Source organism: Sciurus vulgaris, assembly GCF_902686455.1.
Source record: "Sciurus vulgaris genome assembly, chromosome: 18".
Lineage (NCBI taxonomy): Eukaryota > Metazoa > Chordata > Mammalia > Rodentia > Sciuridae > Sciurus > Sciurus vulgaris.
Genome location: NC_136479.1, coordinates 23296756 through 23418099, shown reverse-complemented (window position 1 = coordinate 23418099; position 121344 = coordinate 23296756). Strand labels below are relative to the sequence as shown.

The 121344-nt window shown below is 43.8% G+C and overlaps 5 protein-coding genes and 2 pseudogenes across 19 annotated transcripts; 3 read left to right on the top strand and 4 right to left on the bottom strand.

Moving 5' to 3' along the window:
* Positions 1 to 43324: 43324 nt before the first annotated feature.
* On the bottom strand, positions 43325 to 53973 carry AHSP (alpha hemoglobin stabilizing protein). Of its 7 annotated transcripts, none has more exons than XM_079122017.1 (4): positions 53851 to 53973; positions 44131 to 44278; positions 43905 to 43983; positions 43325 to 43675 (listed from the first exon to the last, which is right to left on the bottom strand). In XM_079122017.1, exons 3-4 carry the CDS (start codon positions 43977 to 43979, stop codon positions 43442 to 43444), a joined length of 309 nt encoding a protein of 102 aa, XP_078978143.1. In that variant the 5' UTR covers positions 43980 to 43983; positions 44131 to 44278; positions 53851 to 53973; the 3' UTR covers positions 43325 to 43441. The 7 variants fall into 7 exon arrangements, with proteins under 7 accessions (XP_078978143.1, XP_078978146.1, XP_078978144.1 ...); XM_079122020.1 differs by having other exon boundaries at positions 43905 to 43979; XM_079122018.1 differs by having other exon boundaries at positions 44131 to 44255.
* On the top strand, positions 50295 to 51723 carry LOC306649481 (thioredoxin reductase-like selenoprotein T; annotated as a pseudogene). Its single transcript has one exon. The product of its transcript is annotated as a thioredoxin reductase-like selenoprotein T (transcript).
* Positions 53858 to 65480, top strand: RUSF1 (RUS family member 1). Its single transcript, XM_079122015.1, has 13 exons — positions 53858 to 54287; positions 54669 to 54783; positions 58259 to 58304; positions 59388 to 59420; positions 59513 to 59618; positions 60517 to 60618; positions 62497 to 62567; positions 62647 to 62831; positions 62913 to 62970; positions 63834 to 63904; positions 64540 to 64683; positions 64779 to 64856; positions 65342 to 65480. Exons 1-13 carry the CDS (start codon positions 53991 to 53993, stop codon positions 65437 to 65439), a joined length of 1404 nt encoding a protein of 467 aa, XP_078978141.1. The 5' UTR covers positions 53858 to 53990; the 3' UTR covers positions 65440 to 65480.
* A 284-nt stretch (positions 65481 to 65764) lies between these two features.
* On the bottom strand, positions 65765 to 72164 carry SLC5A2 (solute carrier family 5 member 2; the record flags this gene model as incomplete). Of its 5 annotated transcripts, none has more annotated exons than XM_079122012.1 (14): positions 72047 to 72164; positions 71240 to 71311; positions 71058 to 71162; positions 70106 to 70270; positions 69695 to 69800; positions 68900 to 68980; positions 68530 to 68759; positions 68124 to 68259; positions 67870 to 67977; positions 67582 to 67732; positions 67275 to 67443; positions 66987 to 67202; positions 66076 to 66205; positions 65765 to 65991 (listed from the first exon to the last, which is right to left on the bottom strand). In XM_079122012.1, exons 2-14 carry the CDS (start codon positions 71306 to 71308, stop codon positions 65765 to 65767), a joined length of 1893 nt encoding a protein of 630 aa, XP_078978138.1. In that variant the 5' UTR covers positions 71309 to 71311; positions 72047 to 72164. The 5 variants fall into 5 exon arrangements, 4 of the variants coding, with proteins under 4 accessions (XP_078978138.1, XP_078978137.1, XP_078978140.1 ...); XM_079122011.1 differs by lacking the exon at positions 72047 to 72164 and adding an exon at positions 71854 to 72012; XR_013760822.1 differs by lacking the exon at positions 72047 to 72164 and adding an exon at positions 71854 to 72012 and having other exon boundaries at positions 65853 to 65991; positions 66850 to 67202.
* Positions 72165 to 75267: 3103 nt separating this feature from the next.
* Positions 75268 to 81014, bottom strand: TGFB1I1 (transforming growth factor beta 1 induced transcript 1). Of its 2 annotated transcripts, none has more exons than XM_079122009.1 (11): positions 80644 to 81014; positions 79274 to 79389; positions 79112 to 79164; positions 78861 to 79003; positions 78609 to 78696; positions 78388 to 78493; positions 78083 to 78277; positions 76959 to 77132; positions 76595 to 76676; positions 76150 to 76298; positions 75268 to 75945 (listed from the first exon to the last, which is right to left on the bottom strand). In XM_079122009.1, exons 1-11 carry the CDS (start codon positions 80759 to 80761, stop codon positions 75679 to 75681), a joined length of 1491 nt encoding a protein of 496 aa, XP_078978135.1. In that variant the 5' UTR covers positions 80762 to 81014; the 3' UTR covers positions 75268 to 75678. The 2 variants fall into 2 exon arrangements, with proteins under 2 accessions (XP_078978135.1, XP_078978136.1); XM_079122010.1 differs by lacking the exon at positions 80644 to 81014 and adding an exon at positions 79616 to 79639.
* A 1436-nt stretch (positions 81015 to 82450) lies between these two features.
* ARMC5 (armadillo repeat containing 5) lies at positions 82451 to 91567 on the bottom strand. 2 transcript variants are annotated; one of them, XM_079122008.1, is made up of 7 exons: positions 88635 to 91567; positions 86941 to 87048; positions 86791 to 86855; positions 86069 to 86181; positions 84451 to 84950; positions 83636 to 83768; positions 82451 to 83536 (listed from the first exon to the last, which is right to left on the bottom strand). In XM_079122008.1, exons 1-7 carry the CDS (start codon positions 89104 to 89106, stop codon positions 82717 to 82719), a joined length of 2211 nt encoding a protein of 736 aa, XP_078978134.1. In that variant the 5' UTR covers positions 89107 to 91567; the 3' UTR covers positions 82451 to 82716. The 2 variants fall into 2 exon arrangements, with proteins under 2 accessions (XP_078978134.1, XP_078978133.1); XM_079122007.1 differs by having other exon boundaries at positions 86069 to 86855; positions 88635 to 91566.
* Positions 91568 to 116666: 25099 nt separating this feature from the next.
* Positions 116667 to 117814, top strand: LOC306649295 (succinate dehydrogenase [ubiquinone] cytochrome b small subunit, mitochondrial-like; annotated as a pseudogene). Its single transcript has one exon. The product of its transcript is annotated as a succinate dehydrogenase [ubiquinone] cytochrome b small subunit, mitochondrial-like (transcript).
* The last annotated feature ends 3530 nt before the right edge of the window (positions 117815 to 121344 follow it).

The following is a 121344-nucleotide window of genomic DNA, read 5'->3' as shown; positions in this document are numbered from 1 at the left end:
AAGCGCTCTACCACTGAGCCACAGTGCAGCCCCCTTTGGCCACATTTGAGTCCTGAGCAGGTCGGCTGCCTGGGCACTAGAGGTCACTGGGTATTGCCAGAGCCCTTTGGCAGTCACCACCTCTTCAAGTTCTGCTCATGCCCCATCTGCCATCCAGGAAGGAGGCAGGGCTGACCCCTTCCTTACTGAGCAGAGTGGAGGGCAGTCCTGGCATGCCTGTGGGTCAAGAACTCACTAGGTCCAGCAGCTCAGGATGCTGAGGCAGGAGGACCGCAAGTTGGAGGCCAGCCTCAGCAACTTAGTGAGGCCTAAGCAACTCAGCAAGACCCTGTCTCTGAATAAAATATAAAAAGGACTGGGGATGTGGCTTAGTGGTTAAGCTCCCCTGGGTTCAATCCCTGGTACCAAATAAATAAAATTAAATTAAATTAGAAATAAATAAGACACTGGGCAGTTCTCAGAACTGGACTGGAGCTGATCCTGGCCAAGTGCCACTGGTACCTTCTCTAGATTCCTGCTGGTGGTTTTCAAGTCTCTTTGGGAATCAGCATTGAGAGAGTCATCTCCTGAGGTCCCAGAGCTCTTTCCACCCCACAACACATCCACCAGGCCATCCTTTGTATTGCCTCATTAAAAAAATAATAATAATAGTAATGTTTTCAAATAATACTGAAAAGCAAGTGAGGACGGATTACATGTGCTGTGAGAAAAGGCTGATCCAAGCAGATGCACTGGTAGAAAATACTGCAAGCTTTTTCTTAGTCAAAACTTACCTGTTTTCCAGGATGGCCCCCACTTAGCTGGGGCTCCTCCGTCTTTTTTCTTTTGTTTTTTCTTTTTTTTTGTACCAGGTATGGCACCCAGGGGTGCTTAAGCACTGAACCATGTTCCAAGCCCTTTTAAATATTTTATTTAGAGACAGGATCTCCTAGAGTGGCTTAAGGGCCTCTCTAAGTTGCTGAGGCTGGCCTCCACCTTTTGATCCTCCTGCCTCAGCCTCCCAAACCACTGGGATTTCAGGCATGTACCACCACACCCAGTGAGTTGGTTGGATGGTGGTTGGTGATCTGGAGTGCACTGACTGTAGTCCTACTGCACACTGCTGTGACTTCATGGCAGGCAAGGTGGGCTTTCTCAGGTCCACCATATTTTCTATGCTCCCACTGGCCGCTGCTCCAAACTACTTCCCTCGTTCTCGGGGATCTACAAGAGCTAGGTTGTGGGATGGTGCCCTGAGGGGAGTCCAGGAGGACAATGGGCTTAGGCGGAATAAACCCAGTCCTGCCAAAGCACAGGCGACATGGGTGCTCCAGGGAGACTGACCCCTTTGGTGTCCACCTGGAGGGTCTGTCCCTTCCCTCACAGGCCAGGGTCAGTAGACGAGCAACACAGAACCCAGCACCCTCCAGGTGCTGAACACAGTGCTCCAGGTCATGGGTTAGGCTGCCTGACCCTGAAGGAAGTCTGAATCCCACTCAGGATGAGGAGGGTGGAGAGGCATGGGGCACTAGGGAGGCTGTGGCCAGGTCAGTGGGCTGGTGGCAAGTGCCAGCGTCCTGAGGCCGGCTGCATGCCAGCATCTGGGAACTGCTCTGGTACACAGTGGAATCCCACACACCTTGTCCTGGTGGCTCCACTGCATCCCAGCTCCCAAGGTCACCCCAAAGTGGCCATGTGGTGGACCACTGGCCCTGGCCCTGCACACACCCCGGTCCATCCTCCTGCCCTGGCCTCAGACAGCACTGCCTTGTCCTGGTTTGGACAAGGAGAGCCAGGTGATCACAGATGGCAGTTGATCCTTGGCGTCTGAAGGACCCCTGAGCTGAGGGCCTGCCCTGGACAGGTGCTCTGAGTGACATGCAGTCCTGGACACGGTTCTGGGGCCCACAGGACCATCCATGCCTGAGCACCGTTGGGGAGGGGCACTTGTAGCTATGTGTCCACGCTGCCTGGGTCCCTCCCGTGCAGGCTGCCTCTGCTCCCACGCACTTCACAGGCCCATCATTTGCTGGTCACTGCGTCTGTGTGTGGCATGGGCCCACATCCGAAGGAACATGGCACCCAGGGTCCAGCGGGGCCCATGTCTTTGTCTGCCACCCTGGCGTGCTGCCCTGTGCTGCCCAGCTCTGCCCCAGGTGTGGGGCAGGCTCCCAGCCCGACGCCTGAAGTCCCTGTGCTGCCTTGTCAACCCAGCCAGGTGCCAGGAAGGAACCTGGCCAGACGGATCCGCCCTCCACGCGCCTGGCCTGGCCCCCAGCTCGGCGACCCTGGGTGGTGCTGGGCTCTCCAGACTGCAGCACCCCCTGCCGGCCATCGGGTCGCACTGCCGTCTGCAGAGTTGGTGGGCCCCCACTGGGAGCGCTAAGATCACCACTACTGCAGAGCCCCCAACCTGCTGCTGGTCCCCTGTCCTCCCCTGGGGCCCCGATGCCCCGGCACAGGCACACAGCCTGGACGGAGGCTGCCGGACAGGAAGAGACCAGAGCGGAAGAGGGAGGCCAAGCAGGGTGGTGCCCAGGCCTGTCCCTGACAAGCCACAGCCTCCAGGGACGGCCCCGGGTTGGGACTAGCTCAGAGAGTGGCATGGATTGAGGAGAATGCACCAGAGGATGGCCTGTGGCATCTGCCCAGGGAAGGCCTGGGGTGGGGGCCAGGCAGGACCTTCCCCCCAACACCTGGTGGAGCGAGTGACTCCAGGCACCACCGTGAACGCCCCTGCTCCCTCCCAGGTGGTGCACTGACCTCCTCCTTCCCTCTGCTTGCTGGACTGGGCTCCCTAAGGCCTCGTGGAAACAGGGCTGACCAGACCCTTCCACCCAGGCCTGGGGCCTTCAGGGTCTTCCTGGGAGAGCCCCGCACATCCAGGAGCCCCAGGAGCCCCAGCTGGGGGAACGACCTGGTCACCTGCATTTCAGAGGCAGGTTTGGGACACGAGGACACCCGTGGAATGTGTCCAGGTCAGGCTGAGGCTCCAGTTGGACCTTGGTCTAAATCTAGGCAAGGCGAGGAGGGCCGGTGGGCACCAGAGAACTTCAGGTCCCTCCTGAAGCCTGATCTTTGGCCAGTCTGCATTTCTCTTCCCACTTTCCCCACACAGACACGTGGGGGCCCCTGAGCCTTGGTAGGTGTCGCCAGGCTCACTTCAGCTCCCACGGAGCCTGTGCCCCTCAGTGACCTTGGAGGATTTAGATTATCCCAGGTCCCTGGGGTGTGTTGGAGCCGGGGAAGGGGGGCTGGCAGGAGGGCGGCACTTCTGCAAGCAGCGTATGGTTTCTAGAATGTCTTCACCATGGACTCGGTGTGTTTTCCCACGGGAGGTGGATGTGGGGATCTTCCCCTGCTGCTGGCAAATACACTGGGCCTCGGAATGTGTTCAGGACCCCGATCTACTGGCTACCTGGTCCTGAACTTGCCGACACCTTCTCACTTATAATATTAAATACAATTTTGTAGGATGTATTTCTAGTGTTCTAGAACAGTTTAACATACAAAAGAAAGTTAAGGAATCATGAAGAAATGAAGGAAGGGCAAATGTACATGATGCAGAAGATTGAGAGAATTCAACACTTGTGCCCAAGTGATGCTAACACCACATTCAGCACCTTATACAAACACCCTTTTACAACCTCGAACCTACCCTAAGCCCTGACCTCTTTTATAAAGTTATAGATGGACACAATACCTTTATGTATTTTATTTTATTTTGGGGAGTAACAGAGATTGAACTCAGGGGCACTCGACCACTGAGCCACATCCCCAGTCCTATTTTGTATTTTCTTTAGAGACAGGGTCTCACTGAGTTGCTCAACGCCTCGCTTTGTTGATGCTGGCTTTGAACTCATGAGCCTGAGACTCCCAAGCAGGTGGGATTACAGGTATGTGCTACTGTACCTGGTCTATTTATTTATTTTTATGGGTGGTGGGGGTGGAATTCAGGGCCTCCCATGAGCCAGGCAAGCCCTGATTTTCATTGATAATGCCTACAACCAACTCCACCACCAAAGACAAAACCCAAATTCTAACTCTAACCCTGTTTCAGCCTAAACCTTAGTTCTGTGACTAATCTCAACCCCAAACTCTAGACCTTACCAGAAACCCTAACTGATAACCAAACCCCAATTAATACCCTAACACCAACCATAATCTTAACCTAATGCTAAAACCAATCCCAAGATTCTAAATAGACCTGACCCCCACAAAAAATACCAAATCCTAACCAACCTACCTTTCCAAACCAAACTGAACTAATCCCTATACCTAACCCCTAAAATGTTGTAATATACAGTTAAACTGTTACTTCTCATTCCCAATCACAGTCCAAGTATTTGACACCTTACCATCAAACACCATCACACTCACTTTATCTTAAACCTGAACCATTTTTCCATAACCCATAAATAGTGCCACACCTAATCCTTAGAAGCTAAGACTATCCATTACATTATGCCCTATACAATGTACAATAACCACTAACACATTATCCCATATCCACCACAAAAACGACCAAACACTTACCATTACACTAACCCCTTGTGTAGCCAAGAAATTCTTAAACTGTTTCGATTTCCATGAATTGAGTTTTCACTTTGCTCGGAGTGATAGGCTGCAGCTGAATAGCATTTTCTGAGCAAATGCACGACTGGATTTCCATGAAACTGGTTATTTTCTCTTTTCTGATTCTTACTCTGCCCCAACATCTGAGCCCTCTACCTCAAGGTTATCCACAAAAGCCCCTTATGTATTTCTGTTGTAGTACTCTAACGTGCAGGTCGAATATGGCTGAAATTGAAGTTGCTTTTCTGAGAAAGTTCCATGAATGGATTTCAATGAAACTTTGCCTCTCATTTCCCCTCCTCATTTCCACTCTGCTCCGCAGAAGTGGTGGTTCCACAATGTATGGTGCTTCTGTTATAAAAAAAAACTGTTTCAATGTCCAGGAATTGAGCTTTCCCTATGCATGCAGAGTTAGGCTGCAACTGAATAGCGTTTTCTGAGCAAATGCACAACTGGAATTTCATGACACTCTGTGTATTTTCTCTTTTTCTCATTCTCAGTCTGCTCCCAACATCTGAGCACTCTACCCCAGCATTTCCACAAAAGGTCCTTATGTATTTCTGTTGCGGCACTCTAATGTGCAGGTTGAATAGGGCTGAAATTGAAGTGGCTTTTCTGCGAAAGTTTCATGAATAGATTTCAATGAAACTTTGCTGTGATCTCCCCTCCTCATTCCCACACTACTCCGCCGACCTGGTGGTTCCACCATGCATGGTTGTTGTGTTATAACATACTCTTTCGAATTCCATGAATTGAGCTTTCCCTATGCATGCAGAGTTAGGCTGCAGCTGAGTAGCGTCATGAAACTCTGGGTATTTTCTCTTTTCTGATTCCCACTCTGCCCCCGACATCTGAGCACTCTACCTCCTGTTTTTTAGAAAAGCCCCCTATGTAATTCTGTTGCAGTACTCTAATGTGCAGGTTGAATAGGGCTGGAATTGAAGTTGCTTCTCTGAGAAAGTTTCACAAATGGATTTCAATGAAACTTTGCCTGTCATCTCCCCTCCTCACACCCACTGTGCTCCCCACACATGGTCGTTCCATCATGTGAGGTGCTCATGTTATAACAAACAGTTTCGATGTCCATGAATTGAGCTTTCCCTATGCATGCAGTGTTAGGCTGCAAGAAAATAGCTTTTTCTGAGCAAAGGCATGAGTGGATTTCCATGAAACTCTGGGCATTTTTTCTTTTTCTCATTTCCACTATGTCCCTTCTTCTGACCATTCTATCTCTAGGTTTTCTCGGAAAGCCTTTTATGTATTTCTGTTGCAGTACTCTAATGTGCAGGTTGAATAGGGCTGAAATTGAAGTTGCTTTTCTGAGAAAGTTTCACAAATGGATTTCAATGAAACTTTACTTGTCATCTCCCCTCCTCATACCCACTTTGCTCCACGGATGTGTTTGTTCCACCATTCACGATGCCACTGATAAAACAGTTTGGATTTCCATGAATTGAGCTTTCCCTATGCAAGCAGTGATAGGCTGCAAAGGAATAGAGTTTTCTGAGTAAATACATGAGTGCATTTCCATGAAACTCTGGGTGTTTTCTCTTTTTCTCATTCCCACTCTGCCCCCAACATCTGAGCCCTCTACCTGAAGGTTATCCACAAAAGCCCCTTATGTATTTCTGTTGTAGTACTCTAACGTGCAGGTTGAATAGGGCTGAAATTAGTTGCTTTTCTGAGAAAGTTCCACGAATGGATTTCAATGAAACTTTGCCTGTCATTTCCCCTCCTCATTTCCACTCTGCTCCCCAGAAGTGGTGTTTCCACCATGTACGGTGCTTGTGTTATAACAAACTGTTTTGATGTCCAGGAATTGAGTTTTCCCTATGCATGCAGAGTTAGGATGCAGCTGAATAGCGTTTCCTGAGCAAATGCATGATTGGATTTCCATGAAACTCTGGGTATTTTCTCTTTTCTTTTTTTTTTTTTGTTTTTATTGTAAACAAATGGGATACATGTTGTTTCTCTGTTTGTACATGGCATAAAGGCATACCATTTGTAGAATCATAAATTTGCAAAAAGTAATGTTGTTTGATTCATTCTGTTATTTTTTCCCTTCCCCCCACCCCTCATACCCCTCTTTTCCCTCTACACAGTCCTTCCTTCCTCCATTCTGCCCCCCTCTTTAACCCTAACTCTAACCCTAAAACTAACCCTTCCCTCCCCCCATTATGTGTCATTATCCACTTATTAGCAATATCATTCGTCCTTTGGCTTTTTGAGATTGGCTTATCTCAGCATGATATTCTCCAATTTCATCCATTTACCTGCAAATGCCATAATTTTATCATTCTTTATGGCTGAGTAATATTCCATTGTATATATATATACCACAGTTTCTTTATCCATTCATCAATTGAAGGACATCTAGGTTGGTTCCACAGTCTGGCTCTTGTGAATTGAGCAGCTATGAACATTGATGTGGCTGTATCTCTGTAGTATGCTGATTTTAAGTCCTTTGGGTATAGGCCAAGGAGTGGGATAGCTGGGTCAAATGGTGGTTCCATTCCATGTTTTCTAAGGAATCTCCACACTGCTTTCCAGAGTGGCTGCACTAATTTGCAGCCCCACCAACAATGTATGAGTGTACCTTTCTCCCCACATCCTCTCCAACACCTGTTGTTGCTTGTATTTTTGATGATCGCCATTCTAATTGGGGTGAGATGGAATCTTAGGGTGGTTTTGATTTGCATTTCTCTTATTACTAGAGATGTTGAAAATTTTTTCATATGTTTGTTGATTGCTTGTACATCTTCTTCTGTGAAGTGTCTGTTCATTTCCTTAGGCCATTTGTCGATTGGATTATTTGTATTCTTGGTGTAGAGTTTTTTGAGTTCTTTATAGATTCTGGAGATTAGTGCTCTATCTGAAGTATGAGTGCAAAGATATTCTCCCACTCTGTAGGCTCTTTCTTTGCATTCATGATAGTTTCCTTTGCTGAGAGAAAGCTTTTTAGTTTGAATCTATCCCAGTTATTGATTCTTGCTTTTATTTCTTGTGCTATGGGAGTCCTGTTGAGGAAGTCTGGTCCTACGCCGACATGTTGAAGATCTGGACCTACTTTTTCTTCTATAATCTGCAGGGTCTCTGGTCTGATTCCAAGGTCCTTAATCCATTTTGAGTTGAGTTTTGTGCAGGGTGAGAGATATGGGTTTATTTTCATTCTGTTGCATATGGATTTCCAATTTTCCCAGCACCATTTGTTGAAGAGGCTATCTTTTCTCCATTGCATATTTTTGGCACTTTTGTCTAGTATGAGAAAGTTGTATTTATTTGGGTTTGTGTCCATGTCCTCTATTCTGTACCATTGGTCTACCTGTCTATTTTGGTACCAATACCATGCCGTCTTTGTTACTATTGCTTTGTAGTAAAGTTGAAGTTCGGATATTGCGATACCCCTGCTTCATTTTTCCTGCGAAGGATTGCTTTAGCTATTCTGGGTTTCTTATTCTTCCAGATGAATTTCATGATTGCTTGCTCTATTTCTGTAAGGTACATCATTGGGATTTTAATTGGAATTGCATTGAGTCTGTATAGCACTTTTGGTAGTATGGCCATTTTGACAATATTAATTCTGCCTATCCAAGAACATGGGAGATCTTTCTATCTTCTAAAGTTTTCTTTAATTTCTTTCTTTAGTGTTCTGTAGTTCTCATTGTAGAGGTCTTTCACCTCTTTTGTGAGATTGGTTCCCAAGTATTTTATTTTTTTCAATGCTCTTGTGAATGGGGTAGTTTTCCTAATTTCTCTTTCTGAGGATTCATCACTTATGTATAAAAATGCATTGGATTTATGAGCATTGATCTTGTAACCTGCTACTCTACTGAATTCACTTATGAGTTCTAAAAGTTTTCTGGTCAAATTTCCTGGTTCCTCTAAGTATATAATCATATCATCAGCAAATAGGGATAGTTTGAGTTCTTCTTTTCCTATTCATATTTCTTTAATTTCTTGGGTCTGTCTAATTGCTCTGGCTAGAGTTTCAAGGACAATGTTGAATAGAAGTGGTGAAAGGGGGCAATCCTGTCTTATACCAGTTTTTAGGGGGAATGCTTTCAGTTTTTCACCATTTAGAATGATATTAGCCATGGGCTTAGCATAGATGGCCTTTATAATGCTAAGAAATGTTCCCACTATCCCTATTTTTTCTAGTGTTTTGAGCATGAAGGGGTGCTGTATTTTATCAAATGCTTTTTCTGCATCTATTGAAATAATCATGTGATTCTTGACTTTAAGTCTATTGATATGGTGAATGACATTTATTGATTTCCAGATGTTGAACTAACCTTGCATCCCTGGGATGAAACCCACTTGATCATGGTGCACTATCTTTTTAATATATTTTTGTATGTGATTTGCTAAAATTTTGTTGAGAATTTTTGCATCGATGTTCATTAAGGTTATTGGTCTGAAATTTTCTTTCCTCGATGTCTCTGTCTGGTTTAGGTATCAGGGTGATATTGGCTTCCTAGAATGAGTTTGGGAGGGTTCCCTCCTCTTCTATTTTATGGAATACTTTGAGAAGTATTGGAATGAGTTCTTTAAAGGTTTTGTAGAACTCTGCTGAGAACCCATCTGGTCCCGGACTTTTCTTTGTTGGTAGACTTTTGATGACCTCTTCTATTTCAATACTTGAAATTGGTCTATTTAAATTGTGTGTGTCCTCCTCGTTCAGTTTAAGTAATTCATATGTCTCTAGAAACTTGTTGATGTCTTTGAAATTTTCTATTTTGTTGGAATATAGATTTTCAAAATAGCTTCTATTTATGTTTTGTATTTCAATCGTGTCTGTTGTGATATTTCCTTGTTCATTCCGAATTTTAGTGATTTGGGTTTTGTCTCATCTTCTCTTTGTTAGAGTGGCTAAGGGTTTATCAATTTTGTTTATTTTTTCAAAGAACCAACTATTTATTTTGTCAATTTTTTGTATTGTTTCTTTTGTTTCAATTTCGTTGATTTCAGCTCTGAGTTTAACTATTTCCTGTCTTCTACTACTTTTGGTGTTGGTCTGTTCTTCTTTTCTAGGGCTTTGAGCTGTAGTGTTAGGTCGTTTATTTGTTGATTTTTACTTCTTTTATTGAATGCGCTCCAGGAAATAAATTTTCCTCTAAGTACTGCTTTCATAGTGTCCCAGAGATTTTGATATGATGTTTCTTTGTTCTCATTTACATCTAAGAATTTCTTAATTTCCTTCCTAATATCTTCTGTTATCCATTCATCATGTAATAGCATATTGTTTAATCTCCAGGTGTTGGAGTAGGTTCTGTTTTTTACTCTTTCATTTATTTCTAATTTCAATCCATTATGATCTGATAGAATACAAGGTAGTGTCTCTATCTTCTTGTATTTGCTAACATTAGCTTTGTGGCATAATATATGGTCTATTTTAGAGAAGGATCCTTGTGCTGCTGAGAAGAAAGTGCTCTTGGTTGGATGGTATATACTATAAATGTCTGTTAAGTCTAAATTATTGATTGTGTTATTGAGGTCTATGGTTTCTTTGTTCAATTTTTGTTTGGAAGATCTGTCCAGTGGTGAGAGAGGTGTGTTAAAATTACCTAGTATTATTGTGTTATGGTCTATTTGGTTTCTGAAATTGAGAAGGATTTGTTTGACATACATGGATGAGCCACTGTTTGGGGCATAGATGTTTATGATTGTTATGTCTTGCTGATTTATGGTTCCCTTAAGCAATATGTAATGTCCTTCTTTATCCCTTCTGACTAACTTTGGCTTAAAGTCAACATCATCTGAAATGAGTATGGATACCCCAGCTTCTTTGCTGAGTCCATGTGCATGGTATGTTTTCCACCATCCTTTCACCTTTAGTCTGTGGGTATCTCTTTCTATGAGGTGAGTCTCTTGCAGGCAACATATTGTTGGATCTTTCTTTTTAATCCAATCTGCCAGTCTATGTCTTTTGATTGATGAGTTCAGGCCATTAATATTCAGGGTTATTATTGAGATATGATTTGTATTCCTGGTCATTTGGCTCATTTTATTTATTTATTTATTTATTTTGAGACGACTTGGTTCTTCCTTTATTTGACAATTCCTTTAGGATAGTTCTTCCCATTGCTGATTTGCTTCTTTGTTTTTCATCTCTTCCTCATGGAATATTTTGCTGAGAATGTTCTGTAGTGCTGGCTTTCTTTTTGTAAATTCTTTTAGCTTTTGTTTATCATGGAAGGATTTTATTTCATCGTCAAATTTGAAGGTAAGTTTTGCTGGGTATAAGATTCTTGGTTGGCATCCATTTTCTTTCAGGGCTTGGTAAATGTTGTTCCAGGCCCTTCTAGATTTTAGGGTTTGGATTGAAAAATCTGCTGATATTCTTATTGGTTTCCCCCTGAATGTAATTTGGTTCTTTTCTCTCACAGCCTTTAAAATTCTGTCTTTATTTTGTATGTTAGGTATTTTCATAATAATGTGCCTTGGTGTCGGTCTGTTGTAATTTTGTATATTTGGAGTCCTATAAGCCTCTTGTACTTGATCTTCCATTTCATTCTTCAGATTTGGGAAATTTTCTGATAGTATTTCATTGAATAGATTGTTCATTCCTTTGGTCTGTTTCTCTAAGCCTTCCTCAATTCCAATAATTCTTAAATTTGGCCTTTTCATGATATCCCACAGTTCCTGGAGATTCTGTTCATGATTTCTTACCATCTTCTCTGTTTGGTCCACTTTCTTTTCAAGGTTAAATATTTTGTCTTCAATGTCTGAGGTTCTGTCTTCCAGGTGTTCTATCCTATTGTTTATGCTTTCTATAGAGTTCTTAATTTGGTTTATTGTTTCCTTCATTTCAAGAATTTCTGTTTGGTTTTTTTTCAATATCTCTAAGTCTTTATTGTAATGATCTTTTGCTTCCTGTATTTGCTCTTTTAACTGTCGATTGGTGTGATCATTCAGTGCCTGCATTTGCTCTTGCATCTTGTCATTTGCTTCCCTGATCATTTTAATTATGTACATTCTGAACTCCCTTTCTTCATTTCTTCTGCCATGCTGTCATTGGATTTTATTGATGTAACATCTAGATTTGTTTGGAACATTTTCTTCCCTTGTTTTCTCATACTGTTCATGTATCACTGGACTGCTGAGATATTGCAGATTTCCTCTATTGACTTATAATGTCCCTGAAGATTTCTAGTATATCCCCTCTTAGCCTTCAGTAGCTTGAAGTCTTGGAAGTTGATAATGCGGTGTTCCACAAGGAAGCTGCCTCTCTACGGGTGGTGGCCTTCCGGTGGGGTATATTCCCTGCTAGTGGGCAGAGGTACCTTCACTTGCTGACGAATGGTCATCCAAAGGGGAACTAGGATGTGGGCTGATGCAAGGCCAGATTGGGCCTGTGTCTCTGGTTTTACAGTCCTTGTGGGGAAACCTCACCTGGCAGGGAAGACTCACCTGGTGGGGAGGTCCTGCTGGTCAGTTCCCCTCCTAGAGGTTCCATTCAATTCAGAACTACCACCTGGGCTGGGCAGCCTTCTTCTGCAATGTTCCCAGGGACCCGGACCTACCTCCTGGTCCTGGAAGCCTCGTCCTTCACAGACGAGTCTCCTTAGGCTGCCTCTCCTCAGAGAAGCTGCCTGCAGTCCCAGAGCCTTCACTCCACCCCTCAGTTTGTCTGTGCGGCTCTTCCACCAAGAAGCTGCCTAGGTCCTGGGACCCTGCTCTGCACCTAATCGCCTGGCTATGCGGCCCTTCCTCTGAGCAGCCACCTGGAGCCCCTTACAGTCGCTCTGACTCCCAGTGACCCGCCACATGCCTCTTCCTCCGGCAGCCACCTGGTATTTCGTGCAGTCGCTCTGAGTCCAAGTGACCCACCGTGCACCTCCTTCTCCTCCAGGCAGTCACCCAGAGATCTGGTGCATTCATCACGAGTCCCAGGAACTCACTGTGCACCTCCTCATCCCAACTGCCACCCATAGCCCTGGTGCACTCACTCCGAGCCCAAGCGTCCCGCTGCGCTCCTCCTCCTCCTCCAGGCAACCCCCCTGTGTTCCAGAGCAGTTGCTCTGAGTCCAAAGCACTCACCACGCTCCTCCTCCGGACAGCCGCCTGGAGCCCTGGTGCAGCTGCTCCAAGTCCAAGCAACGTGCTGAGCCCGTGCTTCTCCTCCTCCTCTGGGCAGTTCAGGAGTGGTTGCTTTCAGTCCAAACAGCTCACCACGCACCCCCTCCTTTGGGCAGCCTCCCAGAGCCCCAGTGGTTGCTCCGAGTCCCAGCGCTGTGCTGAGTGGCCTCCTCTATGATGCTCCCAGTTGTCCACGTTCACTGCTCCAGCAGGGGGAGGGGTGTCTCGCCGGGCAGCTCTGCTCCACAAAGTTCCCTGTGTTCTGGGACTACTGCCCTATCCGGGACACCTCCCCAACGGGAGAGACTCACCCGGCGGCTTTGAGTTGGTCCCAAGTCTCTCTATATCTCCCCTTCTTGAGTCCTGAGTCCTGGAGCAACATGAAAGGCAGCCACCCTCTAGTCCGCCATCTTGAATCCTCCTGTCTTTATTTTGTATGTTAGGTATTTTCATTATAATGTGCCTTGGTGTCGGTCTGTTGTAATTTTGTGTATTTGGAGTCCTATAAGCCTCTTGAACTTGATTTTCCATTTCATTCTTCAGATTTGGGAAATTTTCTGATATTATTTCATTGAATAGATTGTTCATTCCTTTGGTTTGTTTCTCTAAGCCTTCCTCAATCCCAATAATTCTTAAGTTTGGCCTTTTCATGATATCCCATAATTCTTGTAGATTCTGTTCATGATTTCTTACCATCTTCTCTGTTGCTTCAACTTTGTTTTCAAGGTTAAATATTTTGTCTTCAATGTCTGAGGTTCTGTCTTCCAGGTGTTCTATCCTACTGGATATGCTTTCTATAGAGTTCTTAATTTGGTTTATTGTTTCCTTCATGTCAAGGATTTGTTTGGTTTTTTTTTTCAATATCTCTAAGTCTTTATTGAAATGATCTTTTGCTTCCTGTATTTGCTCTTTTAACTGTCGATTGGTGCGATCATTCAATGCCTGTATTTGCTCTTTCATCTCATCATTCAGTGCATGCATTTGCTCTTTCATCTCATCGTTTGCTTCCCTGATCATTTTAATTATGTACAATCTGAACTCCTTTTCTGTCATTTCTTCTGCCATGCTGTCATTGGGTTTTATTGATGTAACATCTAGATTTGTTTGCGGCATTTTCTTTCCTTGTTTTCTCATTGTTCAGATGTCAGTGGACCGCTGAGATATTGCAGATTTCCTCCACCGACTTACAATGTCCCTGAAGATTTCTATATATCCCCTCTTAGCCTTCAGTAGGCTGAAGTCTTGGAGGAAGTTGATAATGCGGTGCTCCACAAGGAAGCTGCCTCTCTAGGAGTGGTGGCCTTCAGGTGGGGTATATTCCCTGCTAGTGGGCAGAGGTGCTTCCACTTGTTGACCAATGGTCATCCAAAGGGGAACTAGGCTGTGGGCTGAGGCAAGGCCTGTTAGGGCCTGTGTCTCTGGTTTTACAGTCCTTGTGGGGAAACCTCACCCGGCAGGGAAGACTCACGCAGTGGGGAGGTCTCGCTGGTCAGTTCCCTTCCTAGAGGTTCCCCTCAATTTACAACTACCGCCTGCACTGGGCTTCCTTCCTCTGCAAAGTTCCCAGGGGCCCGGCCCTACCTCCTGGGCCTGGGAGCCTCACCCTTCACAGATGAGTCTCTTTAGGCTGCCCCTCCTCAGAGAATCTGCCCGCAGTCCTGGAACCTTCGCTCCACCCCTAAGCGTGTCTCTGTGCGGCTCTTCCACCAAGAAGCCTCATAGGTCCTGGGACCCTGCTCTGCACTTAATCGCCTGGCTATGTGGCCCCTCCTGTGAGCAGCCACCTGGAGCCCCATACAATTGCTCTGAGTCCCAGCGACCTGCCGCACGCCTCTTCCTCCAGACAGCCGCCTGGTGTTCCGGTGCGGTCACTAGGAGTCCAAGCAACTCACTGCATGCCTCCTCCTCCCGCCAACCGCCTGTAGCCCTGGGCAGTCACTCTGAGTCCAAGTGACCTGCCCCATTCCTCCTCCTCCTCCAGGTTACCCCCCAGGTGATCAGGAGCGGTCACTCTTAGTTGCTCTAAATCCACGTGACCCGCTGCACCCCACCTCCGGGCAGACACCCGGAGCTCTGGTGCAGCCACTCGAGACCAAACGACCCACCGCGCTTCTCCTCCACTCAGCCCTCCGGTGTTCAGGAGCAGTCGCTTTAAATCCAAACAACTCACCAATCACCTCCTCCCCTGAGCAGCCGCCTGGAGCTCTAATGCTATCACTGCGAGTCCAAATGACCCATCGCGCTCCTCCTTCTCCTCCTCCTCCTCCTCCAACTCCGGGCAGGCCCCGGCTTTCAGGGATGGTTGCTCTGAGTCCAAACAGCTCTCCTCCCAGTCCCTCCTCTGGGCCGCCACCCGGAGCCCCAGTGCTTGCTCCGAGTCCCAGCGCGGTGCTGAGCGGCCTCCTCTACGATACTCCCAGTTGTCCGAGTTCACTGCTCCAGCGGGGGGAGGGGTGTCTTGCCCGGCAGCTCTACTTCACAAAGTTCCCTGCATTCCGGGACTACCGCCCCATCCGGGACACCTCCCCAATGGGAGAGACTCACCCGGCTGCTTTGAGTTGGTCCCAAGTCTCTCAATATCTCCTCTTTTGAATCCGGAGACCTGGAGCAACATGAAATGCAGCCACCCTCTAGGCCGCCATCTTGAAACCTCCTATTTTCTCTTTTCTGATTCCCACTCTGCCCCCAACATCGGAGCACTCTATCTCCTGTTTTTTAGAAATTTTTGTAATTTTGTTGCAGTAATCTAATGTGCTGGTTGAATAGGGCTGGAATTGAAGTTGATTCTCTGAGAAAGGTTCACGAATGGATTTCAGTGAAACGTTGCCTATCATCTCGCTTCCTCATACCCACTTTTCTTCGCAGATGTGGGGGTTCCACCATGCACGGTGCTTCTGTTATAACAAACTGTTTCAATGTCCAGGAATTGGGCTTTTCCTATGCATGCAGAGTAAGGCTGCAACTGAATAGCATTTTCTGAGCAAATGCACGACTGGATTTCCATGAAACTCTGGATATTTTCTCTTTTCTGATTCCCACTCTGCCCCCAACATCTGAGCACTCTACCTCCTGTTTTTTAGAAAAGCCCCTTATGTATTTCCATTACAGTACTCTAAAGTGCAGGTTGAATAGGGCTGAAATTGAAGTTGCTTTTCTGAGAAAGTTTCACAAATGGATTTCAATGAAACTTTGCCTGTCATCTCGCCTCATCATTCCCACTTTGCTTCGCAGATGTGGTGGTTCAAAAATGCACGATGCTTCTTTTATAACAGACAGTATCGATTTCCATGAAATGAGCTTTCTGTTTGCACGCAATGTTAGCCTGCAATTGAAAAGCGTTTTCAGAGCAAATGCACGACTGGAATCCCATGAAACTCTGGGTGTTTTCTCTTTTTCTCATTCCCAATCTGACCCCAACATCTGAGCACTCTACCTCCAGGTTTTCTAGAAAAGCCACCTATGTATTTCTGTTGCAGTACACTAACGTGCAGGTTGAATAGGGCTGAAATTGAAGTGGCTTGTCTGAGAAAGTTTCATGAATGGATTTCAATGAAACTTTCCTGTGATCTCCCTTCCTCATTCCCACACTGGTCCGCTGATGTGGTGGTTCACCACACATGGTTCTTTTGTTATAACAAACTCTTTTGAATTCCATGAATTGAGCTTTCCCTATGCATGCAGAGTTAGGCTGCAGCTGAATAGCGTCATGAAACTCTGGGTATTTTCTCTTTTCTGATTTCCACTCTGCCCCCAACATCTGAGCACTCTACCTCCTGTTTTTTAGAAAAGCCCCTTATGTAATTCTGTTGCAGTACTCTAATGTGCAGGTTGAATAGGGCTGGAATTGAAGTTGCTTCTCTGAGAAAGTTTCATGAATGGATTTCAATGAAACTGCCTGTCATCTCCCTTCCTCATACCCACTTTGCTCCACAGATGTGGTGGTTCCACCATACAAGGTGCTTCTGTTATAACAAACTGTTTCGATTTCCAGGAATTGAGCTTTCCCTATGCACCTAGTGCTGGGCTGCAATAGAATAGCGTACCCTAAGCAAATGCACGACTGGATTTCAATGACAATTTGGGCATTTTTCTTTTTCTCATTCCAACTCTGCCCTCAACATCTGAGCACTCTACCTGAAGGTTTTCCACAAAAGCCCCTTATGTATTTCTGTTGCAGTACTCTAATGTGCAGGTTGAATAGGGCTGAAATTGAAGTTTCTTTTCAAGAAAGTTTCACTAATGGATTTCAATGAAATTTTGCCCGTCATCTCGCCTCCTCATTCCCAATCTGCTCCTCAGATGTGGTGGTTCCACCATACATGGTGCTTCTGTTATAACAAACTGTTTCAATTTCCATGAATTTGAATTAAACTTTCCTTATGCGTGCAGTGTTGGGCTGCAACTGAATAGCGTTTTCTGAGCAAATGCACGACTGAATTTCCATGTAACTCTGGGTATTGTCTCTTTTCTGATTCCCACTCTGCACCCAACATCTGAACACTCTGCCTCCTATTTTTTGAAAAGCCTCGTAGTAATTCTGTTGCAGTACTCTGATGTGCAGGTTCAATAGGGCTGAAATTGCAGTATCTTTTCTGAGAAAGTTTCACGAATGGATTTCAATGAAACTTTGCCTGTCATCTCCCCTCCTCACACCCACTTTGCTCCGCAGATGTGGTCATTCCACCATGCATGGTGCTTCTGTTATAACAAACTGTTTCGAATTCCATGAATTGAGCTTTCCCTATGCATGCAGTGTTGGGCTGCAACTGAATAGCATTTTCTGAGCAAATGCACAACTGCAATTTCATGACACTCTGTGTATTTCTGTTTTTCTCATTCCCAGTCTGCTCCCAACATCTGAGCACTGTACCTCAAGGTTTTCTAGAAAGCCCTTATGTATTTCCCTTACAGTACTCTAACGTGCAGGTTGAATAGGGCTGAAATTGAAGTTGCTTTTCTGAGAAAGTTTCACAAATGGATTTCAAATCTGAAAGTAAGTTTTGCTGGATATAAGATTCTTGGTTGGCATCCATTTTCTTTCAGGGCTTGGTAAAATGTTGTTCCAGGCCCTTCTAGCTTTTAGGGTCTGGATTGAAAATCTGCTGATATTCTTATTGGTTTCCCCCTGAATGTAATTTGGTTCTTTTTTCTCACAGCCTTTAAAATTCTGTCTTTATTTTGTATGTTAGGTATTTTCATAATAATGTGCCTTGGTGTCGGTCTGTTGTAATTTTGTATATTTGGAGTCCTATAAGCCTCTTGTACTTGATCTTCCATTTCATTCTTCAGATTTGGGAAATTTTCTGATATTATTCATTGAATAGATTGTTCATTCCTTTGGTTTGTTTCTCTAAGCCTTCCTCAATCCCAATAATTCTTAAGTTTGGCCTTTTCATGATATCCCATAATTCTTGTAGATTCTGTTCATGATTTCTTACCATCTTCTCTATTTGGTCAACTTTGTTTTCAAGATTAAATATTTTGTCTTCAGTGTCTGGGGTTCTGTCTTCCAGGTGTTCTATCCCATTGGTTATGCTTTCTATGGAGTTTTAACTTGGTTTATTGTTTCCTTCATTTCAAGGATTTCTGCTTGTTTGTTTGTTTTTTTTTTTTTCAGTATCTCTAACTCTTTATTGAAATGATCTCTTGCTTCCTGTATTTGCTCTTTTAACTGTTGATTGGTGTGATCATTTAATGCCTGCATTTGCTCTTTCATCTCCTCCTTCAATGCCTGCATTTGCTCTTTCATCTCCTCATTTGCTTCTCTGATTGTTTTAATTATGTACATTCTGAACTCCCTTTCTGACATTTCTTCTGCTGTGCTGTCATTGGGTTTTATTGATATAGTATCTAGGTTTGTTTGGGACATTTTCTTCCCTTGTTTTCTCATATTGGTCAGATGTCAGTGGGACTCTGAGATATTGCAGATTTCCTCTATTGGCTTATAGTGTCCCTGTAGATTTCCAGTGTATCACCTCCCAGCCTTCAGTAGCCTGAAGTCTTGGAGGAACTTAATAATGCAGTGCTTCTGAAGAAAGTTGCCCCTAGCCTGCTACTGGTTCCAGGGCTTGGAGCTGGTTCTGTGCAGAAAGGCTCTCACTGGGTGCCCTGCTCCGAGAAGCTGGTCATGTGGGAGGAGCCCACCACCGGAGTGAGCAGGGCTACCTGGGGAAGACTCTAGCTGCCCTGACCTGCTCTGATAAGCCGCCCATATCCGGGCCTGCCATCCAGGCCAAGCTTCACCCCGTGGGGGAGACTCACCCCATGGCTCTATCTTAGTCCGAGTCTCTCAATGCCTCCCCTTCTTGAATCCTGGGTTCTGGAGCAACTGGAGATGCAGTCACCCTCTAGTATGCCATCTTGGATCACCCCATGGAAAGAGCCTGGGGCTGGAGGGGGCAGGGCCGCCTGGAGAAGTCTCTGGCTGCCCTGCCCTGGTCCCAGAGGCTGCCTGTGGGTCAGAGCTCTCCACTAGCTCCGGGACTTGTGGCTGGCTCTGTGAAGAAAGGCTCTCACTGGGTGGTCTGCTCCGAGAAGCTAGTCTTGAAAGGCGCCTCCCGCCGGAGGGAGCCAGGCTGCTTGAGGAAGTCCCTGGCTGCCCTGTCCTGGTCCCTGAAGCTGCCTGTGGGCCGGAGCTCACCGTGCTGGCTCAGGGACTTTGGAGCTGGTTCTGTGCAGAAGGGCTCTCACTGGGGGACCTGCTCCAAGAAGCTGGAGAAGCTGGCCATGTGGAAGCATCCCATCACCGGAGTGCGCAGGGCTGCCTGGGGAAGACTCTAGCTGCACTGGCCTACTCTGATAAGCTGCCCCTATCCGGGCCTGCCGCCCAGGCCGAGCTTCACCGGTGGGGGACTCATCCCGTGGCTCTATTTTAGTCCGAGTCTCTCAATGCCTCCCCTTCTTGAATCCTGGGTTCTGGAGTGACTGGAGATGCAGTCACCATCTAGTCCGCCATCTTGGATCGCCCCAACATCATTCTTAATGGAGAAAAACTGAAACCATTCCCTTTAAAAACTGGAACAAGACAGGGATGTCCTCTTTCACCACTTCTATTCAATATTGTCCTCCAAACTCTACAGAGCAATTAGGTAGACTAAAGCAATTAAAGGGATATGAATAGGAAAAGAGGAACTTAAGCTGTCACTATTTGCAGATGACATGATTCTATATTTAGAGGATCCAAAAACCTCCTCCAGAAAACTTCTAGACCTCATCAATGAATTCAGCAAAATAGCAGGCTATAAAATCAACACGCATAAATCTAAAGCATTTTTATATGCAAGCAATGAAACAGCTGAAAGGGAAATGAGGAAAACAACCCCATTTGCAATAGCCTCAAAAAAAAAAAAAATACTTGGGAATCAATCTAACCAAAGAGGTAAAGATCTCTACAATGAAAACTACAAACATTGAAGAAAGAAATTAAAGAAGACCTTAGAAGATGGAAAGATCTCCCATGTTCTTGGATAGGCAGAATTAATACTGTCAAAATGGCCATACTACCAAAAGTGCTATACAGATTCAATGCAATTCCAATTAAAATCCCAATGATGTACATTACAGAAATAGAGCAAGCAATCATGAAATTCATCTGGAAGAATAAGAAACCCAGAATAGCAAAAGCAATCCTTAGCAGGAAGAATGAAACCCAATCAACAAATGGGCTAAGGAAATGAACAGACATTTCACAGAAGAAGATCTACAAGCAATCAATAAACATATGAAAAAATGTTCACCATCTTTAGTAATAAGAGAAATGCAAATCAAAACTAAGATTTCCTCTCACCCCAATTAGAATGGCGATTATCAAGAACATAACCAACGATAGGTGTTGGAGAGGATGTGGGGAAAAAGGTACACTCATACATTGCTGGTGTGGTTGCAAATTAGTGCAGCCACTCTGGAAAGCAGTGTGGAGATTCCTTAGAAAACTTGGAATGGACCTACCATTTGACCCAGCTATCCCACTCCTTGGCCTATACCCAAAGGACTTAAAATCAGCATACTACAGAGATACAGCCACGTCAATGTTCATAGCTGCTGAATTCACCATAGCCAGACTGTGGAACCAACCTAGATGTCCTTCAGTTGATGAATGGATAAAGAACCTGTGGTATATATATACAATGGAATATTACTCAGCTATAAAGAATAATAAAATTATGGCATTTGCAGGCAAATGGATGAAATTGGAGAATATCCTGTTGAGTGAGATAAGCCAATCTCAAAAATCCAAAAGATGAATGATCTCACTGATTAGTGGATGATGACACATAATGGGGGGGGGAGGGGGGCAAGAATGGAGGAAGGAGGGAAAAGGGAGGTGGGAGGGGTGGGGGGGAAGGAAAAAATAACGGAATGAATCAAACATCATTACTCTATATAAATGTATGAATATGCAAATGATATGCTGTTACTCCATGTACAAACAGAAACAACATGTATCCCATTTGTTTACAATAAAAATAAATTTTAAAAATGTAAGTGGAGAAGCCTGAAGGTTTACTAGGAAACCAATCAGACCTAAGAAAAAAAATTTTAAAAAGGAAAAGAAAAGATTTTTTTCTGAAGTTGATAAAAGATGTTCTAATTGTATTTTTTCTGGATTAATCTTTTGTCTTTTAGGAATGATTTTAAAGGTGAATAACAATCATCAGGACAAAAACTAGCAACCTGGAATATTTTGAAGTTTTTCTTTTTATATCTTAAATTCTTAGACAAATTAAATCAATGATTAAAGCATGTTCATTCATTGTTATGCAGCTTCACTTACAATAAATTATAAAATTTTCCTTTTTTTGACTGATCTTTGTGTGCACACAATGACTATATTTACATGATTGCAAATTACAGTTCAAGGAGCATGCTCACATTTTAAATTAAAATAAAAATTGATCCATAAAATGTTATTCACATGAATTAATGAGATTTAATGTATGTTGGATAAACAACTAAAAATAAAAGGTTTCCTTATACTTATTAACTCACATTTTTCCAGGTAAAAAGACTTCTTAATCCACATTTTTCCAATTGGTCAAATAAATAATAAAATTGCTAAATTCTCTAATATTTAAAATCTATATCCCTTGTTTCCAATGTTGTTTTAAACAGAAAATTATTAATATTATCTATATTTGCTTGATGTCTTGATTTTTTCAATTAAGAATAAATAATTTAATTTGAGGTAAATAAAATTAATTATCTAAGCTTTTATTACAGGAGATAATTGATTATAATGATGAGATGCTGAAAGATCATTGGTTGAAACCTTGTCTACTAAATACGAAAACATCAGATACACTTAACTAAAATATATTAAAGATTAGACACATTTGTAATTTGGTTAATATAAGAAGGTCTAAAATTCCTTTATTCTATATGTTCTCATTGAAAACCAAGATACTAGCACTTAAGCTATCAGGCATGATATGTAAGTGTCTAAAAATTTTTTTTCACCTGATAAAATAGAAGGCTATAACATGTTGAATAAATTAAAACAAAATTTGTACAACATAATTTTCAAAAGCTTTACATGTAATTAAATTGGCTGTATATAATTGGCTATATATAATTAAATTGGTTTATATAATTAACACAATCAGATAAGGTTATTAAAAGTTTTTATTCTTTAAATTCTATAATAAATTATTTGTTTCTATCATAAAAACTATTTACAAATATAATTGAGCCTTCTAACTAGAGGATAGAAGGTAAAGAAAATACTTAAAACATTAATGTCTCATTCTAATAAATATGATTTCTTATGCCTGTTCTATTTTTTTTTAAAAAAGGCTAATTTCAAAAACATTACGGTTTGTACAATTTGATTAACAATCACTGTTATTTCAGAATACCACCTTGCATTCCAAATTCAAATTTCAGGAGATACTGGCTTATTTAAAGGCTAACAATATGGGATACAGAAGTACTTTGACACCCTCCCCAATAGGGTATGGAAGCTCTTGGCTTGTCTGTTTCATGTTTCAGATGTGATATTAGATTATGCTACTTAATTTATATTAATCCAAAGAATTATATATGGAGGTTTTATAAAATAATATTCAGATAAATAGGTTAAAACTTTCAAGATTAAGGTACCTTCCCTAGTTTTGTAAAGAGACCTACTTAGGAAAAATTAAGAATACATAAAAAAATTTTTGAGGTTCTAACAACTATTATTAACATTTACTAAATCTTCTAAACTGCTTGCCATACATAAACTCAGAAATATACATATTTGAACATACAGAATTATATTGTTCATTTTAAATGTTATAACATTGTTTTAGATTGCACATAATTAGTATTCTTTTACAACGTTACTTTTAATGGCCAGATTTTTGTCATGTAGTTCATTTATCCAAAACCCTATATTGGACATTTGGACTATTTTACTACTTTAAAAACAACGTTATTAAAGATATTCATACAACTATATCTTTATACATAAAGATTATTTTTACATAGATCCTTTAAAATACAATTGCTAGATCAATGACATAAATTCTAAGATTTTAAATAAATTATTAAATTGCTATCCTGACAGATACTGCCAATTCTAATATAATAGCTTGTTATTTTAGAATAATAAGGCCATCACCTATAGAATAAACATGTCATGAGACTAATTTTCAATGTCTGTACTGACTGCATTTTATAGCTTTGCAATACAGCCACTATTAGAGACAAAATCAGATCCTATATTTGGTGGAAACTTGGTCTTTCTTTATTGTAATGCCCTTTCAATTCAACAATATTGACTTTAACAACAGGTAACTTATTAATCTTCTTGGCCAAATAGAAATATTTATTAAATCACTTCATATAGTTTAAATATTTGTACAATGCTAGGCCATTGTCTACAATTTAAGGTTATTAATGCTCCAGTTTATAGCAATATTTTACTACATTTTAAAAAGTAAGTAACAATAAAAAGGGGGGAAACAGATTCCTATGTAAACCTACTTAATTTCAAAAAATATTGTCTAAAAATTAGGAGTTTCACTGCTGCTGAGTGATACATGGAGCAATAGAATGCACTATATTTATAATACAGAGATGTTAAATCTCCAACCACAATATTTATATGCTAGCTCTATTGAGCTCTCAGATAAGTGAAATATATGGTAAATCTGTTGGGCCCACTTCCCAGATCCACCTTTAATACATTCAACAATGTGGACTGGAGAATCAATCCCAATATTTACTGATAATATTCATATGATGGGAGGTTTACAGATATATTATTGTTGGGAACGTATTTCCCATCGCTGTGCACAGACTTATAATTTATATGTGCTGATCTGCTGAATGTACCATCACAAGCCATATAGGAAAAGATAGTATTTATTAACACATATAAAGTATATACAAAAGGAAAACCATCCCAGGTAGCATACCAACTCAACATCGGAGAGACATCACGGGCATTTCGCAGCATACATAACCAAAGAAAGCAGTCTTGTCACCTTTGAATTCTTTTCATCTCTCTTAAATACATTGGAGTAAACATATAAAGTTATTGTCTAGAGCCAGTGGGCTCAGTGCCATCAGTGTTTGGTCTCCAGACCTGGATCTGGCCAGGAACCAGGACTTGAGAGCAGAAACCAGATGTCTTTAAGTTTTTTTTTTAATGTTCTCAGGCAGAGAGGTTACTGTCCTTGAACAGGGGCACTGCCAGACCACTAAGTTTCTCATGCAATTGTTTACTCCTTGCCCTGATTTCACTTTTTGATAGAACTCTTAAACAAGACGCCATTTTTCTCTATGTTTTGGCCCTAGGAATTGTTTAAGAGGGTAAGTAAAGGAAGTCATTATCATTGCATGATTACATCTGTTTGACTCGATAATACATTTGACAATTACATATACATAATGATTAAAATGCCAACAATACAGAAGATTGGAGAAAACACAGCTGAAAAGTATTTAGAAGCACTAGCACTAGAAAACAAGAAATCAGACCAATTATGATTAGTGTCCTCAGTTATTACATTTGACAAATCAGTTAACTTACTGGAAACAATATTTGTGGCTATTCGGTCAATGCTCTGCTAGAGAATATTTATTATGCTGTAGATATTGATGCAATAAATTTGAATGTGTTAAGATAGTAGGTAGGGATAAGTAAATATAAATATCTGGCATTGGTAAGGGGGTAGGAATCCAAGTAATATTAAGTTCTTTATTAACATCAGGAGATAAATAGAATGTTCTCCAGCCCAATACAAGATTTCCACATCTTTTAAACATCCCACAAAAGGAGAGATTTAAATTCATCCATTGTAATTCAGTACCATTATTATGTACCATACAAATATGTTGAGGTTCAATTTCATATAGTAGGGTAAATTTTGTAGAGGATACAATGTCCATAAACAAATATTAACAGAGTGCTATAACAAACAAGGTTCCATTATGCGAGTTAATCCTTGACATACAGGCCCATGGGTGGTGGAAATGCAATCTATTAATTTATAAGTTATATTCTGTTCATCAATGTGAGTCCCTTTAACTTGGGGCAACATTATATAATCTTCATGGATTATTGGTAAAACATGAAGGAACATAAAACCTTATAATTTTTTACCAAATAGGTAAAGTTCCAGTACACAAGCAGGAGTACAATCCACGGCAATGGGGGAGCCATTCGAGCCCAGGGGAAGCAGATATCCCAGATATTACTATGTCCTTGTTGAATTAATCTCTATGCCCTTTCCTTTTGGAGGTTAATAAATAACATTTGAATATTACAACTAGTTCAATTAACCATGCATTAATATTAGTTTCTACTTTATATTGTTCCACTTGGGAAGTATTAAATATTTGTAACATTTGCTCTTGTTAGGTTAAGGTTTTTTTTTGTTTTTGTTTTTTTTTTTTTAGCACAGCTATTCATTTATTTTGGGGATGCAGGATCTCTTTTCTTTTACATTATCTTTAGGCAACAGTTGTCAATCTCCTGGGTACAAGACAGATGTCTCATTCAGCTCCAGAATGATAACTTTGAAGGGAGAAGAAAGAAGGAAGTAAGGCAGAGTTCTGCAAAAAAAAAAAAGAAAAAGAAAAAACGGCTCCCAGTGATGCCAGTCTATTTCTGATTGGACAGGAAGGATGTTGTCACCCTTGGCTACAAGGAGGCTATTAAGAGTTCTGTAACTAGATCCCATTGGTATGCTTACTTAAAACAGCTTCATTAGTTAAGTCAGAAGCAATATTTGCCTTTTTGGGCCAGATGGCAACTCTCAAGAAAACACCAACAAAGTAGCATCATGTGTTCCCAATACTGTGAACCAGTGCAGCAACTCAGAACTCAAAGGGCACACTTCATATGTGCCTCATATTAAAAACATAGAATCGTAAACAGCCAAGGATTAAAAAAGTCACAGCAAATAGACAACATGGGACAATGTGTTATAAAGCCAAAGGAGTGTTTTCAGGGCCATTTTAAAACCTTAAATGCTAATTTTAGAGGAGAAAGACTGAATAATGAATTCGCAGTCCACCACAAGACAATGAAAACGATGAGGACACAGTCCACACTCACAGCGTTTCTCTCTCAGCATGAGTTCTCCGGTGTATAGTAAGTGAAGAGCTCTGACTGAAAGCTTTTCCACACTGAATACAGTGGTAGGGTTCCTCCCCAGTGTAGATTCACGCTGTCTCGTCAGGGAAGAGGACACGGTGAAGGCCTTCCCACACTCCTCACATTTGCAGGACTCCTCCCCAGTGTGAGTTCTGGCTGCATTCTGAGGGACGGGCGACCACCGAACGCTTTCCCACAGTCACCGCATCCAAAAAGCTTCTCTCCAGTGTGTCTTCTTGAGACCTTGAGGTGAGAGCTGGTGTTGAAGGCTTCCCCATAGTCCCTGCACCCATAGAGCTTCCCCTCAGAGTGTATTCTCCTGTGCACCATGAGGTAAGAGCTTGTGCCACCAGATTTTCCACACAGATTACACTCATCCGGTCTCTCTCCAGTGTGAGTTCTTCTGTCTCCTTAAGGTGGAGGAATCATTGAATACTTTCCCACATTCTCCACATTCATATTGCCTCTCACCCACGTGACTTTTCTCATGCAAAATATAATTGAATTTCCTTTCAAAGGCTTTTCCACATTGATTACATTCATATTGTTTCTTTCCAGTATGAATCTGTTCTTGTTGCTTAAGGGGTGAATGATGATCAAATGTTTTCTTCTTCTTGATGTGTTCACAGGAGTTTCCTGTCATATGAAAACTGGTATGCGTAGGAAGCAGATTATTCTGTTTATGAAGCATATACCATATTTGGAGCATGCGTATTTTTTTCTTAGTGTTTCTGTTTTTTCACAATGCCCTGGAGCTTGATCAGATTCATGACTTTCACAGTGTTTCTCACTTAGATAGTCTTTCTCATAATTGTTTGGAATTGGAATTGTGTCTCATTCACTATCTGAGTAATATTTATGGCAATGTTTACTCGTGAAAACTCTGAAAAAATAAGTTCTGATCCAAGTTTAGCGTTTTCTTTTAATTCATGATAGTCAGATAATGTCTCCTGAGACATTGTTTTCTTTTGGGTATATGTCACTTGCCTCAAACATCCCTCTGGGATTGTGTGCTGCGTTCTGGTCTTAACACATTCCCAGTCTTCTAATGTGGAACACCAATCATCATTGTGAATCTTATTTGCCCGCCATTAGATGGTTTCTCTTCAAAATATTCTGTATAGGAGTTGTCTCTCTGGTTTTAAGTTGAATCTTCCAGTGTGGACAGATGGCTCGGAGAGTTCTCCTTTTCATACTTCTTGTCTTCTTGATCCAACAAGGAGCTCACAGAAGGTCTGCATAATTGATATTCTACTGTGGTGAGATTTTTATAGTTTTCCAATATTATCTCTCTGTACAGACTTTTCTGAGAAGAGTCCAGCATTATCCACTCCTCCTGAGTGAATTCCATCACCACATCCTTGAAGGTCACTGGTTCCTGTAACCAGGTTGTCAGAATCCAGCCACTATTCTTTCCTCTCAGTATTTCTCACACAGACACAGGTGAAGTCCTGTGTAGGGGAGAGCCCATGTGGAGGACAGGTCAATGACTGCATCTTGTGAGTCTAAAAGTGACAAACTTGCATAATAGGGCAGCAAGATCAGGATGGTTCTCATTCTCTGATCCACTCAGGAGTAGGCTGCATTTCATCAGTGTCTCCCACGAAAACCACCAAGTCGGCACCGTAAAAGGCGGGTCATCTTAAAATCGTCATAAAAGTCACAGTGCAATAAGACAGTATGGCCAGCTATTTCCGGTAGGTGAACAAAAACATTATTTTTCTCTTAGAAAGGAGGCGTTGTATAGCCACAGCGAGTCGGAGCTAAGCATGTGCCAAGGAACCTGAGCCTGCAGGTCCTGCCCTGCCCCTCACTGCGCAAGCTGCTTCACAGCGGAGAGAAGAGCGAAGCCCCCCGGCTCCCAAACGAACAGCGCCTGCCAAGGCGGCAAGGCACGCCGCCGCGGGATGGGTGGGGAGTGCTCCGTGAAGCGCCCGGGCCAGTCCGCAGGGCAGGTTAAGGTATTTTGATGAGGGATATACTAGTAGGCAACCATTAAGCATTTAAATTTACACTTTGATCTATATCTTTTCAAGCATTTTGTTGACGAGAAGATAATACTTCTAAGTCTACAGAATTTGCAATTCCTATCCCTGACCATAATCCTCCTAGATAAAGTGTCATATCAGGCCCTATCTTGGGTACACAAGGGAGACAGGGGAAAGAAACATTAAAATGTATAAATAACTTATTAGCTAAGAAACTTACATTACTACAAGTATGGGGCACTCATATTAGTTGTGGAGCATTAATCTCAGACTTGTTATTAATAGAATGCCATATATAATCAACCCATTCTCCTTGTCCCTTAATATTTGTTTCATTATTGCACAGAATAAAGGCAGAAATATTGACATTAAAAGCAAAATCCTTAGTACCATTGATACTGCAATTATTTATGGGTTGTGTCAAATGATATCTATATTTGAATTGCGATTTTAATGTGGAAAATTCACATCTTATTAATACTTTAGAGGTAATATTTACTTGTATTTCATTACTACTGGAGAATATTAACTGATATACAGATGATTTTCCCTTTCATCCAGTTATGTTTTGCCCACTTACAGTCACATTAGCAAAGTTACATTTTTTTATTAGCTGAGCACATAAAATTATCTTGTGTCCTATTGCCTATGTCGTTCCTCCAATACCATCTTATCAAGTAGCTGTTTGATGGTGCATGAAGTTCTATTCCGGGAGTCCAGGCCCATATTAAAGGACTTGTCATGAAGATCCAGCTTATAATCTAGTTCCGTAAAAATAGATGGTTAGTAGGTAATATTTTAGGTTGTTTATCTACAGAAATCATTACTATTAATATATTATCCTTTCCCTGTGCTATTATTTCTGCTGCTATAGAAACATCAGTTTCTTGTCATTTTATCCATACTTTGGTCCCTGCAATAATATCTGTCGATCCAAAACCACCTTTCCTATTGGTATCCAGACTAGGTTGTTTTATTTGAATCCATTGATTGTGCATTATACAAGGTATTATAATTATTTGAGCTGCTCGCATTCCAGTTTTAACTTGGAATGGGTCAGGGTATACATTATGTAATATAACTTTAATTTCTCCTCGATAATCAGAGTCAATTACCCCTGCCATGATTTGGATTCCTTGTAGGGCCAGGTTAGAACAAGGAGCGATCTGCCCAAAGTGTTAGGGAGGGATTTCAATCCCCAGACCTACTGGTATTACTTGAGTTTGATTTGGAGGGATAAGAACACCTATTACACTATACAAGTCATAACCAGCAGAAGCAGGAGTGCCTTACCAGGGAAGTTGGGCTTTAGGATGTCAGGCCCACCATTTATGTGAGAAACTCCAGCATCCTGAATTTGTAAATTTGGAGTCATCATTCGAGACAAGGGAGTTCCTGATTTGGTTAATATTCGATTATTCAATTGTTTTAAGGCTGTAAATAAATTATCTTTCCACTGTCCATATTTACAATTTCCCAGTTTTCTTAATTTTTCCTTTAAAAGACCATTCATTCGTTCTATCTGCCCTGCAGCCTGTGGATAATATGCAATATTATATATCCATTTAATACTATTTTCTTGGCAGTATAATTGTATTAATTTTCCTTTAAAATGAGAGCCATCATCACTTTGGATTTGCAAGAGTGCTCCATAATATAAAGTTCTAATAGTATTCCTTTGTGTAGTATCTCTATATGCACAAGCTACTAACATCCCAGAAAATGTATCTATACAAGTACAAATACATCTACATCCTCTAGACATGGGCAGAGGTCCTATATAATCTATTTGCCAAATCTGAGCTGGATGAGTTCCTCTACTTAATTCTCCAGTGACAATGGGAGGCACTGGCCAAGTTTTATCCAATTGGCAAATGGGACATTGCATAACTGTTTCCTTACATTTAGATAAAGGAATAGATATTCCTCGTTCACATACCCACCTGTACATAGCAGCAGGTCTGGCATGTCCTGTCTTTTGATGAACCCATTTAGCCAACTGGATAATTCTATCTTCTTCAGACTGGGATGTTTTCTTCTAAAACAGCTATTTTAGCCAGATTGTCCACCGTATTATACTCACGTTCCAGGGTGTCTCTCTGAGAAAGAGTATCTACATGAAACACAGACACGTTAGTACATTTAAGCATTTCCCAAATACTTTTCCACATTTCTGTTCCCCATAACTGTTTATCCCTTATTTTCCAATCATTTTTATGCCATTTAGGTAACCAAGTAGTTAATCCATTTGCTATAGCCCAGGAATCTGTAAACAAATGACATTCCTTTCCTTCTTCATATTGTAAAGCCAGGAATACTGCATATAAGTCAGCATATTGACTACTTTGTCCCTTACCCTGTTTTTCTAATATCTTTTTATTAGATGGGTTAAAAGCTATGGCCCTCCAATAACGTTCATTTCCTATATATTTGGTGATTCCATCTAAACCATGCATGTTCTTGTTGTGTAGGTGTTAATTTATCATATCCTTCATTTTATTTAACAGGAGGTTGTTCTACAAGATCTTTACAAGGTACTTCAGGTAATTGTGCATCAGGCAAATTTGCTATAAGTTCATGCAATTGTAAAATACCTGCAGGTTCTGCTTTGGCTCTATTTTGTATGTACCATTTCCATTTTATAATGCTCAACTCCTGAGCATGTACAATTTTATGAGATATAGGGTTACTCATTATCTAAGTCATGATAGGAATATGAGGTCATATAACCACATCATGATTTATTGTTAAATGCTCAGTATCCACCAATGCCCAATAAACAGTCAATAATTGTTCAGAAAGAGTATACTTTATTCCAGCTTTACATCATCATCATCCTCAGTATCATCCCAAATGTCCCCACCCAAGTATCAGGATCCCAATCAGCCTGTGCAGTAGCAATTACAGCATGTACTTTCTTCACATTTACCTTACCCTTTGTTTTTTATATTTATATTTAGCACACCGCACTGCAGCCTTCTCAGCTACATTCTGATAATTTCGAGTCTGATCTCCCAAAATGAAATTCTGACATTGTGGCATAGCCAATTTACTTTGTAGTTCAGTGAGCTCCTTTTCCATAGCTAGTTTTTCCCACAATAAATCTTGTGTCTGCAAGCACTTTTTCTGATAGGCAGACAACAGAATCCATCCCCGACGAGCAATAGCAGTAAATTCTTTGCCTTTATCTACCAGCGCAGTCGGCAAGACCTCAATCACTTGAGGGGGATCAGCTGTTCATAATTTAACATCCCAATGTTCCCCCAAACCAGTCCCTATGGCCCATTCCCGAGCCAAGGAGCTAAACTGAGCATCTTCCCATCTGGGAATATCACATATGACACATCTAACCCTGTCCTTTTTCTTAAACAATGGCATTGCTTTGGCACCCCAGCAGATCCTGCCGACTAGGCCAATTTGTCTGGGAATGTATTTCCCGTTGCTGTGCACAGACTTTTAATTTATATGGGCTGAACCGCTGAATGTACCACCACAAGTCATATAGGAAAAGTTAGTATTTATTAACACATATAAAGAATATACAAAAGGAAAACCATCCCAGGTAGCATACCAACTCAGCACCGGAAGACATCATGGGCATTTGGCAGCATACATAACCAAAGAAAGCAGTCTTGTCACCTTTGAGTTCTTCTCACCTCTCTTAAATACATTGGAGTAAACATATAAAGTTATTGTCTGGAGCCACTGGGCTCAGTGCCATCAGTGCGTTTGGTCTCCAGACCTGGATCTGGCCAGGAGCCAGGCCTTGAGAGCAGAAACCAGATGTCTTTAAGTTTTTTTTTAATGTTCTCAGGCAGAGAGGTTACTGTCCTTGAACAGGGGCACTGCCAGACCGCTAAGTTTCTCATGCAAGCTGTTTACTCCTTGCCCTGATTTCACTTTTTGAAAGAACTCTTAAACAAGACTCCATTTTTCTCTACAATTATACCCATCCATGTGACTGGATTTGACCACACTGGCTGCAATGGAAACATCTATATGCTTGTCCCATGACAGACTCTCTGGCTCTCTAGAGATAACCTTTAAGAAAAAGACAGCATGAGGAATACCTAGGCCAGCCAATTATATTGTCCCTTGGAACTTAGGATTTTATCTTCAAATGGTTATTGAAATGGGACTTTCTCATATAAAGCCAGTTATTTCTATGAAATATCCACTGATATCTTACTGCCTTAATTGTTCTGTGAGAGAGTCTGGCACCTTTCCTAAATGGATAAAATATACAAATGTCTGGCCAATGCTACATATCATCTCTAAAGGTTTTGGGATTGACTTTAAAAAATTGATAGAAGATAGTTATATCAAAATATTTTCCTCTAGAAGATTCAAAGTCAGAAAGGCCTAACATGGCAACATTACCACTAAATATGTTTTGCTTTTAATTCTTCTTGGAAATAATTTGCAACCAACCATGTTTAATCTAAATATTTAATGCAATGAAAGATCTAAGGAACTAGGAAAATAATTGAGTTGTTTAAAAACTATTTTCAGAATACAAAATAAGATTAAATATACAATCATTCTGATTTTTGAAACTCCATGTAATTTGGATTATTTCCTATTATTTGGATATTACTTTGCTCTACTGGTATCCATGTAATAAAGACCAAATTATAATCTAACAAACTGATTGATACTACACTATAGTGATGAATAATTCACATTTATATTCTAACAGTTATTTCTTTGATGGTAATTTGGTTCCTATATATTTTAATGTTTTATTTTGGTTTCTATCTATTCCCACATTTATTTTATCTAAGGGCATGATTTCTCCTGTTAAGATGCTATAGCCCCTGAAAGTTAAGTATTAATAGAATAATTGAGATTAAATTATATTCTTTAACAGCTACTATTACAAATATCAGTGATGAGCCTTTTGCTCTCAAATCTAAATGAAGGCTTAAAGGCCATAATGACTGTAAGCATGTATTTTGTTACAACTAAATATCATACTTCCCAAAGGGACTAAGAGATAATTAAGAATCATCTAATGGACATTTGACATAGCAGTAATAATAGCCTGGATTTTATAAAATCGTATCACCACATCCAGGATATTCAAAGGATAGAACTGATCTCATGGATTTTGCATTCCTGGTTGATCAGATATTTCCTAAGTTGATTGGTATTGGAATAATATGTTTGCTATTAATTCTTTTTGTGTCATGATAATAGGTTACCATACCCACAAACCAAGAGCCAGTACCTTGGAGCAGCTCTCAGAACCAAGATCTGAAGCCTCAACATAACTGCCCATTATTTGCATTTTAAAATATTAAAATGGGGGTGATGTTGGAAACCATTCTTACTTAGTAGAATCAGACTAGGTTGAGCCATGGGCCACAGATGTCTGGCTTCTAGGAACTGCCAGAAAGTATGTGGCACTGCATGGGAATGGTTTCCTGTCTCCTTCTGGGAATTTTCCCCTAAGAGAATGGCTCCCCTAACTCCACCCTATCCTGTCAATCACAGAAAAATCTCCTCCTGGTCCTTGCTCCCCTTACCTGTATATTATAAATAAAGGAGAGTTGGGCAACTCCACGTTGTTGTAAGAGGCCAGAGCTGGTATGGCCAGACCAGTCATGCCCACTCTCATAAAAATAGTATTGGCTTTTGTGTGCTTATTGAGTAGATAAATTTTTTGAGCAATAGATAGAAAAACCACCAACATCTTCCTCTGACAGTTAACCCTTTCCTCTTTCACACAGGACATGGCAGAAAGGACCTCCACACTTCCCTAATGTAAGGAGGCTAACTTTGCACTGCAGATGCACCTGCCTCAGCCTGTGCCCTATTTCTGAGATGATAGGGAATATCCAGCACCTCCACTCATCCATTTATTTGGCCCAGATATCTGCTAGTTAGAATTTTTTTAAAGGAAATGTTCAGGAGGAGGAAGCAGAGTGAGATAAACATTAATTCATTGTGGTCATAAAGGCTTGATGTTCAGGTTTGAATTACCACACAATTTTCAGATATTATAATGGCCTGAGCATATAAACTTCCCCAGATATCCATGTCTCTTCTCTTGCTGCAGGCCCAGTGGATCACTGAGATAACTGTCTGCTCAGAATTCAGCTAAAAAACTTTACCTGCTTGAAAAGACAGGAGCAAATCTATCTCTTGACATTCCCCAAGATGGTGGGAATTGAGAAGCAACAAATGTTTCTGGTTTGATTGTTTTCAAATGTGAAATTAAAATTCAGTAGAAAGTTTTTGGTTTTGTGTTGGGATGGATTTCCTGCAAAGCATTTCACAGAGGGAGACCAGAAAAGTATGCAGTCACCTGACACACTGAACATCTTCAGGTAATCCATAACTTTCAATCTTAATATTTTCTCCTCTGTTAATCAAGTAAATAGAACATGGTTGTAAATGTAGCTATTTAAGTTGAAGTTCATTCCAATGAGTGTTTTCAGCAGGAGGCTGTGGGAAGAGTGAGTAGTGCTTCCCCAGTGATCTTGAATTTTTTAGAGTAGGTATGGCTGGAGATAAGATAACTCTGAGGAACTGATAGGTTATATCCCTCTCTTGAAAATGTTGATGTGCTATAAAAGCACCAAGCTGTTGAAGAAGAAAGGATGCTGTTGAGGTGTTAATGGCATGAAATTCCAAAGGTCAACTGCAGTAGTGTTAGGCAAGTAGTAGCCTTCTGGGGCACATTCTCAGGCTCTTGGAAAATGAAGTGGATTAGTGCACCTTGGTATGTTCCAAGTCAAGTTCAATTTCAACTTGTTTCAACAGTTGTCAATCAGGTGCCACAGCATGAATTAGAAAACTGGCTCCCTATATCATTGGAGGTCCAGTGTCCACTTCAATTAAGATGAAATTAAATCCTATCTCTCACGTGTTAAAAAAAAAAAAAAAAAAAAAAAGACTTTTTTATAGCCTTCACTGATTTAGATGAATGTTCTGAAGCCATGCTGTGTAGAATTGACTATAGGATGCAGTTTTCTCATCTTTCCCATGGTCATGGGGAAAGTTGTGATTGTGCTTTCTAGGGTAAGACATCCCACAAGAAACACGTGTTTTAATGACTCACATTTTAAAGAATGAAATCAGAGAATAGGTATGCTGCTTCACTGTGTTGGGTATAAACTATTAAATGAACACAAAATTGTTCTGGAATTTTAAATGCTTTAGGATTAGTTCTTTGTTGTCAATAACTCCCGTCACATCTTTACTTATTCCTTAAAAATTTCTGTTTGAAATTCAGAATTGGCCTGTATTGGGTCTTCAATTTTGTATTTTAGCAGAGATTGTCTATTTCTTTTATTTAAATCAAATCTCTCTTGATGCTATTTCTTTGGAGAGCCATCTTCAGTTCTGCATTTCCAAATTTTTAATTGTGTAAATTTAGTTGCTTGGGTACAGGTGCTGTGGTTGTAAGGAAAGTCTTTCCTCATGAGTCATGTGCCATAAGAGGAAAATCAGCATACAGGTAATTGGCTTTCTATTGCACACAACAAGAAATTTCATGAACTTTGCAAGTGATGGTACTGTCAGTAGTTGGTCTGTGCATACCAAAAGTTCTCCATAGTTCTTCTTGCTCTTTTGGCATAGTATGTTGAAGCTGAAGAATGTCCTGGTCCTTTTTGGGAAAACATGAACAATGACAATATTTTATGTGTGTGCTCACTAAAGTGAGCTTTTCATCTCCAAAATGCTTTTGTATTAAGTGTCCCACAGAAAGTCCTCAGCTCTTCCCTTTTTTTATATTCAGTTTTGACACTCTGTACCCTTCCTTTCTTTTAGCCTGATGCATGTGTCCAGTTGATATTCTTCGGAGGGAAATTGTGCTCATGTCACAATCGGGCACTTCTTTGATACATCAGTTTCACTTTTTTGCAGCATCTTTGTGCCAGGGTCTGTGTCACTGACCTGTAATATGCATCCTCCAGAGGTTGTTTTAAGAATTTTGGTATTCTCACAGAGGGTCTTTGCCAGGCAGGCTGCTGTCATGACAAGGAGATGAAACATTTTGCCAAGACAGATTGCCAGATATTTGTTCATCTAACAGTGAGTTAAATGGCCCCTTGAAAACTCAGTAAAAAGAATTTCTGGGTGCAGACTAGTTGCAGGGCAGCAGCAAGGAAGGTGGGGCCTGGCAGGCAGAGTGTGCATAGCATATCTCTGCTCCCTTTCTAGCTCTTTCCAGGCCTCAATCACACATGCTCAGTGATTCCCTCTCTCCACTCCTCTCAGGATCACAGAAGGCACCCATCTCCACTTAGAAGTCAAACCTCGCAGGTTTCAGCTGTCACCTGTCTTGACATCGTTGAAAAGGTGGGACACCCCACCAGACTCACTATGATGCTTTCAATCTCAATCAATCCCAACCCACTGAGCTGCCCTGGATGATCCCCTGCCCTCAGCAATGAACAGCCATCAATCTGTGTGACTGGTAGTTCCCTGGGCCAGTATTCCTGTGTGAGCAAAATCACAGGTCAAAACAAGTCTGGAGGAAAGGGGCAGAAGGGCAATGCTACTGGGGCTGGTTCTCTGCTGGGTGATCCAGAGACTTAGCTTCACCCACTCTGAACCTCCCCGTCCACAGACCTTGTGGGAACCAATTGCCTGCCTCAGGATAGAGGTGACCAGGCAGCCAGCATGCTGGATATGCCCAAATGGGAACACCACCACCTATCAGACCTGGAGCATATGCAGGCTGTCAGGCTTCAGTGGGGTCCCTTGCACTGGAAGGAGCTGGATCATCCACAGGCACGCTGGGCCATGCTTTCAAAATACCCTGCCTCCCCTTCTCCTAGCCAAAGAACTTAGGATCGCTTTTCTTGAAAACAACAGACCCCTGTTCCTCAAGCCCTTGGTCTTCCCTCTTAACAATCACAGCTGAGCTAGAGATATTCTTGAAACTCAGTCTGAAGCCACCACAACCAGAAGATCTCTGCTTTCTCTGGGAACCGTGAAGGCATCATGCTGTCATTCTGCCTCTCTGTGACATCAGAAAGTATCTGCAGAGTGGGCAGGATTTCAAGCAGGCACTCATTGGTGCCCATGTTGCCCATGCCCAAAACATACCCTGGTTTCTCTCCCCAGGGTATGTTTTGGGCATTGGGCAATATGGCACTGATGAATACCACTTAAAGAAGGAAAAGTTCATTTTTGGCTCATGGTTTCAGAGGTTTCAGTCTATGGTTGACAAAAATACCATGGTAGAAGGGCATGGCAGAGGAAGGCTGCTTAGCTGGAAGCAGACAGAGAGAGAAAGAGAGGAGGAAGAAGGGGCTAGGAACAAGGTATCATCCCCATGGGCATGACCCAGTAACATACTTCTTCCAGCCATACCCACCTGTATGCAGTTTCTACCTCCTCCAGGAATTCATTCAATTAGTAATCTACCAAGTGGATTAATATACTGATGAGGTTACAGTCCTCAAGTCCAATCACTTCTCAAAAGCCCACCTCTGGACATTGCTGCAGTGGGAACCAAGTCTTCAACACGTGAGCTTTGTGGGGGGACATTCCAGATCTAAACCGTAACAGGGTTTTTTTCCTGGGGGCAGGGAGGACAGCAAAAGTAATCCTAAAATTCATGTGAAGCTGCTAAAGACCTAAATAGCCAAAGCAATCTTCAGAATGAAAAACAAATCTGGAGGCATAATAATACTTCCTGATTTCAAAATATACTACAAACCTACAGTAATCAAAATAGCAGGGCACTGTCATAAGACATACAGAACAATGTAACATAGTAGAGAGCCTAGAAATAACCCACATGTGCTGTCAAGTTATCTTTAACAAAGAGACCAAGAAAACACAATAGGGAAAGCATAGTCTCTATAATAAATGGTACTGGGGAAACTGGATATCTACTTACAGAAGAATGATATTGGATCCTTATCTTACACCATATACAAAAATCAACTCAAGCCAGGCATAGTGGCTTACTCCTGTAATTGAAGCAACTCAGGAGGCTGGGGCAAGAGATTACAAGTTCAAAGCCAGTGTCAGCAACTTAGCAAGACCCTATCTCAAAATTTAAAAAAAGGACCAGGGGTGTTGTTCAGTGGTTAAGCACCCCTGGGTTGAATCTCCAGTACAAAAAAAAATCAACTCAAAATAAATTAAAGACTTAAATGTAAGACCTGAAGCTATAAAACTCCTAAGAGAAAACAGAGGGGAAAGCTCCTTGATACTGACCTAAGCAATGAGGTTTGGACTATGACTCCAAAAGTTCAGGCAACAAAAGCAGAAGCAGGACTACATCAAACTAAAATTGGAAGAATTTGTCAAGCATAATACATCAGCTAAGGGGTTAATATTCAAAATATATAATAGCACATCTTAACAGCAGAAAACAATCCAATTTAAAAATAGGCAAATCAGAATGGTCATTTTTCTAGAGAAGATACACAAATGGTCAATAAGTATATAAAATTTCTCAACAAAACTAATCACCAGGGAAATTTGAAGCTAAGACACAGTGAGATATCACCTCACACTAGTTGGAATGGCTATTATCAGATGAAAGATAACAAGGGTCAACAGGATATAAAGAAAAAAGGAATGCCTGAACATGTTGGTAGGAATGTAAATTACTACAGCTGTCACGAAAAACATTATAGGAGTTCCTCATAAAACTAAATTAACAAACTACAAAAGGATCCAGCAATCCTACTACAAGCTATACACCCAAAGAATATGAAATCAGCATGCTGAAGAGATACCTGAATTCCTATGTTCATTTATTCCAACAGTGAACATATGAAATCAATTTAATTGTCTATCAATGGTTTGAGTGAATAAGGAAATGTGGTTCTGATACACTGTGGAATACTATTTAGCCTTCAAAAGGAAATCTTACCTTTGGAGGACAATGTGGATGAACCTGGAAGACATTATGTTATATGAAATTATCCCACCTCAAAAAGATGTATGCTAAATGATCTCACTCATACCTAGAATCTAAAAAAGTCAAACTCACAAAAGCAGAGAAAATTGGCAGTTACCAGGAGCTGGATGAGGAAGGATGGTTATTGGTGAGATGGTCAAAGGACATAAAGACCAAAAGAATAAGTTCAAGAGATCTATGATATGCATCATGATGACTATAGTTAACAAATAGGTATGGTATTCTTGAAAATTGCTAAGAGTAGATTTAAATATTCATACAACAAAAAAATTATATGTGAGGGAATACACATGGGTGGTTAGCTTCATTTATCCATTTCACAATGTATACATATTTTAAACATCACTTTGTATATGATAAATGCTTATGATTTTCTGTTATAAAAAATGTTGTTTTTTTTAATAATAGTGGTCAGTATCAGAGTTATTGTGATATAGTTTCCAAGGTCAGGGTGAGGATAAGAATTAAAAATCAATGTCAAGATGAGTTTCACTGGTCAGACTCAGGGTGATGGTCAGAATTAGGGTCTGGTTAGGGTCAGGATTGGATCACAGTAAGGTACAAAGTATAAAAAACAGAGTTAGTGTCAATTAAGGACAATAAGAAGGGTAAGAGCCAGGATAATGGTCACAGTCAGGGTCAGAGTCTGATGGATTTTCTTTGGAAGGGTCAGTGTTAAAGTCAAGTTAGAACTGTGTTCAGTGTAAAGGACATCCATGAAAGTGAGTGAGCATATGAGTTGGTATCAGAATCAGACATGGTCTGTGTCAGGGTCAGGTTGAGGGCCTGAGTGGAAGGTAAGTATGTTCATCAGCTTTTTGTCACTTTGACCAAAATTCCCAACAAAAGCAACTTAGAGGAGGAAAGTGTATTTAAGCTTGCAGTTTCAGAGTCTCGGTCAATGTTTGGCTTACTCCATTGCTCTGGGCCTGAGAAGAGCAGAACATCTTGATGGAAGGAAGTAGCAGAGGAAAGTTTCCAGCTCATGGCAGCCAGGAAGCAGGGGATGGGGGGAGAGAAAGGGGAGAAGAGGATACGAGAATCAGAGACAAAATATAATCCCCAAGGTCATGCCCCAATGGCATAACTCCTCTAGCAAATCCCACCAGCCTACAGTTACAACCAATTCAAATTATTAATCAACAAATGGTTTTAATCCTCTAATGACATTACAGCGCTCGCAATCCATTTTATCACCTCTGAACATTCCCACATTGGTCTAACATGAGCTTCTGGGGGGGACACCTCATATCCAAATCATAACAGTAACTGAGTGAGAGTGAGAGTCAGGTAAAAGTCAGTTCATGATCAAGTTCAAATCACCAGCAAGGTGAATGAGGCTGATGGTCAGGTTATAGAGTCACTAATTGAGCATAAGATTCATGATCAAGGTCAGGTTCAGGAATCAAGATGCGAGTCAACATGATTTGCAGTGTCCTTGCTAGGGTGAGGTCCACTATCGGGTTATGGATCGCATGTATGTAATAAAGATCAGAGTCAATGTCATGGTTAGGGGAGGGTAATTTCAGGATAAAAGTGTAGGGTCAGGATCACAGTCAGGATAGTTAGGGTCTAGTTCAGCATCAGTAGTAGTGTGAGGGTGAAAATAACATCAGTGTGATATCATTATCATTGAGGGCAAGGTGCCTGTCATGGTCAGGGTTAAGATCAGTGTGGACACTGGGTGTGAGAGTTGAAGGTGAAGTAAAAGTGTGTTCACGTTCAGGGTCAACCCTAGAGTGAGAGTCAACATCTGGATAAGGATAAAGGTGGGGTTATGGCTGTAAATATTTCACCTCCTTATTTACAATCTTATTTCTAGAACTGATTTAGGCACTGCTGTCGAACAAAAGAAGCATTATCCTTTTTGCTATTTCTGGCTAATTTTTCTGGAATAGTAATAGATTGAGAGTATTCATTGCTTCAGTAACTTTATTTTTATTCTCATGGACCATCAGATCCTGATGGTTCATATCACCATTTCTGAAAAGTCAAAATATTCAAATTTTACTTCCAGGTAGACTTACAAATAGACACATAAATAACATGAATGTTAGAGTATGTAGTGTCACTAAAAGGTTTTCCATGAGGAAAAAAAAATTTTTTTTTTTTTTTTTTGCAATTTCTCCAATTCACATAGCTTACAAAATGGTTGAAATGAAGTTTAGATGTTGAATTTCCCACCCACTGGAAGAATCTTTTTTACCAAACCATTATACTTTGCTTATATTATTATAAGAAAAATAAAACAAAACTTTCAGAAAGGTACAAAATATTGAATTGATATGAAATTCCCAAGTAAAATATTTTCAAATAATAAAAAAAGTATTTCTTACCACATACCTGTTAACTGGTCCTCTTTCTTTGAACACTTGAATAGTCAGTTAAACAGTTCCCAAGGTTAGATAGTTCTAAATTTACGGAAAAAGCATCTTTGTGAATTCAACCAAAGTAGCTTCCAACTATTTCTTTCGGCTACACTGCACACAGCAACAGTGTAACTCTAATAACTTTTTTCATATAGTTTCTCCATCCTTTCTTCCACCCATGCACACTAGTCCAAAGGAGAGGATGTTGACTACTGTCCCAGTGAGTGCGCACTGGGTCCCCATTAACAGACTGAGATTTTCTGAAGGGTACAGATTTCTTTGGGAAGGCAATGGCCCCTGCCAAGGCCACCGAGCAGAGGTACTCGCAGCCCCTTTCCAATGGGCGGAGGGCATCCACACATCCACAAAGTTGGAAGAATGGCTGGGGCACTGAACTGAGGTGTGGTTCAGGGTAAAACAAACTGCAAAGAAGAAATAAAAAAATGTCAGAGATGGGGTGCACAGAACTGAGGAGAAAGCACGGCCGGGACAGGAACTAGGGGACAACGTCTCAGTCCCAAAACTTTTCCCACCCAAGAAGAAAGCGCTACGCTGCGCCAGGCCGAATATCCACCTAACGCGCTCCGCCTCCGCGCCTCGCCGCCCAGCTCCGCCCAGCGCCGACCCTCCGCGCCTCACCGCCCCGCCCGCCCCGCGGATCCTCCGCGCCTCACCGCCCCGCCCCGCCCCGCGGATCCTCCGCGCCTCACCGCCCAGCGCCGACCCTCCGCGCCTCACCGCCCCGCCCCGCCCCGCCCCGCGGATCCTCCGCGCCTCACCGCCCCGCCCCGCCCCGCGGATCCTCCGCGCCTCACCGCCCAGCGCCGACCCTCCGCGCCTCACCGCCCCGTCCCGCCCCGCGGATCCTCTGCGCCTCGCCGCCTCGCCTCCCCCCCACCCCCCCGCCCCGCGCAGTCTGTCGGTGCCTTGCGGCTTTCAGGCAAGTCAGCGCTGCGATCCAAAACCTTCATTTTGCATTAGTTTTGTTTTTATTGGCTCTTTAGTTATACATAACATTAGGATTCACTTTGACATAATAATAAGCATGGTAAATATAATTTGTTCTAATTCCGTGTCCAGAACTTCCCGTTTCCCTTCCCCTCCCCGCCTCCCTCCCTCTTTCTCTCCCTCTACTGATCTTTCTCCTGTTTACTGATAGTTTTGTGGGTGGAGTTGTTTTGTTTTGTTTTGTTTATTTCGTTTTTCAAAAACTGAGCCCGGCCCCGCGCTGGTTTCACCCCAGAACCCTAATACGAGTCCGGAGGTCTGAGAGAAAGGAGGAAAGTGACAGAGAAGACTGAAGCAGTGGGAAAGGCTGGCTTCTCAGTTTCCCAGTCCTGGGATCTGGGTCTGAGTGATGGTGGAGCCAAAGGATAAGGACTTAGCATCTGAAATATTCCGGACATATTGAATGGTTCCCAGTATCCTTTCCAGCTCTAAATTACTGAGATACTCGGGAGAGTATCAGAAAGGTATTCTGCGGTAGCCTTGGAATCAGAAGATTCTAGAATATTGTTTAAGTTAAATTGTGGCAATAGATCTGGCTCCTCAGGAACAGAGGAGACCTGCAATAGCTTTCCGCTAGAGGAACGTTATCATTGGACCACGATTTCTGGAAGGTTTCATCTCCCTTTTTTCCACCACCCACCTCACCCCACCACTTTCTTTTTAGTCCCTGCCTGCCTGGTCCATTGTTCAGCCTATTTTAGTCCTGCCCAATGGTTACTTAAAGCTGCTAACCTCTGTTGTTCTAAATTAAGTCTCTCTAAAATCATGTCTAAGAAGAATTAAAGGAAAAGAAACTAACTGCCTTCTTAAGCCAGGGACAGACAATGGAAGAAGAGCCAGGAAGTCCAGCAAAACCAATATTGGTATTTATTGAGATATCGTGAAGAAGCACATCCTTAGTACATGATATACAAAGTCAGGATTTAAGGGCTTCTTAAAGATGAAGGCCTGGATCTCTGGACTAGGAGGAAGGAAGCTTATGATTTGGGTGCTTACAAGACTTCAGGATGTCCTTATATTTAGCCAGAAAAGGTTTTGCCAGAATGTTCAACTCTTGCTGAAGTTCCTGCAGAGCCCTGTCTTGCTCTTGCTGCTCCCCTGTCACATGCTGCCGGTAATAGTTGACATATAATTTCACCCAGTCATTCACCACAGTCACCATGTCTTCTTCAGAAATAAGAGGATCATTAAAGACCTGGGGAAAGCAGGGAGAGAGTTAGCAAGGAAGAACGTGGTCAGCAATGTGATTCAGGAATACCAGAACAGTCTCATAAACTCACATCTCTTTTCTGATTTTTATTCCCTCTCTCTGGTTCATTCCATTAACCACCATTACCCTCACGTTTCAAATTATTCTCCCTTCTGTCTCCTCACCCCAGCACACATACTTCAGGCTTGTCCTTTGCAACAGTGCCTGGGCTCACCTGCTGATTCAGCAGAACATTAAATTCCTTCATTCCTGTAGAAATGAGATCCTTATTAGCCTGAAGATGGGCCATCTGCCTGGTTGAGAAAGAGGTAGAATTTAAATATTCCTTTCCCTCACCCTTGGTTACTTCCCCCAATCCTCTGTGGTCCTTTACAGGGACACTCCTTTCCAAAACTTTTCAAATCTGCTCTGAAGTCATATTTCTCCCAAGTTGGACTCACCTTCAATTCTGAAGGTGCTGCCTTTTTCTCCCCAGTCTTCAGAGAATGTATGTCCTTTGTCCTGAGCTAGATGTAGGCAAGAAGTCAAGTGTCCACCTCAGAAGAAAACGCCCTGTATCTAGGTCCTGAGGGAGGATGATAGGTCAGCCTAGGGTGGAGAAAGAGGGTGAGGCTTCCCTGAAGTTAGAGATAGACAGCCCAAGAAATATAGATAAATGAAGAAACCCAGAAAGTGCAAGAAACTAAACCAGGAACATATGTTTGCCTTCTGCCCCTCAACCCAATCTCCAGGCTCCATGTACTCAAGGAACTAACACTGAGCCCCTGTTACGTGACAAGCACCTTTACATCATGTGCTGGCAATGTGATGGCAATTATTCTCCCAATCCATAGATGACATGCTAATAGCAGCTACATTTATTCATCTGTGCCAGGCACTGTTTCGTGTACTATTTATCTTTATTTCTTAAATCCTTTTAGACACATTTTGCCAATGAGCCATTCATAAGATGTGGATCCTGGATTCTTATCAGGATATGCTCCACAAAAATGGAAATGTAGTGTCGTGTTTGCAGATATCATCAAGTATTCAATAAAGCAGAAATATTCTTTTTCTTCTTTTTAAATTTTTCCTAATGTTTTCCATTCTAACAATTTCAAAGTCACTATATACTAATCAAAATAATAAAAAGAATACAAAAATGTACAGTGAAAAATTTGATGGTTTTGCTTCCCACCCAGAAGTAACTGGCATTAAAGATACATATATTTCCTATCATAGTTTTCTCCACTCAGAAACCAACATTCAGGGTTGTAGTTCAGTGGTAGAGTGCTTGCCTAGCATGTGTGAGGCAGTGGTTCAATCCTCAGCGCCACATAAAAAATAATTAATAAAATAAATGTATAAAAATTTCTAAAAAAAAAAAAAACCAACATTCATAGGCCCTTATATATTCATAGTGGCTTGTTAATTTGCTTTTTGATTACAGTATTTTTAAATATTTTATTAGTTTTTGATGGACTTATATATTATTTATTTACTCATGCAGTGCCAAGAATTGAACCCAGTGTCTCACACATGCTAGGCAAGCACTCCACCACTGAGCCACAACCTAGCCCAATAACAGTATTTTCTTAATAAATATTTAACAATATTGACTTCTTTTGGGGGTACAGTTTATTAATTTTAACACATATAGATTCATATCACTGTTGCCACAATCAGGATACAGAACATTTCCATCACCCAAAAAAACTTCTTGTGCTACTCCTTTGCTTTGTAGTCACCTCCATTCCCACCCCTGAACCCTGGCAATAACTAAACTGTTCTCCATCACTACGGTTCAGTTTTTTTAAAGATGTCATGTTAATGGAATCATACAATGCATAACCTTTGAGACCTGCTTCTTTCTCCCACCATAATGTCCTTGAGGTTCATCCAAATTGTTGCAAGTATTAATAAGTTGTTCTTTTTCATTGCTGAGTGTACATTGTGTGGATACACCACAGTTTACTTATTGAGTCACTAAAAGACATCTCAATTGTTTGTAGTTTTGGCAAATATGAATAAAATTTCTATAAATATTTGTGTGCATGTTTTTGTTTGAATATGTTTTCATTTATCTAGGGCAGAAAATATTTTTACCACTAGGAGGAATACTTACACTGCAACTTAACAAAAGATATATATAGAGAAACAATATAACAATTCAATAATAAATAACTCAATCTTTCAAATAGTCAAAATATTAGAACACACATGTCATAAAGAAAATATACAAAAAGATAATAATCAAATGATAAGATGTTCAATATCATTACTCATCAAGAAAACACAAATTAAAGTCAATGTGATACCACTTCATGACCATTTCAATGACTAAAATTAAAAAGACTGGTTAAGTGTTGGTAAGGTTGTGGAACAATTTTAAATTATCATATACTGCTGTTGGGAGTGTAAAATGGTACGACCACTTTGAAAAACAGCATGCAGCAAAACCAAGTGTCTTCTGGTATAGTTCATTAATTTCAACACACATATAAATTCACATAACTACCACCATAATAAGATACAGAGAATTTCCATCACCCCCCCAAAAAAAAACTCTTTTGTGCTACTCCTTTGTTACTACCATTTCCATTTAGCAATTTCCTTTAAAAAATTCAATATACACTTACTACATGACCCAGGAATACCCTCATAGGCATTTAACCAGGAGAAATGAATACACATGCCTACAAAATTCTTATATGCAAACGCAGGTGTTCAAGGCAGCTTTATGCATAATTGTCCAAAACTGGACACAATCTAAATGTTCACAAACCAATGAATGGATATACAAATTGCAGTTTATTCATACAATTGAATATTCCTCAACAATTTTTAAAACGAACAGATTAATGGTATTCATGATGATATGAATGAATCTCATAATAAAGCTGAGCAAAGAAGACAGATATAAAACTACATATAGCACACTAATTCAATTTTTATGTAGTTCAAGAACAGGCAACATTAATCTGTAGTGGTAGCAAATCAGTGGTTAGATGGGGTCAGAATAAAAGTGTGGGAATTAAAATGCAAAAGTGGCTGACTGCTCTTTTCTGGATAATGGAATATATATATAGACATATCTTGAATATGATAAGCAACTTCATGCACTTTTAGAAGGAGTGTAGATTGGTAAAGCTTTTTAAAGGATAATTTTACAATTCTCTGAATTAAAATAGATATGTGCTTCAACCCAACGATTCTGCTTTGGACTCCACTTTTTAAAAAGTGATTTACACAGAAATACTTGTACAAGGAATTTGCCATCCCAATTTGTACCAATGAAAAGGTAGAAATAATATAAAGTTTCATCAAGATGGAGAATCTTTAAAGAAACTATGGCATGACATGTAGCTATTAAAGTAAATGAGAGCCAGGCACAGAGTGCATGCCTGTGATGGCAGCAACTTGGGAGACTGAGACAGGAGTATTGTAAGCTCAAGACCAGGTTCAGCAAAGTATCAAGGCCCTAAGCAACTTAGGGAGACACTGTCTCAAAATAAAAAGGCCTGGGGGTGTGGCTCAATGATTGTGTCCCTGTACCAAAAGAATAAAAATAAAAGGTAGATACATATGTGCTGATATGAAATATCTCTAAGACAATGATAAATGAATTATAGATTGAATAAATTACCCCAGGCTGGGACTACTGGAGTAGGAATTAATTGCAAAACTATTTGTGCATATAATGATAGACTGTTAACTTCTAGAAAGGGACTGTTATTGGCTGGGAAAATGGAAAGAGGAATTCGTGCAAGGGAGAACTTGACCTTACCTATCAGTATTGTCTGAATTATTTTGTAGCAAATTTTTATCTGTTTTTTTACATTTGGAAAAATAATGCAAAACAAGAAAGTAAAAAGATGGTATCTTAAAAATTGTTAATTTCAGGTTGAATCTTGCTTCAGTTCCTAGTAGATTAATAGCTGTTCACTAAATATTTGTTGAATGAATAAATGGTTTGCCACTTTTCAGCTCTGCAATGCTGGTGAATTCACTTTACACATGTGTGTCAGATTTCTTGTCTGTGAGGGAGGATAAAAATAATAATATATGAGGATTATGAAAAATTCATTCATTCATCTCACAAATAGGTATTTGCTATCTACCTTGTGCCAGGCACTGGTAAGAGGCAACAAAAATATATCAGTGCCAAAGAAAAAGTTCCTGTCTTTTGGGAGCTTACATTTTAGTTGGGGATCTGAAGGAATGAATTATAAGGGGCAAATTCTGAGAGATAAGGCAGGACCCAATCTACAAAGTTTTATGGGCCATGACAAGAAATTTGGGTTTATTTTCAAGTGTGAAGAAAAGACATTGAAGAGTTTCAATACTGAAACCTCCTTCCATAGAAATAATGGAAAACCACTGAAAGATTTTAAGCAAGGGAATTATAAGTTATGAGAACTTTGGGTTACACAGGCAGGAGTGGAAGTGGAGAGATCAATGAGGGGAAAAAATAATATGAGGATTTTGGACTATTTTTCCCAGTGCATAATATACTACATGGTGCCAGGAGTTAGGGGCTGGCTACCAAGAGATAAAGAAAGTAAAATTTAATTATAATTTATTTTTCAAGTCACTGATCTGTACCCTTGGGTCAGGGGAGGTGTATGATGGGTCCTTGTTGTCAAAGATTTACAGTCCACCTGAGAAGACAGGACAGGGATACCTAATAAAAGGAAATACAAAGTGGCTTCAGGTAGCATTTTAAGGGTCAAATAGATACTACAATGATTAAGGGCTGCCATGGTCTCTAAGCAGAGATAGGTCAATGTGACAATGGTCATCAGTAAAGCTGGAGAGGGCCAATAAATAGTGTGACCATATATGCCAGTTAGCCCAGGACAGCTCCACTTTAGACCTGTTATACTAATAAGTATAACTAATAAGACCTGTTATACTATAAGTACTAATAGTGCTTCTTTGATGACATTCTCAAAAGTCCTGGTTTAGAAAATAAATTATACAGTGAAACTAGTTTTGAGTGCCACCTGACCTGCCTCACATGAGGCTAAGAACCTTACACTGGAACACTTATCACTATCTCCAAATAATGGCTAATGCTTAAATAGTATGTACTATGTGTCAAATATGGTTCAAGAGCTTTATGCATTTAATCCTCATCCTAACCATATGTTGTAAGCACTAATATTGTTTCCATTTTTCAGATGAAGAAACTGAAGAGCAGAAAAATGAGTAACTTGTCCAAGATCTCACATGTACAGCCATGGAACAAAACCTGGACTGAAGGTAAGGACTTTGGATGGAATTCATTCACAAAAGTTGGTCTCACAGTTAGATACACTTATAGAAATTAATATTTTAAAAAACAGTGTTTGTAACCTTTCAATTTTTCACTACCAGGAAACTCAAATTTTTTGAAAAAATTAAGTACTCAGGTTTATCTCAGCTGGAGAGAGACTCTGTGTAGGTGTCAGATAAGGTGAGATGTGGTAGAAGGGTGTTCCAGGCTAAAGTCCATGAGGAAGGTGATAGTATGGAAGAACCAAAAACTTCAGGTAGGGAATTTTCAGCTGGTGCCAAACTGAATTGGGGGGAGTCCAAGAATGCCAGGTTAAGGAACCAAGATATTTTATTTTCTGATTTAAAACAAAGAGGATGTTCTTGGTAAATTTCTACTTCATGGAGAGTACACTGCACTAGATAAGAAGAAAAAAGGGAACATATAAAATGTGAGTTGGAAGGGAAAGAAATGATTCTTTAGACTCTCCTCCCAATTTCATGGACCCTCTCCCCAAATGAACACACAAGAACTTCCTGTTTATCTTGTTATTTGACACTATTGTTGCAATCCCTTGATTTTCTCATCCCTTCAACTTATTAGGAGGCTTTCAGAAATAATATTCTCCTAGTCTTAGGGATGGCTAAAGGGCAGAGAATTTTTAAGGCTAAGTGTTACTGAAGCAAGTTCATCTACTCACTTAAAAAGTCACTTAAAAAGACCAATGACTTGAAGGCAAGTTATTGGGGCAATCAAAGAGATTTATTTGAAAATCCAGCAAACCAAAGAAGATGGGAGGCTATCACTAAACAAGACCAATTTATGGAACTCAAGTATGCAAAGGGGCTTTATAGGGAAGGAGAGCAGGATGAGGGGAGCACGGTGCAGGAAAGAACTGATGACTAGAGACTTCTAGGTGCTGCTCCAGTGGCCTGTAACACAACATAGTCTTAGTAACTCTTACATTGGTGTCTTAAGCCTTGAGGGCAAAGAGAGATCAAGTAAATTTAGATAAAATCAACCTGGTATTATTGTTCCAGATAAAACATTTCTTAAGTGATTAATATGTCAACATGCAGAGTTGAGCAGAAACTTTCCGATCTAAAAGTTAAGGTAGCAAAGAAGATATACCGTATGAATGTAGAGATGTCAAGCTTTTTCATCCTATTTTAGTTGCCAGTTAGATATCTGCAAGCTCAAGTGAAGTCAGTGCTTTCAGCAAAAGCAACCTTCAAGTCCCTGAAGAATAAGTTAAGCAACTGTTATCATCATAACAGGTCTAAAGGCGTTATCTACAGGCGCAGGCGCCGGCGCGCAGGCGCGGGGCGGCCGCCCTCCCGCCCTCGGCGGACAGCGCCTGCGCCGTGGGGAGCCGCCGGCGGCTGGGCGCTGGGCCGGCGGCAGTCTGGGTCTGACGGCGGCCGGCGCGGCTGTCTCGTCTAAGATGAGGCTTCTGCTGCTTCTCCTGGTGGCGGCGTCGGCGGTGGCCCGGGGCGAGGCCTCGGCCAACCTGGGCGGCGTGCCCAGCAAGAGGTTAAAGATGCAGTACGCCACGGGGCCGCTGCTCAAGTTCCAGATCTGTGTTTCCTGAGGTTACAGGCGGGTGTTTGAGGAGTACATGCGGGTTATTAGTCAGCGGTACCCAGACATCCGAATCGAAGGAGAGAATTACCTCCCTCAACCAATTTATAGACACATAGCATCTTTCCTGTCAATCTTCAAACTAGTATTAATAGGCTTAATAATTGTTGGCAAGGATCTTTTTGCTTTCTTTGGCATGCAAGCTCCTAGCATCTGGCAGTGGGGCCAAGAGAATAAGGTCTATGCATGCATGATGGTTTTCTTCTTGAGCAACATGTATGTCAACGGGGGCATTTGAGATAACTTTAAATGACGTACCTGTGTGGTCTAAGCTGGAATCTGGTCATCTTCCATCCATGCAACAACTTGTTCAAATTCTTGACAATGAAATGAAGCTCAATGTGCATATGGATTCAATTCCACATCATCGGTCATAGCCCCACCTATCAGCACTGAAAACTCTTTTACATTAAGGGATCTTTGCAAGAGCAGCGTGACTGACACTATGAAGGCCTGTACTGAAGACAGCAAGCCGTTAGTACAGACCAGATGCTTTTTTGGCAGGCTCGTGGTACCTCTTGGAAAACCTCAGTGCAAGATAGTTCTTCAGTGCTGGCACATTCTGGCATTCTGCACATTCGTGGAGTGCAATAATGCTGTATAGCTTCCCCCCACCCAGATTCACCAGTTAATAGTTTCTTTTTTTTAAAATGTAGACATTACTACTTGTAACTTTTTTCTTAGTCATATTTAAGAAGTAGGAAATTGAGTTACAATTTGATTTTTTTTTTTCTCCAGGGTGTCTGTTAAATCTTGTGTTTTTATATGAGTCGTCTTCTTTTTTTTTTTTTTTTTTTAATTAAAATCAATCTTTTAGGGAATACAGCTGAAGTTCCCAAATATTTATGAGTTTATCAGTCATCTCTAATTTGGTCATGTCCAATTTATATAATTTTCAAAATACTGCAGATTGTGAACAAGTTTATGGGGGCATCTAATATCCAGAGTACTCTACCAATTTGTGTGTGTGTGTGTGTGTGTGTGTGTGTGTGTGTGCGTGTGTGTGCGTGTGTGATTACCAGAGAACTCCTACAAAACCAACTGCTTTTTAAATTCTGTTGTGTAGTTCAACTGTCTTGCCTTGACCAATCTAATGAGTTGATTAACTGGGCCTTTATACTTAACTTAATAAAAAACTAAGCAGATGTCAGTTAAATGAAGAAGTTTCAGTTTATTGCTAAATGTACTTGTTAACACTGTATTTAATCATCGTCTGCCTAATTCTGTGTTTTTAACTTAAAGATAATCTCCTAAGGGACACACTTTAGATTGACACACAAAAAAGAGTTTCATTTACCATATTTAAGGTAGTTGAAACTCACCTCACTAAATAAAAGTTCAGTTGAACCTCTTTACAACATTGATGTTAAGTGAATAGACATCACTTAACATCAGTGATATATCAGAATTCTGTTGTATTTGAAGAATAAAATTGAAAAATTTTCAAATTTAATTTTTACTGATAGTTCCAGTGTTCTAAAAAGATAGTTTTTTTTCGAAAACTGAAATTGACAAAGACTTGAAGAACAATTCAGCAGAAATAGGACCATAATGTAGAAAAAGAGTTAGCTGTACAACCGCAGAGACAGCATGCTGCAGCTTCCACCCAGGCTGGAAATGTGAGCGCCCAGAAGAGGCGTAGGTATAAGGAAAAGTCATGAGGAAGAGTCAGCGTTGGTTTTACTAACACCTGAGGGTCACCAGACTCGACCTTCCTGTTTTGCTGTCACTGAGTGCTGCTGAAACTCCGGTCAGGTGATGACCATGATCGTCATCGCTGTGGTCTCTGACTGGAAAGTCAGCCTGTGCTTCACTGTGGAAAACTGACTAGATGGTCAGCATTTTAATTCAGTGTGAATGTAACCTTCAAGTTCTTCGGGTGTTATATAGTTCATATGATTTAAGCTAAAGGTTCCTTTGAGATTGCTCTTTAGGTAAAATATAATTTTTTCTTTGGAGCTTAAAAACTTGTTAATCTGATTGCATACCACTCCAAACTCCCCATAGTCTGCAGGTTGAACATCCTTTTGGATGTGTCTGGGGGTCTTTAGCAAGTGGACATTCCACTAGTGACAGTTCCCTTTAGGGCATGAAGCTATTCAAAACTTGAGTTTGGAAAGTTCTCATGGGTTTAACAGATCAAACTATGAAGAACGCAAGCTTCAGATCCAGCTTTCTCCATGTTTGCCTTAGTTCGAATAACTTGGTTTGTAGAGAATAGCTTTAAGTGGCTTAGACACTGATAAAAGCTATTTTGTGTTCACACTCATCTGTATTTTGTTTTATACTTAGCCCTATTTAAATCTAGAATTTAATGGAGTCTAGTAAAAAAATGTGTGGGTCATGTGAATATGAAAAAAATAATATGAGGAAAGAGGAAAATAAACTATTACTGTGTAACTTTGTTATTCCTAACATTTCAAGATTTATTAGTTGCTTATAAATTGGTATGGCTGTGTAGTTTATAAATGTCTATGCACTATATTAATTAAAAGACCATAGGATGTGTTGGCAGGTTGGCTAATATTATTGGCATTTTTAACTACAGTTGCTATTTGTGGAAGAAATTATTTGTTACGTTAATAAAAAAAAAAGTTGGTAAAAAAAAAAAAAGGCGTTATCTACAGCAAAGCTAGTGGGAGACTAATACTATATTACTCAGCCACTGTGACCTCCAAAATTATTGATTTTTAAGGACAACTAAAAGCAAGTGAAGGGTAGAGGGCTTATTTAGGTTTTCCCTGAGTTACATAGGAACATCAGAAGAGGGTGGAGTAATTGGGCAGCTCAATAGGGCCTCAGGGATCATCTTGTGCAATTTCTTCTCTTCATGCATTCATTCATTCATAAGTATCTTTTAGCACCTACTGTGAGTTAGGTAGTACTGAGGGTACACACACACACATATACACATATCAACAACAACAACAAAAAAAGAGTAAAAATATTGTCCCTGCCCTCACAGCAAAGAAAAGGAGATGAGTAAGAAGGGATTTGAACCCGAAGCCTGTACTCCTTCCAGATGCAGAGAGGGCCACTGATTACACTGATTAACCCAAAACCACAGAGCTAAAAATTGTGCAATCCAATGAGGTCAAACACCTAAAAGCGTTTCCCCAGACATGCCTTCTTTCATTCTCCTCATTAGTGAAAGTTGCAGGTCACAAGAAATTAAAATGTCTTGCAGGGCCAAAGGGCCCCATTGCTCCTGTGTCCTACTACAAATTGCTATCTCGCCCTACTTCCCCCACTCCACACACACACCCTAAAAAAAGGTCCAGACCAATCTTGCGGCGTTCAAGGCGAGATGCAGAAGCCCGCTGCCAATTACTGAAAGAAGATAGCCCCTCCGCAGCCGCCGTAGCCGAGCCGGAAGTGTAGCCTGGTGTGTCTTCAAGCCCGATTCAGACGAGGAGGGTAGAGATGGCTGACGTGGCCGGTCTTGAGACCCCACTGTGCTCCGAGCAGTTTGGCTCCGGAGCAGCACGGGGCTGCCGCGCCACCCCTGACGGAAGTTTGCAGTGGGAAGCGGAAGAAAGGCGCTGGTGGAGGTTTTCCGCCTTCACGGTGAAACCAAGAGGACGAGATGGGGACGGAGAGGGGTCTCCGGGGGCCGCTTTACTACCTCTGTCGGGTCTCCAGGCCGTTTTCCTGCCTCAAGGCTTCCCTGATAGCGTCAGCCCGGACTACCTGCCTTACCAGATATGGGATTCTGTGCAGGTCAGCCCCGCTGTCCGGGACAGGGGTTGTCTAGTGACTGGGAGTTAAGGAACAGCAGACCACCTCCCTGCTCATTTATGAAGGGGAAACTGGCCGGGCGCGAAGGTGCACACCTGAATCCGAGCGGCTCGGGAGGCGGAAGCAAGGGGATCACGAGTTGAAGCCAGCCTCAGCAACTTAGCGAGCCCCTGCCTCTAAATAAAATATAAAAAGGACCGGGGATGTGGCCCAGTGGTTACGCCTGGGTTCAGTTCCCGATACACTGTTAGGCGATCCAGAGCCTAACAGTGTACTAGGCCGCACGCCAGGAACAATCGATAATAGAACGTAGACCGACTTGACCCTGCGACCACTTCTCACTCCCCTTCTTTTCTTCCTCAGGCTTTTGCTTCCAGCCTCTCCGGCTCCCTGGCCACGCAGGCAGTCTTGCTGGGCATAGGGGTGGGGAACGCAAAAGCCTCTGTTTCAGCTGCCACGGCCACTTGGCTAGTGAAAGGTGAGCAGGACCCCTGGAGCCTCAGCCTTTTCTTTGGTCTCCTTTTCCTCCTTCCACAAAGCCCAGCCTGGCTTTCCCCCTGGATCAGGTTTGGGCCTCCAACTCTGGGCTCTGATGTGTGTATGTTATTGAACAGTGGGAAGCTCATCACACCAACCCAGCCCCTAGTTTGTAGTTGCCCATACAAACTACAGAGTCCCTAAATTATTTAGATCCCAAATCCCTAAATTAACTGCCCCCTCCTCTTTACCCTAGTCTCTGTAGAGATTTGCATGAACCTGCAATGTATTGAGTAAAACCAGCTACCTAGGATGGTGGAAATTGTTTAGTTCCAGGGGAAACAAAAAGGATGTAGTTGTTCCTGAGTAAGAGAAGGTTCTGGAAAGAATGAAAGGTATCCTGTATCTTCTAGGATACTAGATGATGCTGTAAGTGGTAACTATAGTGACTGCCTGCTGAGTGTGTACAATTTCTTTAAAAATTACTGAGGGGGAAAAAAGGTAGTTTAGTACTAGAGAGTGAAATAGAGAAGAAAAAGGAAAGTATCACTCATTCTTCATCAGGAGGACTCATGGCTCTGTCTACTGTCCTTTGACCCTCACTACTATTCCTAATGGATGTTTAAATCAGACAAGGGGAAGTGCATTCTCTCCTAGCATCTGTCTAACCACATCTGTGGTGAGCTTTCTTTTATCTTTTGGAGAATCAGGAGGCATCTGCTTATACCTTACTGTTAGGACTGAGCAAACTGTTCCAATAAGAGTCACCTTGGAAAACTTTCTCGGAGAGTGCATGTTAGTAGAGAGGTGGTGGTAATGTGTGGCTTATGGTCCGGTTGTCTCTGCGTTTAATGAAAACAATGATAGTTAATGCTAACAGTGCTTATAGTATGTCAGTCTTTGTAATTACTGATTCAGTCTTCACAGAAGCTCTAAGATAGGTATAGCCATTATCCCTATTTTATAAATGAGGACCTACTTGCCCACAGCCAACCTAATTGGAGTTAAATCACTTAGGTTCAAGTGGTGGAGCATGAACTTGAACCTAAGTAATTTAACTACAGAGTCTATTTTCATGCTACCATATCCTGCTTAATTTGAATCATTTCCATTGCTCTCCTCTTGGCTAAGTTTTTAGTGCAGTTAGAATTTGGGCTAGTAGTTGACCCAGTTCTTTTGTGTGTCATTTCTAAGCACCCCATTCTCACCCCCAGAATCTTGCCTATGTATGTCTTCAACTCACACAAGTTATTAAGAAAAAATAAGACAATTTGAAGATATGAAAAAACATACACTTATTTTACAACCTGTTTTCATGTTAAAAGAAGCCCTCTTAATTAGGATTTTACAAGTTTCTTTCCATCAAACTAAGAAAGAGGTTAATATAAGAAACTCTCTTGGAATTTTTTATGTGACCATTTTCAACTAGAACCTCATACAATGAAGTTAATTATTACAACTAGTAATAGTACTACTACTGGAAGCTAATACTTTGCAGCCAGTTGTTTTGCCCACTTACATGTAAATGTGTCTTAATCCCTGCAGCAGCCTGGGATGCCATTATTCATTTTTCAGGTTGGAAAAGTGGAGGCACATAAAGGTTAAGTAATTTGTCTAAGGTCATTTAGAGCCAGGATTTGGACCGAGGACAACTGACTCCCGTGTCCCGCTCTTCACTACCACAGTGTACCAGTTAATATTTTAGAGTAGAGTCATATACAGTTTGCAGACAGCTGATTTCCTTAGTAAGAATCAGAAGTTTCTAGATTTTACAGCTCTGCTAATGGTGAGGCAAAGAAGAGTAAGCAGGAATTAAGTTTCCTATTCTGGTGGACAATATTGACTTTTACATATTAGGGGAGGTACGTGTTATTAATGCATCCTAATGCCAACATGTAGATGCTGAAAGGGGCCCTGCAGATTGCCTAATAGAAAGGTAGAGTAAGCCCTCTCATTGTCAAGTGGCCAAGGAGGATAATACACCTGATTGGATAAGTGTGTGGTCAAAGGAAAGATAAATGGAGGCTGACCTGGTGGGCTTCCTCCCTCTTAACCAGTAAAAGTGGTTTTTGCCATGTTCCAAGTCACTGAGTTGATTCAATCCAAGGATTTAAATGAAACAATGAGAATTTTGTTTAGAATGTAATGTACTTAGAAAAAAAGAAGCCTATAAAGCCACCTTGATTGCTATTACTTCCAGGGCCAGAAAGGGGACAGAAATGAAGTAGAACAGGCTGAATGGGAATGTGTTATATACATGCATCCTCTGAATGGGGTCGCCACTGCTCAGCTCCAGCTGATTGTGATAGTAAGGGGGAAAAAATCCAATGTTGTCATATCCTCAGAGTCTTTCAGAAAAGCTGGAATCTAATTTTTCTTACAAAAATATTCCAATTTTGTTCATGAGTCTTCTCTGAACTTTAGTGGCTTTTAGTGAAAGAGGGTGATCCCTCCCAAGTTCGTAGGATGATTGTGAAAATTCAAATGTGTAGATCTGACAGGTGTCCACCAGAATGCATAGCAGTCTCCCTCAGGTCCGTAGTTGGTGAAGCATGTCTTTTAAACGACCTCAGTGCCCAAGAACAGAAGCTATTTTACATCTGTTTTCATTGGTGAATGGGGAGGATTTGGCCTATGCCACCACCTTTGTATATTTTGGTATGTTCCTAACCTTCATTCTCACATCCTAGTTGCCTTTCTCCTTGCATCCTCCTCTTGAGGGTCCATACCTCAAGCTCAAACAAATTGGAGTCCTCTGCCCATCGTACCTGTCCTTTGCAGTGCTTACTATGTGAGTCCCTCTCAGTTATCTGGTTCTCAAACATTCCTCCATTGTGATTTCCCTCCTGGGCTTAATGGGTTCTTTCTCAGTATAAGGTACGACCTGAATTAAAAACATTTTCTATAAAGAGCCTGATGATAAATATTTTACCCTTTGCAGGCTGTGTAGTCACAATTCCATCATTGTGTCACAAAAACAGCCATGACAATCTGTAATCAGATCTTTTGAAGAGTTTTACCAAATAGATATATATTCCTAAGCACTATGTGGTTTTAAAGTTCTCTGAAAAATATCTTGTGCTATCTAGTCTTCATGAAAGAATTTAATACTAGTACTCATCTACATTGATGTGAGTAGTTAGGGTTCATTGTGCACTATTCATATGCCACTGAGTGAATATATCAGAATTGATGCATTCTTCTATCAGCATTTGCAATATTCCAGTTTCTTGCTGTTTTTTAACAATACTGCAAAGAACATTTCTTGTCTGTCTTTCAGTGTACATGTGTACATAATTCTCTTGGGCACTTCTGATCACATCAGACAGCTGTATCTGTCCAGAGCTTATCAAACCAGACTCAGCTCCTAAGAACAGTGTGACCCAGGGTGAATTAGCCAGTTCCATGCTAGAGTCTGCTGGCTCTGCAGCTCCTAAATCTCTTTCTTGTTCCTTACCAATGCCTTTCTCCTCCAGATTCAACTGGCATGCTTGGCCGCATCATCTTTGCCTGGTGGAAGGGGTAAGTTTCTCTTCCTAGTCATCAGACTTAAAGCAATACTCCCCAGTTGTGGTAGTCATGATAGTAATAATGTCAACTTTCAATGGTGATTGAAAAGGTTCAGTGCAATAGTCTGAATGTGCTTAGCACATTGCATGGCACATAATAAGGGCTCAGCTGTTTCCCATAAGTACTGTATATTTTCTTGAATCCTCATAACAACTTTGTGGGGTAGGATTAAATGTGTATGTTTTAAAGATGTGAATCATGCCTAGAAGAGAGAAGTTACTTACTTACGCCATACAATCTGTAATTAGTGAAGTGGGATTTGAACCCAAAGCCTGTACTCTTTCCATGGTATCAGCTGGTTTATTGGACAGAACCCTAGATCAGGCCTGTGTATTCAGGAGTTCCCCTATGTATGTGCTGTGTACCCTACCCAAAAATACTCTCCCTTTCCATCCAGAAGATTTCAAATTAAGGCTTGGGACAAATGCTGCAAATTCTGAATTGACCTGAGAACTTAGAAAAATGGTCTCCAAGTGTTCATGCACAGGAATAGAAGAGGTAGCCATCCACGGTATCATATAGCAGAAGTATCCTCTATGTGAATGTTAGAGCCCAGCTCTTTCTCTTGGCCTTTCTCCCATCCCCACCCACTGTCAATGTGATCTGAGGGAATCTGGGAAGTTAACGGTAACATGCAGAATTATACTGAATCTGGTGTTTACCATTTTAAAATATATGGACTTTTTGCTGGATACCCTCAGTGAAGCAGGAAGGAGAGAGGTTGAAGAACCCAGGAATAGCCTTCCTCAAAGGATGGCAAGGGGTAAGGGGCAGCCACAAAACAGATTTTTCCCTTGGTAAGTTGTGGCTTAGTAAGGGGGGATGCAGTTGGTAATTGCTGAAGGTTCTCCCAGTTAATGATCACATTTCAGGCAGCAGTGACAAGGTATGAGGACAGATGTCTGGCTGGAGGCATGTGTTCTCCCTGAGCTCTTTAGATCTTAACATGGCCTAGGACTCCCCACACTTCCCAGGATGTTTTTTCCTCCTTTTTCTCCTTCATTCTAAATTTCAACAACCTTTCATTCCCTACAGGAGCAAACTGGACTGTAATGCAAAGCAGTGGAGGTGAGAAAGGGACTCGGACAGAGAGGAGAAGGAGAGTCCTGTATTATGAAGGTCTCTTGTCTCTGACTTCTAACCTCTGATCCTTCCACCAGGCTTTTTGCTGACATTCTTAATGATCTAGCCATGTTCCTCGAGATTATGGCTCCCATATATCCAATCTGTTTCACCATGACTGTCAGCACCAGCAACCTGGCCAAGGTATCCACCTCTGGGTCACCCCTTTACCAAAGATCCATCTGCCTTGGTAATGCTAGGTGTGGGCTTATGTGAGCCTTGTACTCAGGTTATTTCTAAAGTTAAGATGTTTAAAAAGTTAACATGTTTCTACTCAGACCCAGCCAAGTTTTTTGATCTGCCTCGAGCCAGATAGCCCTACTCAGTCATCAGTCCAAGGCAGTGTTCAGAACCACAAAACTGGTGAGGGAGGTCTAAAATGAGGGGAAGAACTGGTCTCATGTCAACATCTGGAGACTAGCTTCCTGGCCACTATCCATTCTTTGAGTAAAATATTGAGTGTCTGTTGCATGTTTGGCATCTAAAAGAGGCTTAGTAAATATAAGATGAATGAGGATGATCAGTGACCCTCATTAATGAACTTTACCATCCTGAGATATTAGAGGGAAAACCAGGTGTTTGGGGAGATCAGGGCCTCCATTGTAGATTTTGAATTGTTCCAAAAGTCTAAAGAGGGCTTAACTGGGACAGGAAGAGTAGAGATGTTACAGGCAGGCAGAATGTAAGCATAAAGTTGGAAGCCAGACTTGTCCTGGTTGCTTAGCAGGAAGGAGGATGTAGCCAAACTAGAAATTGGAGGTTAGGAAAGAATGATCTTTGAGCATCCATCTTAAAGAAGGAAATTGAGGTTCCCTGGGGCCAGGTTCACCAGAAGATATTGGCAGGCAGGACTTTAGTTTTCTCCTGGAACAATACAAGGTAGGTGTGCCTAGGGAGAGTGCATGATGAGAACTAGATACCAGGGCAGCCTTCAGTGCTTTGCTGTGGGGGTCACTTTAGGCCTTGTTTTCCCAAACTGGTATGAGTCATTTATATCCACTGAAAGAGTGCTCTGACCTTCACTCTTTGTTTCCCCACCCAGTGCATTGTGAGCGTGGCTGGTGGGGCCACTCGAGCTGCACTGACTGTGCACCAGGCCCGGAGAAACAACATGGCCGATGTATCAGCCAAGGATAGCAGCCAGGTAAGCAACCAGGATTAGAGGAACTGGGGAGGGCAAAAGAGGGATCAGGCCAGATCATAATTTGGGAGTATGGTGAAAAGTACCTGAGTACCCCCTGGGAGGGAAACAGATGGAAGACACCCAGGGAGTGCTCCCTGCTGTGACTGTCAGGACTTGCAGTCTGAAGACACCACTCTGGTGTCAATAAGACCAAACAGCTCTCAGCCCTTGCCCACTGCCTTTATCACCAAGAGTGAGCCCTCACCCTTACTTTCTAGATCATAACCCACCCTGGGAGCTGGATGTTCTGATCACAGGAGGTCCAGCGTATGAAGGCACTTGGCAAGTCAAAATGTACTCAACATGTGGCTGTGAGGGTCACAAAACAGAGACTTCCACTTAGCAGTTTAGCAGGCCCTTCTAGCCAGCCCCTTCACCTGACCAGTGAAGCCTGGAGAAGGGGGATAGGGGCACTCTTAAAACTGAATCCTCTAGATATTAGATTCTCCCCAAACTCCTGTGCTCAGTGCTGTGTGCATCATATCATTTAACTCTCATACCACCCTCTAAGGTAGATAGCATTATTATCCCTGTCTTACAGATGAGGATAGTAAGGCCCAGGGAGGCCCCAGAAATGGGAGGTGGTTTTCTTTGACACTGAAGCAATTTAAGAATCTCTATTCTATCCAGTCCTACTTTCCTGCCTTCTTCCATATTGTTCTGCTCAATAATACTAACACAAAACTAACATGTAGAAGGACTAAGCACAAACCAAGTATTTCCTTTCTATAAACGCCTTAAATCCTTAGTGCTATTGTGTAGTAAGTATTCATTAGGACCATTTTACAGATGAGGAAGTAAAGCATAGAGAAGTCTAATCCATGTAGGTGCCCCTGGGCAAGTCGCTTCTCTCGAGAAATGATAGAACTAGTTCTTCTACAGGGCCTCTTCCAGCTCTAATTCTACAAAGTTCTTAAAAAATAGGAGAAATAAATACTGGGTCCTTCTCGTCAGGCTGTCCCAGCTTCATGACCTGGTCTCTCTCACTGGCTCCCAGCTCTGCCTCTGTCCCAAGCAATTTTTTCCAAGGTTCCAGGGTTTCTTCAGTGAGGCAGTAATGCATACAGGGGCAACCTGCACCATGTCCTAGGTCTGCAGCAGACCCTGCCTTCTGATGATGTTGCTTTGTTGCCACTCCATGTGGCTACTAGAAATGACTATTTTGCCTGCAAAAGAGGAGTTCCCTCTGTTCCTGAGCTCCAGGGGTTCTGATCCCCCATCCACAGCCTTCATTCCCACAGCCCTCCCCTTACCAGGAAGGCTAGATTAAAAAGAGCCCTCCAGCCTTGGCTCCCTCTGTGCCAGGATCAACTCTCCCTGGAACCCCAGCTAGTCAGGGACACCAGTCCAGACTCCACCTTCCTCATGTTGATTTGGGGGCAGGCAGCCTGGGATCTTTTCCCCTGTGGTATCTTCCATCTGGCCATCAGAGTGTTCTGATAACCTCATTCACAAGGGAAGAGGTTTGGACCTCGTTCTTTCAGTGTGGTTTCTTGACCCCTTTGCAGATTTGTCAGTTATTGCATACTAAGGGATTATGTAAAAGTTGTTCTTTACAGAGCAAGGAGTACCTAAGTATGGGACTGCTCAGATGACTTGCAAAACAAAGAAGACATGTTCCAGGGCAGTTCTAAGGGCTTTGAATCTACGTGGGCAGAGAAACAGCTGTCATCTTTTAAATGGCATATTCACTTACCAAAAATGTTAGCAGTTTACTTGGTACCCCATCAGAGTAGGTTCTGAAGCAGGAAGGCATACTGTGCAAGGTATTCAAAACTGGAAAGTCTGGCCTGGAGGGAAGCCTTCCAACTCCTGATCCATGCCTTTGCCGTTTTCCAGGAGACGCTGGTGAACCTAGCAGGGCTCCTGGTCAGCCTCTTGATGCTTCCTCTGGTGTCAGATTGCCCTAGGTAAGCCAGGAGCAAGACTGGGGAGCAGATACCCAACTGGATCTCTACCCACATTGGCCTTTTCACTCTGTTGCCCCAGCCTCAGCCTTGGATGTTTCTTCCTCCTCACTACTATCCACATCTATGCCAACTACCGGGCAGTCCGTGCCCTTGTCATAGAGATTTTGAATGAAAGCCGGCTCAAGCTGGTCCTGAAGCACTTCCTTCAGAAGGGAGAAGTACTTGACCCCACTTCAGCCAATCAGATGGAACCATTGTGGACAGGTGACCCAAACCTTTGGTCTCAAGTCCTGTGTTTTCCAGCCTCTCCCCATGCCTGGGAATACTAACTCCTGCTTTCCACAGGTTTCTGGCCATCTCTCTCTCTTTCCCTGGGTGTTCCCTTGCACCGCTTGATCTCCAGGTGAGTGATCCAGATTATCCCACTCATTGCTGCTGCCTCCCACACTTCCCAGACAGACTTCTTGTTCAACTCACACAGTGCCCTCCCCTGACCAGATCCCACTTTGCTATTCTAAGTTTTTCATTTTCACTGAACAGACTCAAGGGTCAGCATAAGAGCTTGAGAACAACAGGGTATATATATAAGTATATATGTATATAGTATATATAAGAAATATGGTTTGTTGAATGAAGGAAGGCCAGTGAGAGAATGGATGATTTTCTATAGGAAGAAAGGAAGGATGAATCTGGGGCATGTAGGTTATAGCTAAGTAATAGATGGTGTTTTAGTCAGCTATTTCACTGCTGTGTCTTATGATCCGACCAGCACAATTATAGAGGAGGAAAATTTTATTTGAGGGCTCACAGTTTCAGAGGTCTTGGTCCATAGGAGGCAGTCTCCATTCCTCGGGGCTCAAGGTGAGGCTGAACATCATGGCAGGAGAGGTTGGTGGATGAAGCAACTTACATCATGGTGATGATGGAGACTCCACTCTCCAGATACAAATATATACACACACACACACACACACACACACACACACAGCCACACCCTACCTGCCTCTAATCACCACTCAGTTAATCCCATCAGGGATTAATTCACTGATTAGGTTAAGATTCTCAAAACCCAATCATTTCTCCTCTGAACCTTCTTGCATTGTCTCACACTTGAGCTTTTGGGGAATACCTCTCATCCAAACCAAAATAGATGGGAAGTGAGTGAAAGATTAAGTATGGACAATTTAAGGACCCACCCTTAACAGTTTGACCAGATGAGGACTCCTGCCTTCACTTTCCTTTCCCCACAACATTCCTCTCCACCAGTGTCTTTGAGCTGCAGCAGCTGGTCGAGGGACACCAAGAACCCTACCTCCTTTGCTGGAACCAGTCACGAAGTGAGTGTGCCACATTTTCCTAGCCTTAAACACACCCTTCTGGGGCCTGCCTCATTATTCCAGCTGTGAACAGTTTAGAGACAGCCTGTGTCCTTGAGGGCACTCTAGACGAAAACTTTGATACATTCAAATTATAACTACATACCCCAATGAAATTCATTTTATCCCTCTGTAAAATGGAGCTGCAGTAGCTGCCTTATTACATTTAGCATTTTTTTGAAAGTCAAATAAGTGATTACATAAAAGCACTTTGTATGTTGCCACACACTCAAATAAGATTATGACCTTTGGCTATCCCTGGGAAATCATTCTTCTCTCCAATCCTGAGGCACCTCTTGGAGAAACAAGTCCTTGAGATTGCTCATATGTTGATGGGGTTAAAAGGTGTTACTTCTCACTAGCAAAATAAACCTACTTCAGCAAGCTGCTGTGAAATGGTATTGTGAATTGGGCATTTCATTTTGGCCATTGGGAAGCAACAGGAGATGGAGTCAGATGGGAAGGGGTAGGAAGAGAGCCTTCCATATCTGGTTAAGGCCTCAGGGGGCAACACAGGTGAAGCAAAGTGGTAGATTTAAGGACATTTGGGGAGATCGCCCTTCCCTAATACCCATCTTTCCCCTGGGTCTCTTCAGACCAAGTACAGGTAGTTCTGAGCCAGATGGCAGGATCTGAGACCATCCTAAGGGCTGCCACACACGGGCTGGTACTTGAAGCCCTACAAGAAGATGGACCACTTCCTAAAGAGCTGGAGGAGCTAAGGAATCGGGTGCAGGCAGGTAAGCACCTCATAGTGTAGATTACTGGTGACTCAGAGAGGGGTAGAACATCTGTCCTGATAAGGCATGAGAGCTGGTTCTGCATCCCACCCCAGGTGCTGAGAAAGACAGCTGGGTCATCGTCAGAGAGACACATCAAGTGTTGAACAAGCTGTTCCCAAAGTTCTTAGAAGGTAACATTGACCCCATGGCTTCTTGGACCCTAAATTCTTCTCCTGTGGTGCCTACCCATCCTTACCCCATGCTTTCACCTGGGACATAAAAGACCTGGCTTTCTCTATAATCTTAAGTCGGGGAGTCAGTTTCCCTTCTATAAGATAAGGAAGTTAGGATGGTCTCTGAGGCTATGTTGATATTGACCGTCTGTGTAATCCCAGTTGGAACTTAGGAAATGGGGGAGGGAGGAGGATTCACCTTTATCTAGGATGCCCTTTTATCCAGCACTTACTTCATCCTGCCCCTTTTCCATGTAGTGTCTCTGATTTCTGCTGCAACCAAATAAGGTTTCAGCCTCATTTTATGCCAGAGATCAAACAGCAGAGGAACCCAAGTACTGCACAGTCTGCATCTGGCCTGTGCCTCTCCTTACCCACCTTCCCAGGGTCAACCCAAATTATCCTCCCACCATTCCTAGCATCATCCTGTGACCCTTCTTTAGGACTACAGGCCGCTGGCTGGAAGACTGACAAACACCAGCTAGAGGTAGATGAATGGAGGGCCACGTGGCTCCTGTCTCCAGAAAAGAAGGTCTTGTGAGCAGTCCAGATGAAGGGGCAGAGCCCAGGACAGGAGCATGGAGCAAGGACACTTACACCACAACAAGACATAGGAAAGGCTGCTTTATTTTTACTTTAGGTGAGTTACTAGGGCAGTTTGGCAGTTTGGTTTCATAGGAAGTTACTGCCATTCAGATGGACTGGACCCCAGAGACAAGGCAGGAAGGAGAACCAGGACTTTCCCACTTTACTTTTGCCCCTTCCCTTCCCCCTTCCCTGGGAACTACTATAGGTTCCCCATCCCCATTTATTGTAAGAATGAGCCCTACCCTAGTTGTGGCTCATGGTATCCAACACATTTGACCTTATGCATAAAAACCCCAGAAGAATGTGGCTACAGTCATCATGAGCAAAGCATTGAGATTGACCACACGGGCCCAACTCGGGTCCTCGTTGATGTCCTCCAGCTGCCTGGCTGCTGCGGCCACCTCCTGCTGGGTAGGGGGTGGAGGACCACCTGCACGACCCCTGCTCATTCCACAGAACCAGAGCAGGCACTGTTGGAGTGGACCCGGTGCCAAGGACTGAGGCTCTAAGAAATTGAGACACTACAATTAGTTTGAAGGAATTTGACTCCCCAAGTTCCCCAGGCCCACCTCCCTAGGCAGTGCCTTACCCTCCATCTCCACTGCATGCTCTGGACACCCATTCTGTACAGGTGGGGAGGTTGGACCTTCTAGCTCATCAGCATCCAGGTCCTCTCGTTCCTCCTTGCTGTACCGGAGACTGAAAACCAGGCGATGGAGCTAGGTAGGGGTGGGAGCAGAGACCAAGTGGGAGTTTCATTTTCCCACCTCAGTTCCTAAGACCTCTTGCCCACACTGGCATAGCAGCCTTGTCACTGCCCTCCCTCACCTACCTCTGTCCAGTCTACACACCTAATCCAGGCTCAGTTCACTCAAACCCTACGCCGATCATCTGGATACTTAAAAGCATTGACCTCTCTCACCCCCTGCTTCCACACCCCAAGTCTTCTGTCTATACCCAGAACTGCAGTACTGTAGACTGGCCTTAAAATTCTGCTCACAGTGTTCCTTCCCCATGGCTGTTTGCTCACAGTTTTCCTCCTGCTGCTGAGGAAACTTGCCCGTCCTTCCAGGCCCAGCTCTTTTGTCTTGCCTGCCTCAATCAGCCCTGCTCTGGAGTACTTGCCTTGGTGCAGCATAAGACCAAACTCTTACAAGATGATACTCTGTCCCTCAGCTACCAGCTGTATCCTGGATTTGAGTTCCAAAGGCCATACCCAGAATTGGCTTTGGGAAACTTTAATTGCCAACCCTCCAAAATATTCAACTAACCCTCCCTCATTACTTCAAATAAATATCAATTAAGTAAAAATGTGCTCAATTTACAAATGCAGCTTCAAACTGATTTCTCAGCCAGCTCCTACCAGTCCTTGGTATATAAATTCAGGTCCTCCCCAATGGGTGTTTCTTGAAATAGATTGGCAGATGGGGGTGGTGATGGTTCTTCTGGCTCATACAGTGCAGGTTTGGTCACCCAGCCTGTCCAGGGGCCAACACTTACATGCTTTTGAGGAATAGGCTCAGTACACAGGGAGATTATGAGGGTGAGGAGACCAGAGCAGATGAAGAGCATGATGGCAAAGTAGAGGTAATGCACCCGGCAGATGAGTGCTGGGCATGCTGAGGGTTTCACACAGCTGCCAGAGCCAAAGGAGAACTCGGGAATAAGGCGTGCCAGTCCCATCAGCAAGCCACCAATCAGTCCCCAGAAGGCACCCTGTAAAGGAGACAGCATTAGCCTGCTCAAAATGTCCAAGCCCTGCCCCCCATTCACAAGTACAGTGCTCACCTTCTCATTTACACGGGGCACAAAGAGGGCAAGCACAAAGACTGCAGACACAGGTGGTGCCAAGTAGCTGGAGACTGACTGGATGTAATCGAAGAGCTGCCCGCCCTGCGCTGCCTGCACTACTGGTAGCCAGGCCACTGACACTGCCACAATGAACACTACCCAGATCCTGCAGTTGGGAGGCCATCAGAAGATTTTTACCCAATTCCTTCCTGTCTCCCATAACCTTGCCAGTGCTTCATGCCCCCACCCCAGGCTCATTTGTTGGGGCAGGAGTTCGGGGAGGATGGAGGGACCTAGGGCGCACCGTCCAACTAGCAGCAACTCCCCTTCGCCTGCTTGAGGCCGCAAGCGCGTATAGATGTCCATGGTGAAAAGTGTGCTACTGCTGTTAAAGATTGATGCCAGCGAGGACATGAGTGCAGCCAGCATGACAGCCAACATGAGTCCACGAAGACCTGTGCATCAACAGGAGCTGTGAGGATGGGGCTTCCAGGGTGTCCCAAGGTGGGTGCAAGCTTGGACTCTTTGCATTGGCAGTCTCCTGGCCTCCCTGCACATGTGGGCAGGGAGCATCCCAGGCACCTGCCCTCACCATTGGGCATGAGTTTCACAACGAGCCGTGGATAGGCAATGTTGGAGCAGCCCACCTCAGTACCACATATGCGTTTGCACACTTCTGGTACCACACAGGCTACTTCGTCTGCAAAAAAGAAGGTGAGACTGGAATACTGGATTCCCAAAATTTAGGAAAGTAGTGGGCAAGAGGAGACAGGCACTAATCCTTGCATTAGAAGGGAGCTGGATGGGGCACAGGACTGTTGGGCGGGACAGGAATGCAGACATTACCCGGGTAAAGAATGCGGCTGATCATGCCTGGCATGACCATGAGAAACATGGGCAACAGCTTCAGGTAGCCGCACAAGATGCAGCCCGCCTTGATGTGGGTCAGATTCTTTCCAGCCAAGCAGCGCTGCACTATGACCTGTGACAAGGTGCATTCAACTACCATGCACTGTCCCTGCACACCACACCCTCAAGTCCTTACCACCCCCTCCCGCCTCTAATTTGTGCCCAACTTCTGGCTCTGAGATGTCCCTTGTACGTTCATGCCCCCTCAGACCACACCTTCTACATAATTCCAGGAGCAGGGGTGGGGTGAGGGACATGGGGTCAGGCCCACCCATCCCAGCTCCACTCAGACATTGAGGATTCTGCCCCAAATCTGCTTCAGGTCCATGCCCTGAACTCGCACCTGGTCACTGCACCAGTACCAGCCCGAGACGATGGTAAGCCCCACGAGCAGTGCAGGCCAAGGCAGGTCCCCTGTCACAGGGTCCCGGAGCAGGTGGTAAGAGTCAGGCCGAGGCCTATAGCAGGAGCTGGAGATGTTGCCCACAGCTGGATCCTTGGACACCGTCAACGAAGTCATTGCTCCCAGGTATTTGTCGAAGAGCCCTGAATAGCCACCCACCTCATGGAAAGCTGTGCAGACAAGGCCATCAGGAGACTAACACCAATACTGATACCATCCTTAGGACCCACATACCAGTGACATACATCATCCCTGATCCTGGGTTCACCCGAGACCTCCACACCTCTCCCCCATTGACTGAGCCTCATACCATAACCGGTGAGAATGATGGCACCCCCGAGAATGACGAAGGTCTGCACGGTATCCGTGTACATCAGTGCTGCCAGCCCTCCTGCAACAGGCCTGAATTAGTGAAAGCTGTGCAGCTCCTGATCCCTAGCACACGTCTTTTTGAGAATTTGAAAAGGAACCCCTTTGGAGAATATAAATCCAGGCTCATGCACTAGAGTACAGAGAAGCAGGGCTTGGTAAGCAGAGTGTGACTGAGTTTTAGGGTCCACTGATGCACTTCCTGGAAAGGTGCCCACATGCAGTATCCTAGCTATAGACCCTCAGCTGTTTTCTCATCTGGATAGTAAAAGAGGGTGATTCTCTCAGGTCCAATTCTGTTCCATCCCCAGAGACTGCTTGTCAAGACTGCCTTGGCACCAGACACAACCTACTTTGTTCTCCATCTAACCTGGGTCCCCCCGACCCTGGGATCCTCAAAACTGCACTGGGTTTGACCAGAGGTCTTGGAGAATCGCCGAATCACTCTATCCATTGAAGAAGAGCAAGAGCTAAAGAATTTTTATTTTTCCTCGGTGCTCATTCTTTAGCCCAGCACCCAGCTAGGTACCCAAATCTCCAGTCCAAATCCGAGGGACAGAAAGGAACAGAATATGAACTTGTTTTCCAAAGAGTGCCTGGACCACATCACACTTCCAAACCTCTCTATCCCACTATCCTCTAGTGGCTTTCTTAAACCCCAACTACAGTTCGCAGCACGTTTTCAAGCCAGCTCCCCGCCCCATGCCCTCTCCACCTAAGCCCCTGCCGGGACCACCTGTCACAGTGTAAATCATGGTGATGCCCAGGAGGGCAATGACAGAAGCGTAGATGTTCCAGCCCAGAGCTTGCTGAATGAATACTGCACCAGAGAACATGTCCACCTTAAGGGAGAAGAGCAAGCACACAAGTCAGGACCCAGGGGCAAGGGTAGTGACTAAGTTCACCCTCTGCCCAGGGCACAATTTGATGTGACCAAAATTCAGTTTCCCTCTTTCAAAGTCCCGACCTTCTCAGATCCCACCCACTATGGTTGTAGCCCCTGAGACCTATTCCTTCCAGACCCGGCCTTGATCATGGTTCTTAAAATGATTTCTCCTAGGTCTCACACCCTCCAGGGCTCTCTAAAGACCTTCACTAGGTGGCCCCACCCTCCTAGGAGCTAGTGCTGCCTGCCGCTTATTCGCACCGATATCTTGGTGAAGATGTACAGAAAAAGTGAGAGCACAGACAGGTAGAGGCGGATACGATGGCCACCAAAGCGCTTGCGCAGATACTGCGGCATCGTAATGACACCTGCGGTCAGGTATACAGGCACGAAGAGCCAGCCGAGCAGCAGCACCACGAACAGCGCCTATGGGCACAGCATGACAGCTAAGGGTGACTCCATGTCATGAGCCACGCCTCGCCCCTGAAGGACCTGAGAGACCTCTTCCTGTAGCAAGTGATCCTGGGGCTCAGAGACCAACTGCAAAAGATGTCCTTTGACCCTGAGCATTAGGAATCTTGACACCTTCCTGGGTCCTTAACTAGAACCCTTTATTCCCTCCCAGACTACCATCCCCTGGTCAGTCCCTCCCAGGAAAATCCTTACATTCCTCCCAAGCCTCTCAAACATATGAACTCAAGCACAGAACCTGCAGACTGACCTCGGCATGCGTCAAGCAGAGCTGTCTCCCCTCTCTTCTCCACCTACTCAAACCTTTTGTCCTTCCAGGCTTAGCTCAGAGGCCTCCTCCTCCAGGAAACCCTGAGTTCAAAGCCCTGATTTCCCCCAACCCTCCAAGGTGAGCAAAGGGCTTTAATGTGAACCAGAGATCCTCACAGACCCTAGCTTCAGATAGCATCCAAACATGTGCCTCTCCACCTCTGAGCTGTTTGGCCCACTTCAGAGAGGAGTGTATCAACACCTATAGAGGATAGAAGCTGGTACCTGCTCATATATAACAAGTCAGGAGCAGGACCTACGCTGCCCTGAAAGTGATCACCTTGTGCATCCCCCTGACTCCAAGCCCAACTTCACCCCTCGACTGGATGTCCCACCCCAGTCTCATATGCTCCCTGCCAGGAGCTTCCCCAAGATGCAACCCTTCCAGGGTTTCCTGCTGGGGTGGGGTTATTGTGGAAAAAGAAAATCTCACGTTCCACTCAAATCCAGCCACAGCCAAGCCACTTGCAGCACCAGTCCCTGCCAGGCCCACAAAGTGGCCACTGCCAATGTTGCTGGCGAAGAGAGAGGCTCCAACCTTGGTGACCAGAGATGGGGATGAGTCAGGCTGCTTTTCTAGAGTCCCTCACCATCCCATGGCTGAGCCGCTCTCACCGGCCACCAAATCATGCTTCGTCCCGCCAAGAAGTAGCCACCAATGGTGCCCCTGTTGGTTCTGCACATAGACTGGGGAACAAAAATGGGGGGAGACCTGGGTTCGGGGCACATTTTTGGACTTCATTAGCCTCCTCAACACATTCCTCAGCCTTGTTGCAGGCTGAAGATTAACCAGTACTCGACTCCCCTGTTTGTTCATACCTCCACCCCCAACCTCCTCCCAGACATCTGGAGCAACCCAGGCCCCAATCCTGGTGTCCAACTACTCAAGCCTGAGTGTGCCTGGATTCTTCAGTCTGACTTTTCTGAGGACCTGGGATATGGGCTGATGGTCAGCCATAATCTATTCAAAAGAACAGAGGCCTCACTTAGAATGCGAACTTAATAAAAATCCACTGATTCCCCCCTCATCAAGCACAATCCAAAAGTAAAAAGACAAGGAGTTAATGTTGACTGGGCATCCCTGAGGCTTTCAGAAGATTTGCTTGCCTCCCCAACCCTGGCTTTCTCCCTCAAAGATCGAGGCTTACTTCCCCCACACCTATTCAAGAGTGTCCCATAAGACCTTTCCCCCCAGGTCCCAGAAACCCAACACCACCTCAATTTCTCACCCACAAGCCAACACCAATGACCAGCAAGAAATAAGCAGCAATGACCAAGATGTCAGCAGGATTGTCAATTAGGACCCTCTGGTCCCCTAGTCCTTGTTCAGAGCCTGCTTCTGTGTGTTCCTCCATTCTGCTCAGGATCTGCTCCTCAAAGGACCAGTCCCTGGATTCCCCTAGGGGAGGGATTAATGGTTACCTCAGGGGCAATGAGCCGACAAGTCCCCCAGGTCTCATCCCTCCTCTGCAACTTTATTTAGCTGAATCAGGTCATATCAAGGCTGAAGGCTGGTCTGGGGGAGCTGGGCCCTTTCAAGTTCAGAAGCACTCCTTTCTGGGCCTTAGGCTCCACCCTCTCCTCAGTGTCCCAGGCTCAAAGTTAACCCCATTCACCCCCTAAAAATGTTATCCCCTTCAGCCCCAACCTAGGAAGACTTGCTGAGTCAGGTTCTATTAATCCAGAGATTTTTTTTTTTTTTTTTTTGGGAGGGGGTGTTACCAGGAATTGAATCCAGGGGCACTTTACCACTGAGCCACATCCCAAGCCCTTGTTATTTTGAGACAGAATCTCCCTAAATTGCTTAGGGACTTACTAAATTGCTAAAGTTGGCCTCAAGCTAGCAATCCTCCTGCCTCAGACTACAGAGCTGCTGGGATTACAGGTGTGCACCACCATGCCTGGCAAGAGATCATTTTTTAACCCAAATCTGATAGTGTCACTCTCCTGCTCAGAAATCCTCCATTGCTCCCCAAGACACTCAAGAGAAGTACAAGCTCCTTGGCTCAATTTTCCAGGTCTGCCATGTCCCAATTCCTGCTTAGCCCCCTTGCTTCTCCATATCAAAACTAGAATGAAATCACAATTACCTTACCACCTTTCTGCCCTATCCAACCCAGAGACTTTATCTTTTCTTCTCTTTTTATTCCTGAACTAGAAAATGTCATGCCCCTCTAACCTTACTGTGCCTTCTGCTTAGAGCACCTCCCTGCTTCCCAAATGGTCAGCTCCTCCTCAGTACTTAGCCTATGACTCCTCTTCAAGAAAGACTTCTCTGGTAAGAGTTCTGAGCACATTGTATGGTCTTTGTCTGGGTCCAGGTCTTTCTCCCCAACAAACTAGAGAATCCTCAAGAGCAGGGGCTGATCCAATTTATCCTGGACTCCCATTGCTCAGCATAGGACCAGATAGATTATCTGTACATCTGCCTTTCTAGACCTGTCCAGACTTGGAAGTCAGCAAATGGAAGAGGGGAACTCCTGTTTGATTATGGCACCTACAACCACCCTTGCTAGGTGATTGTTGCTAAAGAAACAGAGAAAAATATTTTATGGAATATAATGAGTTTTGCTTAAGAAATTATTTAATGTAGTTTCCTTCAAAATAAGTCCCTCAAATGAGAAAAGTCTGAAACTAAAAAAAGGTAGGGACTGGGGAGCAAATTAAGCACTTACTTCAAGATATGGGGTGCTGAAGAGGGAGGAATGGGGTGGAAGGTTCATTGGGGCCCCAGCTTGAACTCCTGTCCTGGCTTCACCACTGTCCATACAGTCACACAGGTCACCAGGGTTCCAGCCTGTGGCTTACCTAATAAATGATGTACATTCATTGGTATTTGTGTGGTATTAGTTTCAGGAGCTTCTGCAGATGCTAAAAACTAGGGACATTTAACTCCCTTGGATAAAATGGCATAATATTCGCATATAACCTACCCACATCCTCCCATATACTTTAAATCACCTCTAGATTATAATACCTAATGCAATGTAAATGCTGTCTAAATAGTTGTTGTACCTTACTGTTTAAGGAATAATGACAAGGAAAAAAAGTCTGTGTTCAGTACAGAAGCATTCTTTCTTCATATATGTTCAATCTGAAGCTAGTTGAATCGACAGGTACAGAACTCACATATATGGAAGGTCAAGTGTACTTTCTTAAAGACAAGACAATGTGAGTAAAGACTGTGAGGGAGTGGGGAATTAAGACAAAGGAGTGAAGCCAATAATAAATCGCATATTAATCGGTAACTACAGTGAGCTCTTGGGACCCAACCCAGTGAAACACTACTGAAGTGCTATGCAGAAACTAGGGAGGTGACATGAGGTGGAAACTGGGGGAAGGTCCTATTCCCTCATCACACTTGTCACTTGTGTACTTGTTTGTCATCTGTCTTCCCTACTAGATTTTAGTTCCCTGAAGGGAAGGAGCATATCTGCTGGGTTACACAATGCCCTCATCCCCACCCTGAGTCTGGCCAAGTACTCAGTAAACATTCAGTGGATTAATCAATCAAGACTGGAGATGGTCAATTTGGGTATCCGCACAAGAGGGAGGTAATTAACACTAGGCAATGGACAGCATTCCCCAGGGAGGCTATGTGGTAGGGAAAGAGCAGAACTGGGAAGAACCAGGAAGAGGAGCCTTGGAAGAGAAAAGAACTGAAGATCTGCCAGAGGCCCAGGGTTCTAGGCACCCTCCCTAAGGAACTGTAGAATCCAGGGTGAAGGTGCTAAGACTCATAAAGGTCCCTAGGATTTGGGGACTCCCATGTAGCCAGAACTTTTCCAGACCTGAAAATCCCTGGTCCCACCCTTCTCTGCTGTGACTTGGCTCAAGTAGCACCTCCCCTGGGAAGCCCTCCTTGACTCCTGGTCTGATTTAGAAGCCTCCTTCCACCTCCAACAGCCCCCAATGCTTTCCTCAGTCACTTCCCTGGCCATACCAAGTGTTATCCTCTGCTTAAGTATCCATCTTTTCTACCAGTCTGGGAACCTCTGCCTAGGCATGACTCTTCTGTGTGTACCCAGCATAGGGCTGGGTGGGAAAAGGCCTAATGGAGTTACTGATGAACCAGCAGGGAAAGTAAATAATGACTCTGAATGTGCTGACTTCCCTGCCTCGACATGGATATTTGAGTGGAGAACAAAGGGGCAAACTGGAGCCATGTCCACATGACACCTACAGCAGGTACAACATATGGGGGAGGCGGTACTAGTAAGGGGCAAACAGTATACAAACCCAAACGGTAGATATAAATTGGCACTTATGGAAGGAGAACAATCTCTGAGGTTACTTGAAGGGGGGGATAAAATCTGGAAACCAAAGAAAGAGCAACAGTTTCCTTATTTCAAGGATATAGGAAGCTGAGTAAGGGAGGAATGAGGGCAGGAAAATTCAGCAGGGCCTCAGGCTTCTGTCCTGGTTCTGCCATTATCGGTACAATCCTGCGCAGGTGGCTGCCCTTTTCAGCCTGGGGCTCATCTGATAATTTGAAGTACACAAGTGACCTCTCCTGAGATCTGAAGCTGTAGTTCCTGCTCTGGCCACAGGGTTGTGACCTAGAGCCCAACCCCCGATAGAGCCCGCACAAGGGGCAGGGACTTTGATGGCAAGGTTCTCCGGCGCAGAGACACAGTACCAAAGAGGCGTGGAATGTGTATTTATGTACGTAGAAAAAAGTGCACAGAATTGTGAGGGAGAGGGAAGCAGGGATGTCCTGGTCGGACCTCTGATTGGTCGAAATTGCAAGGACGCTCCCTCCAATCAGGGGTCTCCTTGGAGGGTGGATATAGAGTGAAGGACTCAAGAGAGATCTCTTGTCAGCCAAAGATCCACTTTGGGGCGTGTGGGTGTAGGATGGGTGGGGCCTTTTCTGAACTTGACCACCGAGAATGTTAAGTACTTTAGGGGCGGTTCTCTCCAGTGGGTGGGACCACAAAGAGCGGGAGTTGGAGACAGCCCTAAGTTCAGAAAGCAAGATCTTGGAGTCTAGAGGACTCGCTCTTTTTCTTGGCGGGGGCACGACCTCGCGGACCGAGGATCTCTGCGAATGATCAGCCGAAGAGCTTAAGGAAGCAGGGCTGGCAGTAAGGCTTGCCGGCACGCTCCTGGAAGGAGCCCTTGGTGAGGGGGCGCAGGCAGAAGGTGCAGGTGAAGTGATCCGGGTGGAAGCGGCGGCCCAGGGCCGAGACGCAGCGGCCGGTCACTGGAAGGCCACACGTAGCGCACAGCGAACCGCGCCTCGCGTGGAAATGATTTTCGCATAGCGGGCGGCCCTCGTGCTCGAAAAAGCTGCCTCCCGAGAAGGGCGCGAAGCATTCCTGGGGGAAGGGAGGCCGCGAAAGAATGAGTCAGCGGCCAAAGCCCGAACCAGATGACTAGTTAGTAGTTGAATAACTCACCCGTAACCCCTGCTAAGCATCGCCTCCAGAGGGAACCCGCACTGAATAATCTCCCCGCCCTGAGCTCCTAGTCCCGCCTCCCGCTGACCCATCCCTGCAAAGTCGGGTCCCACATCAGCGCACCCTGCAGACAAAGCAGTCAGGGTGCCACAGCGCGCTGAGCGCCGAGATGTAGTTATCCAGAATGGGGCCTTGGCAGCCCTGGCAGCGCGGGGCGAACAGCTGCAGGAAGTCCCGGCGACAATAGGGGCGGCCCTCACGCTCGTGGAAACCTGGAAGCGAGAATCGAATGGATTGAAAGAAAATGGTGCGGGTAGGACTGAAGACCTACAAAGATCTGAGACTGTAGCAGTAACAGAGGGGCAGTGAGAGTGAGCGGTAGGGAGAGAGGGATGGGTCTGGTGCGACAGCAGAGCGGGAGGGGATGGGAGGGGAGGGGATGGGATGAGAACCCACGGGAGCGGGTAAGCCCAGAAGAAAACAGAAGAAAATTCATGGTCCCTAGAAGTCCGGGAAGGGAGGGAGAGAAAGTGAACTTGCGGCTTTAAGGCGGGTGTGGAGTTCTCACCCTCATCTCCGAAGGGCTCCCCGCAGCTGACGCAGCAGAAATGCTCAGGATGCCAATGGGTTCCCAAGGCAGTAACCATCTTCTACGGGGAAGGAAAGGGAACACTCAGCGTGGCCCTCTGTTCCTTTTTCCCTCCTGCACCCGCCTGGAACCTGGTGACTGGGCTGAGGAACAAGTCTAAGTGGCATAAGATCTAACAAGGAACTAGGGAATCAAAGAGCAAAGACCAAGGCGCCATGGAGGTTTGGAAGGGATGGAGTTGAGGAGGTGAAGGTGGGCAGGTGGAACCAATCCGAGTGACGCCCACCCCACAGGTGCTCTAGGTGAGTCAAAGATGCAATCTAAAGGGCCAGGCGGGGCTTACATGTCGGATGGGTTGGTTGCAGAAGCCACATCGTGGAGAGAAGCGCTCGAAGTAGCACTCGGGGCAGAAGGGGGCTCCATCCTTCTCGAAGAAACTGCTGCCTCCCAGGGTGGTGGAACAGCCACCACAAACGAAGTGTTCTGGGTGCCAGGCGCGACCCAGGGCCGTCACCACCTGAGATTGGGAGAGAGGTCTGGGTGGCCCTAGGACTGCCATATGCCCAGTGAGCACTGGGCACTTTACAAGACACTTCTCAAGTCTCATCTCTGAAAGATCAGGATGAAAAATCTAATGTTCAATGTCCTGCAATGTGATGGCAATTCAACCCAGGTCTTCCAACTTTGCTCCAGGCTTGACTTATTCACAAGGCATGCCAGGCACAGTGCATAGAGCCTACGATACTTTTAGGGGCCCATGGAAAGGTTTTAATTTCTTTTACAATCAGAAGAATGAAAAATGAACTAAAAGAAAATGATTCAATATATAATATCAATATTTTCATCTTTATACCAACACAGCACAAGCCATATTTTTTTTAACAGCAGAAGAGACCCATAAAGATGAATATGCCTAGAGCCCATGCTGAGATTGGCAATTCTGGGATAGGAGTCAAGCACATTATCTATCAGCAGACTCTACGTCAACCACTGGGCACAGCTGTTGTCAGCCACACCTCCTCACTCCATAAGCCAAGAATCAGAGCTCCCAGACCAGACCAGACTCTGAAGGGGAAAAGAAAATCTGTGGGCATGGCTGGGTGGAGTCAGTGATCCTTTCGTGAGATGAGGATTTGGAAGGAGCTAGCACAGTGCCCAGTGCACAGTAAGGCCATAATGGTAACTAGACTGGAATTCTCTACCATTTGCTGTGTGAGTCAGAGATTCAGTTTTCCCATCCACAAAATAGAAATAGTGGGCTAAAAGTGTAGCACAGTGGTAGAGTGCATGCTTAGCATGTTCAAGGGCCTGGGTTCAATCCCCAGCATCAAAAAATTAGAAAAACAGAAACTAGAAATAATATTCCCTTTACAGTGTTATTTATTAAAAGGGAACAACCCTGAGCCTGGTTCTCAATAAAGATGGGTCTGTGGGTATCTCTCTCCTCTCTCACAGGATTCCACTTACTTGCCCAGCAATAGGTTTACTGCAGGAGCCACAGAGGCCCTTGGCCTGGGTGGGAACACCACGGCGGCTGAGGTCAGACTGGAGCAGCCCCAGCATGGTGTCCAGGCTGCCCTTGCTAGTCAGCTCTGGAGGGGATGGGGAACCTTCATTAGTGGAGCTCACCACTGGTGGCTGGGTTGGTCCAGAGGCTGGAAGCTGCAGTAGGGAGGACATAAGAGTTGAGTCAACAAGCCAGCAGATGTGGAAGAGCCTAAAATAGGTTGAGGAGCCAAAGTTCACACTAGCCCACACCTGACCTGACTCACATGGTTCTGGACACGGAAGTCAGAGAGTGAGGCCATCAGTCTATCCAGCTCCAGAGTGGCCGAGGTGGCTGAAGGCTTTGGGAGGACAGGGGATGGGCTGGGAGGGCTGCAAAAACATTTGGTGTCATCTCAAAGCCTCCCAAAGTAATGCTCCCTCTAATAACCCAAACATCCAAGACCCATCACCTCTCTCCCAGCCCTCACAACTATGCCAAACTCACAGGCTGGGTCTTTTCTTGTCTTCAGATTTTTCCTCCTTCTGTTCCCCTGCAGTCACCTTGCTAGATGGGAACTGAGACATTATTTCATCTGGAGAGATAAGAGATAAGTAGTGGGCATGGAGCCATGCTCAACCCACCCTCCCATTTAAAGGTTTGTGCCCCTTTAACTGGTCTTTTAGGAATTTTGTGCCCCTTAGTCTCTGCCCTGCCCTGCCCCCATCCCATCAAGGTCTATCTCAGTAACCCTGGTACCTGTGATGTTGAACTGGGTGGCATTAAGTTCCTGAAGCAAACGGTCCAGCTCACAGAGTCCAGTGCCCAGAACACCACTGGAAGAGGAGAATGGAGGGGCCCCAGGGGCCGCAGGCTTTGGGGACCGAGGCTTGCATACCGTACTGAGAAACAGAGTAGGAACTTGACTTTAGGGGTGGGTAATTCAAGCCTCCTAACCTGAGCCTCCAGTGACTTTCCCTTCTCAGTGCCCCATTTCCCAGGCCCCTCACCTGTATAAGTGGTCCTTCTCCCCAGAGGCTCCTGAAGATTCCCCAGACCCTGTCTACAGAGAGAAGAGACACCATGATTTGTCCCACACAGGCTCAAATTCTCCTAGGCCAGGCCAACCCTGACCCTAGAGCTGCCCCAGACCCCCCCATATCTTATCTCACCTGCAGCTGGTGGCCATAGGGTGGGGGAGGTGTGAGTGGCTCTTGGGGGCGCTCTTTTGGAGCCCCTGACCTTGGCATGTGTGAGGTGGTGGTCTCCAGGTCAGAGAGCAGGGCATCTGCAGGGAGAGGCCCTCAGGATGAGAGATTAAGGGGTTAAGGTTAAAGGCAGAGATAGAGCCTTAATAGATTAGAGGATAAGGGTTCCAAGTAGGCATTATTTGGAAAGGGCAGAAGCCAGTATTAAGAGTAGAGATCAAAAAACATAAACATGGGGGCAGACCAAGACAGAGAAGTGGAAGGATAGCAAGGAGTATTTATGACCAGACATCCAGACTAGCTCACCCAGAGTCCAGCACAAACCCAGCCACCTGATTCATTTTCTCTCCACATCTTTCCCGATACAATCAAAATTGGTTCTTAAGCCAAATTTGGATCCACTTTAAATTGCTCAATTGGCTGTATGCCTGGCACCTAGCTTCCTGATTGGATTCTTTTTGCCATACTCACTAATTCTTCCTTCTACCTAAATAGGCCCCGCCCAGCCTGGCCCACTTCCCAGCCCCACTTAGTCCCATCCTAAACTCCTCATTGGTGAATTTGCTGGGACCAGCTTTCTGATTGGCTTATTCTTCCCCGTACTAATACCAGTTACCCTTACTGACCAGCACCCTCTACTGCAGGGTGCCTGAACCTCTTCTCACATGGAAGGCACAGCCTTCCAGCCCCAGGTCAAATAGAGAGGACAAGATACCTGGGTCCTTCTTGCCCCCAAACATCCAACACCAGATCCAGGTGCTTTGAACCCTTTCCCTTCCAGAATCTAGAAGCCCCTGCCCCTTCACTCTTCCTTTCTGAACACCTTAGTGGAAACCTTTACTTTTCTGTAGCATCTTGGCAGTTTTCATTTATTATCCTCTATCCTGTCCCAGAGACTTGACCTCTACTATACTTAGGAGACTTAACTCTTCCCTTCCCGAAATCCTGGGGCGGGCCCGCTGGCCTCTTTCATCTCCAAAATTGATGTCATACACCTCTCATGTCTATTTTCCCAGTCCCCGAACCTAGGGGCCTTTTAACCCCTCACTTCCCGGAGCCTCTGAATCAAGGCGCTGCACCTCCCAGTCCATCCAAAGCCAGGATTGAAGTAGCCTAGCGAAGGAAAAGGGAGGGAGCGGCCAGCCCAGGAAAAGCAGGAAGGGAGAGGCAGGAAGGGGGACGTGGAGTGGAGTCGGAAAGGAGTCTCCAGCGGGCTGAGAAAGAAGCAGGAGTGAGAAAACAGGGATGGGGAGATGTGCGGAGTGCGAGGGTGGGAAAGCGTTTCCAAGGCAGTGGTGAGAAGTTGGGGACCCGGGGTTCCGGGCCCCACTCACCCAGGTCCTCCATGGCGGGGCGCGGGCGGGCGGCGCGGGGCGAGCAGGGCGGGGGCCGTGTCCGGTGGGGGCGGGGGGCGGGGGGACGTCCGGGAGCTGGAAGCCGGGCCGTGACCATGTAAGGAAACTGGGACCCGTTGGGATGGGGATGGGGGGAGTGACGATGAACCGGGGAACCCGGGGTGGGGGCATGGACGAAAAGGAGCACCAGGGTCCACCCAAGCCCAGCCCACTGGCCTGCCGCGGAGACGGCCACACCCCAGCACTGGCCTAAACTGAACGGAGCCCAAGGCGGCCAAAGCTAGAGTCTGAAGTGGCTCTTCCAGACCAGGCTCTTAAGCCCCTGCCTAAAGAAACTCATAAACACAGACTACCCTCCCCCAAAGCCAGCACAGTAAGTCCTAGAGAGAGCCCCCTCCACCCAGGGCATTCCTGAGAGACTTGTCAGCTGACAATTTTTGAATTGGGGATTGGAGTGCTGTTCTAAGGATCTGTCAGATCCCAGGTTCAGAGACCTTCCCATGGAGACCCTGATAGACAAATACACAAGAGACTCCCAAAGGCATGCATTACTAGACATAAAGAAATCTCTCACAGACAGAAGACAGTGAACCCAACTAGACTGTAAGGTAGAAACCTGGAAGTGATATACACACAGAGCAAGGAAACTGAAACCCATGCCCAAATCCCATAAGATTCAGCACTCTCAGCCAGCCTGCAAGACTAAGTCCTTCCCCAACCCTGAGGTGCCCCAGGCCTGTTTCAAAGCAGCCCCTTACCAAGATTCTGAAAGAAGGCAAAACTCCAGCCCCAAACTAACAAAAAACTTTCCCTTGACTGACAACCTGAGAACCCAAGGTAGAAAAGTGACACTCCAGAGATGGACATGGACAGCTGTCCTGCAGTCACTCTGGTGGACCCAAGAACTGAACTGTGGGTCTTAACCCAGGAGCAAGTCAGAACGTGAGCTTTTTTAAAAGTACTGATGCCCACTTGCCTAGCATGCACAAGGACAGGGGTTCAATTCCCCAGCACCTCCAAAAAAAAAAAAAAGTACTGATGCCCAGGGTAGCCCAGAGCAGCCCCCCAAATTCCTTCAGAAAGGGCCCAGGCATCATATTTTTTAAAAAGTTCTTTGCACAGCCTGAGAACCAGAGACCTAGATCAACACCCAAAGAGGCCCAGTAACAGCATGTGCCAACCTTAGCTTCCCCAAAGCAAACCCTGGCAGGCCCAATTCAAAGTTCTCCTCAGAGTCAGGCTGTTACCCAAGTGGTCAAGGATCTGGAAGATGATAGAGACACTGCCTTAGAGACCAAAGCAATGTGAGCCCTTTCCTCACCTGTATACCAGTACAGGGCTGTGGCTCTCTGGACATGATTACAATAGTGCAGAGACACCCAGAACACAGAAGGCCTTCCCTCAGCCAGACAGTGTTAAGAAACTTGGCCCAGGAGACAAAAATGGACTCTAAGACTAAGGGCCTGACAGAATAAAGTGAGGCCAAGGCATTAGACACATATGCCCTATTTCACAGCATTCTCAGCACTGACCAAGTTATGTGTCCAGGTGGTTGGTTCTGTCTAAGCAATGAGGCCCTTCCCCTGGGGCCCAAAACCACATCCCAGGGAGGAACCTGGCAACTCCACCCTATTCCAGGGCTCCAGGAACCACCAGAAAGTTATTTATTAAACTCCTACATGCCAAGGGTAGCCTGTGTCAAGACAGAGAGATCTGGACAAGACCATGCGTGGTGGTGGGAGGACTCCAACAGGAGAGTAAGCAGAAACAACAGACAACATTGATATCCAATTGCAAAATTTTAATCTCAACTCCATAGGGCTGGGCCAAGTCCTATGGACAGCCTCAGGCCCTGGGCTGTTCTCCTTCTTCTGGGCACCATGTCCAGACCCTGGCCTTGACTTCTCACTCCGGGATCTTCAGACCATCCTGAGGCCCAGCTCCATTCTCTCTTCAGTCCTCGATGATAACTCTGCTCAGGCTCCTCTCATGACACTCTGAGGGAGGCCTCCTGCACAGCCAATTCATCTTTGGGTCCTCTCCCAAGAGACATCAACAGTCTAGGCTGGGTCCCTTGCCATCTGACTCAATCCCCATCACCACAGCTAGTAAGGCCTCAGTCAAGAGCCCTGCTTCCTCACCTGCTGCCTCCACAAGCCCCACTAGGGCCAGGGCCCGCTTTCTTGGGCACTGCCCTGGCCCCAATGTCCAACGTGCACAGTGGGCAGCCAGCCGGGGCCGGCCCAGGCGGAATACCTCACCCACTGACTCTGGGCCACCCTGGGGACCCAGATGGATGCGGCCCACAGCCTCTTCCAGTTCCTCCTCCAGCCCAGGCAGCAAGAATCTGCCAGCAGCCTCCAGTGCCTCCTCAGCCTCTGAGCCCAGCAGGGGCTGGCCTGGTGGGGGCACAGGTCCCAGGGCAGCCCCGCAGCCCCGGCAGCCATGCAAGTGATGCAGGATAGGCCAGGCTGCACTTGGTGACAGCCCTCGCAGTGGCACCAGGTTCATTTGGGCTTCAGCAAAGCTGCCAGATAGCAGGGCCCGGAAGAAAGGGGAGGCCATAGCTGAGGCAGCTCTCTGAGCAGGGAGCTGTAGGCCTGAGTCCAGTAGGAAGTGCAAGTCAGGAGCTGGGACTGGGGCTGGGCCCAGCATAGGTTCATAGAGGCAAGGGGAGGGTGGATCTAGATCCAAGGGAACTGCAGGTGGAAAGGCTGGGCTCACAGTGGGAGACACCAGGCCCTGGAGACAGGAAAGGGAGTCTGCAGCAAAGAAGAGGAAGAGTGGATGTGGAGCTGGCCGAGTAAGTGCTGTGAGGAGGAGACGGAGGCCACCCTGGTCCAGAAGTAGCCGGCGCCACAGAGAGGGCTTCCTACAGGGAAAAAGAGGGTCTTTCAGAAGGTGGACAAGGTAGGACTGGGAATAGCAACCTTCCCCCTCAACCCCTGCAAGACACCCACATCTCCCTCACCGACAGATGAAGGGCAGTGTTAGTGCACAGGCTACACGTTCCTCAGAGCTCCCAGACAGCAGCAGGTGAGTGAGGGCACCAACTCCAAAGGGAGATTCAGCCTGTACTGTCAGGTTTTGAAGCAGCATCTCACCTGCAGGGACCAGAAGACCAGGTCAGATCAGGAGTTGATGTCAAAGACTGGAATGGGATGGACAAGAGAGGGACTCTGGGCTCTTGAAAGGAAGGAGGGTAAAATTCAGGAAAGAAATCAAGGTACAGAAGAGGAGGATGACTACAGGGCCTGGAGAGATAGGGTTAAGACACTAGGAATTAGAAAACAAGGGCAAAAACAGATGTGATTCTTGGCCCTCAAGGACTAAAACAATCTACCATACGGGTACAGAAGTATGCTGGCAGTGTTGGAAGTAGTGGTGGGGTCTTGGGGGGACATGGTATCTGGAGCCTGGGTTTACAAGTCAATGTGCCCAGGGTAGAAGTAGTCAGGACAATGCAGAATCTAGAGTGGGTAAAGAAATGCAGACAGGCAAGATTCTAGGTTGTTGGAAGCCAAACCTGGTGTCAGGTTATTTGGGCTCCAAGATTTAGACAGATAATAGAACAGAACTCTCTCTACATGCTGGAGCTATGGAGCAGAAGGTAGAGTCCCAAGACCTTCTGCTCCTTCAACACCCCCAACACCTGGTGCCTAGGGTTGCTTGGATGGTGGGCTGGAGAGGACAGTGAGAGGGCACAGTAAGTCAAGGTTCTGAGCCCACAGAAGGCACAGGAGGAAGATGGGGCCACTCATGTAAGCAGAAAGACAGAAGTCATACCCAGTTCCCGGTGCTGGCTTCGGAGTGCAGGCCGGGCACGTGGTGCAGGCCAATCATCTGGCGCAACACCAAGCACTAGCCAAGCTCGCAGCAGTGCTGCACCGTAGCTGCGCACGAAGGCCTCAAGACAGGCAGGGTTGCAGGTGAGACGTGCCAGGATGCGTAGTGCACGTGGGCTTGGTGGGCCTGGTGCACCTGTCACATAGGCCAGCAAGCCACACAGTGCCGGACCGGTCACAAGCGCACCACTTGGATCAGGAGCCTGAGAGAAGCGTGACAACAGCAGTAGTGCTGGCCCCTCACGTCCCCAAGGCTCCTCTGCAGCAGAAGCAGCAGGGCTGCGACCCTGTGTGCGCAGTGTACGTGGTGTCTGTAGCGAGGTCTGGCCAGGGGTGGGACTGACTGGCTCCGCTGGCTCTGGCAATGGACAACGCTCAGGAGACCAGTCTGGAGAAATGTCTCCAGGGCCTGCAGCATAGCCCTCAGAGATCAGCCATGACCTGCAGAGGGCAAAAAGAAAAGAAGACTGAACCCACAGCCAAGGCAAGGAAGTAGAGTCAAAAGAATTGTGAAAAGGAGGTGAAACCAGTAAGGAAGAGGAGGGTGTATAAAGGGGGATGTGGAAAAACAGAAGTAGGAGCAGGAAATTCCTCATTTGGGAATTACTGACATTAACCATGTGCCAAATGCATTTTAGGTGCTGGGGAGAAGCACTGAATAAAACAAGGTTCCTGTCTTCCTGGAATTTATGTTCTATTGAAGGCAAACAGACAACCTAAATAAACCATATGGTATGTTAGTGTCAAGTTAGTGTGGTGTAAAGTGAAAAAGAAAAGGGTATTGAAAGATTCAGGGCAGGCAAAAGTTGAAATGTAAAATAGAGTGGTGATGAACACCCCACTAAGGTGGTAAGAGCTGAACAAAGACTTAAAGGTGGTGAGAGATGAAGGCATGCAGGAGAAGAGTGTTCGAGGCAGACAGAACAGCAAACAAAGAGTCCCTCAGATAATACCTTCCTGTCATGTTAAAAAATAAGCAGAACAGTTATAAGAGTGCAACAGGCCCCATGGACAATGAAGAAGAGATGAAGTCACAGAATTCCCAAGGCTGACAATTTCTGAACATTGCTTCATGCCAGGTAAGGGAAAAAGTACCCTCATTGAACCTTTACAACAACCTGTGGGGTATGTTATCCTCCATTGTATGCACAGAGAATCAGAGACTCAGAGAAGTTAATTAGCTTTCCCCTGATATCTCAGTTTATAAGTGATGGTGACAGAAAGAGAACTTATGTTCCAGAACATACCACTACAAATAACCAGTGTACATACTACCTCCCAATGAACTTGTTGGGGGATCAAAGTTCAAGGTGATGAGATAGAACCAATGTCAAAAGGCAGATTCAAGGAATAGAAGCTATATTTAATGGGAGTGGAAAGTGGTTGTGTCAGGGAACAGCAAGAAATCAGGAGTAAAAGACAAAAAAACAAACCAACAAACAAACAAAAAAACTTACTGAGACAGAACAGAGGGTGGAGATGTAAAGAGGGCCAGAGCAGACAAACCCCCATCCCCAAATGCACTGCCCACCCTTCTAGGCCCTGGATTGAGGACTCACCTGAGGCTTCGGAAGCTTCCAGCCTCAGCCCGTTCAGGGGTCCGTTCCTCAGGGAAGTCCCAAGAAGCAGCTTCTCTTCCCTCCTCTTCCTCATCACCAGCCTCTCCACACAGCTGCCCAGCCAGGAGAGGTACAAGTCCCAGAGCCTGTAGCCTTCCCAGAGCCCCAGTATCATAAAGAAAGCCCACAAGAGCAGCTACAACACGTGGATGCCAGGCACTGGCACGAGGGTCCCGAAGTAGGCCCATGAGCAGCTCTAAGCCACCAGCATCCCGCAGCCGGGCCCGGTTGATAGCTTCCCGGCACAGAAGGCACACAGCCCGCACCAAGGGCTGCTGGGAAGCTGAGCTGGCTCCATTGGGGCCCCGACGCCGCCGGAGTTCACCTAGCAATACCTCCACACCACCAGCATTGCCTAGTGCAGGCCGTACCAGGCCCTGGGCACACAGGTTGGCAAGGATCAGGATGGTTGCCTCACGTACTGCCCGTTTGGGGTGAGAAGTTAGACTGACAAGTGGGCCTAGTCCCCCACCCAGACTTAGCTGCTCAGCACAGGCCCGGGAACAGCCTCGGCTGAGTTCCAGGAGGGCACGGACAAGGGCTGAGGTCAGCGCTGGGTCTGGGGCAGCAGCCAGGAGCTCAGCCAGTGGGCGCACTGCTCCCTGCTGTGCCAAGGCCAGGCGGTGCTGGGGTGAGTCTGCCAGGTTGCGGAGGGCACGCACCACGCTCTGCAGGCACTGGGAGTCCTGACAAGCTGTCAGGCTCTCAACGAGCAAAGGAACAGCACCTGGAGAGGAAAGAGGACAAAGGGTGAGCAAAGGTGTCTAAGTCCTTCTCCCACCCCAGTTAACCCCATCCTCACGCCTTCTCACCAGCGGAGTGGATATCCCCACAGCTCTCAGGTTCCATGGCTAAGTTCCCGAGAGCACGGGCTGTTCGGTTCTGGATGCTGTCTGTCTTTACACACTGAAGAATGGTCACTGCAAAAAGAGTTTAGCCTCTTATTTCTCTCATCAGTCATCTCCAGAATATGACTTGGGGGCTTGGAAGAGTCAGGGAAGATCTTTGAAAGAAGCTAACACATGAGCTAGGTCTAGAGGGTTAAACAGGCAGGTTTTGCTAGAAGGATGATGGATGGGGATATTACAAGGTATTTTGAGCTTAGAAGCAGCCTTTGCAAGAGTCAGAGGTAATACCAAGGACTTGTGCTATGATCTTATGAAGGGCCTCAAATGCCAGGTCAAGAGGTCAGGACTGACACATAAAGGCACTGGGAGATACACAGGATTTTAAGAAGGGAAGCAATACAATACAATCTGGCAACCAAGGGAGGTATGTAGTATAGGAGAAAGGAATAGAGCAAGAGAGGGACAAAGAGGCTATTGCTACAGGCCAGGTAAGAATGGACAGTGGTTTGAACTAAATAAGCTACCTGTACTGCTGAGAACAAGCAGTCTCTGATCATATGGTGGAAACACAGGAGTGGATGGATTCCAGAGATTTGTTTTTTTGGGGGGGGAATACTAGGGATTGAACTCAGGGGCACTCAACCACTGAGTCACATCCCCTGCCCTATTTTGTATTTTATTTAGTGACAGGGTCTCACTGAGTTGCTTAGCACCTCGCCATTGCTTAGGGTGGCTTTGAACTCATGATCCTCCTGTCTCAGTCTCCCAAGTCACTGAGATTACAGGTGTGCACCACCGTGCCCAGTGGATATTTAAAATGCAAAACAGCTACCGAATGATGGGGGTGATAACAAAATCCATCGCTTACTGATGGGTTATTAATCTGCCAGACCTCTTATCAAACTCATTATAATCCAAATGTGTTTTATGCAAGTTTTGAATATATTAATGCTTCCCTTTATCCAAAAAATTGAGCTTTCATCAAAACGAATAATTTCAGAGGGACGGGCGTTGACGTGTATATTGCGTTTGCGTCTTTGCCACTAGGAGGCGCCAATTTTGCTGGTAAACGAAAAGCTTTTGTTGGCATTTCTTTTTATTGTATGAATTTTTAATTACTCAAAGTACCCAGTCTATGCATACAGTCTGTGCATTCTAGTTTTCATTAAGTTTTCTCCACACTCCAATTATTGTTATCCCATTTTACAAGGAATCCTAGGTTTGGAGGTGTCTTTACTGGTAATAGCTAACAGCACCACTTTCTGAACTTCGCCTTTTTGCCTGCAACTCATCCAAGTGGGGCTTCCGTTCATTGTGCAGGGCCGGACACAATCTGCTACTATTAATCTCATAAATGGAGGACAAGAATTATCTGAAATATCATTAAATAGCCCTTTGGTCTCCAACTGCCCAGATGCGGGAGAGGTGCCAACACCTAGATAATGGTTGTAATTATCTGGTCTGGGACAGCTTAGGTATAACCTATAAAAAGAGCAGTGACGTCATGAGAGTAGTGACGTCTTGAGAGACAGATGGGCGGCGCCGTCATTAAACACGTTATTCCAAGCTTTCACATAAAATATTCAAGACTGCCTAGGACTAGACAAGGAGGGAAATGTGAGTGAAATCATCCTAGGAAATGGGGGCGGAGCACTTACCCAAAGGAAGAATACCTCCGAGCCTGCGCACTTCAGCCCGGCACGCCCCTTCCGTACAGCAGTTGGCTAGGATGCTGAGCGCCAAGTCCAGTGTCTTGCGCAGGCGCACTGGCGGCGAAGGCGTCGACGGCGACCCAGCAGAGTGGGTGGAGTCAGAGGATGGAGAGGGACCTGAAGCAGCTGACGCAACCGAGGGGGCGGAGCCAGAACCTGCCTGGGACGGGGCGGGGTCCGCTGCAGCCGCTCTCCGTAGCAGCGCGAGAAGGGGGCGGAGCCCGCCGCGTGCCCGGAAGCGCTCGATTCCCCCCGCTGCCTTGATGTGGCGCGTGCGGAGAGCTAAGAGCGCGCGGCCCAGGGGTGTCTCGTTGCTAGCTGGGTCCTTTCCCCCACCCGGACCCTCCCCTGCTGCCGCCGTGAGCTGCGCGAGGCAAAACGAGAGCGAGTCCGTGAGGGTTGGTTTCGCAGCCGCCATCTTGGCTCGGGCCTAAGGCTCCGCCCCGCTTCTCGCCGCTTATCTGAAACAGCGGAACTGGAAGAGAGGGGCGTGGCCAGGCTGCTTCTTGCTGACGCTTCTTGAATAGCGCCGCCGCAGTTATCAAGCGAGTCGGAAATCGTAGTTCTCTGTTCCGGAACTCTGGTTTTGCACAGTCGCAGAAGGTTCGTGGGAAGGGTAGTTATGTTATGCAAGTCTAAGAAGTGCGTGAGGTGCATGCTGGGATACGGAGTCGGCACCAAGCTTAACATGCCTCATTTAAGATGGAAGGGAAACATTCTTCCCAAGGCCTGAAGTGTGTTGGTGCTTCAGAGAACCCAGACGTCCAACTATGGAGTCTTTGTGCTGCGTTGCTTTGAATGACTTGGTTACTCTGCTTCCGGTATATCCTTGGCAGCGACCGCCTTTCTTCCTTCAACCTCGTTTGGCTTTCCCCAAACCGTGGTCCGGATCCGAAGTCCGGGCTGATGGACTCTTAGAACCCCGAGGCGGGCCGACAGGGTGACGGTCCTGACAGCAGCTGTAGGTGGAACGCTCTCGCTCGACCAGGTGAATGAGAGAGTTAAACCTACCGAGATCGTTCGCTACCTCTTCCTAGAGCACAGGCTTGTGGACCTTTCTGTTTTGGGTGCTGGACCCGTAGATCTTACTTACCCTTGCTCTGAATTTGCCCATGAGCAGAATAGCTGGCATCTAGGAAACTCTTCACTCGCGATGGAATTGGCGGCTAGGGATAATCCGGACGTGGTGGAGCTACAGGGGAATGAAACATGAGGATTCCGGGGAGCCCCACTGATTGCGAGGTTCTGCAGCCTGAACAGCTCTTTCTGGTGTGGCCAGGGCAGCGGGCCGCCCAGGACATGCTGCTGTGCCTGCAGTACTTATGTAGGTCAGTCTCGGCGCTGGAGAGGAAGAAGCCCCTGCTAAGACCACCTGTCCTGCAATCTCAAAAATCTTAAAGTGCCAAAATTGTGGACTGACCTCAACCTGCCTCCCTGACTTCATTCATCATCAAAGCAGCTACGTGGTGACAAGCCTACAGCTTACACACATCTAGAGCCTTACATCTAGAGTGTGGTAAAAGCTTCTGATGTGGCTCAGATCTGCTTAAGCATCTCTTTTATATGACACTGAGGAGGGTTGCCCACAAATGGCTTTCTGCCAGTAAAACTTAGTGTATGCAGGAGCCAGGGGTGGGCTTCTCAAAGCACTCTGGTACTCTCTGCTCAGAGCAGAGTCCAAGCTATGAGTCCCTTTCTTTCCCATAGCTACCTACCTATGTTCCTGGACTAGGTAGGCACACAGTAGCTCTTTTGAGGTTGAGAAGGAAGTTATCTGTTGAAAGGACCTAATACCCTCTCCTATAGGACAGTCCTATCATTCCCAGGGGTCTGGTCCCCTGCCCTCAAATTTGGCAACTTTTATCAGAATCGCTGCATCTAGTTCTATACCCAGAGTGTAGAGGCTGGAGGGAAGGAATATGAAGTGATCCATTTTCAGCTTCTAGCACAGAGTGTCTGTTTGCCTCTTCCCAACTGTGTGACCTGTACCTCTTTTGGGCCTCAGTTTCTTATCTGTAAAATGGATGCTGAGGGCTACCTCACAAGGCTGTGGTGAAGATTCCATGGGTATGCCTACCTACATGAAGCATATGGGTTGGACCGACTTTAACCTCAGTTCCCTCAAGTCTAGAACCTGTCACTGGTAGTGTCAGTCAAGAAGCATCATGCCAGTTCATACACTAGCTTCTCTTTAAGGGAACAGAAATGAATATATTGTATGTTGGTGTCCTGTGAAGGCAATGAATTCAGGACCAGTAGCAACACAAGTGAATGATACTGGCTTTGGAGGAGGAGCCTTGCCTAGAGCAGGGTTCATTGAGATGACAGCTAATGAATAGCGCTTGTCTCCTCAAACTGGAAGCAACAAATACCCAGGGACAGTGGGAATTAGTGATGAAGGAGAGGGGTTTTGACATATTTCCATCAGGATACAACCCATGGTTTGAGTTGGAAGCCTACATACATAATAAACTTCCAATAAATAGTTGTTTTGATCTGGTCCTGTTTATACTACTCATTAGTGGCCTTTGGGCCTCTGCTTCCTCAGAATTGCATTGAGCAAGTGTCAGGTGTTGTAAATGTACCTGCAAAATCTATAACTGCATATGGATCTTGTGTATGTGGTACAGGGGAGCATGGGAGCAATATTTGTTTACAGAATCCCTTTCAGATAACTGAAAGCTAATCTTTCACATTAGGACAAATATCCTTGGGCCCCCCTCTCCTCTCTGGTGGTAGAAAACAGGTCCTGACCAGAATGGGAAAGTAGACCTCAGAAGCAGGAGGTACAGCTTAATCCAACAGCATTTATCCATCATTTACTGTTCCCTGAACTGGAAGTAGGAGCATGTGACCAGTCCTTAGACCACAGATGGCAAATGTATCTGTTGGGTCACTGTGTGTGTGTGCGGGCGCACGCGTGTGCGCATGTGTTCTTTAAATAACATTGAAATCAGGAGACTTGCACAATCTATTTCTGGGAGAGGGGATTGTTTCTTTGTATGTTTTTCTTTTAATCAGAAGATTCAGCAATATTTGATCATAAGAAGTAATCTGTTGAATAGTGTCTATTCCACACAAACAATCCCCACCACTCCTTGTATCCCTGACTCAATGCATTTTTAAATGTTACTCACCTAACCCCTACAAAAGACATTTGGGTTACAATCCCCAAACACTATCATGAGTGAGGAGGACCTTCTATACATTGAAGCCAAAATATCACTTCTTGCTCTCTCTCCTGCTATTTCCCTTCCCCTCCCCTCTAACACTCCCACAACAACAGACCTGAACCTGCCTGTCTTCCTGCTCCCCATCCATAGTTGCCCCCTAAATTGAGCCCTGTCCCTGGTGATGTCACTCTATTCTTAAAGCTCCTTTCCCAATTTGAAAGATGGCAGAGCAGACTCAGTTCCTTGGTCAGAAATCAGAGTATTGGACCCTGGTCCCTGTAGCCCTCAAGGAGAGTGCCTGGCAGACATTCCTCACTGAGTTATTTGGGAATCAACAAGCAAATAAGTGTGGAAATGCTCTAAATGCTAAGGCCTGAGTGGACTGGGAGGGTTGGGAGTGGGTAACATTGTCTTCCCAGGATGGCTAGGCTCCTGTCTAGTTCTGGACATAAGAATGATTGTAGTACAGTACAGTTCTGTCTGTTCTCATAGAGTCCTGGAATCTAGGTTTCCCATGTGAGCCTGGTGGCCATGCAAAGGCTGGTTTTGTGGGGTGGGTGGGCCATGGGTTGACAGCTGGAGTTCTACTTCTCACTAAGCTGAGCTGGTAAGGCAGATCTTATGGAGAAGTATGTGGGATGCTGGAGCAGTGCCCCAGACCCCAGACCAAACTCCCTTCTCAGGACATCCCTGAAGGGTTATGGAAAATAATATTCCTACAAGACATCTCCCCTGGAAAAAACGGAGGGACTGTGTGACTCGGGAAGAGGGAGGGAAAATTAGCCAAACATTAAACCTCTCCTGTTACATCCTTTCCCAGTAACAATGGGCCCCGTGGGAAAAAGCAAACTTTCATCCCTTCCTGGGTTCATCCCCAACATCTCCACCAAAAGCAAACATCCCTTCCCAACCACAATGGGTCCTGAAGGGAGGAGGTGAATACTGAAAGGCTGGGTTCCATCCCCAGTAGAAAGAGAGGAGGGAGAGGGGGAGGGGAGGGGAGAAGGAAGGAACAGAGGCAGGAACGAGACAACTAAATGCAATATGTGCTTTCTGAATTGGATCCTTTTGCAGTAGAGGACATTTCGGGTTAATTGAAAAAACTTGAGTAGGATCTGAGTTAGTTAACTTCCTGATTTTGATGGTTGAATTGTGGTTATGTTGGAGAATGGTATTGTATATAGGCTACACATGCCAAAATATTCAGAGAGGATACATTAGACATTAATTAATTTTCAGATAGCCCAGGGGGAAAATTCTTTGCCCTGAAAGTTTTTCAGTTTCAAAAAGAATATTAGAAAAATCTAAAGACTCAAAGAGTATGACAGTTTGGCAATGTTCAGTTTAACATACTTAAACCTATACACCAAAAATTACCCCTGTATAAGAAGATGCCAAGAAAACTAATGTTCTTAATGATGGCCCAGAATCAATTTTTACAATCATTCATTTGCAATCATTTGGCAAACCTTTGCCAGGTGCTAGATTCTGTGCTAGGTTCTGAGAATATAACAGTGAACAAGAACAATATTGGAGCTCTCAAGGTTTTCTCAGTCTTAGTAATAAGTTATGATCGCTGTCCTCAAGGATTTCAATCTATTTAATTCCAAGTCTGAGTGACAAGTAAGCGGCACTTAGGGAAATAGAGGGGAGGAGTCAGCTCCCACAAAGCGCAGGTAGGCTTCCCAGAGGAAGTGGTCTTCATAGAAAGGTTATAAGTCTTTTCCTGTGGTCTCTTAGCCACATCTCAGCGTGGATGAGAAAAGGGTTTAACTGCTGGAGAATGATGTTGGCTATAAGTCAATCAATTAACATAAACTTATCTAATCAATAAACACACAAAGCCAATACTCTTTAAATGAGAGGGTGACATGATGGGTCCGGCCATACCAGCTCTGGCCTCTAACTACATGGGATAGCCCAACTCTTATTTTTTATTTATTCATTTATTTGTTTAAAATATTTTTTTATTTTTACAGTCACATTTTGATTCATTGTACACAAATGGGGTACAGCTTTTCATTTCTGTTGTTGTACACAATGTATATTCACGCCATTCATGTAATCATACGTATATATCTTATTTTTAACACACAGGTAAAGGAGGCCAAGACCAGGAGGAGCTTCTGTGATGAACAGGATAGGGTGGAGTTAGTGGAGCCATTATTTTTAGGGGGACTATCACAGAAGCAGACAGGAACCATTCCCATAGTGCACATAACCACCATCATCCCCCCGCCCCCGATCCCCGGGGTCTGGGACAGACCTCTGTATCTGCCAGTTCAGGAAGGTCAGACCTCTGTGTCATGAGGCTCGACCTAGTCTGATTCTGCTAGATAAGGATGGCTTCCCATATTTTCCTTTCTTTCTTCTCTTTCTTCTCTCTTGCCTCCTCTATTCTCTCCTCTTCCTCTTCCTCCTCCTCTTCTCTCTCTCCTTTCTTTCTTTCTCCTGTATTAGTCAGCTTTTTGTTGCTGTGACCAAAATAACAAGAACAACTTAGAGAAGGAAGAGTTTTATTTTGGCTCAGTTTTCAGAGCTCTCAGTTCACTGTCAGCCAGCTCTATCGCTCTGGGTCCCAGGTGAGACAGACTATATGACTGAAGAACATGATGGCAGAAAACTGCTTAAGTTAGGCAGCTGGGAAGCAGAGAGCATTAGCATATGGAGAGCCAGGGACAAAATATAAATGGGACACGATGGCACATACCTGCAATCCCAGCAACTCAGGAAGCTAAGGCAGGAGGATCATAAGTTCAAAGCCAGCCTCAGCCACTTAGTGAGTCCCTAAGCAATTTAGCAAGACCCTGTCTCAAAATAAAAAATAAAAAGGGATGGGGATGTGGCTCAGTGGTAAAGCACACCTGGGTTCAATCCCCAGTACCAAATAAACAAAAACACATTTACACCTCAGAGGCATACCTCCAGTGATCCCAGTTAGTCCAGTCAAATTATTAATCCACCAAATGGATTATTCACTGATTGGGTTACAACTCTCATAATTTAATCATTTTGCCTCCTGCAAACTTAGGAGTTTCTGAGGAACACTTCAAATACAACCATAATAACCCCTTTTTTCCACTTAAAAGACAGAGAAGTCAATATCTCAAATAATTACAGTGCAAATAGGTTTAGATCTGACCAGGGCAAACCCTTTCTCCAAGCTCCCAACACAGCTCCCCAAAGTCTGCTACGAACCTGGGTTTGGATTGCATTATGTGAAGATTAATTTTTTCTGCACTTTTTTTTCCAAACCATCTCATCTTGAGCTACAATGGGCAAGTTTGGAATTAGGCTAGATCCAGGATAATAAGCCATATAACTTTGAGGGGGAGGTTCTGTGGATCAAACCCAGGGTCTCACACATGCTAAGCTCACACTCTACAACTGAGCTCCACTCCCAGGGCCAGTATAATAGTTGCAAGAGCCTGGAGTGGATTCTCCCAGGTGCAAGCTGAGGGCTGGACTTTGGGACGTGGCATCCACTGTTCTGTACCTAGTTATGGCTGCAGATAAGGAGGAAGAAGTCAATGGTCACGGTCATCACACAAAGATGAAGATGGGGATGAAGGACTAGATTGGGGCAGATATCAGGAAAAACTGGGAGGAGCACATGAAAGGTTAGCCTACCTGAGTATTCCACACAGTTTTGAGAATCTCAGCATATCCTGACTCCAAAGAGCAGGCTCATTGTCAATGAGGCTCCAACATGGAAAGAAAAACCTAGTGCAATTGCATATTTAAAAACCCAAATAGATGCCAGCCATAGTGGCACACACCTGTGATCCCAGCTACTTGGGAGACTGAAGCAGGAGGATTGCACGTTGCAGACCCTGTCTCAAATAAAAAATAAAAAGGGCCGAGGATGCAGTTTAGTGGTAGAGCCCCTGGGTTCAATTCCCAGTACTACAAATGCCAAATAGACCTTTTCCCCCATGTGTGTTATTTATTGCCAGAGCAGTGAAACACTGTCTCTGCTACCTTAGTGACCATCAGAAAACTGCCAAGAGTATAAAGAAATGGCCCCAGCTTATTTTCACTAAGAGACTTAAAACAACACACATACATTCACAGTTTCTGTGGGTCAGGAATTAGAGCTGAGCTGGGTGCCTCTGGCTGCATTCAAGTCGTCAGCCAGGGATACAGTCATATCAAGGTGTGGCTGAGAAACAATCCACTCCTAAGCTCACTCACATAGCTGTTGGTGGGCCTCAGGTCCTCCCTTGCTGTTGGCCAGTGACATTCTTGGCCTTGTGGGTCTCTGTTGGGACTAATGACACGTTAACTAACTCAGGCTGACTCCTTACTCCCTGGCAAGTGAGCAAGATCAAGGCCTCAAAGGCGGTTTCAATAGTTAATGATGATGAACCGGACCACCGTCAGGGATTGGTTAACAGTAGTTCCCTGACCGTGATCAGCTTGCCATATAGTCTTATGGGACTCTCGCCTGCGTGAACACCCCATGCCTTGCTGACCTTTAAGCTGATTGGTTCCCGCCAAGCCCCCACCCTACTAAAGCTGTGTGATTTCCTCAATAAACGAGTTCCTGCTGTGATGGGTCTCCCTGACGCGTCTGATTGTCCTCTGCATAGAGGGCTGGGAGCGGGCGGTCAGCGGCCTTACCTATCCCGGTCTGACCTTGTTGGGGAGTGTCCCCTTCCCTTGCTGCTGGTCAAGCAGAGCAAGAGGGCTTAAGACCCCCACATCTGGCGCCCAACGTCGGGCCCCTCAAGGCTGAACCGCAGCCAAAGCGAAGAAGCAGTTACGAAACCGAAAGTACCGGCAGATTGGGCCAAGCGAGTTCCGAGGTAAGGTATCCCCGAAAAGATGGCGCAAACACACACCACACATGGTGACCCTGCGCGCTCAGCTCTTAGACTCATGCTGAAGAGTAGGGGCCTTGAGTGGTATGATACACGGGCGGAAAAAGCCTGGGACACCTTTACTCGGGTGGCCTCTTGGCTTCCCGCTGCTAATCTTTTTGACTGGTCCACATGGGATCGTGTAAAACAACTTGTTAAGAAGAGGGAAATCAATTTAGGGGAGGGTCCCCCATTGGGAGTCTGCCCTACATTATCCGCCCTTAAGGCCTGCTTCTCTCTAGGACCTCCCAAAGGGGGCTCCAAGTTTCTCCCCAAAGAGCCGCCACCTAAAGAACCGCTGGCTCCTCCCATTACATCTCCTCCCAGAAACTTGCCACATAGTAAACAACATTGGGAGACCTTTAATGAGGAGCCCAATCCATCTCCATCCGCTCCTCCCGAGGTTGAGGAACCACGAGGGCAGCCAGCCTCTACACGTAGAGAGGGCCCACTACCTCCCCGGGGAGGCTCATTGCTGCCATCTTGTAGTCTGGGGCCACATCAGACTCCAATGAAAGCCCTCGCCCTCCTCCTTCCGGAAGGCGGGAAATCTTCCCTGCGGCCATTTTATGATACTGGGGGAGAACGCACTGACTCTACCCTTCCCCCTCCCTGTATGGCCTTCCCGGTAAATGCTGATCCAGGGGGTAACCTGCCTGCTATATGGTACCCATGGGAGGCACAAGATTTAAAGGAACTAAAGAAAGCTATTTCAGAGGATGGACCCAATTCTCCTTGGGCTGAAACCATCTTCCAGGGCCTCCCCAACCAGCAGTGTACCATTCAGGATTGGAAGAACCTAACTAAAGCTGTCCTTCCTGGTCCTTTATATCTAAAGTGGTGTGCCTTTTTTAATGAAGAACGTCATGCTCAGGCTGAACGGAACCAGGCCGCTAACCCTCCCGTCCCGGTTACTTATGGGATGCTCTCGGGGTCCAGTGACCAATTCTCTACTGGCCTCTTACAGGCTGCCATCCCAGCCCCATATCAAGAACAAATAAGAGCCCTAGGGTTGGCGGCATGGAAAAAGCTAGAGGAGGGCCCCTCAGAACCCCCCATCGCAGGAATTACCCCGAAGGCAACTGAAGACCTAGCAACCTTCATTGAAAGGGTAGAAAGAAGCCTTCAGAGAAAATTTCCTCCAGAGCCCCTAAGAGATCAATTTGTTAAAATGTTAGTTTGGGAAGGAATGACTACCGATCACAAATTGGCCTGTGCAGGGATGAAAGATCACTCCATGGGAACGTGGATAGTGGCTACCAAAGATATTGGCACGCAAGCGCATCAGTCTCAATCTTTGGTTGCAGCCCTACAGGCCCAAACTGCCTCACTTGCTGAGGCTCTCACGGCAGCCTTGTCACCAGTCAGGGCTAAGGGCAAAGGAGTATGTTATGGCTGCGGGCAACCAGGCCACTTCAAGAAGGATTGTCCCACTGGTCGGGTGTATTCTGAGGCTCTGCCTGGACGCTCTAGGGGTTCAGCTCAAAGTCCGGCCAGTTCAGCTCAAAGGCTGGCCGCCCCCAAAACGCCTTGCCCAAGATGCAGAAAGGGATTCCATTGGCAGAAGGATTGCAAATCTAAATTCGACATTGAGGGGAAACCTTTAAACTAATCAGGGGGCACCCTCCAGCCCCATCACACAAAGGTTTCTCCCCCAGTAGCCCCCCTAAGGCACATTGGACTGTTCCCATTGTCCCCGGGGTCAGTAAGGTCTATGCTTGTCTACCAATTGGCTGACCTTATAATTAAAGGCAGGGATACTGCCCTTAGGCAGTGTGGAAAAGAGCCTAATGTTTTGATGGTGCCCTATCACCTGTCGGATTTTGACTGGGTTCAAAGGAATAACAATAGAGTATCCTGTGCATTGGATGGTTTCTTAGGGAAGATTGATTGCCATTATGGGTCAACCAAATGGGTGTCCTCATTTTCAAAACTAAAATGGGCACCCCCTATACTTTTTTCCACTAAACCCCTCCCTAAAGCTGTAAATGTATTCACAGATGGAGGGAAAAAAGGGATCTGCTGTAGTAATTTACCCCCCTCCCAGATTAGTGAAACAGGAAGTAATTACCCATTTTGAACCAGTTATTGGGTCAGCACAATTTAAGGAGTTATATGCAATTGCTATGGCCCTAACTCAAGTACAAGAACCCATGAATCTTTTCTCAGACAGCTTATATGTGGTAAACCTGCTACCTACATTGGTCTCTTTATATATCAAGTTAGATAAAAATCCTATTACTCCCTTGATGATCCAGGTGCGGTCCTTGTTAAAGGAGCGTGCTGAACCCATATTCTTACAGCATCTAAGAGGACATCAAAATCTACCTGGCTCCCTTGCACAAGGCAATGCTGTGGCTGACCAGTTAGCCACATCAGGGACCTCAATAGCTACGGCCCAACCTCAACAGGACTTACAACTAGCCTAAGGCCTTCATGACCTGACCCATTTAAATTGGAGAGGGTTACATCATAAGTTTCCTTTGGTCCCTGTAAAGAACTTAAAAAAGATTGTAAGAACCTGCAAATCTTGCCTACCTTTCTTACAGGTTCCACCTCTCCAATCCCCTGGGGTAAACCCCAGAGGTCTAAAGCCTAACATTATCTGGCAAACTGATGTAACTCATTATGTACCATTTGGAAAATTAAAATATATATTCATGTCTATTGATACTTACTCCCATGCCTGCTGGGCCACTGCTCACTCTGGTGAAAAGGCCAAGCACGCTGAAAGCCATTTCTTACAATGTTTTGCCATTTTAGGCTTGCCTCAACAAATCAAAATGGATAATGGACCCTGTTTTACAAGTAAAGAATTATAAGAATACAGGAACCCCATATAATCCAAAAGGACAAGCCATAATTGAAAGACATAATAAAACTTTTAAAAATCAACTAATATAAAACAAAAAGGGGAAAATAACCCCCATGATCAATTAAGGACAGCAATGCTTACATTAAATATTCTAAATTTCTCAAAAAATCAGCCTTTAAGTATTGGGAGATAATTGTTTCACAATTTTCTGCGTCCAAACCTGAATTGATTACTAACCAGGAATAAGGGTTAAAATGCCCTAGGCATCAAGTTTCTGCTAGAACATTTTGACCCCTTTCAGATCCAAATCTCAGTCAAGGTTTACATTGAAATGTAAATAGAGAAAGCCTGAAGGCTCAGTAGAAGACCAGTCTCAAACCCAAAGGAAAAAAAAAAAAAGAGTCTTACCTGAACTCCAGCAAAAGTAAATGTTATGGTGCTTTACTAAAGTAATTAATGGCCGTATCATTTTTCCAGGACTCTTGTTTTTTTTGAATTCTACATTTTTTTTTAGCTCATGACTTTTTTGATCAGTTCTATTTTTTTTATTCAACTAGAGTTTTTGAACATCTGTTACATTGCAATGGAGAGTCACCTATAAGTTACAAGGCCTTTGATGTGTTATGTGTATGTCGTGCTGTTGTAAGGCCCCCAAAAAGGAAACCCCAACTCTGTCCCATGGATGGACGGCAACCCCAATCAACCGCAGGAGGTGTTTATTCCAGCGCGCTGGGACCCAACTCCAGGAGTCGAGTCCCTAGCAGAAAATCTTGTAGGTTTATAAAGGCAGAGACCACACATCGGGAGGGGTCGCACATGAAAGGGAAAAGGGGGACAAAGCTGCCGGGAAATTTCAAAGGGGGTCTGGGTTTGCTGATAACATACAACATGTTTCACAATGTTTTACAACAGGGCGTAGATTCTGGTCAATAGTTTCTGGTAATCATACTCTTTGAGCACTATCTGGCTCAATTTACCCTTTTATTCTCTGTTTGGGGCTGTTTCTTGGAACAGCTTTAAGGGCTTTGTTCCCATTACTGGGAGGGTGACCTTAGGGAGTTGAGATGACTGGGAGGGTGACCTTAGGGAGTTAAGATAACTGGGAGGGTGACCTCAGACAGCTTAAAAAAATGTCCATTCTTTCATTTCCCCATTTTCTTTTCTGGTAAGTTCTAATCATGGAACTTCTGTCTCTATATACTCTTCTCCAAAGCTATTTCCTTGGCGGAGGGACTAGTATTATTGCCTGAGCATTAGTACCTGTACAGCACTTATTCTTTCCCTGATGAAGGTGACTAGGCGATTTCAGGCAGGCAAGAGCCGAGGGGGCGGGCCACCAATTAGCAGCCCCTTGTTTGCAGTCCTTGATAAACAGTCCTTGATAAAGGCAGGTAAATTTGGTAATCAATGGCCTCCGGAGATCCTTGACATTCCATTCTTCCAGGGGCAGTCTCCAACTTTCAGAGGCAGATGACCTCATGGCTTCATTTCCTCGATTTGACCCGATCCCCTATTTCTACACTAACTACCTATTCCCAATTCTGGCTTCATTCCCCCCTTTAGCTTTAGGAACCCATAACTGCTTGTTAAGGAAATGAAAAGGGGCGTCGGTCATTCTGGCTGCTTCAAAGCTGAATGGGGGCAGCGAGGGGCAAGCAGTTTGGAGTTCCTTCTTTTTTAAAAAATCGGGTCAATCGAGGGGTCCCAGGAAGAAGCCTGGTTGGGGAAGAGCAGGTTGTAAAGTCATCTGGGGGTGGCTGCTTCTATGATAGAAGAACAAAAAGACATGAGTACTGAAATGAGATTAGCACAAAGTAAATGTTGCAGCATCTGAAACATGCCACTGAGTATCATGAAAATGACAGAAGTTAATCTCTCACCAGGAGGTGAAAGAACTGAGAAATTGTTCCCATAACTAGGCCTAGCAAAGGCTGGAGAGGACAAGGCCTTTATTTGGGGACTTTAACATTGTCATAGATGTCCCCAAAAAATATAGTTAAGCTACTTAATGTCATCTGATTTTGTAAAATATCCCTTTATTGGTATAACCTGTGTTTAGTAGAGATCTCTATACTTCTGTTACTTAGATATAGATAATCATACTGGCAAACATAGATTAAGTCTACCTGTGTAGCTTAGGAAGGTCTGCAGGCCTTAAACTGACTAAAAACTTCTGACTCTGGCAGTTTCTCTGATAGTTATCAGGCTACATCTTAAGTTACATTTAACTATTATTTCCTTTAAATGCCCAAGAATGGCTATACTTAGATCAAGCTGGTCAAATTGACCTGGTTCCTGTCTTGTTAAAGAGTCAGCTGAGTTCCCACAGGGGTCACTCGTACAGAACTTAAGAGCGGCTCCTTAGCTCCACCAGTGACTTTGATTAGGCAGGGTCTCTTGATGAGGTAACTTCCTTTAGAAACATCAAGGGATGTTTCCCCTTTTCCATGACCCTCCTCTGCAGCAGATGCACTGGATGATTTTTCATCCTCTAGTCTCAACAATCTCCTTGATCAGGAGGTTGTGTGACCCAGAGTTGCAACGCTCCTTAGAGAAGTTCTCTTATTCCCTGGGTTCAGGCTAATGTTGAGGGCAAGACCCAAATATGGACTTTTCTTGACCTCTGTATTTAACTCCAATTTCTAAGTTTGATCTTAATTATCCAGCAAGCCAGTCTCACCAGTCATAAATTAAGAGTAATGGGCTTTAACTTTAATGTCCATAACTTTACAGTTATTTACCCTTTTATCTAACTGGAGTCTGCATTAGTACTGGAAGTTACCACTATCTATTCTATAGGTGATGGCTTATTATCACAAGTTACCTAGGTTGTTTGTTCTTGGAGCAGCTACTTCTGCAAAACAGTAACAGGTAACAGTTTTACAAAATGAAATTAGCAAGAGTAAAAATATATTCAGCTTGTATAATAGCTATGTTGAATTTTGATTGAGAACTACATTCTATCCCCTATTTGAGATCACAGTACTTTTACAACAAGAACCAATCTTTTGACTATAACTTTAAATAAGCTGAAGTCTGGCTTATTTTGGAGCTATTCTACACACAGTGAGGTGGGAGGCAGAGCCTTATCTCAGGTAAGGCATGGCTCTTTACAGATCTTGAGTGCTCTAATTCTGATGTTGATCTTTGCTTCTTCCTTAAATACCATTAAGTAGTTTACATATACTGTTTCCTGAGTCTATATACTTTATACTTTATAATTAACACAATTTAACATAGTATCTAAAACATGAATCAAAGAAAGGCTGAGAGAGCTTTTAACTTTCCTTTTGTGATTAAGTGGCAAAATGTTTTCATGTTTCTTTCATATTTCACAATAGTAACCTTTAAACAAATCAGACTCTAATGTTTAGAAATACATTTACATTTGAAATTCTTTATCTCAGTGTAAAAAGTAACAAATTTTACACATACCCTATTGATAGCAGGTCCTATAATAGAACATTAAATGATAGAAATAAATCCCCAATAAAATTTACTCTTTATAAGTTTAAGATTACCATTACAGACAAGTTTAATCTGGAGGATAGCAGAGCTTAATAAATTCCTTGCTTTAAAAACTTGTGGTCCTGAAAAATATGAACACATTTAATATACAACTAGTGACCATTTCACAAATACCTTGACACTTTTATCTTACCAAATTGAGTTTTTAAAGAGAAATGTATACTCTGTAACAAAGTACAATACTCTATAATACTTGTTTAACCATAATTGTATACACCCCAATTTTTAAGACTAATTGTTCTAAAGAATAAAACTTAATAGACACAAAGTTAAGAGTAAATTAGTGTTTCAAATCCTTGTCATTTTACCATGTCATTCTACCATATAGATTAAACTTTGGTTTATATCAGAACGTTAGTATTTCACCTTAGGAAAAACCTTCAATAGTTTTAGCTGTCTCACATACATATAACCAACTTAGTTACACACAAACTTGTTGAAACTTGCCCTTTACTTACACAGACTTTCTTAGCACTTACTTAGACCCCCATGTATTTCATCACACAAGCACTTTCTTACCCAGAAACATTTCCTTTTTCCTTTTACTAAATATATTTCCATACCCAGAACCTTTTATTTTCTCTTTCCTATTCGTTGTCCCCTTTTTGTTCACATTCTGAAACAACTCTTATGAAATTTCTGAATTTAGATAAATTACTCTATTTTAATAAGATTAAATATTTTGTTGTTTATAGTACTCCAATTGAAACACAGTTGAAACTTTTGGGACCCTTTGTATATAGAATTGCACTTGTTAGGACATAACTCTTAGTAACCTTGTTTTTAGTTTAGTGATGACACAAAGCAAGTTTAAACCCTTTTATTTACCAACCTATGAAAACACCAATAATGTTTAAGTATGATACCCCATGGAATTTAAGGAGTTAAAAGTACTCGATGTTATTTAACAATTAGCATTTTAACTTTGTAAATTAATCAGATGTCTCAACAAACACATTAGAGTAATCCCATACATGTTAATTCTAATTCACTTATTCTGTAAAAAACCAAGATATCAGACAAGTGTCCTGAACAGTATTTGCTGTCTCTTCCCTGTTGAAGAAAAGTCCTAGAAACAATTGATACTAGACACTTTATTAACATCAATATTTTATTAGCTTGACCACCTAGAGACTTGTGAGTTATTTTCAAAGACATTTTACTTTTATTAGTTTACCCAATTTAAACCTTTTTAAATCAAGTGAATTAAAAGTATCTGGATCCATTTTTAAATCTTAATTTTAGGAGCGCTCAGTTTTGATATAGACAAAACATGACATCAGACAGCACAACATACAAATAACACAAAATCAAGCCCTTGTGACTTTATAGGTGAATCTCCATTGCAATGTAACAGATGTTCAAAAACTCTAGTTGAATAAAAATAGAACTGATCAAAAAATCATGAGCTCAAAAAAACATATAATTAAAAAAACCAAGAGTCCTGGAAAAAATCATATGGCCGTTAATTACTTTATTAAAGTACCATAACATTTACTTTGCTGGAGTTTTAAAGACTCTTTTTACCTTTTCTTTCCCTGGGTTTGAGACCGGTCTCCTACTGAGCCTTTAGGCTTCTTTTATTTATATTTCAGTGTAAGCCTGGACTGAGATCTGGAAGGATCTAACAGGTTTTAACAGAAACTCTGTGTCTAAGGCATTTTAGCCATCTCATCCGGACAGGTTGGATGTTAAAATTATGAGACCTTATTTTTCATTACTTTTGAGACTGAAGCTACTTTGCTAAGTTACCCTTCAGGGCTGTCGGGAGGGGGAGTCCAGAGAAGGAACCTTTGGGGTCCACCCGAGAGTAGCCCGGGCCGAGAACCCCCCAGTTGTTCCAACCCTTCCTCCACCTCCGCCACAAACACACAACAGAACCAGAACCAGACGGGCGCCAATCTCTGATCCACCAATTGAACCCCGTCAGCGCCCTTACCAACGGAGACTACCAGGCGTCCCTGGCTCTCCTTCCACCCTTAGGGCGTCCCCCAGGGCTGCAACCTGTGGCCCCCCAGGCACGTCTACCGGCCACTGTCCGGCCACTCTCACGAGTCACCGAATGGCTGCCACCAAAACCGAAAGCGCGCTCACAGAACCAGACCAACTAACAAAACACAAGACAAAGACAGACAACTTCGGGGTACCCCTTCTTACCTCCAAGGTCGACTCCGCGGATGAGGGGGGGGCCATCTTATCCCGGGTGAGCCCCCAAATGTAAGGCCCCCAAAAAGGAAACCCCAACTCTGTCCCATGGATGGACGGCAACCCCAATCAACCGCAGGAGGCGTCACTTGATGCAAACCGCAGGAGGTGTTTATTCCAGCGCGCTGGGACCCAACTCCAGGAGTCGAGTCCCTAGCAGAAAATCTTGTAGGTTTATAAAGGCAGAAACCACACATCAGGAGGGGTCGCACATGAAAGGGAAAAGGGGGACAAAGCTGCCGGGAAATTTCAAAGGGGGTCTGGGTTTGCTGATAACATACAACATGTTTCACAATGTTTTACAACAGGGCGTAGATTCTGGTCAATAGTTTCTGGTAATCATACTCTTTGAGCACTATCTGGCTCAATTTACCCTTTTATTCTCTGTTTGGGGCTGTTTCTTGGAACAGCTTTAAGGGCTTTGTTCCCATTACTGGGAGGGTGACCTTAGGGAGTTGAGATGACTGGGAGGGTGACCTCAGACAGCTTAAAAAAATGTCCATTCTTTCACTGTCTGGTGTCATGTTTTGTCTGTATCAAAACTGAGCGCTCCTAAAATTAAAATTTAAAAATGGATCCAAATACTTTTAATTCATGTGATTTAAAAAGGTTCAATTTAAATTGGGTAAACTAATAGAAGTAAAATGTCTTGAAAATAACTCGCAAGTCTCTAGGTGGTCAAACTAATAAAATGTTGATGTTAATAAGATGTCTAACATCAACTTTTCTAGGACTTTCCTCCAACAAGAAAAAGCTGGCAAATAAATACTGTTCAGGACACTTGTCTGATATCTTGGTTTTTACAAAATAAGTGAATTAGAGTTGACATGCATGGGATTACTCAAATGTGTTTGTAGAGAATATTGTTTTGTGTCCATCACTAAACTAAAAACAAGGTTACTAAGAGTTATGTCCTAACAGGTATAATTCTATGTACAAAGGGTTCTAAAGGTTTCAACTGTGTTTCAATTAGAGTACTATCTATAAATAACAAAATATTTAATCTTATTAAAATGGAGAATTTATATAAATTAAGAAATTTCATAGGAGTTGTTTCAGAATGTGAACAAAAAGGGGTCAACAGGAAAAAAATAAATAAAAGGTTCTAGATATGGAAATATATTTAGTGAAAAACAAAATGTTTCTGGGTAAGAAAGTGCTTATGTGATAAAATACATGAGGGTCTAAATAAGTGCTAAGAAAGTCTATAAAGGGCGTTTCAATAAGTTTGCACGTAACTAAGTTCGTTGTATGTATGTGACACAGTTAAAGCTATTTAAGGTTTTTTCCTAAGGTGAAATACTAATGTTCTGATATAAACCAAAGTTTAATCTATATGGTAAAATGACAAGGATTTGAAACACTAATTTACTCTTAACTTTGTGTCTATTAAGTTTTATTCTTTAGAACAATTAGTCTTAAAAATTGGAGTATACAATTATGGTTAAGCAACTGTTAAGAGTATCGTACTATGTTACAGAGTCTAAATTTTTCTTTAAAAAACTAAATTTGGTAAGATAAAAATGTCAAGGTAATTGTAAAATGGTCACTCTATATATTAAATGTATTCATATTTTCCAGGTATACAAATTTTTAAAGCAGGGAATTTATCAAGCTGCTATTCTCCAACTAAACTTGTGTGTAATAGTAATTTTAAACTTTAAAAAGTAGATTTTATTGGGGATTTATTTCTATCATTTAATGTTCTATTATGGGACCTGTCATCAATAGGGTATATGTAAAATTTGTTAAATGTATTTCTGAAGGTTATTGAGAGCCTGATTTATTTAAAGGTTAAACATAAAAACATTTTGTCACTTTGCCACACAAAAGAAAAGTTAAAAGCTCTCTCAGCATTTCTTAAATTCATGTTTAGATACAATGTTAAATTGTGTTAACTAATGTTCATATAGACTCAGGAGTCAATATATGTAAACTTCTTAAAATGACATTTAAGAATGCAATGCGCAGTAGCAAACTGGGGCAACAGTGATTGAGATTGGAGTCTCTAACCTCATGACTTTGGACAGTGGACTTCCTTGAGAGCTACACAGTGCTCCTAACATTGCACTTTGCAGGTCTACCATCTTAGATCTACAGGCTCAACTTGATTCCTTGGCCACTGTCATCCTGCAAGATCATCGTGGTTTGGATCTGCTAATGGCGAAGGAAGGAAGGCTTTGCCTGTTCCTTGGTGAGAAGTGCTGTTTCTACGCCAACTGCTCTGGCATTGTACAAGATTAAATCAAAAACCTACAAGAAGATCTGGAACATCGTAGGAGCGAGCTCCACTCTAATTTCCTCTGGACTAGGTTACACGGGTGGCTCCCCCACCTCCTCCCGCTTATGGGACTGCTAATCACCATTATCCTTGTGTTCACCTTTGGGCCTTGCATAATCAATAAGCTTATCCATCTCCTGAAGAGCTAGGCTAAGTCTGTGCAGCTCATGGTGGTCCGACAGCTTTATGCCGCCCTTCATAATGATGATTGGGAGCCCTATGGGATCATGGATCACTCGTATCAGGACACTGGAGTCTAAGTGTCTCTCCCTTAAGCCCTGCTCCTCCTGAGGGTCCTGCCTGAAGTGCTAAGGTGGTAGCCAATGACGGGTAAGATTCATGGGGAGCTCATACGGACCTAAGACAGGAAATGAGGGCTAGAGCCTCATTGTCCGATGACGGGTAAGGATGTTGCTTACCAGGCACACCTTCGAGTAAGGCGGATCCCCAAACTGCTAGGGTGATGGTCCATGACGGGTAAGACCCTTCCAGGGGCAACCTAAGACAGACACACCCTTAATATAAAACAAAAAAGGGGGATATGTTGGGACTAATGACACGTTAACTAACTCAGGCTGACTCCTTACTCCCTGGCAAGTGAGCAAGATCAAGGCCTCAAAGGCGGTTTCAATAGTTAATGACGATGAACCGGACCACCGTCAGGGATTGGTTAACAGTAGTTCCCTGACCGTGATCAGCTTGTGCTTGCCATATAGTCTTATGGGACTCTCGCCTGCGTGAACACCCCATGCCTTGCTGACCTTTAAGCTGATTGGTTCCCGCCAAGCCCCCACCCTACTAAAGCTGTGTGATTTCCTCAATAAACGAGTTCCTGCTGTGATGGGTCTCCCTGACGCGTCTGATTGTCCTCTGCATAGAGGGCTGGGAGCGGGCGGTCAGCGGCCTTACCTATCCCGGTCTGACCTTGTTGGGGAGTGTCCCCTTCCCTTGCCGCTGGTCGAGCAGAGCAAGGGGGCTTAAGACCCCAACAGGTCTCTTCTTGAGGCAGCTCACAACATGGCAGCTGACTTTCCCAAACCAAGCAATCAAGAGAGTAAGACAGTACTCAAGTGGAAGCCACAGTTTTTGAAGCTTACATTGGAAGTAACAACCCATCATTTCTGCCACATTCTGTTAGCTAAAAAGAAGCCTCTAAATGCAGTTCACACTCCAGGAGAGAAGATTATATAAAGGTGTGACTACTAGGAGCTGGTACTCACTGGAACTGTCTTAGTGGCCCCCTACCCAACTCCCAATGGACCTGTGAGTTCTGCGGTCATAAATGCCCTCCCCTATTCCCTACCCTCATTTCCTGATGGGACAGGTTAAGGTTATGGTAGCATTTTTCTGGGCTAAAGACCCAAGATGAGGGCTGGGGTTGTAGCACAGTGGTAGAGCACTTGCCTAACGTGTGAAGCACTGGGTTCTATCCTCAGCACCACAAAAAAATAAATAAAGGTATTGTGTTCATCTATAACTAAAATATTTTTTAAAAAATAAAGACCCAAGATGAGTTGAGAAGACAACCTTGGTAAGGGTGAGGAGGTGGAGAAAGTCAAAGAGAGATGAGGGCAGAACACAAAGAATTCCTTTCAGAGGCTACTCTGCACCAGCAGTCACGTTTTACAATCAACTGGGGACAAGACCCTGGATTCTCTCAAAATATATGAAAGTGACCTGGAGATTTGGGGCTTATCAGCAACCTGGAAAATTTTTGTTTGTTGTTTTCTAGTAAGAATATCACTGTATTTATTTTCCAGAAGATAATTTTTCTATTACTGCAACATTTTCCCCTTAAAATTGAAAGACCAACAGTCAAAAAAGCCCTAAAGTTTAGAATGGATCACTTGGTCCTTCCTCTTCTTATCTCTTCCCAATTTGAAATGCTTTTATCTCATAATGGCCAGCATTCTCTTGGGATTGCAATCAGGCTTAACACATTCAAGCTTCAGCACAATCTTTTAAAGTCAGACACGTTTGGACCCCAAGAAGTTTTCTGCAGATTTTTCTTCCAGCTCACCTGTAGTAACCTCTTTATGCCACTCTTTGCTAACCCCTTCCCAGATCACTTCCTCTCTCTCTGGACCTCAGTTTCTTCATCTATAGTACAAGTATATACTATGAGATGGTTCTCCAGACCCCTTCCAGAGCTACTTTATCAACAAGCTAATGATTCTATTGTATATAGTAGGGTGCATGCTTATAAGCATGAATTCTTATCTGAATTAAAACTTGGCTTTTCTCATGTTTATCCTTATAGTTACATATGGTTATATTCATTTGGCTTTGGTGTTATATAGTATCCCATTATTTGAAATGCCATGTTTGACCCCAGGACTCCAAAGGCCCTAGCTTACTGTTAACCTGGATGACTCAATGGAAAGTTTTGGACATTTTTTAAAATATATATTTCAGTTGTAGGTGGACACAATACCTTTATTTTATTTTTATGTGGTGCTTAGGATCGAACCCAGGGTCTCACATGTGCTAAGTGAGTGCTCTGCTACTGAGCCACAACCCCAGTCCCAGATTTGGACATTTTATTAGTCATGTGCTCCTCAGCAGTGGCAAGCAAGGATAAAATGGAGGGCTGCACTGCATCTGCAAACTGGGGAAAATATGTACAGGATTGACTGTGTGCCAATTGCACATATGGGTTTCTTCAGATGTTTTATGAGCACATACCTTTACTTCACAACCAAGGTCCTCCAGTTTTGATCCTCACCTGAAAACTGGAAATAAAGGAAATGGCCAGTTTCCTTCCTCCTTGCCCACCCACAACACATTCTTGGGAGTCCTTAGTTGGCCTTCAGGAACAACAGGCTTTCTAGGCACTGACTTGTGTTTACCCAACAAGCCGTATACCTATTGGACTGCTGATGAGCATTTAGATTATTTTCAATTCTTGGCTACTAGGAAAAATGTTTCTAGGATCACTGTGTACTCATGTAAAAATTGAGTTCTTTCATTCAAGCCTATGAGATCACTGCTGTTTAGATCTACGAAGACCCTCCTCTATCATCTAGTTGAACTCCTAATTTTACAGGGGTCCACCTGATATGCTGGAGGAGGAGAGTACTGGGGATTGAACCCAGGGCTTTGAACAAGTTAGGCAAGTGCTATACCACTGAGCTGCCTTCCTAGACTTAGAAGGGCCAACTTGAAACAAACTGAAATTAATGGCCCTGCCGAACTGAGTGCAGTGGTGCTTATCAGTTATCCCAGCAACTAGCGGGGCTGAGGCAGGAGGCTCACGAGTTTGAGGCCAGCCTTGGCAATTTAGTGAGAGTTTAATCTCAAAATAAAAAGCACTGGCACTGTAGCTCAGTGGTACAGCACCCCTGGGCCCCTGGGTTCAATCCTCAGTACTGCAGGTGATGGGAGGGTGGGGCCTCTGTCTGGGCATGATGGTCTATGCCTGTAATGCCAGAGACTTGGGAGGCTGAGACAGGAGGATCATAAATTGGAGGCCAGCTGCAGGAATTTACCAAGAGCCTCAGCAACTTAGCAAGACACTATCTCAAAATAAAAAAATAAAAAATTAAAAAAAGGATTGGGGATGTGGCTCCGAGGTAAAGTGTCTCTTTCAATCCCCAGTACCAAAAAACAAAAACAAAACTCTGAAATTAAGGGCAATTCCTTATGCTGAGAGTGTTAGGGAACAGACAGATGTGAATGGTGTGAACACAAAGTTAAGAGAATTATTCTCTAAAATGGGCCCTCCGTGCTGGCCCCCATATGCTTTCTTTACCAAAAAGCAATTTACCTACATACCTGCCTGGTCTATGTAGATAGGATAGGTCACATTTCTCAGCAAATTACCTGTTATCTGCAAGGAAATGCAGGCAGGAAATAATGTTGATAAGAGAAACCCAAGTTACTTTGAAGGGAGAGACTTTATTGTTTTGGTACTAGAGATTGAACTCAGGGACACACAATCACTGAGTCTATTTTGTATTTTATTTAGAGACAGGGTCTCACTGAGTTGCTTAGCACCTCACTTTTGCTGATCCTGGCTTTGAACTTATAATCCTCCTGCCTCAGCCTCCCAAGTCATTGGGATTATAGGCATTTGCCACTGCGCCTGACTGAAAAGAGAGATTTTGGTGACCCTCTTCACAGACCAGAATCCAGAAGACAAGGATAATTCCTCCTAACCATAAAACCTTTAAAAATGATTAAGAAGCCAATTAGAACTGGTCAGTATGGGCTAAGGTAACAGAGTTGTCATGGCAGTGGGGACTTAAAAGTCTGATGTCATCTTGCTGTCAGACAAAAGTCAAGAGGTGGACGTGGGAAGGACTCTCTGGAAACTTCTCTGGAATCCCCAATAAAACTGGAGTGCAGACGAGGCATATTGTCCTTCTCCTGAGAGGATTCACTCTCTCCTCTGAGAGTGTCCCCCTTCCTTTTATTAAACTCATTCTTGTTACTTTGAGCAACATGTCTGAAATCTTTCTAACTTGATTCCAAGAATTGGGGTTTGAAGTGGGGTCTTCACACTGCCTCAGTTTCATGGAAGGCTCCAGCTCTATTACAAGAGTAAAGGTGTAAGGGCTACATACCTCCCACCCCTCATGGCTAAGGGTCAGGTTTCTGATTAACATAGCCTGGCTAAATCTACTTAGGTTTATTACCTGGCTTTTGTTTCTATAAATTGTAACTGCTTTTATAGGACTGGCAGGAGATGCAATCTAGTTGCTTCTCTCCAGTTTGATCAAACTGCATAAAATTCATTTTTCCTGTTCCTTCCTTTGCCTATTTCTTATGCAGGCATGTGGATGAATTCAGCCAGCTGGGAACCAAGCAGGATTCTGGGGCTAGGCTACTGGTAACAAACTGAGGCTGGTGTGGGGCACGTCTGACCCAAAGTAATTTGGAGCTGGTGGCAAAATTCAGACTATAAGAGTGAAGCCCACTTCCTGATTCCAGGATAGAGATGTGGCTCTCAGAACTGAGGGGACTTGGCAGAAGCAGGAATAGGGTAAAAGCAAGGCACTGATCTCTAGTGCAAAATTCAAGTGGCTGCCAAAATAGCAAACAAGAGAAATAATACTTTAATGCAAATTTTAAAGAATCAGCAAACTACAGACCATGCCAGTCACTTGTTTTGGTAAATAACACTTTTAACTGCATGCATGGCCAAGATTACAGTGAGGCCAGTAAGCCAGGGTCATGAAAATGCGTGGAATACTTTTTTTAAAAATATAGATATTATATTAATTATGGGATTTTTTGCCTTAATTTTTTTTTTTTGGGATACTGAATTAAAAAGCAGTTTGATTACTAACCCCCCTCCCCCCACCCCTGGACTCAGGATTGACTCCAGGGATACTTGTTAGCACAAAAAGACCGGGCAGGATGCAAACCTCACACATCATCTCAGCTCTTTATTCAGGGGGATGAAATGGTGCCCGTGGACCCACTCTCCTGTTGGAAAAAGAGCCACTGAACAAAGAAAGGACTGTGTTTATATAGTTTATTTTGAGGGGTGGGAGGAGGAATGTTCTGGGATATTTTCTGGCAGTTGAGGCCGAGCTGGCCACTTTATTTAAAAACTATAACACTAAAAATAGGGACAAGAAAAATGTAGTATGTGAAGGTTAATTAGTTCGTTAGTAAGGGGAAACAATTATAGCATGAAGACTAATAGAATGAAGACTAATTAACTTACTAATGCTAAAGGTATTCTAGTGTGGAAAACTAATGAGTCAGTGTAAAGAAAAATGATTTTAGTGCATAACATAATGGAGGGCTTTGTTAATTTTAGTCAAGTTCCAATCAGATTTGGGGTGCCCTTCCCATGAGTTCATGGGCACAGTTCCTTTGGAGCATAGCAAGCATGATTAAACTTGGGACCATACTTTCCTGATGATTTAGTTGTTTCCATCCTGCTCAACAAATTACATAAAATAAGACCAGAGACACAATTAATAGTATTGTTAAAGCTAGTAACCCAGCTATAGGTGTGGAAAAGTACTTAAAAGGGCTAAGGGAAGATATCCCTTCAGCTAAATTGCTCCAGATTTCTTTAAGTAGGTGGTTGAGCATTAGCTATGGCCAGAACCTGAGATTGTAATTTCAACACATCCAAAAAAGCGTTATGAAAAGGATCAAGTCCCATTAAATGATTACTTACATTTTGCCATTGAATCTTAGTGTCATTGCATGGAACACTAATAACACAAAAGTGAGTAATATTTGAATGGCATTCAAGTCTCTGAGTCCATTGTAAATCTTGTACTTGCTCTCCGAGCCATATGACAGAATCTTTTAGTTGCCAGACCTCATTTAGAAACTTTCTGGTCAATATGTACTTGAGATTGCCAGGTTTCAGTAAAATTCAGAGGTGGTTATCTCAGCCAAGATAACAATGTCAGCTATTAGCTACCAGATGAAATATTTAGTATTTTCACAGGGAGACAGGGGGCTATTGGCCCTTTTAACAATTTGTCCTACCACTGTTGTAATGTAGTTCTTTTATTTAACATAATACATTTTTTGTGGCACATTATATTGTACTTGAATAGGTTCAGAGAATAAAACATAGGGATTTAATTCACATGGTATCAGAAATAATTCTTTAATCTCAGTGGATGCTTTTAGCCTTATTAGTAAAGGAATAAGTTGGGGGCTCTTCTAGTCTAGTGTGTGCTGTCATCGGAATGGGTAGGCTTTGGTTGTGGAGTTAAGTGACAGTCTGAGGAATAAGGAGAACTAGGGTATGGAAGCTAGTTTAATTTGTTAGGCAGGGATAAATATGAGCCTCACAAAAAACAAACCTCAGAAGTTTGGGGACATCAGAGCTGGGGACTGACAGAAGTGTACATCTTAAGTTTTATTTAAAAGAGCTATTGGTTTTCTTCTAAATGCCCAGATATGGCTATGGATATAGTTTTAACTAAGTATTCAAGACCAAGCTAGTCAAATTGACCTGTTCCTGTTTATTGTTAAGGGTCAATTGAATTCCCACATGGGTCACTCATGGGGAACTTGAGAGCAGCTTCTTGGCTCTTCTAGTGCCATCTGCTAGGTAGGGTCTCCTTGATGAGGTGGCTTCCTTTGGAAGCATCAGGGATGTATCCCTTTTCCAATGACCCTTGTCTTCACAGCAGATGCACTGATTGGCTTTCCATTCTCCAGCGGTCTCAGTAATCTCCCTGATCAGAAGGTCATGTGGCCCAGAGTTGCAAAACTCCTTAGAGAAGTTCTCTTGTTCCCTGGGTTCAGGTTGACTCTGAAGGCAAGAACCAAATACTGGTTTTCTTGGCCCCTTTATTTTAATCTCAGTCTTTAAGTCTTGATCTTAAACATTCAGCAAAGCCAGTGTCACCAGTCATAAAGTAAGAGTACTAGGCCTTAACTTTAATGTCCATAACCTTACAGTCATTTACCCCTCATATTTAATTGGGGCCTGCATTAGCACTATAAGATAGCTTTATATCCATCTGTCTTGTGGGTGATAGCTTATTATCTCAAATTAACCTGTGTTGTGTGTTCTTGAAGTAGTATATCTGTAAAATATTAACAAGCAACATTTATAGAGTTTACAAGGAAAATACAAGATGAAATTAACAAGAGTAAAAACATGTTCAGTTTGTGTAATAGCTATTCTGAATTTTGGTGGCATTATACATTATATCTTTACAACAAACATCAAACCTTTGAATACAATTTTTAAATGAGTTAAAGTCTGGCTTATTTCAGAGCCATTCTAATGTGTAGTAAGGGGGGTAGGCAGAGCCCTATCATAGATAAGGTGGGGTTCTTGGAAAATTTTAGGTAAAGTATTCTAGTTCTAAAGCTGATTTTTGCCTCTTTCTTAAATGTCATTTTACAAAGTTTGTATATATTCTTTCCAGAGTCTATATGAACATTAGTTAATATGATATTACATTTAAAACAAGAATTAAAGAAAGGCTGAGAGAGCTTTTAACTTTTCTTTTGTGTGGAAAAATGGCAAAATGTTTTCATGTTTCACAACGTTAACCTCTAAATAGATCAGCTCTCATTTTTTAAAAATATTTTCTATTCTTACCTCAGTTTAAAAAGTAATATAAAATTTTACATATACCTTATTGATAACAGGTCCTGTGATAGAATGTTGAATGATATACGTAAATCTCTAATAAAATTTACTATTTTTTATAAGTTTAAAATTAGCATTACAGACAAGTTTAGTTTGGAGAATAGCAGCTTGGTAAAAATATTCTTTTAATTTTTCTGCTTAAAAGACTTGTATACCTGAAAGATATGAACATATTTAATATACAAGAAAGAGTAAGAGTACCACAATTACGTTGATGCTTTTGTATTAACCAAGTTTAAATTTTAAAGGAAAATTTAGACTCTGAAATGTAGTATAATACTCAAAACAGTTGTTATTTAATCAGAGTTGAATAAAACCCTAATTTCTTTAAGACTAGTTGCTCTAAAGAATGAAACTCAAAAGACATAATGTTAAGAGTAAATTAGTGTTTTAAAGAAATCCTTGTCAGCTTAACATATAGATTAAACCTTGGTTTTATATCAATACATTAGTATTTGACTTTAGGAAAAAACCTTAAATAGCTTTAACTGATTGTCTCACGAACATATAACCAACTTAGTTACACACAAACTTGTTGAAATTTGCCCTTTATGTACATACAGACTTTCTTAGCACTTACTTAGGCCCTCATGTATTTTGTCACACAAAGACTTTCTTACCCAGAAACATTTTCTATTTCCTTCTACCAAATATATTTCCATACCTAGAACCTTCTATTTTTCCCTATTTGTGGACCTCATTTTTTGTTCACATTCTGAAATAACCCTTATGAAATTTCTGAATTTAGATAAATTACTCCATTTTTTAAAAATTACTCCATTTTAATAAGAGGAAATACTTTGTTACTTACAGTACTCTAATTGAAAACACAGTTGAAACTTTTAGACTCTTTGTACATAGAATTACATCAGTTTGTTTACCAATTTATGAAAACACGATGTTTCAGAATATCATCCCATGGAACTTAAGAAGTTAGGAGTAGTTGATGTTATATTAACCATTAGTATTTTAACTTTGTAAATTAATCAGATGTCTCTAACTAAAACAGTCACAGAAAAAGTGAGATGGCGGTTCTCTTGAGGCTGGGTGTCCTCTGCGGTGCTCATGGAGGGCAAGCTCTGTTTCTCTGAACCCCAGTGGTCAGACCTGCTCATGTCGCAGCATTTCTCCAGGACCTACCTACCCCAGGATGGAGTGGAGCACAGCACATTCATCTGTCACCAAACCGCCCTTCTGGTTCCAAGGCTGCATCTCTTTACTGGACTAGTGAGAGGGTTGTCGTGTTTCGCTCCTGGGCCTGCTTCCAGCTGCATATTTGAATCCTTGCTCTGCAATGGACTACTCCTTGGCAGCAGTCCTCACTCTCCATAGTCACTGGGGCCTTGGACAAGTTGTAACTGACTATGTTCACGGGGATACATTCACAGGGATACATTGCAGAAAGCTGCCAAGGCAGGCCTTTTGGCACTCTCAGCTTTAGCCTTTGCTGAGCTTTGTTATTTCAACTATCATGATGTGGGCATCTGCAAAGCTGTTGCTCCGCTGTGGAAGCTTTGACCTTTTTGACTTAATATCTAAAGAATTGATTGTATGTCTATTTACCTCTGCTCTGTCATGCCATTCAACTCACAATAAGGAGAAAATAACAGATAAGTTCATTGGTGGACAGACCTTCTTCTAATCACATGGTTATTTTAGAATTTAATTGTTGAGGAAAAGGTTTGAGGAAATCTATCCAAGACATTTTGAGACCCAGTTCCACATTCTAGTGAGTAATGGGTTGTCTTCAAGTTCATGAGACTCATAATACAGCTAAACTTTACATATGAACTTTTGCCTTTTGTCAGTCTCTTAAAGAGAATTCAGCTTTATTATTATCAATATATGATCATATTTCTGCATTTGTCTTGGAAATGATGTACAAAGTGAAAGACTGTTAATTCATGAGTAAAGACTTTGCAAATAATTAGATAGTGTTTAATTTTGGAAATTTCCCTGTCTGTTCACTTGATACCAGCCACTGATGATTTTATGTCTAGGTGAACTTTAAAATTAGGAGATGCTAAAATCTCAGATTATAGATTTCTAAATCCTTAGGAAGAAAGATTGGAGAGCTTCTGAATTTAGAGATGCTCCAGTTAGAGAAGATGTCTTCCTAGTAGACATATCAGAATATTACAAATCCTAAACAGATTAAATCCTCAAATGTGTTTTACTTAATACCATTTTTCTGTGTTGCAGCCCAGGATTTAAAAAAAAAAAAAAAAAAAACACTTGTTTTTCTTCAGTCTCAAGTTGGTCCCTTGCTGGTCCTGCTGACTTTGTAGTTTACATTCCAATGCAGGATCCAGCAAGGCCAGGCCAGGGAATTTGCTGCCTAGGGCTTTTTAACCCCTTTTTCCCCAGTTGGTAATCAGGTCAGGTTAGGATGCAGAAAATTGTGAAACATCAATTTGTTCCTCACTGAAGCATGCCATTGCCTGCTGGATTGGTCAGGGTTAAAGGAGGATATTTACCAGTTAGTTGGGCCCTTAAAATCTCTTCAGAAGGCAAATACTTGCCTGTTTCTTGGCCCTTCATCATCTCTGTAACTTGGGGCTCCTTGGATATATTAGGGGACTTGGGAAGGTGTCTGCACTGAGGGGAGGGTTGCTTTTTCCCTGGGTGATTTCCTTTAGCATTTCCTACTTTATTTGGGTGTGGGAAGTTTTTGACATTCCCTCAAGGAGGCAAGTGACCTTATGCTGTAAACTGATAATCCCAGGGTCCTGGGGTTGGTACCTCCAATCAGGTTCAACTGAGGGCACAGCAGTGTCTGCTGTCTGGTGGATTTCAGGTTTTGACTGTGCAAGAGATCTGCAAGATCTGCCAGATATGGGCACATTTATTATTGGTCAGGGTGGAATTTAGTATATACTATCTGTTTGCCCATGTGAGGTGATATACCTCAGTCAGATGGGCAAATTCCTTCCTATATTTGGCAGGGTTTTCAGAAAATGAGTCTAATTTGTTCTCTATTTGGGACATACCTGTCCTGGAGAAGGAGATATGAACTCGATGATCCCTTTAGTCCCTACCACTTGCGGAAGAGGAGAGGGAACATATGCCTTGCTGAAAGTGTCTTTTGACCTTGTATGGGGAGGGGATGGCAAAGGGAAGGGAGAGTGTGGAGTTAGTGAAGAAGGGCGTGATAGAGGAGCTGTAGGACTTTGGGGAGGAGGATCTGATGCTGCAGCGATGGGGCTTCGGGGAAGAGAGCCTCGAGGGGAGAGGGAGTCCTCAAGAGAGGCTGTGGGGCCCTTGGACCTGTAAGAATGGGGATCATCCCCTATCTCCAGGGCTGTGAATGAGGAAGGAGATTGTAAATTTGTTGCTAGCAACTGTAACATAGTACAAGGCTGGTATAGGGAGGGGTTTAAGTGGAGGAGGGTAAAAGTCTGTAGGTGTGGGAGTTCCAAGTGCTTGCCATTTTGGATTAAATATTTTTCTAAAGATTGTAGAACCTCTTTATCAAGAGTTCCATATTTGGGCCATGTATGTTGGCTATCCAATTTATACTGTGGCCACTGAGCTTAATGAGGCGTTTCATTTGGAGGTCAGTATGGGAATAGAGGGTTTTAAAATTGGTCAAGGGACAGCCAAGGGGGTGTCTCTAGGAATTAATTGGGTAGTTCCCATCTTTGGAGAGGCTCAACAGAAGTGACAACAGAGAGCAAAGCATCCTCTGCACTCTTTATGCCACTCAGTGTGCCAGTCCTGGACTGGACTTCCCCATGAGGGACTGGGGAAATGTCTTTCCCTCAATCCCAGTGGTAAGGGACTTGGTCCCTGGTTTGCCTAACAGTGGAGTCTCTATCCAGCTGAGAAGAAATGAGTGAGGGACAAGGTCCTGGCTAATAAATGGGGCCTCACAGCTCCGAAGGGATGAGAAGGCTGGCAGTGGATGTAGAAGCGAAATGGCAAGTAGGTAGGTGCCTGACTCATGAGGTTTGCTGGGTGTGCAAGGGAAAGGAAGACTGGGGGATGGAAGAAGGCCTCCTTTAACGCCAACAAAGGGTATGATATAAGTCCCTTTACTGTTCACACGGCATAAAGCCCCAAAAGTTTAGTAGGTGGTTGATGCCTGGTACCTCTCAAGGCTGTCAGAGTCAGATCTTGGACTCAAAGCCTTTGTGCAATGCTAGGGAGTTGCCCTACCCAGATGCCTTCAGTTGTATTTGATCCTTCCTCCTATTTCACGCACCAAACTTCTCCCATGCAGTGGTTGACATCTGGTACCCCTAAGGGCTGTCAGATTCATACCAGAGAGTTGCCCTGGTCAGCTGGGCTCAGTTGTCTTGGGTCCTCTGTCTATCTCTTGCACCAAATGTCTCCTGTATAAAGTGGACAGCAAAGGGCAGGAGAGGCCTACGTCCAACAAGTAAGGCAAATGCAGTCAGTTTGGAGATTCAGCCATAGCTCCTGTGAGCAGTGGCTGGGGGTCCTCCCAGGTTTCAGAGAGCCTTGGAGGTGCCAGCAGATCATGGTCAGTCTTCAGGCCTCATCAGCTGTTTAACTGACTTCGGGGAAGGGAAGGGGTTGCAGAGAAGTAGGGAATGCTACCTCGCTGTCGATTCCTGGTCAGGGAACCAAAATGTTAGCACAAAAAGACCAGGCAGGATGCAAACCTCAGTGTCATCTCAGCTCTTTATTCAGGGGGATGAAATGGTGCCCATGGACCCACTCTTCCGGTAGAAAAAGAGTCACTGAACAAAGAAAAGGATTGTATTTATATAGGTTATTTTGAGGGGTGGTCTAGTGAACATATGTCAGTTTGCTTGAACAGTCAGGAATGTGAGCCTTTCGGGCAAGGTCTGGGGACAGTGCCTAAAAAAGGATTTTTGGAGGAGATAATGCCTCCTAGAGACTGTTTTCTTTTGAGGATGATAAAACATCCTCTTTGCCTGCATCTGGAAAACATTCATCTTGGGAGATGAAATCTGTCAAGGTATGGCCTTCATTCTTACTCCCTTTTCTTGCTCCCAGGTTTCACTATTTTGGGAATTTTTATTCTCCATATCCATTAACACTCTACTCCTGAGCTACATCCCCAGCCCATTTTATTTTTTGAGACAGGGTCTCACTAACTTACCCAGAGTGGTCTCAAACTTGGGATCCTCCTGCCTTAACCTCCCAAATTGCTAGGATTATAGGCATGGCCCACCTCGCCCATCTTGATTACTAAAGCTTTTTTTTGGCGCCTCCTTAAATTCTGTGCCAGAAGCCAAGTGCCACAGGCCAATGCCTCATCTCACTCTTGATCCCATTCCAGCAACCCAGTGTTCCCCTTCAACCTGTGCCAACCTTCTCTACGCCTCCTTCAAGGCCTTTCCGCCTGGTGCTTCACTACCTCCCACCCCTAGAGGGTGCAGTCGCCCCGCCCTTGCCTGGTCAATCCCCTTCGCTTGATTCCTTGGTGAGCAAGAGCGCGCTCCGGGAGGGGAGGGGCTGTCGAGTGCGCGTGCGCATAGCTCGGACTTCACCACCACCCCCCCCCCCCGCTCGCACCGTCATTTGCGTATGACGTAACCTGTTCTGAGTCACTGGGCATATCTCTAACTGATGTGGCGCGGCCTAACGTGGTACTCAGGGACCTGAAGTTTTTTACCCTTGGGGAAAGATGGCTTCTGGGCACGCCGTTCTTCATTCTTGTTACGGACCGGAGCAGGGCGGTTCTTGGGCAGCTCTTCGGGGTGCACTGAC

Bases quoted from the DNA above. Each gene is read 5' to 3' on its own strand.
- AHSP (XM_079122017.1), bottom strand. From the start codon at position 43,979: ATGGCCCATCTTCAGGCTAATAAGGATCTCATTTCTACAGGAATGAAG. The intron at 43,676-43,904 runs GTGAGCCCAGGC...TGCTTTCCCCAG, and splicing joins ATGTTCTGCTGAATCAGCAG to GTCTTTAATGATCCTCTTAT.
- ARMC5 (XM_079122007.1), bottom strand. From the start codon at position 89,106: ATGGCGGCTGCGAAACCAACCCTCACGGACTCGCTCTCGTTTTGCCTC. The intron at 84,951-86,068 runs GTGAGTCCTCAA...TGCCCTCTGCAG, and splicing joins GGAAGCTTCCGAAGCCTCAG to GTCATGGCTGATCTCTGAGG. The intron at 83,537-83,635 runs GTGAGGGAGATG...TTTTCCCTGTAG, and splicing joins ACACTGCCCTTCATCTGTCG to GAAGCCCTCTCTGTGGCGCC.
- TGFB1I1 (XM_079122009.1), bottom strand. From the start codon at position 80,761: ATGGTCACGGCCCGGCTTCCAGCTCCCGGACGTCCCCCCGCCCCCCGC. The intron at 79,165-79,273 runs GTGAGATAAGAT...TTCTCTCTGTAG, and splicing joins CCTATGGCCACCAGCTGCAG to ACAGGGTCTGGGGAATCTTC. The intron at 76,299-76,594 runs GTGAGAACTCCA...TCTCGCTTCCAG, and splicing joins GGAGCCCTTCGGAGATGAGG to GTTTCCACGAGCGTGAGGGC.
- RUSF1 (XM_079122015.1), top strand. From the start codon at position 53,991: ATGGCTGACGTGGCCGGTCTTGAGACCCCACTGTGCTCCGAGCAGTTT. The intron at 59,619-60,516 runs GTATCCACCTCT...TTCCCCACCCAG, and splicing joins GCACCAGCAACCTGGCCAAG to TGCATTGTGAGCGTGGCTGG. The intron at 62,971-63,833 runs GTGAGTGATCCA...CCTCTCCACCAG, and splicing joins TTGCACCGCTTGATCTCCAG to TGTCTTTGAGCTGCAGCAGC.